The 144,179-nt window shown below is 53.3% G+C and overlaps 1 protein-coding gene, 1 long non-coding RNA gene and 4 other non-coding genes across 8 annotated transcripts; 5 read left to right on the forward strand and 1 right to left on the reverse strand.

Annotated features, from left to right (window-relative positions):
• Positions 1-48,058: 48,058 nt before the first annotated feature.
• LOC140078037 (uncharacterized) lies at positions 48,059-50,678 on the forward strand. The gene is made up of 6 exons (XR_011849883.1): positions 48,059-48,140; positions 48,530-48,563; positions 48,874-48,907; positions 49,256-49,290; positions 49,616-49,649; positions 49,967-50,678. It is a non-coding gene; the product is annotated as an uncharacterized lncRNA (long non-coding RNA).
• On the forward strand, positions 48,592-48,724 carry LOC140101509 (small nucleolar RNA SNORA17). Its single transcript, XR_011850105.1, has one exon. It is a non-coding gene; the product is annotated as a small nucleolar RNA SNORA17 (small nucleolar RNA).
• On the forward strand, positions 48,936-49,068 carry LOC140101510 (small nucleolar RNA SNORA17). The gene has a single exon (XR_011850106.1). It is a non-coding gene; the product is annotated as a small nucleolar RNA SNORA17 (small nucleolar RNA).
• Positions 49,318-49,451, forward strand: LOC140101512 (small nucleolar RNA SNORA17). Its single transcript, XR_011850108.1, has one exon. It is a non-coding gene; the product is annotated as a small nucleolar RNA SNORA17 (small nucleolar RNA).
• LOC140101511 (small nucleolar RNA SNORA17) lies at positions 49,678-49,810 on the forward strand. Its single transcript, XR_011850107.1, has one exon. It is a non-coding gene; the product is annotated as a small nucleolar RNA SNORA17 (small nucleolar RNA).
• An 11,827-nt stretch (positions 50,679-62,505) lies between the features above and the next one.
• DIPK1B (divergent protein kinase domain 1B) lies at positions 62,506-118,199 on the reverse strand. 3 transcript variants are annotated; one of them, XR_011849885.1, is made up of 7 exons: positions 117,471-118,199; positions 90,462-90,596; positions 84,739-84,846; positions 64,943-65,119; positions 63,145-64,781; positions 62,846-63,083; positions 62,507-62,606 (listed from the first exon to the last, which is right to left on the reverse strand). XR_011849885.1 is itself a non-coding variant. In XM_072125823.1 (5 exons), exons 1-5 carry the CDS (start codon positions 117,531-117,533, stop codon positions 63,969-63,971), a joined length of 1,296 nt encoding a protein of 431 aa, XP_071981924.1. In that variant the 5' UTR covers positions 117,534-118,199; the 3' UTR covers positions 62,758-63,968. The 3 variants fall into 3 exon arrangements, 1 of the variants encoding a protein (XP_071981924.1); XR_011849884.1 differs by having other exon boundaries at positions 62,506-62,606; positions 62,846-64,781; XM_072125823.1 differs by lacking the exon at positions 62,507-62,606 and having other exon boundaries at positions 62,758-64,781.
• Positions 118,200-144,179: the final 25,980 nt, after the last annotated feature.

Here is a 144,179-nt window from a genome sequence, read left to right on the forward strand (position 1 = left end):
ACTAGATGGCAGCACAGCGCCCGGCTGTCATGTGTCTGCAGGAGGATGTAATAACACACAGCACCACTAGATGGCAGCACAGCGCCGGCTCTCATGTGTCTGCAGGAGGTAATAACACACAGCACCACTAGATGGCAGCACAGCGCCCGGCTCTCATGTGTCTGCAGGAGGTAATAACACACAGCACCACTAGATGGCAGCACAGCGCCCGGCTTTCATGTGTCTGCAGGAGGGTGTAATAACACACAGCACCACTAGATGGCAGCACAGCGCCCGGCTCTCATGTGTCTGCAGGAGGATGTAATAACACACAGCACCACTAGATGGCAGCACAGCGCTCGGCTGTCATGTGTCTGCAGGAGGATGTAATAACACACAGCACCACTAGATGGCAGCACAGCGCCCGGCTCTCATGTGTCTGCAGGATGTAATAACACACAGCACCACTAGATGGCAGCACAGCGCCCGGCTGTCATGTGTCTGCAGGATGTAATAACACACAGCACCACTAGATGGCAGCACAGTGCCGGCTCTCATGTGTCTGCAGGAGGTAATAACACACAGCACCACTAGATGGCAGCACAGCGCCCGGCTCTCATGTGTCTGCAGGAGGATATAATAACACACAGCACCACTATATGGCAGCACAGCGCCCGGCTGTCATGTGTCTGCAGGATGTAATAACACACAGCACCACTAGATGGCAGCACAGCGCCCGGCTGTCATGTGTCTGCAGGAGGTAATAACACACAGCACCACTAGATGGCAGCACAGCGCCCGGCTCTCATGTGTCTGCAGGATGTAATAACACACAGCACCACTACATGGCAGCACAGCGCCCGGGTCTCTCATGTGTCTGCAGGATGTAATAACACACAGCACCACTAGATGGCAGCACAGCGCCCGGGTCTCTCATGTGTCTGCAGGATGTAATAACACACAGCACCACTAGATGGCAGCACAGCGCCCGGCTCTCATGTGTCTGCAGGATGTAATAACACACAGCACCACTAGATGGCAGCACAGCGCCCGGCTCTCATGTGTCTGCAGGAGGTAATATCACACAGCACCACTAGATGGCAGCACAGCGCCCGGCTCTCATGTGTCTGCAGGAGGGTGTAATATCATACAGCACCACTAGATGGCAGCACAGCGCCCGGCTCTCATGTGTCTGCAGGATGTAATAACACACAGCACCACTAGATGGCAGCACAGCGCCGGCTCTCATGTGTCTGCAGGATGTAATAACACACAGCACCACTAGATGGCAGCACAGCGCCCGGCTCTCATGTGTCTGCAGGAGGTAATAACACACAGCACCACTAGATGGCAGCACAGCGCCCGGCTCTCATGTGTCTGCAGGATGTAATAACACACAGCACCACTAGATGGCAGCACAGAGCCCGGCTCTCATGTGTCTGCAGGAGGATGTAATAACACACAGCACCACTAGATGGCAGCACAGCGCCCGGCTCTCATGTGTCTGCTGGATGTAATAACACACAGCACCACTAGATGGCAGCACAGCGCCCGGCTCTCATGTGTCTGCAGGATGTAATAACACACAGCACCACTAGATGGCAGCACAGCGCCCGGGTCTCTCATGTGTCTGCAGGAGGATGTAATAACACACAGCACCACTAGATGGCAGCACAGCGCCGGCTCTCATGTGTCTGCAGGAGGGTGTAATAACACACAGCACCACTAGATGGCAGCACAGCGCCCGGCTCTCATGTGTCTGCAGGAGGTAATAACACACAGCACCACTAGATGGCAGCACAGCGCCCGGCTCTCATGTGTCTGCAGGATGTAATAACACACAGCACCACTAGATGGCAGCACAGCGCCCGGCTCTCATGTGTCTGCAGGATGTAATAACACACAGCACCACTAGATGGCAGCACAGCGCCCGGCTGTCATGTGTCTGCAGGAGGTAATAACACACAGCACCATTAGATGGCGGCACAGCGCCCGGCTCTCATGTGTCTGCAGGAGGATGTAATAACACACAGCACCACTAGATGGCAGCACAGCGCCCGGCTGTCATGTGTCTGCAGGATGTAATAACACACAGCACCACTAGATGGCAGCACAGCGCCCGGCTCTCATGTGTCTGCAGGATGTAATAACACACAGCACCACTAGATGGTAGCACAGCGCCCGGCTCTCATGTGTCTGCAGGATGTAATAACACACAGCACCACTAGATGGCAGCACAGCGCCCGGCTCTCATGTGTCTGCAGGAGGTAATAACACACAGCACCACTAGATGGCAGCACAGCGCCGGCTCTCATGTGTCTGCAGGATGTAATAACACACAGCACCACTAGATGGCAGCACAGCGCCCGGCTCTCATGTGTCTGCAGGATGTAATAACACACAGCACCACTAGATGGCAGCGCAGCGCCCGGCTCACATGTGTCTGCAGGAGGTAATAACACACAGCACCACTAGATGGCAGCACAGCGCCGGCTCTCATGTGTCTGCAGGATGTAATAACACACAGCACCACTAGATGGCAGCACAGCGCCCGGCTCTCATGTGTCTGCAGGATGTAATAACACACAGCACCACTAGATGGCAGCACAGCGCCCGGCTCTCATGTGTCTGCAGGATGTAATAACACACAGCACCACTAGATGGCAGCACAGCGCCCGGCTCTCATGTGTTTGCAGGAGGTAATAACACACAGCACCACTAGATGGCAGCACAGCGCCGGCTCTCATGTGTCTGCAGGAGGGTGTAATAACACACAGCACCACTAGATGGCAGCACAGCGCCGGCTCTCATGTGTCTGCAGGATGTAATAACACACAGCACCACTAGATGGCAGCACAGCGCCCGGCTCTCATGTGTCTGCAGGAGGATGTAATAACACACAGCACCACTAGATGGCAGCACAGCGCCCGGCTCTCATGTGTCTGCAGGAGGATATGTAATAACACACAGCACCACTAGATGGCAGCACAGCGCCCGGCTGTCATGTGTCTGCAGGAGGTAATAACAGACAGCACCACTAGATGGCATCACAGCGCCCGGCTGTCATGTGTCTGCAGGAGGATGTAATAACACACAGCACCACTAGATGGCAGCACAGCGCCGGCTCTCATGTGTCTGCAGGAGGATGTAATAACACACAGCACCACTAGATGGCAGCACAGCACCCGGCTCTCATGTGTCTGCAGGAGGTAATAACACACAGCACCACTAGATGGCAGCACAGCGCCCGGCTCTCATGTGTCTGCAGGAGGTAATAACACACAGCACCACTAGATGGCAGCACAGCGCCCGGCTCTCATGTGTCTGCAGGATGTAATAACACACAGCACCACTAGATGGCAGCACAGCGCCCGGGTCTCTCATGTGTCTGCAGGATGTAATAACACACAGCACCACTAGATGGCAGCACAGCGCCCGGCTGTCATGTGTCTGCAGGATGTAATACCACACAGCACCACTAGATGGCAGCACAGCGCCCGGCTCTCATGTGTCTGCAGGAGGTAATAACACACAGCACCACTAGATGGCAGCACAGCGCCCGGCTCTCATGTGTCTGCAGGATGTAATAACACACAGCACCACTAGATGGCAGCACAGCGCCTGGCTCTCATGTGTCTGCAGGAGGAGGTAATAACACACAGCACCACTAGATGGCAGCACAGCGCCCGGCTCTCATGTGTCTGCAGGAGAGTGTAATATCACACAGCACCACTAGATGGCAGCACAGCGCCCGGCTCTCATGTGTCTGCAGGATGTAATAACACACAGCACCACTAGATGGCAGCACAGCGCCCGGCTCTCATGTGTCTGCAGGATGTAATATCACACAGCACCACTAGATGGCAGCACAGCGCCGGCTCTCATGTGTCTGCAGGATGTAATAACACACAGCACCACTAGATGGCAGCACAGCGCCCGGCTCTCATGTGTCTGCAGGAGGATGTAATAACACACAGCACCACTAGATGGCAGCACAGCGCCGGCTCTCATGTGTCTGCAGGAGGATGTAATAACACACAGCACCACTAGATGGCAGCACAGCGCCCGGCTCTCATGTGTCTGCAGGATGTAATAACACACAGCACCACTAGATGGCAGCACAGCGCCCGGCTCTCATGTGTCTGCAGGATGTAATAACACACAGCACCACTAGATGGCGGCACAGCGCCCGGCTCTCATGTGTCTGCTGGATGTAATAACACACAGCACCACTAGATGGCAGCACAGCGCCCGGGTCTCTCATGTGTCTGCAGGAGGTAATAACACACAGCACCACTAGATGGCAGCACAGCGCCCGGCTCTCATGTGTCTGCAGGATGTAATAACACACAGCACCACTAGATGGCAGCACAGCGCCCGGCTCTCATGTGTCTGCAGGAGGTAATAACACACAGCACCACTAGATGGCATCACAGCGCCCGGCTCTCATGTGTCTGCAGGATGTAATAACACACAGCACCACTAGATGGCAGCACAGCGCCCGGCATTCATGTGTCTGCAGGAGGATATAATAACACACAGCACCACTAGATGGCAGCACAGCGCCCGGCTGTCATGTGTCTGCAGGAGGGTGTAATAACACACAGCACCACTAGATGGCAGCACAGCGCCCGGCTGTCATGTGTCTGCAGGAGGTAATAACACACAGCACCACTAGATGGCAGCACAGCGCCCGGCTCTCATGTGTCTGCAGGAGGTAATAACACACAGCACCACTAGATGGCAGCACAGCGCCGGCTCTCATGTGTCTGCAGGATGTAATAACACACAGCACCACTAGATGGCAGCACAGCGCCCGGCTCTCATGTGTCTGCAGGAGGATGTAATAACACACAGCACCACTAGATGGCAGCACAGCGCCGGCTCTCATGTGTCTGCAGGATGTAATAACACACAGCACCACTAGATGGCAGCACAGCGCATGGCTCTCATGTGTCTGCAGGAGGATGTAATAACACACAGCACCACTAGATGGCAGCACAGCGCCGGCTCTCATGTGTTTGTAGGAGGTAATAACACACAGCACCACTAGATGGCAGCACAGCGCCCGGCTCTCATGTGTCTGCAGGAGGTAATAACACACAGCACCACTAGATGGCATCACAGCGCCCGGCTCTCATGTGTCTGCAGGATGTAATAACACACAGCACCACTAGATGGCAGCACAGCGCCCGGCTCTCATGTGTCTGCAGGATGTAATAACACACAGCACCACTAGATGGCAGCACAGCGCCCGGCTCTCATGTGTCTGCAGGAGGATATAATAACACACAGCACCACTAGATGGCAGCACAGCGCCCGGCTGTCATGTGTCTGCAGGATGTAATAACACACAGCACCACTAGATGGCAGCACAGCGCCCGGCTGTCATGTGTCTGCAGGAGGTAATAACACACAGCACCACTAGATGGCAGCACAGCGCCCGGCTCTCATGTGTCTGCAGGAGGTAATAACACACAGCACCACTAGATGGCAGCACAGCGCCGGCTCTCATGTGTCTGCAGGATGTAATAACACACAGCACCACTAGATGGCAGCACAGCGCCCGGTTCTCATGTGTCTGCAGAATGTAATAACACACAGCACCACTAGATGGCAGCACAGCGCCCGGCTCTCATGTGTCTGCAGGATGTAATAACACACAGCACCACTAGATGGCAGCACAGCGCCCGGCTCTCATGTGTCTGCAGGAGGATGTAATAACACACAGCACCACTAGATGGCAGCACAGCGCTCGGCTGTCATGTGTCTGCAGGAGGATGTAATAACACACAGCACCACTAGATGGCAGCACAGCGCCCGGCTCTCATGTGTCTGCAGGATGTAATAACACACAGCACCACTAGATGGCAGCACAGCGCCCGGCTGTCATGTGTCTGCAGGATGTAATAACACACAGCACCACTAGATGGCAGCACAGCGCCGGCTCTCATGTGTCTGCAGGAGGATGTAATAACACACAGCACCACTAGATGGCAGCACAGCGCCCGGCTCTCATGTGTCTGCAGGATGTAATAACACACAGCACCACTAGATGGCAGCACAGCGCCGGCTCTCATGTGTCTGCAGGGGGTAATAACACACAGCACCACTAGATGGCAGCACAGCGCCCGGCTCTCATGTGTCTGCAGGAGGATATAATAACACACAGCACCACTAGATGGCAGCACAGCGCCCGGCTGTCATGTGTCTGCAGGAGGTAATAACACACAGCACCACTAGATGGCAGCACAGCGCCCGGCTCTCATGTGTCTGCAGGATGTAATAACACACAGCACCACTAGATGGCAGCACAGCGCCCGGCTCTCATGTGTCTGCAGGATGTAATAACACACAGCACCACTACATGGCAGCACAGCGCCCGGGTCTCTCATGTGTCTGCAGGATGTAATAACACACAGCACCACTAGATGGCAGCACAGCGCCCGGGTCTCTCATGTGTCTGCAGGATGTAATAACACACAGCACCACTAGATGGCAGCACAGCGCCCGGCTCTCATGTGTCTGCAGGATGTAATAACACACAGCACCACTAGATGGCAGCACAGAGCCCGGCTCTCATGTGTCTGCAGGATGTAATAACACACAGCACCACTAGATGGCAGCACAGCGCCCGGCTGTCATGTGTCTGCAGGAGGTAATAACACACAGCACCACTAGATGGCGGCACAGCGCCCGGCTCTCATGTGTCTGCAGGAGGATGTAATAACACACAGCACCACTAGATGGCAGCACAGCGCCCGGCTCTCATGTGTCTGCAGGATGTAATAACACACAGCACCACTAGATGGTAGCACAGCGCCCGGCTCTCATGTGTCTGCAGGATGTAATAACACACAGCACCACTAGATGGCAGCACAGCGCCCGGCTCTCATGTGTCTGCAGGATGTAATAACACACAGCACCACTAGATGGCAGCACAGCGCCGGCTCTCATGTGTCTGCAGGATGTAATAACACACAGCACCACTAGATGGCAGCACAGCGCCCGGCTCTCATGTGTCTGCAGGATGTAATAACACACAGCACCACTAGATGGCAGCGCAGCGCCCGGCTCACATGTGTCTGCAGGAGGTAATAACACACAGCACCACTAGATGGCAGCACAGCGCCGGCTCTCATGTGTCTGCAGGATGTAATAACACACAGCACCACTAGATGGCAGCACAGCGCCCGGCTCTCATGTGTCTGCAGGATGTAATAACACACAGCACCACTAGATGGCAGCACAGCGCCCAGCTCTCATGTGTCTGCAGGATGTAATAACACACAGCACCACTAGATGGCAGCACAGCGCCCGGCTCTCATGTGTTTGCAGGAGGTAATAACACACAGCACCACTAGATGGCAGCACAGCGCCGGCTCTCATGTGTCTGCAGGAGGGTGTAATAACACACAGCACCACTAGATGGCAGCACAGCGCCGGCTCTCATGTGTCTGCAGGATGTAATAACACACAGCACCACTAGATGGCAGCACAGCGCCCGGCTCTCATGTGTCTGCAGGAGGATGTAATAACACACAGCACCACTAGATGGCAGCACAGCGCCCGGCTCTCATGTGTCTGCAGGAGGATATGTAATAACACACAGCACCACTAGATGGCAGCACAGCGCCCGGCTCTCATGTGTCTGCAGGAGGAGGTAATAACACACAGCACCACTAGATGGCAGCACAGCGCCCGGCTCTCATGTGTCTGCAGGATGTAATAACACACAGCACCACTAGATGGCAGCACAGCGCCGGCTCTCATGTGTCTGCAGGAGGTAATAACACACAGCACCACTAGATGGCAGCACAGCACCCGGCTCTCATGTGTCTGCAGGAGGTAATAACACACAGCACCACTAGATGGCAGCACAGCGCCCGGCTCTCATGTGTCTGCAGGATGTAATAACACACAGCACCACTAGATGGCAGCACAGCGCCCGGCTGTCATGTGTCTGCAGGAGGATGTAATAACACACAGCACCACTAGATGGCAGCACAGCGCCCGGCTCTCATGTGTCTGCAGGAGGATGTAATAACACACAGCACCACTAGATGGCAGCACAGCGCCCGGCTGTCATGTGTCTGCAGGAGGGTGTAATAACACACAGCACCACTAGATGGCAGCACAGCGCCGGCTCTCATGTGTCTGCAGGAGGTAATAACACACAGCACCACTAGATGGCAGCACAGCGCCCGGCTCTCATGTGTCTGCAGGATGTAATAACACACAGCACCACTACATGGCAGCACAGCGCCCGGCTCTCATGTGTCTGCAGGATGTAATAACACACAGCACCACTAGATGGCAGCACAGCGCCCGGCTCTCATGTGTCTGCAGGATGTAATAACACACAGCACCACTAGATGGCAGCACAGCGCCCGGCTCTCATGTGTCTGCAGGAGGAGGTAATAACACACAGCACCACTAGATGGCAGCACAGCGCCCGGCTCTCATGTGTCTGCAGGAGGGTGTAATATCACACAGCACCACTAGATGGCAGCACAGCGCCCGGGTCTCTCATGTGTCTGCAGGATGTAATAACACACAGCACCACTAGATGGCAGCACAGCGCCCGGCTGTCATGTGTCCGCAGGATGTAATACCACACAGCACCACTAGATGGCAGCACAGCGCCCGGCTCTCATGTGTCTGCAGGAGGTAATAACACACAGCACCACTAGATGGCAGCACAGCGCCCGGCTCTCATGTGTCTGCAGGATGTAATAACACACAGCACCACTAGATGGCAGCACAGCGCCCGGCTCTCATGTGTCTGCAGGAGGAGGTAATAACACACAGCACCACTAGATGGCAGCACAGCGCCCGGCTCTCATGTGTCTGCAGGAGGGTGTAATATCACACAGCACCACTAGATGGCAGCACAGCGCCCGGCTCTCATGTGTCTGCAGGATGTAATAACACACAGCACCACTAGATGGCAGCACAGCGCCCGGCTCTCATGTGTCTGCAGGATGTAATAACACACAGCACCACTAGATGGCAGCACAGCGCCGGCTCTCATGTGTCTGCAGGATGTAATAACACACAGCACCACTAGATGGCAGCACAGCGCCCGGCTGTCATGTGTCTGCAGGAGGATGTAATAACACACAGCACCACTAGATGGCAGCACAGCGCCGGCTCTCATGTGTCTGCAGGAGGTAATAACACACAGCACCACTAGATGGCAGCACAGCGCCCGGCTCTCATGTGTCTGCAGGAGGTAATAACACACAGCACCACTAGATGGCAGCACAGCGCCCGGCTGTCATGTGTCTGCAGGATGTAATAACACACAGCACCACTAGATGGCAGCACAGCGCCCGGCTCTCATGTGTCTGCAGGATGTAATAACACACAGCACCACTAGATGGCAGCACAGCGCCCGGCTCTCATGTGTCTGCAGGATGTAATAACACACAGCACCACTAGATGGCGGCACAGCGCCCGGCTCTCATGTGTCTGCTGGATGTAATAACACACAGCACCACTAGATGGCAGCACAGCGCCCGGGTCTCTCATGTGTCTGCAGGAGGTAATAACACACAGCACCACTAGATGGCAGCACAGCGCCCGGCTCTCATGTGTCTGCAGGATGTAATAACACACAGCACCACTAGATGGCAGCACAGCGCCCGGCTCTCATGTGTCTGCAGGAGGTAATAACACACAGCACCACTAGATGGCAGCACAGCGCCCGGCTCTCATGTGTCTGCTGGATGTAATAACACACAGCACCACTAGATGGCAGCACAGCGCCCGGGTCTCTCATGTGTCTGCAGGAGGTAATAACACACAGCACCACTAGATGGCAGCACAGCGCCCGGCTCTCATGTGTCTGCTGGATGTAATAACACACAGCACCACTAGATGGCAGCACAGCGCCCGGGTCTCTCATGTGTCTGCAGGAGGTAATAACACACAGCACCACTAGATGGCAGCACAGCGCCGGCTCTCATGTGTCTGCAGGATGTAATAACACACAGCACCACTAGATGGCAGCACAGCGCCCGGCTCTCATGTGTCTGCAGGAGGTAATAACACACAGCACCACTAGATGGCAGCACAGCGCCCGGCTCTCATGTGTCTGCAGGAGGGTGTAATATCACACAGCACCACTAGATGGCAGCACAGCGCCCGGCTCTCATGTGTCTGCAGGATGTAATAACACACAGCACCACTAGATGGCAGCACAGCGCCCGGCTCTCATGTGTCTGCAGGATGTAATAACACACAGCACCACTAGATGGCAGCACAGCGCCCGGCTCTCATGTGTCTGCAGGATGTAATAACACACAGCACCACTAGATGGCAGCACAGCGCCCGGCTCTCATGTGTCTGCAGGAGGGTGTAATATCACACAGCACCACTAGATGGCAGCACAGCGCCCGGCTCTCATGTGTCTGCAGGATGTAATAACACACAGCACCACTAGATGGCAGCACAGCGCCCGGCTCTCATGTGTCTGCAGGATGTAATAACACACAGCACCACTAGATGGCAGCACAGCGCCCGGCTCTCATGTGTCTGCAGGAGGTAATAACACACAGCACCACTAGATGGCAGCACAGCGCCCGGCTCTCATGTGTCTGCAGGAGGTAATAACACACAGCACCACTAGATGGCAGCACAGCGCCCGGCTCTCATGTGTCTGCAGGATGTAATAACACACAGCACCACTAGATGGCAGCACAGCGCCCGGCTCTCATGTGTCTGCAGGAGGTAATAACACACAGCACCACTAGATGGCAGCACAGCGCCCGGCTCTCATGTGTCTGCAGGATGTAATAACACACAGCACCACTAGATGGCAGCACAGCGCCCGGCTCTCATGTGTCTGCAGGATGTAATAACACACAGCACCACTAGATGGCAGCACAGCGCCGGCTCTCATGTGTCTGCAGGAGGTAATAACACACAGCACCACTAGATGGCAGCACAGCGCCCGGCTCTCATGTGTCTGCAGGATGGTGTAATAACACACAGCACCACTAGATGGCAGCACAGCGCCGGCTCTCATGTGTCTGCAGGAGGGGGTAATAACACACAGCACCACTAGATGGCAGCACAGCGCCGGCTCTCATGTGTCTGCAGGATGTAATAACACACAGCACCACTAGATGGCAGCACAGCGCCCGGCTGTCATGTGTCTGCAGGATGTAATAACACACAGCACCACTAGATGGCAGCACAGCGCCCGGCTGTCATGTGTCTGCAGGATGTAATAACACACAGCACCACTAGATGGCAGCACAGCGCCCGGCTCTCATGTGTCTGCAGGAGGGTGTAATAACACACAGCACCACTAGATGGCAGCACAGCGCCCGGCTCTCATGTGTCTGCAGGATGTAATAACACACAGCACCACTAGATGGCAGCACAGCGCCCGGCTCTCATGTGTCTGCTGGATGTAATAACACACAGCACCACTAGATGGCAGCACAGCGCCCGGCTCTCATGTGTCTGCAGGAGGTAATAACACACAGCACCGCTAGATGGCAGCACAGCGCCCGGCTCTCATGTGTCTGCAGGAGGATGTAATAACACACAGCACCACTAGATGGCAGCACAGCGCCCGGCTCTCATGTGTCTGCAGGATGTAATAACACACAGCACCACTAGATGGCAGCACAGCGCCCGGCTCTCATGTGTCTGCAGGATGTAATAACACACAGCACCACTAGATGGCAGCACAGCGCCCGGCTGTCATGTGTCTGCAGGATGTAATAACACACAGCACCACTAGATGGCAGCACAGCGCCCGGCTCTCATGTGTCTGCAGGATGTAATAACACACAGCACCACTAGATGGCAGCACAGCGCCGGCTCTCATGTGTCTGCAGGATGTAATAACACACAGCACCACTAGATGGCAGCACAGAGCCCGGCTCTCATGTGTCTGCAGGATGTAATAACACACAGCACCACTAGATGGCAGCACAGCGCCCGGCTGTCATGTGTCTGCAGGAGGTAATAACACACAGCACCACTAGATGGCGGCACAGCGCCCGGCTCTCATGTGTCTGCAGGAGGATGTAATAACACACAGCACCACTAGATGGCAGCACAGCGCCCGGCTGTCATGTGTCTGCAGGATGTAATAACACACAGCACCACTAGATGGCAGCACAGCGCCCGGCTCTCATGTGTCTGCAGGAGGATGTAATAACACACAGCACCACTAGATGGCAGCACAGCGCCCGGCTCTCATGTGTCTGCAGGATGTAATTACACACAGCACCACTAGATGGTAGCACAGCGCCCGGCTCTCATGTGTCTGCAGGATGTAATAACACACAGCACCACTAGATGGCAGCACAGCGCCCGGCTCTCATGTGTCTGCAGGATGTAATAACACACAGCACCACTAGATGGCAGCACAGCGCCGGCTCTCATGTGTCTGCAGGATGTAATAACACACAGCACCACTAGATGGCAGCACAGCGCCGGCTCTCATGTGTCTGCAGGATGTAATAACACACAGCACCACTAGATGGCAGCACAGCGCCCGGCTCTCATGTGTCTGCAGGATGTATAAAACACAGCACCACTAGATGGCAGCACAGCGCCGGCTCTCATGTGTCTGCAGGAGGATGTAATATCACACAGCACCACTAGATGGCAGCACAGCGCCGGCTCTCATGTGTTTGTAGGAGGTAATAACACACAGCACCACTAGATGGCAGCACAGCGCCCGGCTCTCATGTGTCTGCAGGATGTAATAACACACAGCACCACTAGATGGCAGCGCAGCGCCCGGCTCACATGTGTCTGCAGGAGGTAATAACACACAGCACCACTAGATGGCAGCACAGCGCCGGCTCTCATGTGTCTGCAGGATGTAATAACACACAGCACCACTAGATGGCAGCACAGCGCCCAGCTCTCATGTGTCTGCAGGATGTAATAACACACAGCACCACTAGATGGCAGCACAGCGCCCGGCTCTCATGTGTCTGCAGGATGTAATAACACACAGCACCACTAGATGGCAGCACAGCGCCGGCTCTCATGTGTCTGCAGGAGGATGTAATAACACACAGCACCACTAGATGGCAGCACAGCGCCGGCTCTCATGTGTCTGCAGGAGGATGTAATAACACACAGCACCACTAGATGGCAGCACAGCGCCGGCTCTCATGTGTCTGCAGGAGGGTGTAATAACACACAGCACCACTAGATGGCAGCACAGCGCCCGGCTCTCATGTGTCTGCAGGAGGATGTAATAACACACAGCACCACTAGATGGCAGCACAGCGCCCGGCTCTCATGTGTCTGCAGGAGGAGGTTATAACACACAGCACCACTAGATGGCTGCACAGCGCCCGGCTGTCATGTGTCTGCAGGATGTAATAACACACAGCACCACTAGATGGCAGCACAGCGCCCGGCTCTCATGTGTCTGCAGGATGTAATAACACACAGCACCACTAGATGGCAGCACAGCGCCGGCTCTCATGTGTCTGCAGGAGGTAATAACACACAGCACCACTAGATGGCAGCACAGCACCCGGCTCTCATGTGTCTGCAGGAGGTAATAACACACAGCACCACTAGATGGCAGCACAGCGCCCGGCTCTCATGTGTCTGCAGGAGGTAATAACACACAGCACCACTAGATGGCAGCACAGCGCCCGGCTCTCATGTGTCTGCAGGATGTAATAACACACAGCACCACTAGATGGCAGCACAGCGCCCGGGTCTCTCATGTGTCTGCAGGATGTAATAACACACAGCACCACTAGATGGCAGCACAGCGCCCGGCTGTCATGTGTCTGCAGGATGTAATAACACACAGCACCACTAGATGGCAGCACAGCACCCGGCTCTCATGTGTCTGCAGGAGGTAATAACACACAGCACCACTAGATGGCATCACAGCGCCCGGCTCTCATGTGTCTGCAGGATGTAATAACACACAGCACCACTAGATGGCAGCACAGCGCCCGGCTCTCATGTGTCTGCAGGAGGAGGTAATAACACACAGCACCACTAGATGGCAGCACAGCGCCCGGCTCTCATGTGTCTGCAGGAGGGTGTAATATCACACAGCACCACTAGATGGCAGCACAGCGCCCGGCTCTCATGTGTCTGCAGGATGTAATAACACACAGCACCACTAGATGGCAGCACAGCGCCCGGCTCTCATGTGTCTGCAGGATGTAATAACACACAGCACCACTAGATGGCAGCACAGCGCCGGCTCTCATGTGTCTGCAGGATGTAATAACACACAGCACCACTAGATGGCAGCACAGCGCCCGGCTGTCATGTGTCTGCAGGAGGATGTAATAACACACAGCACCACTAGATGGCAGCACAGCGCCCGGCTCTCATGTGTCTGCAGGATGTAATAACACACAGCACCACTAGATGGCAGCACAGCGCCCGGCTCTCATGTGTCTGCAGGATGTAATAACACACAGCACCACTAGATGGCGGCACAGCGCCCGGCTCTCATGTGTCTGCAGGATGTAATAACACACAGCACCACTAGATGGCAGCACAGCGCCCGGCTCTCATGTGTCTGCAGGATGTAATAACACACAGCACCACTAGATGGCAGCACAGCGCCGGCTCTCATGTGTCTGCAGGATGTAATAACACACAGCACCACTAGATGGCGGCACAGCGCCCGGCTGTCATGTGTCTGCAGGATGTAATAACACACAGCACCACTAGATGGCAGCACAGCGCCCGGCTCTCATGTGTCTGCAGGATGTAATAACACACAGCACCACTAGATGGCAGCACAGCGCCCGGCTCTCATGTGTCTGCAGGATGTAATAACACACAGCACCACTAGATGGCAGCACAGCGCCCGGCTCTCATGTGTCTGCAGGAGGTAATAACACACAGCACCACTAGATGGCAGCACAGCGCCGGCTCTCATGTGTCTGCAGGATGTAATAACACACAGCACCACTAGATGGCAGCACAGCGCCCGGCTCTCATGTGTCTGCAGGAGGTAATAACACACAGCACCACTAGATGGCAGCACAGCGCCCGGCTCTCATGTGTCTGCAGGAGGGTGTAATATCACACAGCACCACTAGATGGCAGCACAGCGCCCGGCTCTCATGTGTCTGCAGGATGTAATAACACACAGCACCACTAGATGGCAGCACAGCGCCCGGCTCTCATGTGTCTGCAGGAGGTAATAACACACAGCACCACTAGATGGCAGCACAGCGCCCGGCTCTCATGTGTCTGCAGGAGGTAATAACACACAGCACCACTAGATGGCAGCACAGCGCCCGGCTCTCATGTGTCTGCAGGATGTAATAACACACAGCACCACTAGATGGCAGCACAGCGCCCGGCTCTCATGTGTCTGCAGGAGGTAATAACACACAGCACCACTAGATGGCAGCACAGCGCCCGGCTGTCATGTGTCTGCAGGAGGATGTAATAACACACAGCACCACTAGATGGCAGCACAGCGCCCGGCTCTCATGTGTCTGCAGGAGGGTGTAATAACACACAGCACCACTAGATGGCAGCACAGCGCCCGGCTCTCATGTGTCTGCAGGAGGTAATAACACACAGCACCGCTAGATGGCAGCACAGCGCCCGGCTCTCATGTGTCTGCAGGAGGATGTAATAACACACAGCACCACTAGATGGCAGCACAGCGCCCGGCTCTCATGTGTCTGCAGGATGTAATAACACACAGCACCACTAGATGGCAGCACAGCGCCCGGCTCTCATGTGTCTGCAGGATGTAATAACACACAGCACCACTAGATGGCAGCACAGCGCCCGGCTGTCATGTGTCTGCAGGATGTAATAACACACAGCACCACTAGATGGCAGCACAGCGCCCGGCTCTCATGTGTCTGCAGGATGTAATAACACACAGCACCACTAGATGGCAGCACAGCGCCCGGCTCTCATGTGTCTGCTGGATGTAATAACACACAGCACCACTAGATGGCAGCACAGCGCCGGCTCTCATGTGTCTGCAGGAGGATGTAATAACACACAGCGCCACTAGATGGCAGCACAGCGCCCGGCTCTCATGTGTCTGCAGGATGTAATAACACACAGCACCACTAGATGGCAGCACAGCGCCGGCTCTCATGTGTCTGCAGGATGTAATAACACACAGCACCACTAGATGGCAGCACAGCGCCGGCTCTCATGTGTCTGCAGGATGTAATAACACACAGCACCACTAGATGGCAGCACAGCGCCCGGCTCTCATGTGTCTGCAGGATGTATAAAACACAGCACCACTAGATGGCAGCACAGCGCCCGGCTCTCATGTGTCTGCAGGATGTAATAACACACAGCACCACTAGATGGCAGCACAGCACCCGGCTCTCATGTGTCTGCAGGAGGTAATAACACACAGCACCACTAGATGGCAGCACAGCGCCCGGCTCTCATGTGTCTGCAGGAGGTAATAACACACAGCACCACTAGATGGCAGCACAGCGCCCGGCTCTCATGTGTCTGCAGGATGTAATAACACACAGCACCACTAGATGGCAGCACAGCGCCCGGCTCTCATGTGTCTGCAGGAGGATGTAATAACACACAGCACCACTAGATGGCAGCACAGCGCCCGGCTCTCATGTGTCTGCAGGAGGGTGTAATAACACACAGCACCACTAGATGGCAGCACAGCGCCCGGCTCTCATGTGTCTGCAGGAGGATGTAATATCACACAGCACCACTAGATGGCAGCACAGCGCCCGGCTCTCATGTGTCTGCAGGAGGATGTAATAACACACAGCACCACTAGATGGCAGCACAGCGCCCGGCTCTCATGTGTCTGCAGGAGGATATAATAACACACAGCACCACTAGATGGCAGCACAGCGCCCGGCTCTCATGTGTCTGCAGGAGGTAATAACACACAGCACCACTAGATGGCAGCACAGCGCCGGCTCTCATGTGTTTGCAGGAGGTAATAACACACAGCACCACTAGATGGCAGCACAGCGCCCGGCTCTCATGTGTCTGCAGGAGGGTGTAATAACACACAGCACCACTAGATGGCAGCACAGCGCCCGGCTGTCATGTGTCTGCAGGAGGATGTAATAACACACAGCACCACTAGATGGCAGCACAGCGCCGGCTCTCATGTGTCTGCAGGAGGTAATAACACACAGCACCACTAGATGGCAGCACAGCGCCCGGCTCTCATGTGTCTGCAGGAGGTAATAACACACAGCACCACTAGATGGCAGCACAGCGCCCGGCTTTCATGTGTCTGCAGGAGGGTGTAATAACACACAGCACCACTAGATGGCAGCACAGCGCCCGGCTCTCATGTGTCTGCAGGAGGATGTAATAACACACAGCACCACTAGATGGCAGCACAGCGCTCGGCTGTCATGTGTCTGCAGGAGGATGTAATAACACACAGCACCACTAGATGGCAGCACAGCGCCCGGCTCTCATGTGTCTGCAGGATGTAATAACACACAGCACCACTAGATGGCAGCACAGCGCCCGGCTGTCATGTGTCTGCAGGATGTAATAACACACAGCACCACTAGATGGCAGCACAGTGCCGGCTCTCATGTGTCTGCAGGAGGTAATAACACACAGCACCACTAGATGGCAGCACAGCGCCCGGCTCTCATGTGTCTGCAGGAGGATATAATAACACACAGCACCACTATATGGCAGCACAGCGCCCGGCTGTCATGTGTCTGCAGGATGTAATAACACACAGCACCACTAGATGGCAGCACAGCGCCCGGCTGTCATGTGTCTGCAGGAGGTAATAACACACAGCACCACTAGATGGCAGCACAGCGCCCGGCTCTCATGTGTCTGCAGGATGTAATAACACACAGCACCACTACATGGCAGCACAGCGCCCGGGTCTCTCATGTGTCTGCAGGATGTAATAACACACAGCACCACTAGATGGCAGCACAGCGCCCGGGTCTCTCATGTGTCTGCAGGATGTAATAACACACAGCACCACTAGATGGCAGCACAGCGCCCGGCTCTCATGTGTCTGCAGGATGTAATAACACACAGCACCACTAGATGGCAGCACAGCGCCCGGCTCTCATGTGTCTGCAGGAGGTAATATCACACAGCACCACTAGATGGCAGCACAGCGCCCGGCTCTCATGTGTCTGCAGGAGGGTGTAATATCATACAGCACCACTAGATGGCAGCACAGCGCCCGGCTCTCATGTGTCTGCAGGATGTAATAACACACAGCACCACTAGATGGCAGCACAGCGCCGGCTCTCATGTGTCTGCAGGATGTAATAACACACAGCACCACTAGATGGCAGCACAGCGCCCGGCTCTCATGTGTCTGCAGGAGGTAATAACACACAGCACCACTAGATGGCAGCACAGCGCCCGGCTCTCATGTGTCTGCAGGATGTAATAACACACAGCACCACTAGATGGCAGCACAGAGCCCGGCTCTCATGTGTCTGCAGGAGGATGTAATAACACACAGCACCACTAGATGGCAGCACAGCGCCCGGCTCTCATGTGTCTGCTGGATGTAATAACACACAGCACCACTAGATGGCAGCACAGCGCCCGGCTCTCATGTGTCTGCAGGATGTAATAACACACAGCACCACTAGATGGCAGCACAGCGCCCGGGTCTCTCATGTGTCTGCAGGAGGATGTAATAACACACAGCACCACTAGATGGCAGCACAGCGCCGGCTCTCATGTGTCTGCAGGAGGGTGTAATAACACACAGCACCACTAGATGGCAGCACAGCGCCCGGCTCTCATGTGTCTGCAGGAGGTAATAACACACAGCACCACTAGATGGCAGCACAGCGCCCGGCTCTCATGTGTCTGCAGGATGTAATAACACACAGCACCACTAGATGGCAGCACAGCGCCCGGCTCTCATGTGTCTGCAGGATGTAATAACACACAGCACCACTAGATGGCAGCACAGCGCCCGGCTGTCATGTGTCTGCAGGAGGTAATAACACACAGCACCATTAGATGGCGGCACAGCGCCCGGCTCTCATGTGTCTGCAGGAGGATGTAATAACACACAGCACCACTAGATGGCAGCACAGCGCCCGGCTGTCATGTGTCTGCAGGATGTAATAACACACAGCACCACTAGATGGCAGCACAGCGCCCGGCTCTCATGTGTCTGCAGGATGTAATAACACACAGCACCACTAGATGGTAGCACAGCGCCCGGCTCTCATGTGTCTGCAGGATGTAATAACACACAGCACCACTAGATGGCAGCACAGCGCCCGGCTCTCATGTGTCTGCAGGAGGTAATAACACACAGCACCACTAGATGGCAGCACAGCGCCGGCTCTCATGTGTCTGCAGGATGTAATAACACACAGCACCACTAGATGGCAGCACAGCGCCCGGCTCTCATGTGTCTGCAGGATGTAATAACACACAGCACCACTAGATGGCAGCGCAGCGCCCGGCTCACATGTGTCTGCAGGAGGTAATAACACACAGCACCACTAGATGGCAGCACAGCGCCGGCTCTCATGTGTCTGCAGGATGTAATAACACACAGCACCACTAGATGGCAGCACAGCGCCCGGCTCTCATGTGTCTGCAGGATGTAATAACACACAGCACCACTAGATGGCAGCACAGCGCCCGGCTCTCATGTGTCTGCAGGATGTAATAACACACAGCACCACTAGATGGCAGCACAGCGCCCGGCTCTCATGTGTTTGCAGGAGGTAATAACACACAGCACCACTAGATGGCAGCACAGCGCCGGCTCTCATGTGTCTGCAGGAGGGTGTAATAACACACAGCACCACTAGATGGCAGCACAGCGCCGGCTCTCATGTGTCTGCAGGATGTAATAACACACAGCACCACTAGATGGCAGCACAGCGCCCGGCTCTCATGTGTCTGCAGGAGGATGTAATAACACACAGCACCACTAGATGGCAGCACAGCGCCCGGCTCTCATGTGTCTGCAGGAGGATATGTAATAACACACAGCACCACTAGATGGCAGCACAGCGCCCGGCTGTCATGTGTCTGCAGGAGGTAATAACAGACAGCACCACTAGATGGCATCACAGCGCCCGGCTGTCATGTGTCTGCAGGAGGATGTAATAACACACAGCACCACTAGATGGCAGCACAGCGCCGGCTCTCATGTGTCTGCAGGAGGATGTAATAACACACAGCACCACTAGATGGCAGCACAGCACCCGGCTCTCATGTGTCTGCAGGAGGTAATAACACACAGCACCACTAGATGGCAGCACAGCGCCCGGCTCTCATGTGTCTGCAGGAGGTAATAACACACAGCACCACTAGATGGCAGCACAGCGCCCGGCTCTCATGTGTCTGCAGGATGTAATAACACACAGCACCACTAGATGGCAGCACAGCGCCCGGGTCTCTCATGTGTCTGCAGGATGTAATAACACACAGCACCACTAGATGGCAGCACAGCGCCCGGCTGTCATGTGTCTGCAGGATGTAATACCACACAGCACCACTAGATGGCAGCACAGCGCCCGGCTCTCATGTGTCTGCAGGAGGTAATAACACACAGCACCACTAGATGGCAGCACAGCGCCCGGCTCTCATGTGTCTGCAGGATGTAATAACACACAGCACCACTAGATGGCAGCACAGCGCCTGGCTCTCATGTGTCTGCAGGAGGAGGTAATAACACACAGCACCACTAGATGGCAGCACAGCGCCCGGCTCTCATGTGTCTGCAGGAGAGTGTAATATCACACAGCACCACTAGATGGCAGCACAGCGCCCGGCTCTCATGTGTCTGCAGGATGTAATAACACACAGCACCACTAGATGGCAGCACAGCGCCCGGCTCTCATGTGTCTGCAGGATGTAATATCACACAGCACCACTAGATGGCAGCACAGCGCCGGCTCTCATGTGTCTGCAGGATGTAATAACACACAGCACCACTAGATGGCAGCACAGCGCCCGGCTCTCATGTGTCTGCAGGAGGATGTAATAACACACAGCACCACTAGATGGCAGCACAGCGCCGGCTCTCATGTGTCTGCAGGAGGATGTAATAACACACAGCACCACTAGATGGCAGCACAGCGCCCGGCTCTCATGTGTCTGCAGGATGTAATAACACACAGCACCACTAGATGGCAGCACAGCGCCCGGCTCTCATGTGTCTGCAGGATGTAATAACACACAGCACCACTAGATGGCGGCACAGCGCCCGGCTCTCATGTGTCTGCTGGATGTAATAACACACAGCACCACTAGATGGCAGCACAGCGCCCGGGTCTCTCATGTGTCTGCAGGAGGTAATAACACACAGCACCACTAGATGGCAGCACAGCGCCCGGCTCTCATGTGTCTGCAGGATGTAATAACACACAGCACCACTAGATGGCAGCACAGCGCCCGGCTCTCATGTGTCTGCAGGAGGTAATAACACACAGCACCACTAGATGGCATCACAGCGCCCGGCTCTCATGTGTCTGCAGGATGTAATAACACACAGCACCACTAGATGGCAGCACAGCGCCCGGCATTCATGTGTCTGCAGGAGGATATAATAACACACAGCACCACTAGATGGCAGCACAGCGCCCGGCTGTCATGTGTCTGCAGGAGGGTGTAATAACACACAGCACCACTAGATGGCAGCACAGCGCCCGGCTGTCATGTGTCTGCAGGAGGTAATAACACACAGCACCACTAGATGGCAGCACAGCGCCCGGCTCTCATGTGTCTGCAGGAGGTAATAACACACAGCACCACTAGATGGCAGCACAGCGCCGGCTCTCATGTGTCTGCAGGATGTAATAACACACAGCACCACTAGATGGCAGCACAGCGCCCGGCTCTCATGTGTCTGCAGGAGGATGTAATAACACACAGCACCACTAGATGGCAGCACAGCGCCGGCTCTCATGTGTCTGCAGGATGTAATAACACACAGCACCACTAGATGGCAGCACAGCGCATGGCTCTCATGTGTCTGCAGGAGGATGTAATAACACACAGCACCACTAGATGGCAGCACAGCGCCGGCTCTCATGTGTTTGTAGGAGGTAATAACACACAGCACCACTAGATGGCAGCACAGCGCCCGGCTCTCATGTGTCTGCAGGAGGTAATAACACACAGCACCACTAGATGGCATCACAGCGCCCGGCTCTCATGTGTCTGCAGGATGTAATAACACACAGCACCACTAGATGGCAGCACAGCGCCCGGCTCTCATGTGTCTGCAGGATGTAATAACACACAGCACCACTAGATGGCAGCACAGCGCCCGGCTCTCATGTGTCTGCAGGAGGATATAATAACACACAGCACCACTAGATGGCAGCACAGCGCCCGGCTGTCATGTGTCTGCAGGATGTAATAACACACAGCACCACTAGATGGCAGCACAGCGCCCGGCTGTCATGTGTCTGCAGGAGGTAATAACACACAGCACCACTAGATGGCAGCACAGCGCCCGGCTCTCATGTGTCTGCAGGAGGTAATAACACACAGCACCACTAGATGGCAGCACAGCGCCGGCTCTCATGTGTCTGCAGGATGTAATAACACACAGCACCACTAGATGGCAGCACAGCGCCCGGTTCTCATGTGTCTGCAGAATGTAATAACACACAGCACCACTAGATGGCAGCACAGCGCCCGGCTCTCATGTGTCTGCAGGATGTAATAACACACAGCACCACTAGATGGCAGCACAGCGCCCGGCTCTCATGTGTCTGCAGGAGGATGTAATAACACACAGCACCACTAGATGGCAGCACAGCGCTCGGCTGTCATGTGTCTGCAGGAGGATGTAATAACACACAGCACCACTAGATGGCAGCACAGCGCCCGGCTCTCATGTGTCTGCAGGATGTAATAACACACAGCACCACTAGATGGCAGCACAGCGCCCGGCTGTCATGTGTCTGCAGGATGTAATAACACACAGCACCACTAGATGGCAGCACAGCGCCGGCTCTCATGTGTCTGCAGGAGGATGTAATAACACACAGCACCACTAGATGGCAGCACAGCGCCCGGCTCTCATGTGTCTGCAGGATGTAATAACACACAGCACCACTAGATGGCAGCACAGCGCCGGCTCTCATGTGTCTGCAGGGGGTAATAACACACAGCACCACTAGATGGCAGCACAGCGCCCGGCTCTCATGTGTCTGCAGGAGGATATAATAACACACAGCACCACTAGATGGCAGCACAGCGCCCGGCTGTCATGTGTCTGCAGGAGGTAATAACACACAGCACCACTAGATGGCAGCACAGCGCCCGGCTCTCATGTGTCTGCAGGATGTAATAACACACAGCACCACTAGATGGCAGCACAGCGCCCGGCTCTCATGTGTCTGCAGGATGTAATAACACACAGCACCACTACATGGCAGCACAGCGCCCGGGTCTCTCATGTGTCTGCAGGATGTAATAACACACAGCACCACTAGATGGCAGCACAGCGCCCGGGTCTCTCATGTGTCTGCAGGATGTAATAACACACAGCACCACTAGATGGCAGCACAGCGCCCGGCTCTCATGTGTCTGCAGGATGTAATAACACACAGCACCACTAGATGGCAGCACAGAGCCCGGCTCTCATGTGTCTGCAGGATGTAATAACACACAGCACCACTAGATGGCAGCACAGCGCCCGGCTGTCATGTGTCTGCAGGAGGTAATAACACACAGCACCACTAGATGGCGGCACAGCGCCCGGCTCTCATGTGTCTGCAGGAGGATGTAATAACACACAGCACCACTAGATGGCAGCACAGCGCCCGGCTCTCATGTGTCTGCAGGATGTAATAACACACAGCACCACTAGATGGTAGCACAGCGCCCGGCTCTCATGTGTCTGCAGGATGTAATAACACACAGCACCACTAGATGGCAGCACAGCGCCCGGCTCTCATGTGTCTGCAGGATGTAATAACACACAGCACCACTAGATGGCAGCACAGCGCCGGCTCTCATGTGTCTGCAGGATGTAATAACACACAGCACCACTAGATGGCAGCACAGCGCCCGGCTCTCATGTGTCTGCAGGATGTAATAACACACAGCACCACTAGATGGCAGCGCAGCGCCCGGCTCACATGTGTCTGCAGGAGGTAATAACACACAGCACCACTAGATGGCAGCACAGCGCCGGCTCTCATGTGTCTGCAGGATGTAATAACACACAGCACCACTAGATGGCAGCACAGCGCCCGGCTCTCATGTGTCTGCAGGATGTAATAACACACAGCACCACTAGATGGCAGCACAGCGCCCAGCTCTCATGTGTCTGCAGGATGTAATAACACACAGCACCACTAGATGGCAGCACAGCGCCCGGCTCTCATGTGTTTGCAGGAGGTAATAACACACAGCACCACTAGATGGCAGCACAGCGCCGGCTCTCATGTGTCTGCAGGAGGGTGTAATAACACACAGCACCACTAGATGGCAGCACAGCGCCGGCTCTCATGTGTCTGCAGGATGTAATAACACACAGCACCACTAGATGGCAGCACAGCGCCCGGCTCTCATGTGTCTGCAGGAGGATGTAATAACACACAGCACCACTAGATGGCAGCACAGCGCCCGGCTCTCATGTGTCTGCAGGAGGATATGTAATAACACACAGCACCACTAGATGGCAGCACAGCGCCCGGCTCTCATGTGTCTGCAGGAGGAGGTAATAACACACAGCACCACTAGATGGCAGCACAGCGCCCGGCTCTCATGTGTCTGCAGGATGTAATAACACACAGCACCACTAGATGGCAGCACAGCGCCGGCTCTCATGTGTCTGCAGGAGGTAATAACACACAGCACCACTAGATGGCAGCACAGCACCCGGCTCTCATGTGTCTGCAGGAGGTAATAACACACAGCACCACTAGATGGCAGCACAGCGCCCGGCTCTCATGTGTCTGCAGGATGTAATAACACACAGCACCACTAGATGGCAGCACAGCGCCCGGCTGTCATGTGTCTGCAGGAGGATGTAATAACACACAGCACCACTAGATGGCAGCACAGCGCCCGGCTCTCATGTGTCTGCAGGAGGATGTAATAACACACAGCACCACTAGATGGCAGCACAGCGCCCGGCTGTCATGTGTCTGCAGGAGGGTGTAATAACACACAGCACCACTAGATGGCAGCACAGCGCCGGCTCTCATGTGTCTGCAGGAGGTAATAACACACAGCACCACTAGATGGCAGCACAGCGCCCGGCTCTCATGTGTCTGCAGGATGTAATAACACACAGCACCACTACATGGCAGCACAGCGCCCGGCTCTCATGTGTCTGCAGGATGTAATAACACACAGCACCACTAGATGGCAGCACAGCGCCCGGCTCTCATGTGTCTGCAGGATGTAATAACACACAGCACCACTAGATGGCAGCACAGCGCCCGGCTCTCATGTGTCTGCAGGAGGAGGTAATAACACACAGCACCACTAGATGGCAGCACAGCGCCCGGCTCTCATGTGTCTGCAGGAGGGTGTAATATCACACAGCACCACTAGATGGCAGCACAGCGCCCGGGTCTCTCATGTGTCTGCAGGATGTAATAACACACAGCACCACTAGATGGCAGCACAGCGCCCGGCTGTCATGTGTCCGCAGGATGTAATACCACACAGCACCACTAGATGGCAGCACAGCGCCCGGCTCTCATGTGTCTGCAGGAGGTAATAACACACAGCACCACTAGATGGCAGCACAGCGCCCGGCTCTCATGTGTCTGCAGGATGTAATAACACACAGCACCACTAGATGGCAGCACAGCGCCCGGCTCTCATGTGTCTGCAGGAGGAGGTAATAACACACAGCACCACTAGATGGCAGCACAGCGCCCGGCTCTCATGTGTCTGCAGGAGGGTGTAATATCACACAGCACCACTAGATGGCAGCACAGCGCCCGGCTCTCATGTGTCTGCAGGATGTAATAACACACAGCACCACTAGATGGCAGCACAGCGCCCGGCTCTCATGTGTCTGCAGGATGTAATAACACACAGCACCACTAGATGGCAGCACAGCGCCGGCTCTCATGTGTCTGCAGGATGTAATAACACACAGCACCACTAGATGGCAGCACAGCGCCCGGCTGTCATGTGTCTGCAGGAGGATGTAATAACACACAGCACCACTAGATGGCAGCACAGCGCCGGCTCTCATGTGTCTGCAGGAGGTAATAACACACAGCACCACTAGATGGCAGCACAGCGCCCGGCTCTCATGTGTCTGCAGGAGGTAATAACACACAGCACCACTAGATGGCAGCACAGCGCCCGGCTGTCATGTGTCTGCAGGATGTAATAACACACAGCACCACTAGATGGCAGCACAGCGCCCGGCTCTCATGTGTCTGCAGGATGTAATAACACACAGCACCACTAGATGGCAGCACAGCGCCCGGCTCTCATGTGTCTGCAGGATGTAATAACACACAGCACCACTAGATGGCGGCACAGCGCCCGGCTCTCATGTGTCTGCTGGATGTAATAACACACAGCACCACTAGATGGCAGCACAGCGCCCGGGTCTCTCATGTGTCTGCAGGAGGTAATAACACACAGCACCACTAGATGGCAGCACAGCGCCCGGCTCTCATGTGTCTGCAGGATGTAATAACACACAGCACCACTAGATGGCAGCACAGCGCCCGGCTCTCATGTGTCTGCAGGAGGTAATAACACACAGCACCACTAGATGGCAGCACAGCGCCCGGCTCTCATGTGTCTGCTGGATGTAATAACACACAGCACCACTAGATGGCAGCACAGCGCCCGGGTCTCTCATGTGTCTGCAGGAGGTAATAACACACAGCACCACTAGATGGCAGCACAGCGCCCGGCTCTCATGTGTCTGCTGGATGTAATAACACACAGCACCACTAGATGGCAGCACAGCGCCCGGGTCTCTCATGTGTCTGCAGGAGGTAATAACACACAGCACCACTAGATGGCAGCACAGCGCCGGCTCTCATGTGTCTGCAGGATGTAATAACACACAGCACCACTAGATGGCAGCACAGCGCCCGGCTCTCATGTGTCTGCAGGAGGTAATAACACACAGCACCACTAGATGGCAGCACAGCGCCCGGCTCTCATGTGTCTGCAGGAGGGTGTAATATCACACAGCACCACTAGATGGCAGCACAGCGCCCGGCTCTCATGTGTCTGCAGGATGTAATAACACACAGCACCACTAGATGGCAGCACAGCGCCCGGCTCTCATGTGTCTGCAGGATGTAATAACACACAGCACCACTAGATGGCAGCACAGCGCCCGGCTCTCATGTGTCTGCAGGATGTAATAACACACAGCACCACTAGATGGCAGCACAGCGCCCGGCTCTCATGTGTCTGCAGGAGGGTGTAATATCACACAGCACCACTAGATGGCAGCACAGCGCCCGGCTCTCATGTGTCTGCAGGATGTAATAACACACAGCACCACTAGATGGCAGCACAGCGCCCGGCTCTCATGTGTCTGCAGGATGTAATAACACACAGCACCACTAGATGGCAGCACAGCGCCCGGCTCTCATGTGTCTGCAGGAGGTAATAACACACAGCACCACTAGATGGCAGCACAGCGCCCGGCTCTCATGTGTCTGCAGGAGGTAATAACACACAGCACCACTAGATGGCAGCACAGCGCCCGGCTCTCATGTGTCTGCAGGATGTAATAACACACAGCACCACTAGATGGCAGCACAGCGCCCGGCTCTCATGTGTCTGCAGGAGGTAATAACACACAGCACCACTAGATGGCAGCACAGCGCCCGGCTCTCATGTGTCTGCAGGATGTAATAACACACAGCACCACTAGATGGCAGCACAGCGCCCGGCTCTCATGTGTCTGCAGGATGTAATAACACACAGCACCACTAGATGGCAGCACAGCGCCGGCTCTCATGTGTCTGCAGGAGGTAATAACACACAGCACCACTAGATGGCAGCACAGCGCCCGGCTCTCATGTGTCTGCAGGATGGTGTAATAACACACAGCACCACTAGATGGCAGCACAGCGCCGGCTCTCATGTGTCTGCAGGAGGGGGTAATAACACACAGCACCACTAGATGGCAGCACAGCGCCGGCTCTCATGTGTCTGCAGGATGTAATAACACACAGCACCACTAGATGGCAGCACAGCGCCCGGCTGTCATGTGTCTGCAGGATGTAATAACACACAGCACCACTAGATGGCAGCACAGCGCCCGGCTGTCATGTGTCTGCAGGATGTAATAACACACAGCACCACTAGATGGCAGCACAGCGCCCGGCTCTCATGTGTCTGCAGGAGGGTGTAATAACACACAGCACCACTAGATGGCAGCACAGCGCCCGGCTCTCATGTGTCTGCAGGATGTAATAACACACAGCACCACTAGATGGCAGCACAGCGCCCGGCTCTCATGTGTCTGCTGGATGTAATAACACACAGCACCACTAGATGGCAGCACAGCGCCCGGCTCTCATGTGTCTGCAGGAGGTAATAACACACAGCACCGCTAGATGGCAGCACAGCGCCCGGCTCTCATGTGTCTGCAGGAGGATGTAATAACACACAGCACCACTAGATGGCAGCACAGCGCCCGGCTCTCATGTGTCTGCAGGATGTAATAACACACAGCACCACTAGATGGCAGCACAGCGCCCGGCTCTCATGTGTCTGCAGGATGTAATAACACACAGCACCACTAGATGGCAGCACAGCGCCCGGCTGTCATGTGTCTGCAGGATGTAATAACACACAGCACCACTAGATGGCAGCACAGCGCCCGGCTCTCATGTGTCTGCAGGATGTAATAACACACAGCACCACTAGATGGCAGCACAGCGCCGGCTCTCATGTGTCTGCAGGATGTAATAACACACAGCACCACTAGATGGCAGCACAGCGCCCGGCTCTCATGTGTCTGCAGGATGTATAAAACACAGCACCACTAGATGGCAGCACAGCGCCCGGCTCTCATGTGTCTGCAGGATGTAATAACACACAGCACCACTAGATGGCAGCACAGCACCCGGCTCTCATGTGCCTGCAGGAGGTAATAACACACAGCACCACTAGATGGCAGCACAGCGCCCGGCTCTCATGTGTCTGCAGGAGGTAATAACACACAGCACCACTAGATGGCAGCACAGCGCCCGGCTCTCATGTGTCTGCAGGATGTAATAACACACAGCACCACTAGATGGCAGCACAGCGCCCGGCTCTCATGTGTCTGCAGGAGGATGTAATAACACACAGCGCCACTAGATGGCAGCACAGCGCCCGGCTCTCATGTGTCTGCAGGAGGATGTAATATCACACAGCACCACTAGATGGCAGCACAGCGCCCGGCTCTCATGTGTCTGCAGGAGGATGTAATAACACACAGCACCACTAGATGGCAGCACAGCGCCCGGCTCTCATGTGTCTGCAGGAGGATGTAATAACACACAGCACCACTAGATGGCAGCACAGCGCCGGCTCTCATGTGTTTGCAGGAGGTAATAACACACAGCACCACTAGATGGCAGCACAGCGCCCGGCTCTCATGTGTCTGCAGGAGGGTGTAATAACACACAGCACCACTAGATGGCAGCACAGCGCCCGGCTGTCATGTGTCTGCAGGAGGTAATAACACACAGCACCACTAGATGGCGGCACAGCGCCCGGCTCTCATGTGTCTGCAGGAGGAGGTAATAACACACAGCACCACTAGATGGCAGCACAGCGCCGGCTCTCATGTGTCTGCAGGAGGTAATAACACACAGCACCACTAGATGGCAGCACAGCGCCCGGCTCTCATGTGTCTGCAGGAGGTAATAACACACAGCACCACTAGATGGCAGCACAGCGCCCGGCTTTCATGTGTCTGCAGGAGGGTGTAATAACACACAGCACCACTAGATGGCAGCACAGCGCCCGGCTCTCATGTGTCTGCAGGAGGATGTAATAACACACAGCACCACTAGATGGCAGCACAGCGCTCGGCTGTCATGTGTCTGCAGGAGGATGTAATAACACACAGCACCACTAGATGGCAGCACAGCGCCCGGCTCTCATGTGTCTGCAGGATGTAATAACACACAGCACCACTAGATGGCAGCACAGCGCCCGGCTGTCATGTGTCTGCAGGATGTAATAACACACAGCACCACTAGATGGCAGCACAGCGCCGGCTCTCATGTGTCTGCAGGAGGTAATAACACACAGCACCACTAGATGGCAGCACAGCGCCCGGCTCTCATGTGTCTGCAGGAGGATATAATAACACACAGCACCACTAGATGGCAGCACAGCGCCCGGCTGTCATGTGTCTGCAGGAGGTAATAACACACAGCACCACTAGATGGCGGCACAGCGCCCGGCTCTCATGTGTCTGCAGGATGTAATAACACATAGCACCACTAGATGGCAGCACAGCGCCGGCTCTCATGTGTCTGCAGGATGTAATAACACACAGCACCACTAGATGGCAGCACAGCGCCCGGCTCTCATGTGTCTGCAGGATGTAATAACACACAGCACCACTAGATGGCAGCACAGCGCCCGGCTCTCATGTGTCTGCAGGAGGATGTAATAACACACAGCGCCACTACATGGCAGCACAGCGCCCGGGTCTCTCATGTGTCTGCAGGAGGTAATAACACACAGCACCACTAGATGGCAGCACAGCGCCCGGCTCTCATGTGTCTGCAGGATGTAATAACACACAGCACCACTACATGGCAGCACAGCGCCCGGGTCTCTCATGTGTCTGCAGGAGGTAATAACACACAGCACCACTAGATGGCAGCACAGCGCCCGGCTCTCATGTGTCTGCAGGATGTAATAACACACAGCACCACTACATGGCAGCACAGCGCCCGGGTCTCTCATGTGTCTGCAGGATGTAATAACACACAGCACCACTAGATGGCAGCACAGCGCCCGGGTCTCTCATGTGTCTGCAGGATGTAATAACACACAGCACCACTAGATGGCAGCACAGCGCCCGGCTCTCATGTGTCTGCAGGAGGTAATAACACACAGCACCACTAGATGGCAGCACAGCGCCCGGCTCTCATGTGTCTGCAGGAGGTAATAACACACAGCACCACTAGATGGCAGCACAGCGCCCGGCTCTCATGTGTCTGCAGGATGTAATAACACACAGCACCACTAGATGGCAGCACAGCGCCCGGCTCTCATGTGTCTGCAGGATGTAATAACACACAGCACCACTAGATGGCAGCACAGCGCCCGGCTCTCATGTGTCTGCAGGATGTAATAACACACAGCACCACTAGATGGCAGCACAGCGCCCGGCTGTCATGTGTCTGCAGGATGTAATAACACACAGCACCACTAGATGGCAGCACAGAGCTCGGCTCTCATGTGTCTGCAGGATGTAATAACACACAGCACCACTAGATGGCAGCACAGCGCCCGGCTGTCATGTGTCTGCAGGAGGATGTAATAACACACAGCACCACTAGATGGCAGCACAGCGCCCGGCTCTCATGTGTCTGCAGGAGGGTGTAATAACACACAGCACCACTAGATGGCAGCACAGCGCCGGCTCTCATGTGTCTGCAGGAGGATGTAATAACACACAGCACCACTAGATGGCAGCACAGCGCCGGCTCTCATGTGTCTGCAGGAGGGTGTAATAACACACAGCACCACTAGATGGCAGCACAGCGCCGGCTCTCATGTGTCTGCAGGAGGTAATAACACACAGCACCACTAGATGGCAGCACAGCGCCCGGCTCTCATGTGTCTGCAGGAGGATGTAATAACACACAGCACCACTAGATGGCAGCACAGCGCCCGGCTGTCATGTGTCTGCAGGAGGTAATAACACACAGCACCACTAGATGGCGGCACAGCGCCCGGCTCTCATGTGTCTGCAGGAGGATGTAATAACACACAGCACCACTAGATGGCAGCACAGCGCCCGGCTGTCATGTGTCTGCAGGATGTAATAACACACAGCACCACTAGATGGCAGCACAGCGCCCGGCTCTCATGTGTCTGCAGGATGTAATAACACACAGCACCACTAGATGGTAGCACAGCGCCCGGCTCTCATGTGTCTGCAGGATGTAATAACACACAGCACCACTAGATGGCAGCACAGCGCCCGGCTCTCATGTGTCTGCAGGATGTAATAACACACAGCACCACTAGATGGCAGCACAGCGCCGGCTCTCATGTGTCTGCAGGATGTAATAACACACAGCACCACTAGATGGCAGCACAGCGCCCGGCTCTCATGTGTCTGCAGGATGTAATAACACACAGCACCACTAGATGGCAGCGCAGCGCCCGGCTCACATGTGTCTGCAGGAGGTAATAACACACAGCACCACTAGATGGCAGCACAGCGCCGGCTCTCATGTGTCTGCAGGATGTAATAACACACAGCACCACTAGATGGCAGCACAGCGCCCGGCTCTCATGTGTCTGCAGGATGTAATAACACACAGCACCACTAGATGGCGGCACAGCGCCCGGCTCTCATGTGTCTGCTGGATGTAATAACACACAGCACCACTAGATGGCAGCACAGCGCCCGGGTCTCTCATGTGTCTGCAGGAGGTAATAACACACAGCACCACTAGATGGCAGCACAGCGCCCGGCTCTCATGTGTCTGCAGGAGGTAATAACACACAGCACCACTAGATGGCAGCACAGCGCCCGGCTCTCATGTGTCTGCAGGATGTAATAACACACAGCACCACTAGATGGCAGCACAGCGCCCGGCTCTCATGTGTCTGCAGGAGGAGGTAATAACACACAGCACCACTAGATGGCAGCACAGCGCCCGGCTCTCATGTGTCTGCAGGAGGGTGTAATATCACACAGCACCACTAGATGGCAGCACAGCGCCCGGCTCTCATGTGTCTGCAGGATGTAATAACACACAGCACCACTAGATGGCAGCACAGCGCCCGGCTCTCATGTGTCTGCAGGATGTAATATCACACAGCACCACTAGATGGCAGCACAGCGCCGGCTCTCATGTGTCTGCAGGATGTAATAACACACAGCACCACTAGATGGCAGCACAGCGCCCGGCTCTCATGTGTCTGCAGGAGGATGTAATAACACACAGCACCACTAGATGGCAGCACAGCGCCCGGCTCTCATGTGTCTGCAGGATGTAATAACACACAGCACCACTAGATGGCAGCACAGCGCCCGGCTCTCATGTGTCTGCAGGATGTAATAACACACAGCACCACTAGATGGCGGCACAGCGCCCGGCTCTCATGTGTCTGCTGGATGTAATAACACACAGCACCACTAGATGGCAGCACAGCGCCCGGGTCTCTCATGTGTCTGCAGGAGGTAATAACACACAGCACCACTAGATGGCAGCACAGCGCCCGGCTCTCATGTGTCTGCTGGATGTAATAACACACAGCACCACTAGATGGCAGCACAGCGCCCGGGTCTCTCATGTGTCTGCAGGAGGTAATAACACACAGCACCACTAGATGGCAGCACAGCGCCCGGCTCTCATGTGTCTGCAGGATGTAATAACACACAGCACCACTAGATGGCAGCACAGCGCCCGGCTCTCATGTGTCTGCAGGAGGATGTAATAACACACAGCACCACTAGATGGCAGCACAGCGCCCGGCTCTCATGTGTCTGCTGGATGTAATAACACACAGCACCACTAGATGGCAGCACAGCGCCCGGCTGTCATGTGTCTGCAGGAGGTAATAACACACAGCACCACTAGATGGCGGCACAGCGCCCGGCTCTCATGTGTCTGCAGGAGGATGTAATAACACACAGCACCACTAGATGGCAGCACAGCGCCCGGCTCTCATGTGTCTGCAGGAGGGTGTAATAACACACAGCACCACTAGATGGCAGCACAGCGCCCGGCTCTCATGTGTCTGCAGGATGTAATAACACACAGCACCACTAAATGGCAGCACAGCGCCCGGCTGTCATGTGTCTGCAGGAGGGTGTAATAACACATAGCACCACTAGATGGCAGCACAGCGCCCGGCTCTCATGTGTCTGCAGGAGGTAATAACACACAGCACCGCTAGATGGCAGCACAGCGCCCGGCTCTCATGTGTCTGCAGGAGGATGTAATAACACACAGCACCACTAGATGGCAGCACAGCGCCCGGCTCTCATGTGTCTGCAGGATGTAATAACACACAGCACCACTAGATGGCAGCACAGCGCCCGGCTCTCATGTGTCTGCAGGATGTAATATCACACAGCACCACTAGATGGCAGCACAGCGCCCGGCTCTCATGTGTCTGCAGGATGTAATATCACACAGCACCACTAGATGGCAGCACAGCGCCCGGCTCTCATGTGTCTGCAGGAGGTAATAACACACAGCACCACTAGATGGCAGCACAGCGCCCGGCTCTCATGTGTCTGCAGGATGTAATAACACACAGCACCACTAGATGGCAGCACAGCGCCCGGCTGTCATGTGTCTGCAGGATGTAATAACACACAGCACCACTAGATGGCAGCACAGCGCCCGGCTCTCATGTGTCTGCAGGATGTAATAACACACAGCACCACTAGATGGCAGCACAGCGCCGGCTCTCATGTGTCTGCAGGATGTAATAACACACAGCACCACTAGATGGCAGCACAGCGCCCGGCTCTCATGTGTCTGCAGGATGTATAAAACACAGCACCACTAGATGGCAGCACAGCGCCCGGCTCTCATGTGTCTGCAGGATGTAATAACACACAGCACCACTAGATGGCAGCACAGCACCCGGCTCTCATGTGTCTGCAGGAGGTAATAACACACAGCACCACTAGATGGCAGCACAGCGCCCGGCTCTCATGTGTCTGCAGGAGGTAATAACACACAGCACCACTAGATGGCAGCACAGCGCCGGCTCTCATGTGTCTGCAGGAGGTAATAACACACAGCACCACTAGATGGCAGCACAGCGCCCGGCTCTCATGTGTCTGCAGGATGTAATAACACACAGCACCACTAGATGGCAGCACAGCGCCCGGCTCTCATGTGTCTGCAGGATGTAATAACACACAGCACCACTAGATGGCAGCACAGCGCCCGGCTCTCATGTGTCTGCAGGAGGATGTAATAACACACAGCGCCACTAGATGGCAGCACAGCGCCCGGCTCTCATGTGTCTGCAGGAGGATGTAATATCACACAGCACCACTAGATGGCAGCACAGCGCCCGGCTCTCATGTGTCTGCAGGAGGATGTAATAACACACAGCACCACTAGATGGCAGCACAGCGCCCGGCTCTCATGTGTCTGCAGGAGGATGTAATAACACACAGCACCACTAGATGGCAGCACAGCGCCGGCTCTCATGTGTTTGCAGGAGGTAATAACACACAGCACCACTAGATGGCAGCACAGCGCCCGGCTCTCATGTGTCTGCAGGAGGGTGTAATAACACACAGCACCACTAGATGGCAGCACAGCGCCCGGCTGTCATGTGTCTGCAGGAGGATGTAATAACACACAGCACCACTAGATGGCAGCACAGCGCCGGCTCTCATGTGTCTGCAGGAGGTAATAACACACAGCACCACTAGATGGCAGCACAGCGCCCGGCTCTCATGTGTCTGCAGGAGGTAATAACACACAGCACCACTAGATGGCAGCACAGCGCCCGGCTTTCATGTGTCTGCAGGAGGGTGTAATAACACACAGCACCACTAGATGGCAGCACAGCGCCCGGCTCTCATGTGTCTGCAGGAGGATGTAATAACACACAGCACCACTAGATGGCAGCACAGCGCTCGGCTGTCATGTGTCTGCAGGAGGATGTAATAACACACAGCACCACTAGATGGCAGCACAGCGCCCGGCTCTCATGTGTCTGCAGGATGTAATAACACACAGCACCACTAGATGGCAGCACAGCGCCCGGCTGTCATGTGTCTGCAGGATGTAATAACACACAGCACCACTAGATGGCAGCACAGCGCCGGCTCTCATGTGTCTGCAGGAGGTAATAACACACAGCACCACTAGATGGCAGCACAGCGCCCGGCTCTCATGTGTCTGCAGGAGGATATAATAACACACAGCACCACTAGATGGCAGCACAGCGCCTGGCTGTCATGTGTCTGCAGGAGGTAATAACACACAGCACCACTAGATGGCAGCACAGCGCCCGGCTCTCATGTGTCTGCAGGATGTAATAACACACAGCACCACTAGATGGCAGCACAGCGCCCGGCTCTCATGTGTCTGCAGGAGGTAATAACACACAGCACCACTAGATGGCAGCACAGCGCCCGGGTCTCTCATGTGTCTGCAGGATGTAATAACACACAGCACCACTAGATGGCAGCACAGCGCCCGGGTCTCTCATGTGTCTGCAGGATGTAATAACACACAGCACCACTAGATGGCAGCACAGCGCCCGGCTCTCATGTGTCTGCTGGATGTAATAACACACAGCACCACTAGATGGTAGCACAGCGCCCGGCTCTCATGTGTCTGCAGGATGTAATAACACACAGCACCACTAGATGGCAGCACAGAGCCCGGCTCTCATGTGTCTGCAGGATGTAATAACACACAGCACCACTAGATGGCAGCACAGCGCCCGGCTGTCATGTGTCTGCAGGAGGTAATAACACACAGCACCACTAGATGGCAGCACAGCGCCCGGCTCTCATGTGTCTGCAGGATGTAATACCACACAGCACCACTAGATGGCAGCACAGCGCCCGGCTCTCATGTGTCTGCAGGAGGATGTAATAACACACAGCACCACTAGATGGCAGCACAGCGCTCGGCTGTCATGTGTCTGCAGGAGGATGTAATAACACACAGCACCACTAGATGGCGGCACAGCGCCCGGCTCTCATGTGTCTGCAGGAGGATGTAATAACACACAGCACCACTAGATGGCAGCACAGCGCCCGGCTGTCATGTGTCTGCAGGATGTAATAACACACAGCACCACTAGATGGCAGCACAGCGCCCGGCTCTCATGTGTCTGCAGGATGTAATAACACACAGCACCACTAGATGGTAGCACAGCGCCCGGCTCTCATGTGTCTGCAGGATGTAATAACACACAGCACCACTAGATGGCAGCACAGCGCCCGGCTCTCATGTGTCTGCAGGATGTAATAACACACAGCACCACTAGATGGCAGCACAGCGCCGGCTCTCATGTGTCTGCAGGATGTAATAACACACAGCACCACTAGATGGCAGCACAGCGCCCGGCTCTCATGTGTCTGCAGGATGTAATATCACACAGCACCACTAGATGGCAGCACAGCGCCGGCTCTCATGTGTCTGCAGGATGTAATAACACACAGCACCACTAGATGGCAGCACAGCGCCGGCTCTCATGTGTCTGCAGGATGTAATAACACACAGCACCACTAGATGGCAGCACAGCGCCCGGCTCTCATGTGTCTGCAGGAGGATGTAATAACACACAGCACCACTAGATGGCAGCACAGCGCCCGGCTCTCATGTGTCTGCAGGATGTAATAACACACAGCACCACTAGATGGCAGCACAGCGCCCGGCTCTCATGTGTCTGCAGGATGTAATAACACACAGCACCACTAGATGGCGGCACAGCGCCCGGCTCTCATGTGTCTGCTGGATGTAATAACACACAGCACCACTAGATGGCAGCACAGCGCCCGGGTCTCTCATGTGTCTGCAGGAGGTAATAACACACAGCACCACTAGATGGCAGCACAGCGCCCGGCTCTCATGTGTCTGCAGGAGGTAATAACACACAGCACCACTAGATGGCAGCACAGCGCCCGGCTCTCATGTGTCTGCAGGATGTAATAACACACAGCACCACTAGATGGCAGCACAGCGCCCGGCTCTCATGTGTCTGCAGGAGGAGGTAATAACACACAGCACCACTAGATGGCAGCACAGCGCCCGGCTCTCATGTGTCTGCAGGAGGGTGTAATATCACACAGCACCACTAGATGGCAGCACAGCGCCCGGCTCTCATGTGTCTGCAGGATGTAATAACACACAGCACCACTAGATGGCAGCACAGCGCCCGGCTCTCATGTGTCTGCAGGATGTAATATCACACAGCACCACTAGATGGCAGCACAGCGCCGGCTCTCATGTGTCTGCAGGATGTAATAACACACAGCACCACTAGATGGCAGCACAGCGCCCGGCTCTTATGTGTCTGCAGGAGGATGTAATAACACACAGCACCACTAGATGGCAGCACAGCGCCCGGCTCTCATGTGTCTGCAGGATGTAATAACACACAGCACCACTAGATGGCAGCACAGCGCCCGGCTCTCATGTGTCTGCAGGATGTAATAACACACAGCACCACTAGATGGCGGCACAGCGCCCGGCTCTCATGTGTCTGCTGGATGTAATAACACACAGCACCACTAGATGGCAGCACAGCGCCCGGGTCTCTCATGTGTCTGCAGGAGGTAATAACACACAGCACCACTAGATGGCAGCACAGCGCCCGGCTCTCATGTGTCTGCTGGATGTAATAACACACAGCACCACTAGATGGCAGCACAGCGCCCGGCTCTCTCATGTGTCTGCAGGAGGTAATAACACACAGCACCACTAGATGGCAGCACAGCGCCCGGCTCTCATGTGTCTGCAGGATGTAATAACACACAGCACCACTAGATGGCAGCACAGCGCCCGGCTCTCATGTGTCTGCAGGAGGTAATAACACACAGCACCACTAGATGGCAGCACAGCGCCCGGCTCTCATGTGTCTGCTGGATGTAATAACACACAGCACCACTAGATGGCAGCACAGCGCCCGGCTGTCATGTGTCTGCAGGAGGTAATAACACACAGCACCACTAGATGGCGGCACAGCGCCCGGCTCTCATGTGTCTGCAGGAGGATGTAATAACACACAGCACCACTAGATGGCAGCACAGCGCCCGGCTCTCATGTGTCTGCAGGAGGGTGTAATAACACACAGCACCACTAGATGGCAGCACAGCGCCGGCTCTCATGTGTCTGCAGGAGGGTGTAATAACACACAGCACCACTAGATGGCAGCACAGCGCCCGGCTCTCATGTGTCTGCAGGAGGAGGTAATAACACACAGCACCACTAGATGGCAGCACAGCGCTCGGCTGTCATGTGTCTGCAGGAGGATGTAATAACACACAGCACCACTAGATGGCAGCACAGCGCCCGGCTCTCATGTGTCTGCAGGATGTAATAACACACAGCACCACTAGATGGCAGCACAGCGCCCGGCTGTCATGTGTCTGCAGGAGGATGTAATAACACACAGCACCACTAGATGGCAGCACAGCGCCCGGCTCTCATGTGTCTGCAGGATGTAATAACACACAGCACCACTAGATGGCAGCACAGCGCCCGGCTCTCATGTGTCTGCAGGATGTAATAACACACAGCACCACTAGATGGCAGCACAGCGCCCGGCTGTCATGTGTCTGCAGGAGGATGTAATAACACACAGCACCACTAGATGGCAGCACAGCGCCCGGCTCTCATGTGTCTGCAGGATGTAATAACACACAGCACCACTAGATGGCAGCACAGCGCCCGGCTCTCATGTGTCTGCAGGATGTAATAACACATAGCACCACTAGATGGCAGCACAGCGCCCGGCTCTCATGTGTCTGCAGGAGGATGTAATAACACACAGCACCACTAGATGGCAGCACAGCACCCGGCTCTCATGTGTCTGCAGGAGGTAATAACACACAGCACCACTAGATGGCAGCACAGCGCCCGGCTCTCATGTGTCTGCAGGAGGTAATAACACACAGCACCACTAGATGGCAGCACAGCGCCGGCTCTCATGTGTCTGCAGGAGGTAATAACACACAGCACCACTAGATGGCAGCACAGCGCCCGGCTCTCATGTGTCTGCAGGATGTAATAACACACAGCACCACTAGATGGCAGCACAGCGCCCGGCTCTCATGTGTCTGCAGGATGTAATAACACACAGCACCACTAGATGGCAGCACAGCGCCCGGCTCTCATGTGTCTGCAGGAGGATGTAATAACACACAGCGCCACTAGATGGCAGCACAGCGCCCGGCTCTCATGTGTCTGCAGGAGGATGTAATATCACACAGCACCACTAGATGGCAGCACAGCGCCCGGCTCTCATGTGTCTGCAGGAGGATGTAATAACACACAGCACCACTAGATGGCAGCACAGCGCCCGGCTCTCATGTGTCTGCAGGAGGATGTAATAACACACAGCACCACTAGATGGCAGCACAGCGCCGGCTCTCATGTGTTTGCAGGAGGTAATAACACACAGCACCACTAGATGGCAGCACAGCGCCCGGCTCTCATGTGTCTGCAGGAGGGTGTAATAACACACAGCACCACTAGATGGCAGCACAGCGCCCGGCTGTCATGTGTCTGCAGGAGGATGTAATAACACACAGCACCACTAGATGGCAGCACAGCGCCGGCTCTCATGTGTCTGCAGGAGGTAATAACACACAGCACCACTAGATGGCAGCACAGCGCCCGGCTCTCATGTGTCTGCAGGAGGTAATAACACACAGCACCACTAGATGGCAGCACAGCGCCCGGCTTTCATGTGTCTGCAGGAGGGTGTAATAACACACAGCACCACTAGATGGCAGCACAGCGCCCGGCTCTCATGTGTCTGCAGGAGGATGTAATAACACACAGCACCACTAGATGGCAGCACAGCGCTCGGCTGTCATGTGTCTGCAGGAGGATGTAATAACACACAGCACCACTAGATGGCAGCACAGCGCCCGGCTCTCATGTGTCTGCAGGATGTAATAACACACAGCACCACTAGATGGCAGCACAGCGCCCGGCTGTCATGTGTCTGCAGGATGTAATAACACACAGCACCACTAGATGGCAGCACAGCGCCGGCTCTCATGTGTCTGCAGGAGGTAATAACACACAGCACCACTAGATGGCAGCACAGCGCCCGGCTCTCATGTGTCTGCAGGAGGATATAATAACACACAGCACCACTAGATGGCAGCACAGCGCCTGGCTGTCATGTGTCTGCAGGAGGTAATAACACACAGCACCACTAGATGGCAGCACAGCGCCCGGCTCTCATGTGTCTGCAGGATGTAATAACACACAGCACCACTAGATGGCAGCACAGCGCCCGGCTCTCATGTGTCTGCAGGAGGTAATAACACACAGCACCACTAGATGGCAGCACAGCGCCCGGCTCTCATGTGTCTGCAGGATGTAATAACACACAGCACCACTAGATGGCAGCACAGCGCCCGGCTCTCATGTGTCTGCAGGATGTAATAACACACAGCACCACTAGATGGCAGCACAGCGCCCGGGTCTCTCATGTGTCTGCAGGATGTAATAACACACAGCACCACTAGATGGCAGCACAGCGCCCGGGTCTCTCATGTGTCTGCAGGATGTAATAACACACAGCACCACTAGATGGCAGCACAGCGCCCGGCTCTCATGTGTCTGCAGGATGTAATAACACACAGCACCACTAGATGGCAGCACAGAGCCCGGCTCTCATGTGTCTGCAGGATGTAATAACACACAGCACCACTAGATGGCAGCACAGCGCCCGGCTGTCATGTGTCTGCAGGAGGTAATAACACACAGCACCACTAGATGGCAGCACAGCGCCCGGCTCTCATGTGTCTGCAGGATGTAATACCACACAGCACCACTAGATGGCAGCACAGCGCCCGGCTCTCATGTGTCTGCAGGAGGATGTAATAACACACAGCACCACTAGATGGCAGCACAGCGCTCGGCTGTCATGTGTCTGCAGGAGGATGTAATAACACACAGCACCACTAGATGGCGGCACAGCGCCCGGCTCTCATGTGTCTGCAGGAGGATGTAATAACACACAGCACCACTAGATGGCAGCACAGCGCCCGGCTGTCATGTGTCTGCAGGATGTAATAACACACAGCACCACTAGATGGCAGCACAGCGCCGGCTCTCATGTGTCTGCAGGAGGTAATAACACACAGCACCACTAGATGGCAGCACAGCGCCCGGCTCTCATGTGTCTGCAGGATGTAATAACACACAGCACCACTAGATGGCAGCACAGCGCCCGGCTCTCATGTGTCTGCAGGATGTAATAACACACAGCACCACTAGATGGTAGCACAGCGCCCGGCTCTCATGTGTCTGCAGGATGTAATAACACACAGCACCACTAGATGGCAGCACAGCGCCCGGCTCTCATGTGTCTGCAGGATGTAATAACACACAGCACCACTAGATGGCAGCACAGCGCCGGCTCTCATGTGTCTGCAGGATGTAATAACACACAGCACCACTAGATGGCAGCACAGCGCCCGGCTCTCATGTGTCTGCAGGATGTAATATCACACAGCACCACTAGATGGCAGCACAGCGCCGGCTCTCATGTGTCTGCAGGATGTAATAACACACAGCACCACTAGATGGCAGCACAGCGCCGGCTCTCATGTGTCTGCAGGATGTAATAACACACAGCACCACTAGATGGCAGCACAGCGCCCGGCTCTCATGTGTCTGCAGGAGGATGTAATAACACACAGCACCACTAGATGGCAGCACAGCGCCCGGCTCTCATGTGTCTGCAGGATGTAATAACACACAGCACCACTAGATGGCAGCACAGCGCCCGGCTCTCATGTGTCTGCAGGATGTAATAACACACAGCACCACTAGATGGCGGCACAGCGCCCGGCTCTCATGTGTCTGCTGGATGTAATAACACACAGCACCACTAGATGGCAGCACAGCGCCCGGGTCTCTCATGTGTCTGCAGGAGGTAATAACACACAGCACCACTAGATGGCAGCACAGCGCCCGGCTCTCATGTGTCTGCAGGAGGTAATAACACACAGCACCACTAGATGGCAGCACAGCGCCCGGCTCTCATGTGTCTGCAGGATGTAATAACACACAGCACCACTAGATGGCAGCACAGCGCCCGGCTCTCATGTGTCTGCAGGAGGAGGTAATAACACACAGCACCACTAGATGGCAGCACAGCGCCCGGCTCTCATGTGTCTGCAGGAGGGTGTAATATCACACAGCACCACTAGATGGCAGCACAGCGCCCGGCTCTCATGTGTCTGCAGGATGTAATAACACACAGCACCACTAGATGGCAGCACAGCGCCCGGCTCTCATGTGTCTGCAGGATGTAATATCACACAGCACCACTAGATGGCAGCACAGCGCCGGCTCTCATGTGTCTGCAGGATGTAATAACACACAGCACCACTAGATGGCAGCACAGCGCCCGGCTCTCATGTGTCTGCAGGAGGATGTAATAACACACAGCACCACTAGATGGCAGCACAGCGCCCGGCTCTCATGTGTCTGCAGGATGTAATAACACACAGCACCACTAGATGGCAGCACAGCGCCCGGCTCTCATGTGTCTGCAGGATGTAATAACACACAGCACCACTAGATGGCGGCACAGCGCCCGGCTCTCATGTGTCTGCTGGATGTAATAACACACAGCACCACTAGATGGCAGCACAGCGCCCGGGTCTCTCATGTGTCTGCAGGAGGTAATAACACACAGCACCACTAGATGGCAGCACAGCGCCCGGCTCTCATGTGTCTGCTGGATGTAATAACACACAGCACCACTAGATGGCAGCACAGCGCCCGGGTCTCTCATGTGTCTGCAGGAGGTAATAACACACAGCACCACTAGATGGCAGCACAGCGCCCGGCTCTCATGTGTCTGCAGGATGTAATAACACACAGCACCACTAGATGGCAGCACAGCGCCCGGCTCTCATGTGTCTGCAGGATGTAATAACACACAGCACCACTAGATGGCAGCACAGCGCCCGGCTCTCATGTGTCTGCAGGATGTAATAACACACAGCACCACTAGATGGCAGCACAGCGCCCGGCTCTCATGTGTCTGCAGGATGTAATAACACACAGCACCACTAGATGGCAGCACAGCGCCCGGCTCTCATGTGTCTGCAGGAGGATGTAATAACACACAGCACCACTAGATGGCAGCACAGCGCCCGGCTCTCATGTGTCTGCAGGATGTAATAACACACAGCACCACTAGATGGCAGCACAGCGCCCGGCTCTCATGTGTCTGCAGGAGGTAATAACACACAGCACCACTAGATGGCAGCACAGCGCCCGGCTCTCATGTGTCTGCTGGATGTAATAACACACAGCACCACTAGATGGCAGCACAGCGCCCGGCTGTCATGTGTCTGCAGGAGGTAATAACACACAGCACCACTAGATGGCGGCACAGCGCCCGGCTCTCATGTGTCTGCAGGAGGATGTAATAACACACAGCACCACTAGATGGCAGCACAGCGCCCGGCTCTCATGTGTCTGCAGGAGGGTGTAATAACACACAGCACCACTAGATGGCAGCACAGCGCCCGGCTCTCATGTGTCTGCAGGATGTAATAACACACAGCACCACTAAATGGCAGCACAGCGCCCGGCTGTCATGTGTCTGCAGGAGGGTGTAATAACACACAGCACCACTAGATGGCAGCACAGCGCCCGGCTCTCATGTGTCTGCAGGAGGTAATAACACACAGCACCGCTAGATGGCAGCACAGCGCCCGGCTCTCATGTGTCTGCAGGAGGATGTAATAACACACAGCACCACTAGATGGCAGCACAGCGCCCGGCTCTCATGTGTCTGCTGGATGTAATAACACACAGCACCACTAGATGGCAGCACAGCGCCCGGCTGTCATGTGTCTGCAGGAGGGTGTAATAACACACAGCGCCACTAGATGGCAGCACAGCGCCCGGCTCTCATGTGTCTGCAGGAGGGTGTAATATCATACAGCACCACTAGATGGCAGCACAGCGCCCGGCTCTCATGTGTCTGCAGGATGTAATAACACACAGCACCACTAGATGGCAGCACAGCGCCCGGCTCTCATGTGTCTGCAGGATGTAATAACACACAGCACCACTAGATGGCAGCACAGCGCCCGGGTCTCTCATGTGTCTGCAGGATGTAATAACACACAGCACCACTAGATGGCAGCACAGCGCCCGGGTCTCTCATGTGTCTGCAGGATGTAATAACACACAGCACCACTAGATGGCAGCACAGCGCCCGGCTCTCATGTGTCTGCAGGATGTAATAACACACAGCACCACTAGATGGCAGCACAGCGCCGGCTCCCATGTGTCTGCAGGAGGGTGTAATAACACACAGCACCACTAGATGGCAGCACAGCGCCCGGCTCTCATGTGTCTGCAGGAGGGTGTAATAACACACAGCACCACTAGATGGCAGCACAGCGCCCGGCTCTCATGTGTCTGCAGGAGGATATAATAACACACAGCACCACTAGATGGCAGCACAGCGCCCGGCTCTCATGTGTCTGCAGGAGGTAATAACACACAGCACCGCTAGATGGCAGCACAGCGCCCGGCTCTCATGTGTCTGCAGGATGTAATAACACACAGCACCACTAGATGGCAGCACAGCGCCCGGGTCTCATGTGTCTGCAGGATGTAATAACACACAGCACCACTAGATGGCAGCACAGCGCCCGGCTCTCATGTGTCTGCAGGATGTAATAACACACAGCACCACTAGATGGCAGCACAGCGCCCGGCTCTCATGTGTCTGCAGGATGTAATAACACACAGCACCACTAGATGGCAGCACAGCGCCCGGCTCTCATGTGTCTGCAGGATGTAATAACACACAGCACCACTAGATGGCAGCACAGCGCCGGCTCTCATGTGTCTGCAGGATGTAATAACACACAGCACCACTAGATGGCAGCACAGCGCCCGGGTCTCTCATGTGTCTGCAGGAGGTAATAACACACAGCACCACTAGATGGCAGCACAGCGCCCGGTTCTCATGTGTCTGCAGGATGTAATAACACACAGCACCACTAGATGGCAGCACAGCGCCCGGCTCTCATGTGTCTGCAGGATGTAATAACACACAGCACCACTAGATGGCAGCACAGCGCCGGCTCTCATGTGTCTGCAGGAGGGTGTAATAACACACAGCACCACTAGATGGCAGCACAGCACCCGGCTCTCATGTGTCTGCAGGATGTAATAACACACAGCACCACTAGATGGCAGCACAGCGCCGGCTCTCATGTGTCTGCAGGAGGTAATAACACACAGCACCACTAGATGGCAGCACAGCGCCCGGCTCTCATGTGTCTGCAGGAGGGTGTAATAACACACAGCACCACTAGATGGCAGCACAGCGCCCGGCTCTCATGTGTCTGCAGGATGTAATAACACACAGCACCACTAGATGGCAGCACAGCGCCCGGCTCTCATGTGTCTGCAGGATGTAATAACACACAGCACCACTAGATGGCAGCACAGCACCCGGCTCTCATGTGTCTGCAGGAGGGTGTAATAACACACAGCACCACTAGATGGCAGCACAGCGCCCGGCTCTCATGTGTCTGCAGGAGGGTGTAATAACACACAGCACCACTAGATGGCAGCACAGCGCCCGGCTCTCATGTGTCTGCAGGAGGATGTAATAACACACAGCACCACTAGATGGCAGCACAGCGCCCGGCTCTCATGTGTCTGCAGGAGGTAATAACACACAGCACCACTAGATGGCAGCACAGCGCCCGGCTCTCATGTGTCTGCAGGAGGATGTAATAACACACAGCACCACTAGATGGCAGCACAGCGCCCGGCTCTCATGTGTCTGCAGGAGGAGGTAATAACACACAGCACCACTAGATGGCAGCACAGCACCCGGCTCTCATGTGTCTGCAGGATGTAATAACACACAGCACCACTAGATGGCAGCACAGCGCCCGGCTCTCATGTGTCTGCAGGATGTAATAACACACAGCACCACTAGATGGCAGCACAGCGCCCGGCTCTCATGTGTCTGCAGGATGTAATAACACACAGCACCACTAGATGGCAGCACAGCGCCGGCTCTCATGTGTCTGCAGGATGTAATAACACACAGCACCACTAGATGGCAGCACAGCGCCCGGGTCTCATGTGTCTGCAGGAGGTAATAACACACAGCACCACTAGATGGCAGCACAGCGCCCGGCTCTCATGTGTCTGCAGGAGGAGGTAATAACACACAGCACCACTAGATGGCAGCACAGCGCCGGCTCTCATGTGTCTGCAGGATGTAATAACACACAGCACCACTAGATGGCAGCACAGCGCCCGGCTCTCATGTGTCTGCAGGAGGTAATAACACACAGCACCACTAGATGGCAGCACAGCGCCCGGCTCTCATGTGTCTGCAGGAGGAGGTAATAACACACAGCACCACTAGATGGCAGCACAGCGCCCGGCTCTCATGTGTCTGCAGGATGTAATAACACACAGCACCACTAGATGGCAGCACAGCGCCCGGTTCTCATGTGTCTGCAGGATGTAATAACACACAGCACCACTAGATGGCAGCACAGCGCCCGGCTCTCATGTGTCTGCAGGATGTAATAACACACAGCACCACTAGATGGCAGCACAGCGCCGGCTCTCATGTGTCTGCAGGAGGGTGTAATAACACACAGCACCACTAGATGGCAGCACAGCGCCCGGCTCTCATGTGTCTGCAGGAGGAGGTAATAACACACAGCACCACTAGATGGCAGCACAGCACCCGGCTCTCATGTGTCTGCAGGATGTAATAACACACAGCACCACTAGATGGCAGCACAGCGCCCGGGTCTCTCATGTGTCTGCAGGATGTAATAACACACAGCACCACTAGATGGCAGCACAGCACCCGGCTCTCATGTGTCTGCAGGATGTAATAACACACAGCACCACTAGATGGCAGCATAGCGCCCGGCTCTCATGTGTCTGCAGGATGTAATAACACACAGCACCACTAGATGGCAGCACAGCGCCGGCTCTCATGTGTCTGCAGGAGGTAATAACACACAGCACCACTAGATGGCAGCACAGGATGAGGAGAAGGAGGGGATCTTGTGACCCCACAACCATAGGTCCCGGAGCTCCTCCCCTCCTGGGCTCCTCCCCCTCCTTTGTCTTTGCACATTTCCCCGGATCCTGCCTCCGCCCCGCCCATACTAATCAGTCACATGACGCCTAGTGACACGTGACCGCCGACAGCTTCTGGTGATTCCGTCATCTGTATAAGTCTGACCCCTCCTGTGCTCCGTAGTCGGCTATATAAGACTTGGTTTGCGCATGTCCCTCCTCTCTGTGCGGAGTCTGCGGTCGGTGAAGGAGGTGAGAGACCTGATAGGGGTTATAGTCCTTGCTGTGAGTGATCAGTGTCCGTACGTGTGTCTTGAGCGGCCCCTCAGCTTTGACCCTCTCCCAGGGGCGCAGGCTCTTCTATGGGTGGGGGTTGTGGAGCGCCTTGTGAGTATTTGCCCCCCTCTCCCTAGTTGCCCCTGGAGGGGTGGCGGGTGTGCCGGGTGGTCTCACCTCTGGTATGGGGGGCATAGAGCAGGTGCTGGCGGTGTCTACACTTGGTGTCTCTTTGGGCACTTAGAATGGCTTCTGCCGCACATTTGGGGGGGTTGTGTTTTGTGCTGATTTTCTTCTGCACCATGTATTGGTGTAGATGATGGGGGTAGTAGTTGGCTGTGCTCATGTGTTCCCTTGTCCTGCAGGTGGGTGCCGCTCCCCCAGTCTCCGGCTGTGCAGGTATGTCCCCTCTTTGGTTAGACCTCTCCTTGCCCCTAGAGGCGTTGCAGACATGTCCCTGGTCTCGTGTCTGTGTCATTAGGTGGCATAGAGGATGGCGGCTGCGTCTACGCTCGGTGCCCTCATCCATGGGTGCTAAGAATGATTACCAGCCGGACATGTAATTCTGGGGTGTTGCTTGTCCTCACGGGAGGGGGGGGTTACAGACCACACCCGTATCTGTGGTTACTGCATGCGGCTGGAAAGCCTTTAGCCTGAAGTGTTGGGTGTCTGTGGCGTCTTGGGTGATGTCTGACCTTGTTTCCTGCAGGTGGGTGCCGCTCCCCCAGTCTCCGGCTGTGCAGGTATGTCCCCCCTTTATTTAGACCTCTCCTTGCCCCTAGAGGCGTTGCAGACATGTCCCTGGTCTCGTGTCTGTGTCATTAGGTGGCATAGAGGATGGCGGCTGTGTCTACGCTCGGTGCCCCCCCCTATGGGTGCTAAGAATGATTACCAGCCGGACATCGTGACCCTACTGGGGCGCATAGACTTGTTTATCATGTGGGGGCTGTGTGTTAATGGGGAAGAGAAAGTTCTTTTGCTGGTTGCTAGACCCTCGGGTGGGGGGGGGGAGGGTGTAAGTGCCCCCTTGTGTACTTGGTTATAGAAGGCTCAGATAATTCAGACTGATCTGTTCTCCTTGTGTCCTGCAGGTGGGTGCAGCGTCCTGTAGCATTGGGCTGGGCAGGTGAGTTGTGTCTGGATTTGGCTTCTCCTTGCCCCTAGAGGCGTTGCAGACATGTCCCTGGTCTCATGTCTGTGTCATTAGGTGGCATAGAGGATGGCGGCTGCGTCTACGCTCGGTGCCCCCCCTCCATGGGTGCTAAGAATGATTACCAGCCGGACACGTGTAATGCTGGGGTGGTGCTTGTCATGGGGGGGGGGGGGGGGCGGCGGCACGGTGTTACCACTCGCCTGTATCTGGAGTACCTGCATGCGGCTGGAAAGCCTTTAGCCTGAAGTGCTGGGTTTGTGGCGTCTTGGGTGATGCAATGTCTCCTTGTTTCCTGCAGGTGGGTGCTGCTCCCCCAGTCTCCGGCTGTGCAGGTATGTCCCCTCTTTGGTTAGACCTCTCCTTGCCCCTAGAGGCGTTGCAGACATGTCCCTGGTCTCGTGTCTGTGTCATTAGGTGGCATAGAGGATGGCGGCTGCGTCTACGCTCGGTGCCCCCACCCATGGGTGCTAAGAATGATTACCAGCCGGACATGTGTAATTCTGGGGTGCTTGTCCTCACGGGGAGGGTTACAGAGCACTCGCCTGTATCTGGGGTATCTCGCATTGATGTATACGGGTAGAATCTTATAACCTGGTGTAAGTTGGATATATTCAAGGGATGAACCATAAAATTGTGTTCTTGTTCCTAGGTGACGGCTGCGGAGTGAGAAGGTCGTGTGCTGCGGTTGGATTATCCTTGAACGTGGGGGGGGTTGCGTCATGTTTCACTAGTTGTTGTTTCAGTTATCTGGCAGAAGCTTTGATAATGTCCCATAATAACTGGTGTAGAAGCCCAGAAATGAGTGAAGTTGCTAGTGCGCGGTGTGAGATGATCTCATGGTGGGGCAGGGGGCGGGGCCGGTGGTGTACACTTTATCGGGGCGGCGCGGTCACATGATCGCCAGATTTCTAATTGTGCATTTCTCTGACGGGTAGGATCTCATGTAGAAATATACTGAGCTGCCTGTTACATCAAGGGCCCGTCATGCGCTGGTGCAGGATGATGGCCCCAGCGGTACTGACCCCTGTAGTTGCTGGACGGTTTCACCTCTTCCTGGTTTTGGCTCATGATAACTGAAGATGTGAGCTGAGCCTCACACGTTACTAGTCTTGTGGGAAGGGGTAGTGATGATCAGCGGCTGCACTTACCTGCCTGAGGATGTGCCCAGGCTGCTGCAGGATGTTCCAGGTTCTGTAATTTCTCTCTGTAGAGGTTTTATAATGTACTCTCTATATTAATTCCTCATTCACACTCGGCTCTTGCGGTGTCCCCTGCACGTGACCTTGGGCCGCAGTCACTCGCTGCGTTTGTTCAGAATATTTTGTTCATGTTTGCACAATATGAATAAAGTTTGTACAGTATTTTGTGTCTGGTGTTCCGCATGACTCCCTGTTATTACGGTTGCAGTTCCTTCCAAGCTGTAAATAATATCTGAGCCCCAGTGACTGAGAGTCCTGTAAGAATCGGTGAGGTTCCCTGGAGGCGGCTGCAGCGTGAGATGATGGAATATGGTCCTACAGGCTGGTGCCCTGGGAGAGGCGCTATACTGAGGGCAGGACATGGGTGGGGGGGTCATACATGGGGGCACCCACTGCCTGCAGCTCCAGGGGGTAGCTACAGGGGGTGCTACATCACCACACATCGTACTAGGGCCGGATTTATCAGTGAGCAACTAGAACTTTTGTTACAAAACAACCAATCGGAGCTCAGCTCACAGCCAGTGACATCCCTTACATCCACAAAAATCGCCTTTTATCTATTGGAAGACATCAGAAGGGTGTGTGGCCTGCTTGGCCAGCCCTTCCCATTCTTATGCCTCCTTACTGGCCACAGTTTAGCCTGTTAACAATAGCAAACTGTTCCCCATGCATGTATCTGATCACATGAAGTCACAGCAGCCTCATGGACTTCTACTCTTCATTCTCCGTGGAGGCTGCTGTGATATAATTGCAGACATGGTGGACGGTTTGCAGTTGTTAAAAGAAATGCTCTTCATTCTTCGACATAGCTGAGCAGTTGTATCAGCACAGCAGAAGGTGGTGCCGCATGTCCACTACCTCCCTCGTCATTTATAGGCTGACACCATGAGCAGCTTGTATAGTGTCCTAGCTGCAGGCAGCATGTTATAGAGCAGGAGGAGCTGAGAACATTGTACATAGTATCCTATCTGCAGGCAGCATGTTATAGAGCAGGAGGAGCTGAGCACATTGTACATAGTATCCTATCTGCAGGCAGCATGTTATAGAGCAGGAGGAGCTGAGAACATTGTACATAGTATCCTATCTGCAGGCAGCATGTTATAGAGCAGGAGGAGCTGAGCACATTGTACATAGTATCCTATCTGCAGGCAGCATGTTATAGAGCAGGAGGAGCTGAGCACATTGTACATAGTGTCCTATCTGCAGACAGCATGTTATAGAGCAGGAGGAGCTGAGCACATTGTACATGGTGTCCTATCTGCAGGCAGCATGTTATAGAGCAGGAGGAGCTGAGCACATTGTACATAGTGTCCTATCTGCAGGCAGCATGTTATAGAGCAGGAGGAGCTGAGAAGATTGTACATAGTGTCCTATCTGCAGGCAGCATGTTATAGAGCAGGAGGAGCTGAGCACATTGTACATAGTGTCCTATCTGCAGGCAGCATGTTATAGAGCAGGAGGAGCTGAGCACATTGTACACAGTGTCCTATCTGCAGGCAGCATGTTATAGAGCAGGAGGAGCTGAGCACATTGTACACAGTGTCCTATCTGCAGGCAGCATGTTATAGAGCAGTAGGAGCTGAGCAGATTGTACATAGTGTCCTATCTGCAGGCAGCATGTTATACAGCAAGAGGAGCTGAGCACATTGTACATAGTGTCCTATCTGCAGGCAGCTTGTTATAGAGCAGTAGGAGCTGAGCACATTGTACATAGTGTCCTATCTGCAGGCAGCATGTTATACAGCAAGAGGAGCTGAGCATATTGTACATAGTGTCCTATCTGCAGGCAGCATGTTATAGAGCAGGAGGAGCTGAGCACATTGTACATGGTGTCCTATCTGCAGGCAGCATGTTATAGAGCAGGAGGAGCTGAGCACATTGTACATAGTGTCCTATCTGCAGGCAGCATGTTATAGAGCAGGAGGAGCTGAGAAGATTGTACATAGTGTCCTATCTGCAGGCAGCATGTTATAGAGCAGGAGGAGCTGAGCACATTGTACATAGTGTCCTATCTGCAGGCAGCATGTTATAGAGCAGGAGGAGCTGAGCACATTGTACACAGTGTCCTATCTGCAGGCAGCATGTTATAGAGCAGGAGGAGCTGAGCACATTGTACACAGTGTCCTATCTGCAGGCAGCATGTTATAGAGCAGTAGGAGCTGAGCAGATTGTACATAGTGTCCTATCTGCAGGCAGCATGTTATACAGCAAGAGGAGCTGAGCACATTGTACATAGTGTCCTATCTGCAGGCAGCTTGTTATAGAGCAGTAGGAGCTGAGCACATTGTACATAGTGTCCTATCTGCAGGCAGCATGTTATACAGCAAGAGGAGCTGAGCACATTGTACATAGTGTCCTATCTGCAGGCAGCATGTTATAGAGCAGGAGGAGCTGAGCACATTGTACATGGTGTCCTATTTGCAGGCAGCATGTTATAGAGCAGGAGGAGCTGAGCAGATTGTACATAGTGTCCTATCTGCAGGCAGCATGTTATAGAGCAGAAGGAGCTGAGCACATTGTACATAGTGTCCTATTTGCAGGCAGCATGTTATAGAGCAGGAGGAGCTGAGCACATTGTACATAGTGTCCTATCTGCAGGCTGCATGTTATAGAGCAGAAGGAGCTGAGCACATTGTACATAGTGTCCTATTTGCAGGCAGCATGTTATAGAGCAGGAGGAGCTGAGCACATTGTGCATAGTGTCCTATCTGCAGGCAGCATGTTATAGAGCAGGAGGAGCTGAGCACATTGTACATAGTGTCCTATCTGCAGGCAGCATGTTATACAGCAAGAGGAGCTGAGCACATTGTACATAGTGTCCTATCTGCAGGCAGCATGTTATAGAGCAGGAGGAGCTGAGCACATTGTACATAGTGTCCTATTTGCAGGCAGCATGTTATAGAGCAGGAGGAGCTGAGCACATTGTACATAGTGTCCTATCTGCAGGCTGCATGTTATAGAGCAGAAGGAGCTGAGCACATTGTACATAGTGTCCTATTTGCAGGCAGCATGTTATAGAGCAGGAGGAGCTGAGCACATTGTGCATAGTGTCCTATCTGCAGGCAGCATGTTATAGAGCAGGAGGATCTGAGCACATTGTACATAGTGTCCTATCTGCAGGCAGCATGTTATAGAGCAGGAGGAGCTGAGCACATTGTACATAGTGTCCTATGTGCAGGCAGCATGTTATAGAGCAGGAGGAGCTGAGCACATTGTACATAGTGTCCTATCTGCAGGCAGCATGTTATAGAGCAGGAGGAGCTGAGCACATTGTACATAGTGTCCTATCTGCAGGCAGCATGTTATACAGCAAGAGGAGCTGAGCACATTGTACATAGTGTCCTATCTGCAGGCAGCATGTTATAGAGCAGGAGGAGCTGAGCACATTGTACACAGTGTCCTATCTGCAGGCAGCATGTTATAGAGCAGGAGGAGCTGAGCACATTGTACATAGTGTCCTATCTGCAGGCAGCATGTTATAGAGCAGGAGGAGCTGAGCACATTGTACATGGTGTCCTATCTGCAGGCAGCATGTTATAGAGCAGGAGGAGCTGAGCACATTGTACACAGTGTCCTATCTGCAGGCAGCTTGTTATAGAGCAGTAGGAGCTGAGCAGATTGTACATAGTGTCCTATCTGCAGGCAGCATGTTATAGAGCAGGAGGAGCTGAGCACATTGTACATAGTGTCCTATCTGCAGGTAGCATGTTATAGAGCAGGAGGAGCTGAGCACATTGTACATAGTGTCCTATCTGCAGGCTGCATGTTATAGAGCAGGAGGAGCTGAGCAGATTGTACATAGTGTCCTATCTGCAGGCAGCATGTTATAGAGCAGGAGGAGCTGAGCACATTGTACATAGTGTCCTATCTGCAGGCAGCATGGTATAGAGCAGGAGGAGCTGAGCACATGGTACATAGTGTCCTATCTGCAGGTAGCATGTTATAGAGCAGGAGGAGCTGAGCAGATTGTACATAGTGTCCTATCTGCAGGCAGCATGTTATAGAGCAGGAGGAGCTGAACACATGGTACATAGTGTCCTATCTGCAGGAAGCATGTTATAGAGCAGGAGGAGCTGAGCACATTGTACATAGTGTCCTATCTGCAGGCAGCATGTTATAGAGCAGGAGGAGCTGAGCAGATTGTACATAGTGTCCTATCTGCAGGCAGCATGTTATAGAGCAGGAGGAGCTGAACACATGGTACATAGTGTCCTATCTGCAGGAAGCATGTTATAGAGCAGGAGGAGCTGAGCACATTGTACATAGTGTCCTATCTGCAGACAGCATGTTATAGAGCAGGAGGAGCTGAGCACATTGTACATGGTGTCCTATCTGCAGGCAGCATGTTATAGAGCAGGAGGAGCTGAGCACATTGTACATAGTGTCCTATCTGCAGGCAGCATGTTATAGAGCAGGAGGAGCTGAGAAGATTGTACATAGTGTCCTATCTGCAGGCAGCATGTTATAGAGCAGGAGGAGCTGAGCACATTGTACATAGTGTCCTATCTGCAGGCAGCATGTTATAGAGCAGGAGGAGCTGAGCACATTGTACACAGTGTCCTATCTGCAGGCAGCATGTTATAGAGCAGGAGGAGCTGAGCACATTGTACACAGTGTCCTATCTGCAGGCAGCATGTTATAGAGCAGTAGGAGCTGAGCAGATTGTACATAGTGTCCTATCTGCAGGCAGCATGTTATACAGCAAGAGGAGCTGAGCACATTGTACATAGTGTCCTATCTGCAGGCAGCTTGTTATAGAGCAGTAGGAGCTGAGCACATTGTACATAGTGTCCTATCTGCAGGCAGCATGTTATACAGCAAGAGGAGCTGAGCACATTGTACATAGTGTCCTATCTGCAGGCAGCATGTTATAGAGCAGGAGGAGCTGAGCACATTGTACATGGTGTCCTATCTGCAGGCAGCATGTTATAGAGCAGGAGGAGCTGAGCACATTGTACATAGTGTCCTATCTGCAGGCAGCATGTTATAGAGCAGGAGGAGCTGAGAAGATTGTACATAGTGTCCTATCTGCAGGCAGCATGTTATAGAGCAGGAGGAGCTGAGCACATTGTACATAGTGTCCTATCTGCAGGCAGCATGTTATAGAGCAGGAGGAGCTGAGCACATTGTACACAGTGTCCTATCTGCAGGCAGCATGTTATAGAGCAGGAGGAGCTGAGCACATTGTACACAGTGTCCTATCTGCAGGCAGCATGTTATAGAGCAGTAGGAGCTGAGCAGATTGTACATAGTGTCCTATCTGCAGGCAGCATGTTATACAGCAAGAGGAGCTGAGCACATTGTACATAGTGTCCTATCTGCAGGCAGCTTGTTATAGAGCAGTAGGAGCTGAGCACATTGTACATAGTGTCCTATCTGCAGGCAGCATGTTATACAGCAAGAGGAGCTGAGCACATTGTACATAGTGTCCTATCTGCAGGCAGCATGTTATAGAGCAGGAGGAGCTGAGCACATTGTACATGGTGTCCTATTTGCAGGCAGCATGTTATAGAGCAGGAGGAGCTGAGCAGATTGTACATAGTGTCCTATCTGCAGGCAGCATGTTATAGAGCAGAAGGAGCTGAGCACATTGTACATAGTGTCCTATTTGCAGGCAGCATGTTATAGAGCAGGAGGAGCTGAGCACATTGTACATAGTGTCCTATCTGCAGGCTGCATGTTATAGAGCAGAAGGAGCTGAGCACATTGTACATAGTGTCCTATTTGCAGGCAGCATGTTATAGAGCAGGAGGAGCTGAGCACATTGTGCATAGTGTCCTATCTGCAGGCAGCATGTTATAGAGCAGGAGGAGCTGAGCACATTGTACATAGTGTCCTATCTGCAGGCAGCATGTTATACAGCAAGAGGAGCTGAGCACATTGTACATAGTGTCCTATCTGCAGGCAGCATGTTATAGAGCAGGAGGAGCTGAGCACATTGTACATAGTGTCCTATTTGCAGGCAGCATGTTATAGAGCAGGAGGAGCTGAGCACATTGTACATAGTGTCCTATCTGCAGGCTGCATGTTATAGAGCAGAAGGAGCTGAGCACATTGTACATAGTGTCCTATTTGCAGGCAGCATGTTATAGAGCAGGAGGAGCTGAGCACATTGTGCATAGTGTCCTATCTGCAGGCAGCATGTTATAGAGCAGGAGGATCTGAGCACATTGTACATAGTGTCCTATCTGCAGGCAGCATGTTATAGAGCAGGAGGAGCTGAGCACATTGTACATAGTGTCCTATGTGCAGGCAGCATGTTATAGAGCAGGAGGAGCTGAGCACATTGTACATAGTGTCCTATCTGCAGGCAGCATGTTATAGAGCAGGAGGAGCTGAGCACATTGTACATAGTGTCCTATCTGCAGGCAGCATGTTATACAGCAAGAGGAGCTGAGCACATTGTACATAGTGTCCTATCTGCAGGCAGCATGTTATAGAGCAGGAGGAGCTGAGCACATTGTACACAGTGTCCTATCTGCAGGCAGCATGTTATAGAGCAGGAGGAGCTGAGCACATTGTACATAGTGTCCTATCTGCAGGCAGCATGTTATAGAGCAGGAGGAGCTGAGCACATTGTACATGGTGTCCTATCTGCAGGCAGCATGTTATAGAGCAGGAGGAGCTGAGCACATTGTACACAGTGTCCTATCTGCAGGCAGCTTGTTATAGAGCAGTAGGAGCTGAGCAGATTGTACATAGTGTCCTATCTGCAGGCAGCATGTTATAGAGCAGGAGGAGCTGAGCACATTGTACATAGTGTCCTATCTGCAGGTAGCATGTTATAGAGCAGGAGGAGCTGAGCACATTGTACATAGTGTCCTATCTGCAGGCTGCATGTTATAGAGCAGGAGGAGCTGAGCAGATTGTACATAGTGTCCTATCTGCAGGCAGCATGTTATAGAGCAGGAGGAGCTGAGCACATTGTACATAGTGTCCTATCTGCAGGCAGCATGGTATAGAGCAGGAGGAGCTGAGCACATGGTACATAGTGTCCTATCTGCAGGTAGCATGTTATAGAGCAGGAGGAGCTGAGCAGATTGTACATAGTGTCCTATCTGCAGGCAGCATGTTATAGAGCAGGAGGAGCTGAACACATGGTACATAGTGTCCTATCTGCAGGAAGCATGTTATAGAGCAGGAGGAGCTGAGCACATTGTACATAGTGTCCTATCTGCAGGCAGCATGTTATAGAGCAGGAGGAGCTGAGCAGATTGTACATAGTGTCCTATCTGCAGGCAGCATGTTATAGAGCAGGAGGAGCTGAACACATGGTACATAGTGTCCTATCTGCAGGAAGCATGTTATAGAGCAGGAGGAGCTGAGCACATTGTACATAGTGTCCTATCTGCAGGCAGCATGTTATAGAGCAGGAGGAGCTGAGCAGATTGTACATAGTGTCCTATCTGCAGGCAGCATGTTATAGAGCAGGAGGAGCTGAGCACATTGTACATAGTGTCCTATCTGCAGGAAGCATGTTATAGAGCAGGAGGAGCTGAGCACATTGTACATAGTGTCCTATCTGCAGGCGGCATGTTATAGAGCAGGAGGAGCTGAGCACATTGTACATAGTGTCCTATCTGCAGGCAGCATGTTATAGAGCAGGAGGAGCTGAGCAGATTGTACATAGTGTCCTATCTGCAGGCAGCATGTTATAGAGCAGGAGGAGCTGAGCACATTGTACATAGTGTCCTATCTGCAGGAAGCATGTTATAGAGCAGGAGGAGCTGAGCACATTGTACATAGTGTCCTATCTGCAGGCGGCATGTTATAGAGCAGGAGGAGCTGAGCACATTGTACATAGTGTCCTATCTGCAGGCAGCATGTTATAGAGCAGGAGGAGCTGAGCAGATTGTACATAGTGTCCTATCTGCAGGCAGCATGTTATAGAGCAGGAGGAGCTGAGCACATTGTACATAGTGTCCTATCTGCAGGAAGCATGTTATAGAGCAGGAGGAGCTGAGCACATTGTACATAGTGTCCTATCTGCAGGCGGCATGTTATAGAGCAGGAGGAGCTGAGCACATTGTACATAGTGTCCTATCTGCAGGCAGCATGTTATAGAGCAGGAGGAGCTGAGCAGATTGTACATAGTGTCCTATCTGCAGGCAGCATGTTATAGAGCAGGAGGAGCTGAGCACATTGTACATAGTGTCCTATCTGCAGGAAGCATGTTATAGAGCAGGAGGAGCTGAGCACATTGTACATAGTGTCCTATCTGCAGGCGGCATGTTATAGAGCAGGAGGAGCTGAGCACATTGTACATAGTGTCCTATCTGCAGGCAGAATGTTATAGAGCAGGAGGACAGATGGGACACTATGTACAATCTATAGGCAGTGTAGCACATGGGCCCACGTGTCGGTAGTAGTGCAGTGTCCTGTGTGTGGGTGCTATTATTGCACCTGTAACATGCAGCGTGGGACACAATTCTGAGTCTTGGTGATAAATGTGGGGCACACAGAGCAGCAGGGGCAGTAATATATGTCATCTCCCTCTCTGTACAGCAGCTCCTCTTGCTGCTGCCAGGTCCCGGTGAGGTCTATGAGCTGCCGGTCATTGAGGGTTTCCATAGAAATGTTTGTGTTGTATGAATGTCGCTGCGGCTCTTCCCGGATGGGGACAAGTTTCTGCCTTCTTATCATCACAATAAAGAGATTCACCGAACGCGAGGAACGTCACATAAAAGTCTTTTATTTACATGTGACTAGTCAGGAAATCTTGGGTGGCCCCGTCTGGTGCAGGCGCCACGGAGGGAGCGGAGCCCAGGAGAGGGGATCACCAGGGGCCACCACCTGCTGCAGGCACCACCGGGGGAGCGGGGCCCAGGAGAGGGGATCACCAGGGGCCACCACCTGCTGCAGGCACCACAGGGGGGCGGGGCCCAGGAGAGGGGATCACCAGGGGCCACCACCTGCTGCAGGCACCACCGGGGGAGCGGGGCCCAGGAGAGGGGATCACCAGGGGCCACCACCTGCTGCAGGCACCACCGGGGGAGCGGGGCCCAGGAGAGGGGATCACCAGGGGCCACCACCTGCTGCAGGCACCACCGGGGGAGCGGGGCCCAGGAGAGGGGATCACCAGGGGCCACCACCTGCTGCAGGCACCACCGGGGGAGCGGGGCCCCAGGAGAGGGGATCACCAGGGGCCACCACCTGCTGCAGGCACCACCGGGGGAGCGGGGCCCAGGAGAGGGGATCACCAGGGGCCACCACCTGCTGCAGGCACCACCGGGGGAGCGGGGCCCAGGAGAGGGGATCACCAGGGGCCACCACCTGCTGCAGGCACCACCGGGGGAGCGGGGCCCAGGAGAGGGGATCACCAGGGGCCACCACCTGCTGCAGGCACCACCGGGGGAGCGGGGCCCCAGGAGAGGGGATCACCAGGGGCCACCACCTGCTGCAGGCACCACCGGGGGAGCGGGGCCCAGGAGAGGGGATCACCAGGGGCCACCACCTGCTGCAGGCACCACCGGGGGAGCGGGGCCCAGGAGAGGGGATCACCAGGGGCCACCACCTGCTGCAGGCACCACCGGGGGAGCGGGGCCCAGGAGAGGGGATCACCAGGGGCCACCACCTGCTGCAGGCACCACCGGGGGAGCGGGGCCCCAGGAGAGGGGATCACCAGGGGCCACCACCTGCTGCAGGCACCACCGGGGGAGCGGGGCCCAGGAGAGGGGATCACCAGGGGCCACCACCTGCTGCAGGCACCACAGGGGGAGCGGGGCCCAGGAGAGGGGATCACCAGGGGCCACCACCTGCTGCAGGCACCACCGGGGGAGCGGGGCCCAGGAGAGGGGATCACCAGGGGCCACCACCTGCTGCAGGCACCACCGGGGGAGCGGGGCCCAGGAGAGGGGATCACCAGGGGCCACCACCTGCTGCAGGCACCACCGGGGGAGCGGGGCCCAGGAGAGGGGATCACCAGGGGCCACCACCTGCTGCAGGCACCACCGGGGGAGCGGGGCCCAGGAGAGGGGATCACCAGGGGCCACCACCTGCTGCAGGCACCACAGGGGGGCGGGGCCCAGGAGAGGGGATCACCAGGGGCCACCACCTGCTGCAGGCACCACAGGGGGAGCGGGGCCCAGGAGAGGGGATCACCAGGGGCCACCACCTGCTGAAGGCACCACCGGGGGAGCGGGGCCCAGGAGAGGGGATCACCAGGGGCCACCACCTGCTGCAGGCACTACCGGGGGAGCGGAGCTCAGGAGAGGGGATCACTAGGGGCCACCACCTGCTGCAGGCACCACCGGGGGAGCGGGGCCCAGGAGAGGGGATCACCAGGGGCCACCACCTGCTGAAGGCACCACCGGGGGAGCGGGGCCCAGGAGAGGGGATCACCAGGGGCCACCACCTGCTGCAGGCACCACCGGGGGAGCGGGGCCCAGGAGAGGGGATCACCAGGGGCCACCACCTGCTGCAGGCACCACCGGGGGAGCGGGGCCCAGGAGAGGGGATCACCAGGGGCCACCACCTGCTGCAGGCACCACCGGGGGAGCGGGGCCCAGGAGAGGGGATCACCAGGGGCCACCACCTGCTGCAGGCACCACCGGGGGAGCGGGGCCCAGGAGAGGGGATCACCAGGGGCCACCACCTGCTGCAGGCACCACCGGGGGAGCGGAGCTCAGGAGAGGGGATCACCAGGGGCCACCACCTGCTGCAGGCACCACCGGGGGAGCGGAGCTCAGGAGAGGGGATCACCAGGGGCCACCACCTGCTGCAGGCACCACAGGGGGGCGGGGCCCAGGAGAGGGGATCACCAGGGGCCACCACCTGCTGCAGGCACCACCGGGGGAGCGGGGCCCAGGAGAGGGGATCACCAGGGGCCACCACCTGCTGCAGGCACCACCGGGGGAGCGGGGCCCCAGGAGAGGGGATCACCAGGGGCCACCACCTGCTGCAGGCACCACAGGGGGGCGGGGCCCAGGAGAGGGGATCACCAGGGGCCACCACCTGCTGCAGGCACCACCGGGGGAGCGGGGCCCAGGAGAGGGGATCACCAGGGGCCACCACCTGCTGCAGGCACCACCGGGGGAGCGGGGCCCAGGAGAGGGGATCACCAGGGGCCACCACCTGCTGCAGGCAACACCGGGGGAGCGGGGCCCAGGAGAGGGGATCACCAGGGGCCACCACCTGCTGCAGGCACCACCGGGGGAGCGGAGCCCAGGAGAGGGGATCACCAGGGGCCACCACCTGCTGCAGGCACCACAGGGGGGCGGGGCCCAGGAGAGGGGATCACCAGGGGCCACCACCTGCTGCAGGCACCACCGGGGGAGCGGGGCTCAGGAGAGGGGATCACCAGGGGCCACCACCTGCTGCAGGCACCACCGGGGGAGCGGGGCCCCAGGAGAGGGGATCACCAGGGGCCACCACCTGCTGCAGGCACCACCGGGGGAGCGGGGCCCAGGAGAGGGGATCACCAGGGGCCACCACCTGCTGCAGGCACCACAGGGGGAGCGGGGCCCCGGGAGAGGGGATCACCAGGGGCCACCACCTGCTGCAGGCACCACCGGGGGAGCGGGGCCCAGGAGAGGGGATCACCAGGGGCCACCACCTGCTGCAGGCACCACCGGGGGAGCGGGGCCCAGGAGAGGGGATCACCAGGGGCCACCACCTGCTGCAGGCACCACCGGGGGAGCGGGGCCCAGGAGAGGGGATCACCAGGGGCCACCACCTGCTGCAGGCACCACAGGGGGGCGGGGCCCAGGAGAGGGGATCACCAGGGGCCACCACCTGCTGCAGGCACCACAGGGGGGCGGGGCCCAGGAGAGGGGATCACCAGGGGCCACCACCTGCTGCAGGCACCACAGGGGGGCGGGGCCCAGGAGAGGGGATCACCAGGGGCCACCACCTGCTGCAGGCACCACCGGGGGAGCGGGGCCCAGGAGAGGGGATCACCAGGGGCCACCACCTGCTGCAGGCACCACCGGGGGAGCGGGGCCCAGGAGAGGGGATCACCAGGGGCCACCACCTGCTGCAGGCACCACCGGGGGAGCGGGGCCCAGGAGAGGGGATCACCAGGGGCCACCACCTGCTGCAGGCACCACAGGGGGGCGGGGCCCAGGAGAGGGGATCACCAGGGGCCACCACCTGCTGCAGGCACCACCGGGGGAGCGGGGCCCAGGAGAGGGGATCACCAGGGGCCACCACCTGCTGCAGGCACCACCGGGGGAGCGGGGCCCAGGAGAGGGGATCACCAGGGGCCACCACCTGCTGCAGGCACCACCGGGGGGTGGGGCCCAGGAGAGGGGATCACGAGGGGCCACCACCTGCTGCAGGCACCACCGGGGGAGCGGGGCCCAGGAGAGGGGATCACCAGGGGCCACCACCTGCTGCAGGCACCACAGGGGGGCGGGGCCCAGGAGAGGGGATCACCAGGGGCCACCACCTGCTGCAGGCACCACCGGGGGAGCGGGGCCCAGGAGAGGGGATCACCAGGGGCCACCACCTGCTGCAGGCACCACCGGGGGAGCGGGGCCCAGGAGAGGGGATCACCAGGGGCCACCACCTGCTGCAGGCACCACAGGGGGGCGGGGCCCAGGAGAGGGGATCACCAGGGGCCACCACCTGCTGCAGGCACCACCGGGGGAGCGGGGCCCCAGGAGAGGGGATCACCAGGGGCCACCACCTGCTGCAGGCACCACAGGGGGGCGGGGCCCAGGAGAGGGGATCACCAGGGGCCACCACCTGCTGCAGGCACCACCAGGGAGGGGATTATTGGGGGCCACACACAGGAAGCGAGTTGTCAGCAGACCTGGCAATAGATGAGGGGACTCTGGATGGCAGCAATGTTCTCCACAAACAAAATCCAAGGATTGTCATTATCCGCCATGATGGAACATGGACCAGGACAAATTTGGAAATATTAAAATCAGACGCCCTGGTGGTATACAGTGACACCCAGGTGGGTGGGGCACAGGAAAGGGGACCACCGCATTCATCAGGTAGCGCAGGGGCTTCCACATCTCTCACCGCTCCTCTTTTGGGGGTCTTAGAAGCCAATGGGGAAGAGTTAAAGGGTATTCTGTAAAAGCAGGAGCTTGGGGGATTGTCTACCTGCCCCTCCGGGAGGTCACAGTGGATCGGCAGTGATGATGTCATGTCTGGACCAACGTATGAGAGCAGGGAATGGACCAGACATCACATGTGCAGCCCCGGGGGATGCCCTCTGGAGGGGTAACTATAGCAGGTTCTACCCCCACATGTTGGAAAGATGAAAACACTTCCTCTGAGACATCGCGTGTTAGAGGACACCTCTAGGGTGGTGGTCGGCCTCTCAGGAAGAACCCGCTGGTTCTGGTGGTGCTGCTGTTGGAGCATATAACAGATGGACGGCATCTTATGTGTTTCTATTATAGACCACGTTTTTTCCCCTCAAACACAAGTACCTGCCTTCACCTCGCAGAAGCGTTTATGCGACTTGTGCCCCCTATGGGTCATGTGATGCTCCATCTAGGAATATTTGGTATTGGAGATCTTCTTCCAGAGCAGAGTCTTCAGGTTGTTTAGCACCAGGGAGTGGTGGACCTCCATCTGACTGGCCAGGCCGCTGAGGGTCATACAAGTCCGCAGCTGTTTCTGCAGCTCGTCCTTCAGGTCTGCGGGCGAGCCGTACAGCAGGTATTCCTGCAGCAGCTGGCAGGCCTTGGCCAGGTTGGGTTGGATAACGTCATTTTTACACTGTTTCATGAGTTTGTCGCAAGCGGCAGTGCAGTCCCTGCCAAAGGTGCAGTCCGAGTTCTGCTCACAGTGACGGCCCTTGAGGAAGCCTTTGAGGGTCATCTCTGTGGCCACCTTCCGCAGGTCCACCACTTTGAAGTCGTACTTCTCATTGTATCCGATGTTCTTAAAGTTGGTTTCACAGATGAAGAAACTCCCGTAGGTCCCATGGAAGATCTCCTCCACAAATTCCAGCAGTCCAATGGCGATCTTGGCTCTTCTGGGCCAGGCAGGAGCAAACCACTGGTGGATAAGTCGGTGCACGGGAGAAGGAAGGAGGTTCTGGAGGAAACTGGGCATCTGCGTGCCATAGAGGGAGTCGTGAGGGATCTTCTCCGTGACGTACAGGTCTCCGCAGTGGCCAAGTAGCTGGGACGTGTGCTCCTTCTCATGTAGCGAGAGCATGAGAAGAAACTCATTCAGCTGCAGCAAGGCCCATATAGACTTGGCTTCCGCCAAAGATACTTTACCGTCCTCATTGACGTCTGCCATGGACAAGATCCGGCTGACCAGTGCCGTGAGTGATGTCTGGTCCCCCAAATTAGCCTGTAAAGACAGAGCAGAGTGAAAGTGTGGCCATACACATTGGACATTACCAGAAGGAACAGCTATGACTGCTCTGCTGTGTGCTCTCAATAGTAAGACGAGACTGGGAGTCATAGAATCCAACATGGCCGATCTCATCATCATCCTCCATTGCGCCTCACCTTTAAGAAGTTGAGCAGCATCTCCTTGAATTCATCCAAGGACGTTCCTCTGGTGGGTTTATCAAAGAGGACGAGCTCTCTGCGGGGGGCGGCATCTGGGTTACTGTCCACATTCAGATTCTCCTCCACCCCACACTTGATGATGACCTCTCTGTCCCTCCAGAGCCCCCTGTAGACCTGCAGAGAGAGAAATCTGTGCGTCACCTCTTAGGCGCGGACCTGTGACGGCTGCAAGACTGTGGATCTACTCTCTCATCAGACATTCACTGTAAACATCAACTAAAGCGGGGGTCCGACTGCAAGCACCATAACCACAGCTGAGAATGTCACTGCCATGTAGGAGGAGATATGGGGCAGGGGAGTCCTGCGCTGGGGGGATACAGTATAACCACAGCTGAGAATGTCACTGCCATGTAGGAGGAGATATGGGGCAGGGGAGTCCTGCGCTGGGGGGATACAGTATAACCACAGCTGAGAATGTCACTGCCATGTAGGAGGAGATATGGGGCAGGGGAGTCCTGCGCTGGGGGGGTACGGTATAACTATAGGTGAGAATGTCACTGCCATGTAGGAGGAGATATGGGGCAGGGGAGTCCTGCGCTGGGGGGATACGGTATAACCACAGCTGAGAATGTCACTGCCATGTAGGAGGAGATATGGGGCAGGGGAGTCCTGCGCTGGGGGGGTACGGTATAACTATAGGTGAGAATGTCACTGCCATGTAGGAGGAGATATGGGGCAGGGGAGTCCTGCGCTGGGGGGATACGGTATAACCACAGCTGAGAATGTCACTGCCATGTAGGAGGAGATATGGGGCAGGGGAGTCCTGCGCTGGGGGGGTACGGTATAACTATAGGTGAGAATGTCACTGCCATGTAGGAGGAGATATGGAGCAGGGGAGTCCTGCGCTGGGGGGATACGGTATAACCACAGGTGAGAATGTCACTGCCATGTAGGAGGAGATATGGAGCAGGGGAGTCCTGCGCTGGGGGGATACGGTATAACCAAAGGTGAGAATGTCACTGCCATGTAGGAGGAGATATGGAGCAGGGGAGTCCTGCGCTGGGGGGATACGGTATAACTATAGCTGAGAATGTCACTGCCATGTAGGAGGAGATATGGAGCAGGGGAGTCCTGCGCTGGGGGGATACAGTATAACCACAGCTGAGAATGTCACTGCCATGTAGGAGGAGATATGGAGCAGGGGAGTCCTGCGCTGGTGGGATACCGTATAACTATAGGTGAGAATGTCACTGCCATGTAGGAGGAGATATGGAGCAGGGGAGTCCTGCGCTGGTGGGATACAGTATAACCACAGCTGGGAATGTCACTGCCATGTAGGAGGAGATATGGAGCAGGGGAGTCCTGCGCTGGTGGGATACCATATAACTATAGGTGAGAATGTCACTGCCATGTAGGAGGAGATATGGGGCAGGGGAGTCCTGCGCTGGTGGGATACAGTATAACCACAGCAGGGAATGTCACTGCCATGTAGGAGGAGATATGGGGCAGGGGAGTCCTGCGCTGGTGGGATACGGTATAACCACAGCTGGGAATGTCACTGCCATGTAGGAGGAGATATGGAGCAGAGGAGTCCTGCGCTGGGGGGATACAGTATAACCACAGCTGAGAATGTCACTGTCATGTAGGAGGAGATATGGGGCAGGGGAGTCCTGCGCTGGGGGGATACAGTATAACCACAGCTGAGAATGTCACTGCCATGTAGGAGGAGATATGGAGCAGGGGAGTCCTGCGCTGGGGGGATACAGTATAACCACAGCTGAGAATGTCACTGCCATGTAGGAGGAGATATGGAGCAGGGGAGTCCTGCGCTGGGGGGATACGGTATAACCACAGCTGAGAATGTCACTGCCATGTAGGAGGAGATATGGGGCAGGGGAGTCCTGCGCTGGGGGGATACAGTATAACCACAGCGGAGAATGTCACTGCCATGTAGGAGGAGATATGGGGCAGGGGAGTCCTGCGCTGGTGGGATACAGTATAACCACAGCTGAGAATATCACTGCCATGTAGGAGGAGATATGGGGCAGGGGAGTCCTGCGCTGGTGGGATACAGTATAACCACAGCAGGGAATGTCACTGCCATGTAGGAGGAGATATGGGGCAGGGGAGTCCTGCGCTGGGGGGATACGGTATAACCACAGCTGAGGATGTCACTGCCATGTAGGAGGAGATATGGGGCAGGGGAGTCCTGCGCTGGGGGGATACAGTATAACCACAGCTGAGAATGTCACTGCCATGTAGGAGGAGATATGGAGCAGGGGAGTCCTGCGCTGGGGGGATACAGTATAACCACAGCTGAGAATGTCACTGCCATGTAGGAGGAGATATGGGGCAGGGGAGTCCTGCGCTGGGGGGATACGGTATAACCACAGCTGAGAATGTCACTGCCATGTAGGAGGAGATATGGGGCAGGGGAGTCCTGCGCTGGGGGGATACAGTATAACCACAGCTGAGAATGTCACTGCCATGTAGGAGGAGATATGGGGCAGAGGAGTCCTGCGCTGGTGGGATACAGTATAACCACAGCTGGGAATGTCACTGCCATGTAGGAGGAGATATGGGGCAGAGGAGTCCTGCGCTGGTGGGATACAGTATAACCACAGCGGAGAATGTCACTGCCATGTAGGAGGAGATATGGGGCAGAGGAGTCCTGCGCTGGTGGGATACAGTATAAACACAGCTGGGAATGTCACTGCCATGTAGGAGGAGATATGGGGCAGAGGAGTCCTGCGCTGGTGGGATACAGTATAACCACAGCGGAGAATGTCACTGCCATGTAGGAGGAGATATGGGGCAGAGGAGTCCTGCGCTGGTGGGATACGGTATAACCACAGCTGAGAATGTCACTGCCATGTAGGAGGAGATATGGGGCAGGGGAGTCCTGCGCTGGGGGGATACAGTATAACTACAGCTGAGAATGTCACTGCCATGTAGGAGGAGATATGGAGCCGGGGAGTCCTGCGCTGGGGGGATACGGTATAACTATAGCTGGGAATTTCACTGCCATGTAGGAGGAGATATGGGGCAGGGGAGTCCTGCGCTGGGGGGATACAGTATAACCACAGCTGAGAATGTCACTGCCATGTAGGAGGAGATATGGGGCAGGGGAGTCCTGCGCTGGGGGGATACAGTATAACCACAGCTGAGAATGTCACTGCCATGTAGGAGGAGATATGGAGCAGGGGAGTCCTGCGCTGGGGGGATACAGTATAACTATAGGTGAGAATGTCACTGCCATGTAGAAGGAGATATGGGGCAGGGGAGTCCTGCGCTGGTGGGATACAGTATAACCACAGCTGAGAATATCACTGCCATGTAGGAGGAGATGAGTCCTGCGCTGGTGGGATACAGTATAACTACAGCTGAGAATGTCACTGCCATGTAGGAGGAGATATGGAGCAGGGGAGTCCTGCGCTGGTGGGATACAGTATAACCACAGCTGAGAATATCACTGCCATGTAGGAGGAGATATGGAGCAGGGGAGTCCTGCGCTGGGGGGATACAGTATAACCACAGCTGAGGATATAACTGCCATGTAGGAGGAGATATGGAGCAGGGGAGTCCTGCGCTGGGGGGATACAGTATAACCACAGCTGAGAATGTCACTGCCATGTAGGAGGAGATATGGAGCAGGGGAGTCCTGTGCTGGTGGGATACGGTATAACTATAGGTGAGAATGTCACTGCCATGTAGGAGGAGATATGGAGCAGGGGAGTCCTGCGCTGGTGGGATACAGTATAACCCCAGCTGAGAATGTCACTGCCATGTAGTAGGAGATATGGAGCAGGGGAGTCCTGCGCTGGGGGGATACAGTATAACCACAGCTGAGAATGTCACTGCCATGTAGGAGGAGATATGGGGCAGGGGAGTTCTGCGCTGGGGGGATACAGTATAACCACAGCTGAGAATGTCACTGCCATGTAGGAGGAGATATGGGGCAGGGGAGTCCTGCGCTGGTGGGATACAGTATAACCACAGCTGAGAATGTCACTGCCATGTAGGAGGAGATATGGAGCTGGGGAGTCCTGCGCTGGGGGGATACAGTATAACCACAGCTGAGAATGTCACTGCCATGTAGGAGGAGATATAGGGCAGGGGAGTCCTGCGCTGGTGGGATACGGTATAACTATAGGTGAGAATGTCACTGTCATGTAGGAGGAGATATGGAGCAGGGGAGTCCTGCGCTGGTGGGACACGGTATAACTATAGCTGAGAATGTCACTGCCATGTAGGAGGAGATATGGAGCAGGGGAGTCCTGCGCTGGTGGGATACAGTATAACCACAGCTGAGAATGTCACTGCCATGTAGGAGGAGATATGGAGCAGGGGAGTCCTGCGATGGTGGGATACCGTATAACTATAGGTGAGAATGTCACTGCCATGTGCCATGTAGGAGGAGATATGGGGCAGGGGAGTCCTGCGCTGGGGGGATACGGTATAACCACAGCTGAGAATGTCACTGCCATGTAGGAGGAGATATGGAGCAGGGGAGTCCTGCGCTGGTGGGATACAGTATAACCACAGCTGAGAATGTCACTGCCATGTAGGAGGAGATATGGGGCAGGGGAGTCCTGCGCTTGTGGGATACAGTATAACGACAGCTGAGAATATCACTGCCATGTAGGAGGAGATATGGGGCAGGGGAGTCCTGCGCTGGTGGGATACGGTATAACCACAGCTGAGAATGTCACTGCCATGTAGGAGGAGATATGGGGCAGGGGAGTCCTGCGCTGGGGGGATACGGTATAACTATAGGTGAGAATGTCACTGCCATGTAGGAGGAGATATGGGGCAGGGGAGTCCTGCGCTGGGGGGATACGGTATAACCACAGGTGAGAATGTAACTGCCATGTAGGAGGAGATATGGGGCAGGGGAGTCCTGCGCTGGGGGGATACGGTATAACCACAGGTGAGAATGTCACTGCCATGTAGGAGGAGATATGGGGCAGGGGAGTCCTGCGCTGGGGGGATATAGTATAACCACAGCTGAGAATGTCACTGCCATGTAGGAGGAGATATGGGGCAGGGGAGTCCTGCGCCGGGGGGATACAGTATAACCACAGCTGGGAATGTCACTGCCATGTAGGAGGAGATATGGGGCGGGGGAGTCCTGCGAAGGGGGGATACGGTATAACCACAGCTGAGAATGTCACCGCCATGTAGGAGGAGATATGGGGCAGGGGAGTCCTGCGCTGGGGGGATACGGTATAACCACAGCTGAGAATGTCACTGCAATGTAGGAGGAGATATGGGGCAGAGGAGTCCTGCGCTGGTGGTATACGGTATAACCACAGCTGAGAATGTCACTGCCATGTAGGAGGAGATATGGAGCAGGGGAGTCCTGCGCTGGGGGGATACGGTATAACCACAGGTGAGAATGTCACTGCCATGTAGGAGGAGATATGGGGCAGGGGAGTCCTGCGCTGGGGGGATACGGTATAACCACAGGTGAGAATGTCACTGCCATGTAGGAGGAGATATGGGGCAGGGGAATCCTGCGCTGGGGGGATACGGTATAACCACAGGTGAGAATGTCACTGCCATGTAGGAGGAGATATGGGGCAGGGGAGTCCTGCGCTGGTGGGATACGGTATAACTATAGCTGAGAATGTCACTGCCATGTAGGAGGAGATATGGGGCGGGGGGAGTCCTGCGAAGGGGAAATACGGTATAACCACAGCTGAGAATGTCACTGCCATGTAGGAGGAGATATGGGGCAGGGGAGTCCTGCGCTGGGGGGATACGGTATAACCACAGCTGAGGATGTCACTGCCATGTAGGAGGAGATATGGGGCAGAGGAGTCCTGCGCTGGTGGGATACGGTATAACCACAGCTGAGAATGTCACTGTCATGTAGGAGGAGATATGGGGCAGAGGAGTCCTGCGCTGGTGGGATACGGTATAACCACAGCTGGGAATGTCACTGCCATGTAGGAGGAGATATGGGGCAGGGGAGTCCTGCACTGGGGGGATACGGTATAACCACAGCTGAGAATGTCACTGCAATGTAGGAGGAGATATGGGGCAGAGGAGTCCTGCGCTGGTGGGATACGGTATAACCACAGCTGAGAATGTCACTGTCATGTAGGAGGAGATATGGGGCAGAGGTGTCCTGCGCTGGGGGGATACGGTATAACCACAGCTGAGAATGTCACTGTCATGTAGGAGGAGATATGGGGCAGGGGAGTCCTGCGCTGGTGGGATACGGTATAACTATAGGTGAGAATGTCACTGCCATGTAGGAGGAGATATGGGGCAGGGGAGTCCTGCGCTGGGGGGATACGGTATAACCACAGCTGAGGATGTCACTGCCATGTAGGAGGAGATATGGGGCAGGGGAGTCCTGCGCTGGTGGGATACAGTATAACCACAGCTGAGAATGTCACTGCCATGTAGGAGGAGATATGGGGCAGGGGAGTCCTGCGCTGGGGGGATACGGTATAACTATATGTGAGAATGTCACTGCCATGTAGGAGTAGATATGGAGCAGTGGAGTCCTGCGCTGGGGGGATACGGTATAACTATAGCTGGGAATGTCACTGCCATGTAGGAGGAGATATGGAGCAGGGGAGTCCTGCGCTGGGGAAATACGGTATAACCACAGCTGAGAATGTCACTGCCATGTAGGAGGAGATATGGGGCAGGGGAGTCCTGCGCTGGGGGGATACGGTATAACCACAGCTGAGAATGTCACTGCCATGTAGGAGGAGATATGGGGCAGAGGAGTCCTGCGCTGGTGGGATACAGTATAACCACAGCTGAGAATGTCACTGCCATGTAGGAGGAGATATGGGGCAGAGGAGTCCTGCGCTGGGGGGATACAGTATAACCACAGCTGAGAATGTCACTGCCATGTAGGAGGAGATATGGAGCAGGGGAGTCCTGCGCTTGTGGGATACAGTATAACCACAGCTGAGAATGTCACTGTCATGTAGGAGGAGATATGGGGCAGGGGAGTCCTGCGCTGGTGGGATACGGTATAACTATAGCTGGGAATGTCACTGCCATGTAGGAGGAGATATGGGGCAGGGGAGTCCTGCGCTGGGGGGATACAGTATAACCACAGCTGAGAATGTAACTGCCATGTAGGAGGAGATATGGAGCAGGAGAGTCCTGCGCTTGTGGGATACAGTATAACCACAGCTGAGAATGTCACTGTCATGTAGGAGGAGATATGGGGCAGGGGAGTCCTGCGCTGGTGGGATACGGTATAACTATAGCTGGGAATGTCACTGCCATGTAGGAGGAGATATGGGGCAGGGGAGTCCTGCGCTGGGGGGATACGGTATAACCACAGGTGAGAATGTCACTGCCATGTAGGAGGAGATATGGGGCAGGGGAGTCCTGTGCTGGTGGGATACGGTATAACCACAGCTGAGAATGTCACTGCCATGTAGGAGGAGATATGGGGCAGGGGAGTCCTGCGCTGGGGGGATACAGTATAAGCACAGCTGAGAATGTCACTGCCATGTAGGAGGAGATATGGAGCAGGGGAGTCCTGCGCTGGTGGGATACGGTATAACTATAGGTGAGAATGTCACTGCCATGTAGGAGGAGATATGGGGTAGGGGAGTCCTGCGCTGGGGGGATACAGTATAACCACAGCTGAGAATGTCACTGCCATGTAGGAGGAGATATGGAGCAGGGGAGTCCTGCGCTGGAGGGATACAGTATAACCACAGCTGAGGATGTCACTGCCATGTAGGAGGAGATATGGAGCAGGGGTGTCCTGCGCTGGGGGGGATACAGTATAACCACAGCTGAGAATGTCACTGCCATGTAGGAGGAGATATGGGGCAGGGGAGTCCTGCGCTGGGGGGATACAGTATAACCACAGCTGAGAATGTCACCGCCATGTAGGAGGAGATATGGGGCAGGGGAGTCCTGCGCTGGGGGGATACGGTATAACTATAGGTGAGAATGTCACTGCCATGTAGGAGGAGATATGGGGCAGGGGAGTCCTGCGCTGGGGGGATACGGTATAACCACAGGTGAGAATGTCACTGCCATGTAGGAGGAGATATGGGGCAGGGGAGTCCTGCGCTGGTGGGATACAGTATAACCACAGCTGAGAATGTCACTGCCATGTAGGAGGAGATATGGGGCAGGGGAGTCCTGCGCTGGGGGGATACAGTATAACCACAGCTGAGGAAGTCACTGCCATGTAGGAGGAGATATGGAGCAGGGGAGTCCTGCGCTGGTGGGATACAGTATAACCACAGCTGAGAATGTCACTGCCATGTAGGAGGAGATATGGGGCAGGGGAGTCCTGCGCTGGGGGGATACGGTATAACCACAGCTGAGAATGTCACTGCCATGTAGGAGGAGATATGGGGCAGGGGAGTCCTGCGCTGGGGGGATACGGTATAACTATATGTGAGAATGTCACTGCCATGTAGGAGGAGATTTGGGGCAGGGGAGTCCTGCACTGGGGGGATATAGTATAACCACAGCTGAGAATGTCACTGCCATGTAGGAGGAGATATGGGGTAGGGGAGTCCTGCGCTGGGGGGATACAGTATAACCACAGCTGAGAATGTCACTGCCATGTAGGAGGAGATATGGAGCAGGGGAGTCCTGCGCTGGAGGGATACAGTATAACCACAGCTGAGGATGTCACTGCCATGTAGGAGGAGATATGGAGCAGGGGTGTCCTGCGCTGGGGGGGATACAGTATAACCACAGCTGAGAATGTCACTGCCATGTAGGAGGAGATATGGGGCAGGGGAGTCCTGCGCTGGGGGGATACAGTATAACCACAGCTGAGAATGTCACCGCCATGTAGGAGGAGATATGGGGCAGGGGAGTCCTGCGCTGGGGGGATACGGTATAACCACAGCTGAGGATGTCACTGCCATGTAGGAGGAGATATGGGGCAGAGGAGTCCTGCGCTGGTGGGATACGGTATAACCACAGCTGAGAATGTCACTGTCATGTAGGAGGAGATATGGGGCAGAGGAGTCCTGCGCTGGTGGGATACGGTATAACCACAGCTGGGAATGTCACTGCCATGTAGGAGGAGATATGGGGCAGGGGAGTCCTGCACTGGGGGGATACGGTATAACCACAGCTGAGAATGTCACTGCAATGTAGGAGGAGATATGGGGCAGAGGAGTCCTGCGCTGGTGGGATACGGTATAACCACAGCTGAGAATGTCACTGTCATGTAGGAGGAGATATGGGGCAGAGGTGTCCTGCGCTGGGGGGATACGGTATAACCACAGCTGAGAATGTCACTGTCATGTAGGAGGAGATATGGGGCAGGGGAGTCCTGCGCTGGTGGGATACGGTATAACTATAGGTGAGAATGTCACTGCCATGTAGGAGGAGATATGGGGCAGGGGAGTCCTGCGCTGGGGGGATACGGTATAACCACAGCTGAGGATGTCACTGCCATGTAGGAGGAGATATGGGGCAGGGGAGTCCTGCGCTGGTGGGATACAGTATAACCACAGCTGAGAATGTCACTGCCATGTAGGAGGAGATATGGGGCAGGGGAGTCCTGCGCTGGGGGGATACGGTATAACTATATGTGAGAATGTCACTGCCATGTAGGAGTAGATATGGAGCAGTGGAGTCCTGCGCTGGGGGGATACGGTATAACTATAGCTGGGAATGTCACTGCCATGTAGGAGGAGATATGGAGCAGGGGAGTCCTGCGCTGGGGAAATACGGTATAACCACAGCTGAGAATGTCACTGCCATGTAGGAGGAGATATGGGGCAGGGGAGTCCTGCGCTGGGGGGATACGGTATAACCACAGCTGAGAATGTCACTGCCATGTAGGAGGAGATATGGGGCAGAGGAGTCCTGCGCTGGTGGGATACAGTATAACCACAGCTGAGAATGTCACTGCCATGTAGGAGGAGATATGGGGCAGAGGAGTCCTGCGCTGGGGGGATACAGTATAACCACAGCTGAGAATGTCACTGCCATGTAGGAGGAGATATGGAGCAGGGGAGTCCTGCGCTTGTGGGATACAGTATAACCACAGCTGAGAATGTCACTGTCATGTAGGAGGAGATATGGGGCAGGGGAGTCCTGCGCTGGTGGGATACGGTATAACTATAGCTGGGAATGTCACTGCCATGTAGGAGGAGATATGGGGCAGGGGAGTCCTGCGCTGGGGGGATACAGTATAACCACAGCTGAGAATGTAACTGCCATGTAGGAGGAGATATGGAGCAGGAGAGTCCTGCGCTTGTGGGATACAGTATAACCACAGCTGAGAATGTCACTGTCATGTAGGAGGAGATATGGGGCAGGGGAGTCCTGCGCTGGTGGGATACGGTATAACTATAGCTGGGAATGTCACTGCCATGTAGGAGGAGATATGGGGCAGGGGAGTCCTGCGCTGGGGGGATACGGTATAACCACAGGTGAGAATGTCACTGCCATGTAGGAGGAGATATGGGGCAGGGGAGTCCTGTGCTGGTGGGATACGGTATAACCACAGCTGAGAATGTCACTGCCATGTAGGAGGAGATATGGGGCAGGGGAGTCCTGCGCTGGGGGGATACAGTATAAGCACAGCTGAGAATGTCACTGCCATGTAGGAGGAGATATGGAGCAGGGGAGTCCTGCGCTGGTGGGATACGGTATAACTATAGGTGAGAATGTCACTGCCATGTAGGAGGAGATATGGGGTAGGGGAGTCCTGCGCTGGGGGGATACAGTATAACCACAGCTGAGAATGTCACTGCCATGTAGGAGGAGATATGGAGCAGGGGAGTCCTGCGCTGGAGGGATACAGTATAACCACAGCTGAGGATGTCACTGCCATGTAGGAGGAGATATGGAGCAGGGGTGTCCTGCGCTGGGGGGGATACAGTATAACCACAGCTGAGAATGTCACTGCCATGTAGGAGGAGATATGGGGCAGGGGAGTCCTGCGCTGGGGGGATACAGTATAACCACAGCTGAGAATGTCACCGCCATGTAGGAGGAGATATGGGGCAGGGGAGTCCTGCGCTGGGGGGATACGGTATAACTATAGGTGAGAATGTCACTGCCATGTAGGAGGAGATATGGGGCAGGGGAGTCCTGCGCTGGGGGGATACGGTATAACCACAGGTGAGAATGTCACTGCCATGTAGGAGGAGATATGGGGCAGGGGAGTCCTGCGCTGGTGGGATACAGTATAACCACAGCTGAGAATGTCACTGCCATGTAGGAGGAGATATGGGGCAGGGGAGTCCTGCGCTGGGGGGATACAGTATAACCACAGCTGAGGAAGTCACTGCCATGTAGGAGGAGATATGGAGCAGGGGAGTCCTGCGCTGGTGGGATACAGTATAACCACAGCTGAGAATGTCACTGCCATGTAGGAGGAGATATGGGGCAGGGGAGTCCTGCGCTGGGGGGATACGGTATAACCACAGCTGAGAATGTCACTGCCATGTAGGAGGAGATATGGGGCAGGGGAGTCCTGCGCTGGGGGGATACGGTATAACTATATGTGAGAATGTCACTGCCATGTAGGAGGAGATTTGGGGCAGGGGAGTCCTGCACTGGGGGGATATAGTATAACCACAGCTGAGAATGTCACTGCCATGTAGGAGGAGATATGGGGTAGGGGAGTCCTGCGCTGGGGGGATACAGTATAACCACAGCTGAGAATGTCACTGCCATGTAGGAGGAGATATGGAGCAGGGGAGTCCTGCGCTGGAGGGATACAGTATAACCACAGCTGAGGATGTCACTGCCATGTAGGAGGAGATATGGAGCAGGGGTGTCCTGCGCTGGGGGGGATACAGTATAACCACAGCTGAGAATGTCACTGCCATGTAGGAGGAGATATGGGGCAGGGGAGTCCTGCGCTGGGGGGATACAGTATAACCACAGCTGAGAATGTCACCGCCATGTAGGAGGAGATATGGGGCAGGGGAGTCCTGCGCTGGGGGGATACGGTATAACTATAGGTGAGAATGTCACTGCCATGTAGGAGGAGATATGGGGCAGGGGAGTCCTGCGCTGGGGGGATACGGTATAACCACAGGTGAGAATGTCACTGCCATGTAGGAGGAGATATGGGGCAGGGGAGTCCTGCGCTGGTGGGATACAGTATAACCACAGCTGAGAATGTCACTGCCATGTAGGAGGAGATATGGGGCAGGGGAGTCCTGCGCTGGGGGGATACAGTATAACCACAGCTGAGGAAGTCACTGCCATGTAGGAGGAGATATGGAGCAGGGAAGTCCTGCGCTGGTGGGATACAGTATAACCACAGCTGAGAATGTCACTGCCATGTAGGAGGAGATATGGGGCAGGGGAGTCCTGCGCTGGGGGGATACGGTATAACTATATGTGAGAATGTCACTGCCATGTAGAAGGAGATATGGGGCAGGGGAGTCCTGCGCTGGGGGGATACGGTATAACTATATGTGAGAATGTCACTGCCATGTAGGAGGAGATTTGGGGCAGGGGAGTCCTGCACTGGGGGGATATAGTATAACCACAGCTGAGAATGTCACTGCCATGTAGGAGGAGATATGGGGCAGGGGAGTCCTGCGCCGGGGGGATACAGTATAACCACAGCTGAGAATGTCACTGCCATGTAGGAGGAGATATGGGGCAGGGGAGTCCTGCGCTGGGGGGATACAGTATAACCACAGCTGGGAATGTCACTGCCATGTAGGAGGAGATATGGGGCGGGGGAGTCCTGCGAAGGGGGGATACGGTATAACCACAGCTGAGAATGTCACCGCCATGTAGGAGGAGATATGGGGCAGGGGAGTCCTGCGCTGGGGGGATACGGTATAACCACAGCTGAGAATGTCACAGCAATGTAGGAGGAGATATGGGGCAGAGGAGTCCTGCGCTGGTGGTATACGGTATAACCACAGCTGAGAATGTCACTGCCATGTAGGAGGAGATATGGGGCAGGGGAGTCCTGCGCTGGGGGGATACGGTATAACCACAGGTGAGAATGTCACTGCCATGTAGGAGGAGATATGGGGCAGGGGAGTCCTGCGCTGGGGGGATACGGTATAACCACAGGTGAGAATGTCACTGCCATGTAGGAGGAGATATGGGGCAGGGGAGTCCTGCGCTGGGGGGATACAGTATAACCACAGCTGAGAATGTCACTGCCATGTAGGAGGAGATATGGGGCAGGGGAGTCCTGCGCTGGTGGGATACGGTATAACCACAGCTGAGAATATCACTGCCATGTAGGAGGAGATATGGGGCTGGGGAGTCCTGCGCTGGGGGGATACGGTATAACTATAGCTGAGAATGTCACTGCCATGTAGGAGGAGATATGGGGCAGGGGAGTCCTGCGCTGGTGGGATACGGTATAACTATAGCTGAGAATGTCACTGCCATGTAGGAGGAGATATGGGGCGGGGGGAGTCCTGCAAAGGGGAAATACGGTATAACCACAGCTGAGAATGTCACCGCCATGTAGGAGGAGATATGGGGCAGGGGAGTCCTGCGCTGGGGGGATACAGTATAACCACAGCTGAGGATGTCACTGCCATGTAGGAGGAGATATGGGGCAGAGGAGTCCTGCGCTGGTGGGATACGGTATAACCACAGCTGGGAATGTCACTGCCATGTAGGAGGAGATATGGGGCAGGGGAGTCCTGCGCTGGGGGGATACGGTATAACCACAGCTGAGAATGTCACTGCCATGTAGGAGGAGATATGGGGCAGGGGAGTCCTGCGCTGGTGGGATACGGTATAACCACAGGTGAGAATGTCACTGTCATGTAGGAGGAGATATGGGGCAGAGGAGTCCTGCGCTGGGGGGATACGGTATAACCACAGCTGAGAATGTCACTGTCATGTAGGAGGAGATATGGGGCAGAGGTGTCCTGCGCTGGGGGGATACGGTATAACCACAGCTGAGAATGTCACTGCCATGTAGGAGGAGATATGGGGCAGGGGAGTCCTGCGCTGGTGGGATATGGTATAACTATAGGTGAGAATGTCACTGCCATGTAGGAGGAGATATGGAGCAGGGGAGTCCTGCGCTGGGGGGATACAGTATAACCACAGCTGAGAATGTCACTGCCATGTAGGAGGAGATATGGGGCAGGGGAGTCCTGCGCTGGGGGATACGGTATAACCACAGCTGAGGATGTCACTGCCATGTAGGAGGAGATATGGGGCAGGGGAGTCCTGCGCTGGTGGGATACAGTATAACCACAGCTGAGAATGTCACTGCCATGTAGGAGGAGATACGGGGCAGAGGAGTCCTGCGCTGGGGGGATACAGTATAACTATAGCTGAGAATGTCACTGCCATGTAGGAGGAGATATGGAGCAGGGGAGTCCTGCGCTGGTGGGATACGGTATAACTATATGTGAGAATGTCACTGCCATGTAGGAGTAGATATGGAGCAGGGGAGTCCTGCGCTGGGGGGATACGGTATAACTATAGCTGGGAATGTCACTGCCATGTAGGAGGAGATATGGAGCAGGGGAGTCCTGCGCTGGGGGGATACGGTATAACCACAGCTGAGAATGTCACTGCCATGTAGGAGGAGATATGGGGCAGGGGAGTCCTGCGCTGGGGGGATACGGTATAACCACAGCTGAGAATGTCACTGCCATGTAGGAGGAGATACGGGGCAGAGGAGTCCTGCGCTGGGGGGATACAGTATAACTATAGCTGAGAATGTCACTGCCATGTAGGAGGAGATATGGAGCAGGGGAGTCCTGCGCTGGTGGGATACAGTATAACCACAGCTGAGAATGTCACTGTCATGTAGGAGGAGATATGGGGCAGGGGAGTCCTGCGCTTGTGGGATACAGTATAACCACAGCTGAGAATGTCACTGTCATGTAGGAGGAGATATGGGGCAGGGGAGTCCTGCGCTTGTGGGATACAGTATAACCACAGCTGAGAATGTCACTGCCATGTAGGAGGAGATATGGAGCAGGGTAGTCCTGCGCTGGTGGGATACGGTATAACTATAGGTGAGAATGTCACTGCCATGTAGGAGGAGATATGGGGTAGGGGAGTCCTGCGCTGGGGGGATACAGTATAACCACAGCTGAGAATGTCACTGCCATGTAGGAGGAGATATGGGGCAGGGGAGTCCTGCGCTGGGGGGATACAGTATAACCACAGCTGAGGATGTCACTGCCATGTAGGAGGAGATATGGAGCAGGGGAGTCCTGCGCTGGGGGGGATACAGTATAACCACAGCTGAGAATGTCACTGCCATGTAGGAGGAGATATGGGGCAGGGGAGTCCTGCACTGGGGGGATACAGTATAACCACAGCTGAGAATGTCACCGCCATGTAGGAGGAGATATGGGGCAGGGGAGTCCTGCGCTGGTGGGATACGGTATAACCACAGCTGAGGATGTCACTGCCATGTAGGAGGAGATATGGAGCAGGGGAGTCCTGCGCTGGGGGAATACGGTATAACCACAGCTGAGAATGTCACTGCCATGTAGGGGGAGATATGGGGCAGGGGAGTCCTGCGCTGGTGGGATACGGTATAACTATAGGTGAGAATGTCACTGCCATGTAGGAGGAGATATGGGGCAGGGGAGTCCTGCGCTGGGGGGATACAGTATAACCACAGCTGAGAATGTCACTGCCATGTAGGAGGAGATATGGAGCAGGGGAGTCCTGCGCTGGTGGGATACAGTATAACCACAGCTGAGAATGTCACTGCCATGTAGGAGGAGATATGGAGCAGGGGAGTCCTGCGCTGCGGGGATACGGTATAACTATAGGTGAGAATGTCACTGCCATGTAGGAGGAGATATGGAGCAGGGGAGTCCTGCGCTGGTGGGATACAGTATAACCACAGCTGAGAATGTCACTGCCATGTAGGAGGAGATATGGGGCAGGGGAGTCCTGCGCTGGGGGGATACAGTATAACCACAGCTGAGGATGTCACTGCCATGTAGGAGGAGATATGGGGCAGGGGAGTCCTGCGCTGGTGGGATACAGTATAACCACAGCTGAGAATGTCACTGCCATGTAGGAGGAGATATGGAGCAGGGGAGTCCTGCGCTGGGGGGATACAGTATAACCACAGGTGAGAATGTCACTGCCATGTAGGAGGAGATATGGGGCAGGGGAGTCCTGCGCTGGGGGGATACGGTATAACTATATGTGAGAATGTCACTGCCATGTAGGAGGAGATATGGGGCAGGGGAGTCCTGCGCTGGTGGGATACAGTATAACCACAGCTGAGAATGTCACTGCCATGTAGGAGGAGATATGGGGCAGGGGAGTCCTGCGCTGGGGGGATACAGTATAACCACAGCTGAGAATATCACTGCCATGTAGGAGGAGATATGGGGCAGGGGAGTCCTGCGCTGGGGGGATACAGTATAACCACAGCTGAGAATGTCACTGCCATGTAGGAGGAGATATGGGGCAGGGGAGTCCTGCGCTGGGGGGATACAGTATAACCACAGCTGAGGATGTCACTGCCATGTAGGAGGAGATATGGGGCAGGGGAGTCCTGCGCTGGGGGGATACAGTATAACCACAGCTGAGGATGTCACTGCCATGTAGGAGGAGATATGGGGCAGGGGAGTCCTGCGCTGGGGGGATACAGTATAACTATAGGTGAGAATGTCACTGCCATGTAGGAGGAGATATGGGGCAGAGGAGTCCTGCGCTGGGGGGATACGGTATAACCACAGCTGAGAATGTCACTGCCATGTAGGAGGAGATATGGGGCAGGGGAGTCCTGCGCTGGGGGGATACGGTATAACTATAGGTGAGAATGTCACTGCCATGTAGGAGGAGATTTGGGGCAGGGGAGTCCTGCGCTGGTGGGATACAGTATAACTATAGGTGAGAATGTCACTGCCATGTAGGAGGAGATATGGGGCAGGGGAGTCCTGCGCTGGGGGGATACAGTATAACCACAGCTGAGAATGTCACTGCCATGTAGGAGGAGATATGGGGCAGGGGAGTCCTGCGCTGGGGGGATACAGTATAACTATAGGTGAGAATGTCACTGCCATGTAGGAGGAGATATGGGGCAGAGGAGTCCTGCGCTGGGGGGATACGGTATAACCACAGCTGAGAATGTCACTGCCATGTAGGAGGAGATATGGGGCAGGGGAGTCCTGCGCTGGGGGGATACGGTATAACCACAGCTGAGAATGTCACTGCCATGTAGGAGGAGATATGGGGCAGGGGAGTCCTGCGCTGGGGGGATACAGTATAACTATAGGTGAGAATGTCACTGCCATGTAGGAGGAGATATGGGGCAGGGGAGTCCTGCGCTGGTGGGATACGGTATAACTATAGGTGAGAATGTCACTGCCATGTAGGAGGAGATATGGGGTAGGGGAGTCCTGCGCTGGGGGGATACAGTATAACCACAGCTGAGAATGTCACTGCCATGTAGGAGGAGATATGGGGCAGGGGAGTCCTGCGCTGGGGGGATACAGTATAACCACAGCTGAGGATGTCACTGCCATGTAGGAGGAGATATGGAGCAGGGGAGTCCTGCGCTGGGGGGGATACAGTATAACCACAGCTGAGAATGTCACTGCCATGTAGGAGGAGATATGGGGCAGGGGAGTCCTGCGCTGGGGGGATACAGTATAACCACAGCTGAGAATGTCACCGCCATGTAGGAGGAGATATGGGGCAGGGGAGTCCTGCGCTGGTGGGATACGGTATAACCACAGCTGAGGATGTCACTGCCATGTAGGAGGAGATATGGAGCAGGGGAGTCCTGCGCTGGGGGGGATACGGTATAACCACAGCTGAGAATGTCACTGCCATGTAGGGGGAGATATGGGGCAGGGGAGTCCTGCGCTGGTGGGATACGGTATAACTATAGGTGAGAATGTCACTGCCATGTAGGAGGAGATATGGGGCAGGGGAGTCCTGCGCTGGGGGGATACAGTATAACCACAGCTGAGAATGTCACTGCCATGTAGGAGGAGATATGGAGCAGGGGAGTCCTGCGCTGGTGGGATACAGTATAACCACAGCTGAGAATGTCACTGCCATGTAGGAGGAGATATGGAGCAGGGGAGTCCTGCGCTGCGGGGATACGGTATAACTATAGGTGAGAATGTCACTGCCATGTAGGAGGAGATATGGAGCAGGGGAGTCCTGCGCTGGTGGGATACAGTATAACCACAGCTGAGAATGTCACTGCCATGTAGGAGGAGATATGGGGCAGGGGAGTCCTGCGCTGGGGGGATACAGTATAACCACAGCTGAGGATGTCACTGCCATGTAGGAGGAGATATGGGGCAGGGGAGTCCTGCGCTGGTGGGATACAGTATAACCACAGCTGAGAATGTCACTGCCATGTAGGAGGAGATATGGAGCAGGGGAGTCCTGCGCTGGGGGGATACAGTATAACCACAGGTGAGAATGTCACTGCCATGTAGGAGGAGATATGGGGCAGGGGAGTCCTGCGCTGGGGGGATACGGTATAACTATATGTGAGAATGTCACTGCCATGTAGGAGGAGATATGGGGCAGGGGAGTCCTGCGCTGGGGGGATACAGTATAACCACAGCTGAGAATGTCACTGCCATGTAGGAGGAGATATGGGGCAGGGGAGTCCTGCGCTGGGGGGATACAGTATAACTATAGGTGAGAATGTCACTGCCATGTAGGAGGAGATATGGGGCAGAGGAGTCCTGCGCTGGGGGGATACGGTATAACTATAGGTGAGAATGTCACTGCCATGTAGGAGGAGATTTGGGGCAGGGGAGTCCTGCGCTGGTGGGATACAGTATAACTATAGGTGAGAATGTCACTGCCATGTAGGAGGAGATTTGGGGCAGGGGAGTCCTGCGCTGGTGGGATACAGTATAACTATAGGTGAGAATGTCACTGCCATGTAGGAGGAGATATGGGGCAGGGGAGTCCTGCGCTGGGGGGATACGGTATAACTATAGGTGAGAATGTCACTGCCATGTAGGAGGAGATTTGGGGCAGGGGAGTCCTGCGCTGGTGGGATACAGTATAACTATAGGTGAGAATGTCACTGCCATGTAGGAGGAGATATGGGGCAGGGGAGTCCTGCGCTGGGGGGATACGGTATAACTATAGGTGAGAATGTCACTGCCATGTGCCATGTAGGAGGAGATATGGGGCAGGGGAGTCCTGCGCTGGGGGGATACAGTATAACCACAGCTGAGAATGTCACTGCCATGTAGGAGGAGATATGGGGCAGGGGAGTCCTGCGCTGGGGGGATACAGTATAACTATAGGTGAGAATGTCACTGCCATGTAGGAGGAGATATGGGGCAGAGGAGTCCTGCGCTGGTGGGATACGGTATAACCACAGCTGAGAATGTCACTGCCATGTAGGAGGAGATATGGGGCAGGGGAGTCCTGCGCTGGGGGGATACGGTATAACCACAGCTGAGAATGTCACTGCCATGTAGGAGGAGATATGGGGCAGGGGAGTCCTGCGCTGGGGGGATACGGTATAACTATAGGTGAGAATGTCACTGCCATGTAGGAGGACATATGGGGCAGGGGAGTCCTGCGCTGGGGGGATACGGTATAACCACAGGTGAGAATGTCACTGCCATGTAGGAGGAGATATGGAGCAGGGGAGTTCTGCGCTGGGGGGATACGGTATAACCACAGCTGAGAATGTCACTGCCATGTAGGAGGAGATATGGAGCAGGGGAGTCCTGCGCTGGGGGGATACGGTATAACTATAGGTGAGAATGTCACTGCCATGTAGGAGGAGATATGGGGCAGGGGAGTCCTGCGCTGGGGGGATACGGTATAACTATAGGTGAGAATGTCACTGCCATGTAGGAGGACATATGGGGCAGGGGAGTCCTGCGCTGGGGGGATACCTGGTGGGTGGGCGAGGAGGACAGGCACTGATGGAAGACCAGGGTGCGCCCCTCACACAGGTCTCTGCAGGCCGAGCCGGAGATGATCCCCTTCTTGTACTGGTCACACTGCAAGAAAGCAAAGTACAAATTCTAAATAGTATCATTTCTGTGGTCTCTGCTTGCTGTCGGTGAATTGATACATAGTACATATATATATATAATGAGTAGTGGGGCTGCGGTGTGTAAGATAGTGGTCTCTGCTTGCTGTCAGTGAATGGATACATAGTACATATATATATATATATAATGAGTAGTGGGGCTGCGGTGTGTAAGATAGTGGTCTCTGCTTGCTGTCAGTGAATTGATACATAGTACATATATATATATATATATAATGAGTAGTGGGGCTGCGGTGTGTAAGATATAGCAGACAGGACACCGGGGGAGCAAAGCAGACAGGACACCGGGAGGGGGGGGGGCATAGCAGACAGGACACGGGGGGGCATAGCAGACAGGACACCGGGGGAGCATAGCAGACAGGACACGGGGGGGCATAGCAGACAGGACACCGGGGGAGCATAGCAGACAGGACACCGGGGGAGCATAGCAGACAGGACACCGGGGGAGCATAGCAGACAGGACACCGGGGGGGCATAGCAGACAGGACACCGGGGGGGCATAGCAGACAGGACACCGGGGGGGCAAAGCAGACAGGACACCGGGGGGGCATAGCAGACAGGACACCGGGGGGCATAGCAGACAGGACACCGGGGGGGCATAGCAGACAGGACACCGGGGGGGCATAGCAGACAGGACACCGGGGGGGCATAGCAGACAGGACACCGGGGGGCATAGCAGACAGGACACCGGGGGGGCATTGCAGACAGGACACCGGTAGGGGGGGGGGGGTAATAGCAGACAGAACACCGGGGGGGGGGGGGGGGGGCATAGCAGACAGGACACCGGGGGAAAATAGCAGACAGGACACCGGGGGGGGGGGGGGGGGCATAGCAGACAGGACACCGGGGGGGCATAGCAGACAGGACCCTGGGGGGGCATAGCAGACAGGACACCGGGGGGGGCATTGCAGACAGGAAACCGGTAGGGGGGGGGTAATAGCAGACAGAACACCGGGGGGGGGGGGGGGGGGGCATAGCAGACAGGACACCGGGGGGGCATAGCAGACAGGACCCTGGGGGGGCATAGCAGACAGGACACCGGGGGGGGCATTGCAGACAGGAAACCGGTAGGGGGGGGGTAATAGCAGACAGAACACCGGGGGGGGGGGGGGGCATAGCAGACAGGACACCGGGGGAAAATAGCAGACAGGACACCGGGGGGGGGGGCATAGCAGACAGGACACCGGGGGGGCATAGCAGACAGGACACCGGGGGAAAATAGCAGACAGGACACCGGGGGAAAATAGCAGACAGGACACCGGGGGGGGGGGCATAGCAGACAGGACACCGGGGGGGCATAGCAGACAGGACACCGGGGGGGCATAGCAGACAGGACCCTGGGGGGGCATAGCAGACAGGACACCGGGGGGGGGGGGCATGGACCCAGTAGCAAGCCCCCAGCTACTACACAACCACAACTCCCAGCATGCACAGCAGTCTTATCCCTGGACTACTTCTAGCCCAAACCTTACATAGCACAAGCCCATAGAAAGGCAAGTCACAAGTATCTGACACAGAGACACTGTGCAATCCTGGAATAGAAATCCACAGTCCTGCTGCTACTAACAAGGGTATCAATACACACACAGGGCCGGATTAAGAGTGGTGGGGGCCCCTGGGCGCAAACTGGTGGGGGCCCTTCCAACAATGTTTCTGGAAGTATATAGGCATCCAGCCTCTGTAGTATAAAGCCTGCCAGCCTCTGTATATAGCCTGTCAGCTCCTGTAAAATATAGCCTGCCTGCCCCTTGTAGTATATAGCCAGCCGCCCCCTGTAGAATATAGTTGCCAGACCTATATTATATAGCCAGCTGAGTCGCTGACTGTTGAAACCTGATGGGGGCCCCTTTAAAAGTGAAAGTGGTGGGGGCCCTGGGGCTCGAGCCCCGGAAGCCCCTCCTTAAATCCAGCCCTGATTACACATCTCTCCAGGGGCAATAAATAACACTGGCTGCAGAGAGCACAGAGCACATCAGTGTGAGGTCTGATTACACATCTCTCCAGGGACAATACATAACACTGTCTGCAGAGAGCACAGAGCACAGCAGTGTGAGGTATGATTACACATCTCTCCAGGGACAGTACATAACACTGGCTGCAGAGAGCACAGAGCACAGCAGTGTGAGGTCTGATTACACATCTCTCCAGGGACAGTACATAACACTGGCTGCAGAGAGCACAGAGCACAGCAGTGTGAGGTCTGATTACACATCTCTCCAGGGACAGTACATAACACTGGCTGCAGAGAGCACAGAGCACAGCAGTGTGAGGTCTGATTACACATCTCTCCAGGGACAGTACATAACACTGGCTGCAGAGAGCACAGAGCACAGCAGTGTGAGGTCTGATTACACATCTCTCCAGGGACAATACATAACACTGGCTGCAGAGAGCACAGAGCACAGCAGTGTGAGGTCTGATTACACACCTCTCCAGGGACAATACATAACACTGGCTGCGGAGAGCACAGAGCACAGCAGTGTGAGGTCTGATTACACATCTCTCCAGGGACGGTACATAACACTGGCTGCAGAGAGCACAGAGCACAGCAGTGTGAGGTCTGATTACACATCTCTCCAGGGACAATACATAACACTGGCTGCAGAGAGCACAGAGCACAGCAGTGTGAGGTCTGATTACACATCTCTCCAGGGACAATACATAACACTGGCTGCAAAGATCACAGAGCACAGCAGTGTGAGGGCTGATTACACATCTCTCCAGGGACAGTACATAACACTGGCTGCAGAGAGCACAGAGCACAGCAGTGTGAGGTCTGATTACACATCTCTCCAGGGACGGTACATAACACTGGCTGCAGAGAGCACAGAGCACAGCAGTGTGAGGTCTGATTACACAGAGAGCAGCGGTGCCATCACTGAGAATACAGCCTATCCATCACTAGAGAGCAGCGGTGTCATCACTGAGAATACAGCCTATCCCTCACTAGAGAGCAGCGGCCCCATCACTGAGAATACAGCCTATCCCTCACTAGAGAGCAGCGGTGCCATCACTGAGAATACAACCTATCCATCACTAGAGAGCAGCGGTGCCATCACTGAGAATACAGCCTATCCCTCACTAGAGAGCAGCGGTGCCATCACTGAGAATACAACCTATCCATCACTAGAGAGCAGCGGCCCCATCACTGAGAATACAGCCTATCCATCACTAGAGAGCAGCGGCCCCATCACTGAGAATACAGCCTATCCATCACTAGAGAGCAGCGGCCCCATCACTGAGAATACAGCCTATCTCTCACTAGAGAGCAGCGGTGCCATCACTGAGAATACAGCCTATCCCTCACTAGAGAGCAGCGGTGCCATCACTGAGAATACAACCTATCCATCACTAGAGAGCAGCGATGCCATCACTGAGAATACAGCCTATCCATCACTAGAGAGCAGCGGTGCCATCACTGAGAATACAGCCTATCCCTCACTAGAGAGCGGCGGTGCCATCACTGAGAATACAGCCTATCCATCACTAGAGAGTAGCGGTGCCATCACTGAGAATACAGCCTATCCATCACTAGAGAGTAGCGGTGCCATCACTGAGAATACAGCCTATCCATCACTAGAGAGCAGCGGTGCCATCACTGAGAATACAGCCTATCCATCACTAGAGAGCAGCGGTGCCATCACTGAGAATACAGCCTATCCATCACTAGAGAGCAGCAGTGCCATCACTGAGAATACAGCCTATCCATCACTAGAGAGCAGCGGTGACATCACTGAGAATACAGTCTATCCATCACTAGAGAGCAGCGGTGCCATCACTGAGAATACAGCCTATCCGTCACTAGAGAGCAGCGGTGCCATCTCTGAGAATACATCCTATCCATCACTAGAGAGCAGCGATGCAATCACTGAGAATACAGCCTATCCATCACTAGAGAGCAGCGATGCCATCACTGAGAATACAGCCTATCCCTCACTAGAGAGCAGCGGTGCCATCACTGAGAATACAGCCTATCCATCACTAGAGAGCCGCGGTGCCATCACTGAGAATACAGCCTATCCATCACTAGAGAGCAGCGGTGCCATCACTGAGAATACAGCCTATCCATCACTAGAGAGCAGCGCTGCCATCACTGAGAATACAGCCTATCCATCACTAGAGAACAGCGGTGCCATCACTGAGAATACAGCCTATCCATCACTAGAGAGCAGCGGTGCCATCACTGAGAATACAGCCTATCCATCACTAGAGAGCAGCAGTGTCATCACTGAGAATACAGCCTATCCATCACTAGAGAGCCGCGGTGCCATCACTGAGAATACAGCCTATCCATCACTAGAGAGCAGCGCTGCCATCACTGAGAATACAGCCTATCCATCACTAGAGAACAGCGGTGCCATCACTGAGAATACAGCCTATCCATCACTAGAGAGCAGCGGTGCCATCACTGAGAATACAGCCTATCCATCACTAGAGAGCAGCGGTGCCATCACTGAGAATACAGCCTATCCATCACTAGAGAGCAGCGGTGTCATCACTGAGAATACAGCCTATCCATCACTAGAGAGCAGCGGTGCCATCACTGAGAATACAGCCTATCCATCACTAGAGAGCAGCGGTGCCATCACTGAGAATACAGCCTATCCATCACTAGAGAGCAGCGGTGTCATCACTGAGAATACAGCCTATCCATCACTAGAGAGCAGCGGTGCCATCACTGAGAATACAGCCTATCCATCACTAGAGAGCAGCGTTGCCATCACTGAGAATACAGCCTATCCATCACTAGAGAGCAGCGGTGCCATCACTGAGAATACAGCCTATCCCTCACTAGAGAGCAGCGGTGCCATCACTGAGAATACAGCCTATCCATCACTAGAGAGCAGCGGTACCATCACTGAGAATACAGCCTATCCATCACTAGAGAGCAGCGGTGCCATCACTGAGAATACAGCCTATCCTTGTTACAGTGTTGGGCCGGCTCCCTGTCGCCCTCTCCTGGCTGGATACTAGACATGGGTGACATGAGTCATGTATGACTCTCCTTGTGGCTGCAGTTGCTGTTTGGAGAGATCCCGGGGAGAAGATTTGGCTGAGATGAGGGTTTAGTATCTGGCGGAGCCTCTTGATAAGGACAAGTGTTGTAGATTGCGGAGGAATAATCCGGACACATAATAGACGCGTCCTGCGATGTTCATAGCGGCTTCTCAAGAACCTTAAAGCGACAAAGCAGCGTCTCCGGTCTGTGGCCGCCGGGAGGAAAATGACAATCTATTTCATTCAGATTTGTGAATACAAGGAGCGGGGGAGCGGCTGCGCCAATCCTGAGACCCCCCGCAGCTGGCACAGGCAGGGGGGCTCATACAATGTGCACAGGGCTGTGGAGTACAGTTATCTCTCACATCTCACATGTGCTCCATGTCTGGCTGAACATTACTAGTACAGTGAAGACTGACACAAAGCTGAAGGCACAGAGAAAGGAGACGTAACCGCACGTCTCCCCGGACACACTATACACATTACCCTGTACGTCTTAAAGGGTTTGTCCACTTTCAGCAAATAATTAATAAGGTCTGTGTAATGAAAAGTTCTGGTACTTACTATAATCATGCGGCAGACGTGTCCTCTGCACAGCTCCGAATAGGAGGAGTAGTGGATGTACACCACCCAGCTGCCCACAAAGATGCCAAGCCATGCCAGGAAGAGATACTTCACCTTAATACCAGGAAGGCGGCTCTAGGGAAAGACAAGAGATCAGGTGGTGAGTCTACATCATGAATAAGGCGCAGACAGGTAGCGGGACAGATATTAAGGCGCTGGATGTGCACAGGATCTCTAGAAATCAGAGTCTCAAGGTCAGGGGGGGGGGGGCAGAGGCGTCTTTTCTGAGACGCACAAATCGGAAACCAGTGCAGGTCACAAGATTTGTTCACTTTTCTATAAATCCCAAATTTACCATTTACTTTATGCTCCAGAGACTTATTACCAGTGAGACGCATCCAGCAGGTAAGTGCATGTACAGAGAATGTACTGACTGCTGGGGGACAGGGACACGCTGACACCTAGAGGGGGACAGGACAGGGACACGCTGACACCTAGAGGGGGGACAGGACAGGGACACGCCGACACCTAGAGGGGGACAGGACAGGGACACGCCGACACCTAGAGGGGGACAGGACAGGGACACGCCGACACCTAGAGGGGGACAGGACAGGGACACGCTGACACCTAGAGGGGGGACAGAAACATGCCGACACCTAGAGGGGGGACAGGACAGGGACACGCCGACACCTAGAGGGGGGACAGGACAGGGACACGCCGACACCTAGAGGGGGGACAGGACAGGGACACGCCGACACCTAGAGGGGGGACAGAAACATGCCGACACCTAGAGGGGGGACAGGGACACGCCGACACCTAGAGGGGGACAGGACAGGGACACGCCGAAACCTAGAGGGGGACAGGACAGGGACACGCCGGCACCTAGAGGGGGACAGGACAGGGACACGCTGACACCTAGAGGAGGACAGGACAGGGACACGCTGACACCTAGAGGGGGACAGGACAGGGACACGCTGACACCTAGAGGGGGACAGGACAGGGACACGCTGACACCTAGAGGAGGACAGGACAGGGACACGCTGACACCTAGAGGGGGACAGGACAGGGACACGCTGACACCTAGAGGAGGACAGGACAGGGACACGCTGACACCTAGAGGGGGACAGGACAGGGACACGCTGACACCTAGAGGGGGACAGGACAGGGACAAGCTGACACCTAGAGGGGGGACAGAAACATGCCGACACCTAGAGGGGGACAGGACAGGGACACGCTGACACCTAGAGGGGGGACAGGACAGGGACACGCCGACACCTAGAGGGGGACAGGACAGGGACACGCTGACACCTAGAGTGGGGACAGAAACATGCCGACACCTAGAGGGGGACAGGACAGGGACACGCTGACACCTAGAGGGGGGACAGGACAGGGACACGCCGACACCTAGAGGGGGACAGGACAGGGACACGCCGACACCTAGAGGAGGACAGGACAGGGACACGCTGACACCTAGAGGGGGACAGGACAGGGACACGCCGACACCTAGAGGAGGACAGGACAGGGACACGCTGACACCTAGAGGGGGACAGGACAGGGACACGCTGACACCTAGAGGGGGGACAGAAACATGCCGACACCTAGAGGGGGACAGGACAGGGACACGCTGACACCTAGAGGGGGGACAGGACAGGGACACGCGACACCTAGAGGGGGGACAGGACAGGGACACGCGACACCTGGAGGGGGGACAGGACAGGGACACGCCGATACCTAGAGGGGGGACAGGACAGGGACACGCGACACCTAGAGGGGGGACAGGACAGGGACATGCTGACACCTAGAGGGGGACAGGACAGGGACACGCCGACACCTAGAGGGGGACAGGACAGGGACACGCCGACACCTAGAGGGGGACAGAACAGGGACACGCCGACACCTAGAGGGGGGACAGGACAGGGACACGCCGATACCTAGAGGGGGGACAGGACAGGGACACGCTGACACCTAGAGGGGGACAGGACAGGGACATGCTGACACCTAGAGGGGGACAGGACAGGGACACGCCGTCACCTAGAGGGGGACAGGACAGGGACACGCTGACACCTAGAGGGGGGACAGGGACATGCTGACACCTAGAGGGGGACAGGACAGGGACACGCTGACACCTAGAGGGGGGACAGGGACATGCTGACACCTAGAGGGGGACAGGACAGGGACACGCCGACACCTAGAGGGGGACAGGACAGGGACACGCCGACACCTAGAGGGGGACAGGACAGGGACACGCCGACACCTAGAGGGGGACAGGACAGGGACACGCCGACACCTAGAGGGGGACAGGACAGGGACACGCCGACACCTAGCGGGGGGACAGGACAGGGACACGCTGACACCTAGAGAGGGACAGGACAGGGACACGCCGACACCTAGAGGGGGGACAGGGACACGCCGACACCCAGAGGGGGGACAGGGACACGCCGACACCTAGAGGGGGGACAGGACAGGGACACGCCGACACCTAGAGGGGGGACAGGGACACGTCGACACCTAGAGGGGGGACAGGGACACGTCGACACCTAGAGGGGGGACAGGGACACGTCGACACCTAGAGGGGGGACAGGGACACGCCCACACATAGAGGGGGGACAGGGACACGCCCACACATAGAGGGGGGACAGGGACACGCCCACACATAGAGGGGGGACAGGACAGGGACACGCCGACACTTGGGACACGCTGACACTTGGGGGACAGGACAGGGACACGCTGACACTTGGGGGACAGGACAGGGACACGCTGACACTTGGGGGACAGGACAGGGACACGCTGACACTTGGGGGACAGGACAGGGACACGCTGACACTTGGGGGACAGGACAGGGACACGCTGACACTTGGGGGGACAGGACAGGGGCACGCTGACACTTGGGGGGACAGGACAGGGACACGCTGACACTTGGGGGGACAGGACAGGGGCACGCTGACACTTGGGGGGACAGGACAGGGACACGCTGACACTTGGGGGGACAGGACAGGGACACGCTGACACTTGGGGGGACAGGACAGAGACACGCTGACACTTGAGGGGACAGGACAGGGACACGCTGACACTTGGGACACGCTGACACTTGGGGGACAGGACATTGACACGCTGACACTTGGGGGACAGGACAGGGACACGCTGACACTTGGGACACGCTGACACTTGGGGGACAGGACAGGGACACGCTGACACTTGGGGGACAGGACAGGGACACGCTGACACTTGGGGGGGGGACAGGACGGGACACGCTGACACTTGGGGGGGACAGGGACACGCTGACACTTGGGGGACAGGACAGGGACACGCTGACACTTGGGGGGACAGGACAGGGACACGCTGACACTTGGGGGGACAGGACAGGGACACGCTGACACTTGGGGGGGACAGGACAGGGACACGCTGACACTTGGGGGACAGGGACACGCTGACACTTGGGGGACAGGGACACGCTGACACTTGGGGGACAGGGACACGCTGACACTTGGGGGGGACAGGGACACGCTGACACTTGGGGGGGACAGGGACACGCTGACACTTGGGGGGGACAGGGACACGCTGACACTTGGGGGGGACAGGGACACGCTGACACTTGGGGGGGACAGGGACACGCTGACACTTGGGGGGACGGGACAGGGACACGCTGACACTTGGGGGACAGGGACACGCTGACACTTGGGGGACAGGGACACGCTGACACTTGGGGGGACAGGACAGGGACACGCTGACACTTGGGGGACAGGGACACGCTGACACTTGGGGGGACAGGACAGGGACACGCTGACACTTGGGAGGACAGGACAGGGGCACGCTGACACTTGGGAGGACAGGACAGGGACACGCTGACACTTGGGGGGACAGGACAGGGGCACGCTGACACTTGGGGGGACAGGACAGGGGCACGCTGACACTTGGGGGGACAGGACAGGGGCACACTGACACTTGGGGGGACAGGACAGGGGCACGCTGACACTTGGGGGGACAGGACAGGGGCACACTGACACTTGGGGGGACAGGACAGGGGCACGCTGACACTTGGGGGGACAGGACAGGGGCACACTGACACTCAGGGGGACAGGACAGGGACACGCTGACACTTGGGGGACAGGGACACGCTGACACTTGGGGGGACAGGACAGGGACACGCTGACACTTGGGGGGACAGGACAGGGGCACGCTGACACTTGGGGGGACAGGACAGGGGCACACTGACACTTAGGGGAACAGGACAGGGACACGCTGACAGGGACAGGACAGCTTCTTCTCTCCCTGCACCACACTGCAGCTTCTCCTCTCCTCCCTGCACCACACACTACCAGTGATGGCAGAACCTCCTCTCCTCTAGGTGTAGAGGATGCCGCCTTTCTATGGTGATGGTAGAACCTCCTCTCCTCTAGGTGTAGAGGATGCCCCTGTCTATGGTGATGGTAGAACCTCCTCTCCTCTAGGTGTAGAGGATGCCCCCTGTCTATGGTGATGGTAGAACCTCCTCTCCTCTAGGTGTAGAGGATGCCTCCTGTCTATGATGATGGTAGAACCTCCTCTCCTCTAGGTGTAGAGGATGCCCCCTGTCTATGGTGATGGTAGAACCTCCTCTCCTCTAGGTGTAGAGGATGCCCCCTGTCTATGGTGATGGTAGAACCTCCTCTCCTCTAGGTATAGAGGATGCCTCCTGTCTATGGTGATGGTGAACCTCCTCTCCTCTAGGTGTAGAGGATGCCCCCTGTCTATGGTGATGGTAGAACCTCCTCTCCTCTAGGTGTAGAGGATGCCCCCCTGTCTATGGTGATGGTAGAACCTCCTCTCCTCTAGGTGTAGAGGATTACCCTGTCTATGGTGATGGTAGAACCTCCTCTCCTCTAGGTGTAGAGGATGTCCCCTGTCTATGGTGATGGTAGAACCTCCTCTCCTCTAGGTGTAGAGGATGCCCCCTTGTCTATGGTGATGGTAGAACCTCCTCTCCTCTAGGTGTAGAGGATGCCCCCTGTCTATGGTGATGGTAGAACCTCCTCTCCTCTAGGTGTAGAGGATGCTCTCTGTCTATGGTGATGGTAGAAACTTCTCTCCTCTAGGTGTAGAGGATGTCCCCTGTCTATGGTGATGGTAGAACCTCCTCTCCTCTAGGTGTAGAGGGTGCCCCCTGTCTATGGTGATGGTAGAACCTCCTGTCCTCTAGGTGTAGAGGATGCCCCCTTGTCTATGGTGATGGTAGAACCTCCTCTCCTCTAGGTGTAGAGGATGCCCCCTGTCTATGGTGATGGTAGAACCTCCTCTCCTCTAGGTGTAGAGGATGCCTCCTGTCTATGGTGATGGTAGAACCTCCTCTCCTCTAGGTGTAGAGGATGCCCCCTGACTATGGTGATGGTAGACCCCCCCCTTCCTCTAGGTGTAGAGGATGCCCCCTGTCTATGGTGCTGGTAGAAACTCCTCTCCTCTAGGTGTAGAGGATGCCCCTGTCTATGGTGATGGTAGAACCTCCTGTCCTCTAGGTGTAGAGGATGCCACCAGCCTATGGTGATGGTAGAACCTCCTCTCCTCTAGGTGTAGAGGATGCCCCCTGTCTATGGTGATGGTAGAACCTCCTCTCCTCTAGGTGTAGAGGATGCCCCCTGTCCATGGTGATGGTAGAACCTCCTCTCCTCTAGATGTAGAGGATGCCCCCCGTCTATGGTGATGGTAGAACCTCCTCTCCTCTAGGTGTAGAGGATGCCCCCTGTCTATGGTGATGGTAGAACCTCATCTCCTCTAGGTGTACAGGATGCCCCCTGTCTATGGTGGTGGTAGAACCTCCTCTCCTCTAGGTGTAGAAGATGCCCCCTGTCTATGGTGATGGTAGAACCTCCTCTCCTCTAGGTGTAGAGGATGCCCCAGTCTATGGTGGTGGTAGAACCTCCTCTCCTCTAGGTGTAGAGGATGCCTCCTGTCTATGGTGGTGGTAGAACCTCCTCTCCTCTAGGTATAGAGGATGCCTCCTGTCTATGGTGATGGTAGAACCTCCTCTCCTCTAGGTGTAGAGGATGCCCCTGTCTATGGTGATGGTAGAACCTCCTCTCCTCTAGGTGTAGAGGATGTCCCCTGTCTATGGTGATGGTAGAACCTCCTCTCCTCTAGGTGTAGAGGATGCCCCCTGTCTATGGTGATGGTAGAACCTCCTCTCCTCTAGGTGTAGAGGATGCCCCCTGTCTATGGTGATGGTAGAACCTCCTCTCCTCTAGGTGTAGAGGATGCCCCCTGTCTATGGTGATGGTAGAACCTCCTCTCCTCTAGGTGTAGAGGATGCCCCCTGTCTATGGTGATGGTAGAACCTCCTCTCCTCTAGGTGTAGAGGATGCCCCCTGTCTATGGTGATGGTAGAACCTCCTCTCCTCTAGGTGTAGAGGATGCCCCCTGTCTATGGTGATGGTAGAACCTCCTCTCCTCTAGGTGTAGAGGATGCCCCCTGTCTATGGTGGTGGTAGAACCTCCTCTCCTCTAGGTGTAGGGGATGCCTCCTGTCTATGGTGATGGTAGAACCTCCTCTCCTCTAGGTGTAGAGGATGCCCCCTGTCTATGGTGATGGTAGTACCTCCTCTCCTCTAGGTGTAGAGGATGCCTCCTGTCTATGGTGATGGTAGAACCTCCTCTCCTCTAGGTGTAGAGGATGTCCCCTGTCTATGGTGATGGTAGAACCTCCTCTCCTCTAGGTGTAGAGGATGCCCCTGTCTATGGTGATGGTAGAACCTCCTCTCCTCTAGGTGTAGAGGATGCCCCCTGTCTATGGTGATGGTAGAACCTCCTCTAGGTGTAGAGGATGTCCCCTGTCTATGGTGATGGTAGAACCTCCTCTCCTCTAGGTGTAGAGGATGTCCCCTGTCTATGGTGATGGTAGAACCTCCTCTCCTCTAGGTGTAGAGGATGTCCCCTGTCTATGGTGATGGTAGAACCTCCTCTCCTCTAGGTGTAGAGGATGCTCTCTGTCTATGGTGATGGTAGAACCTCCTCTCATCTAGGTGTAGAGGATGCCTCCTGTCTATGGTGATGGTAGAACCTCCTCTCCTCTAGGTGTAGAGGATGCCCCCTGACTATGGTGATGGTAGACCCCCCCCCCTTCCTCTAGGTGTAGAGGATGCCCCCTGTCTATGGTGCTGGTAGAACCTCCTCTCCTCTAGGTGTAGAGAATGTCCCCTGTCTATGGTGATGGTAGAACCTGCACTCCTCTAGGTGTAGATGATGCCCCCTGTGTATGGTGATGGTAGAACCTCCTCTCCTCTAGGTGTAGAGGATGCCCCCTGTCTATGGTGATGGTAGAACCTCCTCTCCTCTAGGTATAGAGGATGCCTCCTGTCTATGGTGATGCTAGAACCTCCTCTCCTCTAGGTGTACAGGATGCCCCCTGTCTATGGTGATGGTAGAACCTCCTCTCCTCTAGGTGTAGAGGATGCCCCCTGTCTATGGTGATGGTAGAACCTCCTCTCCTCTAGTTGTAGGGGATGCCCCCTGTCTATGGTGATGGTAGAACCTCCTCTCCTCTAGGTGTAGATGATGCCTCCTGTCTATGGTGATGGTAGAACCTCCTCTCCTCTAGGTGTACAGGATGCCCCCTGTCTATGGTGATGGTAGAACCTCCTCTCCTCTAGGTGTAGAGGATGCCTCCTGTCTATGGTGATGGTAGAACCTTCTCTCCTCTAGGTGTAGAGGATGCCCCCTGTCTATGGTGATGGTAGAACCTCCTCTCCTCTAGGTGTAGAGGATGCCTCCTGTCTATGGTGATGGTAGAACCTTCTCTCCTCTAGGTGTAGAGGATGCCCCCTGTCTATGGTGATGGTAGAACCTCCTCTCCTCTAGTTGTAGGGGATGCCCCCTGTCTATGGTGATGGTAGAACCTCCTCTCCTCTAGGTGTAGATGATGCCTCCTGTCTATGGTGATGGTAGAACCTCCTCTCCTCTAGGTGTACAGGATGCCCCCTGTCTATGGTGATGGTAGAACCTCCTCTCCTCTAGGTGTAGAGGATGCCTCCTGTCTATGGTGATGGTAGAACCTTCTCTCCTCTAGGTGTAGAGGATGCCCCCTGTCTATGGTGATGGTAGAACCTTCTCTCCTCTAGGTGTAGAGGATGCTCCCTGTCTATGGTGATGGTAGAACCTCCTCTGCTCTAGGTGTAGAGGATGCCCCCTGTCTATGGTGATGGTAGAACCTCCTCTGCTCTAGGTGTAGATGATGTCCCCTATCTATGGTGATGGTGAACCTCCTCTCCTCTAGGTGTAGAGGATGCCTCCTGTACATGGTGATGGTAGAACCTACTCTCCTCTCGGTGTAGAGGATGCCCATGTCTATGGTGATGGTAGATCCTCCTCTCCTCTAGGTGTAGAGGATGCCCCCTGTCTATGGTTATGGTAGAGCCTCTTCTCCTCTAGGTGTAGAGGATGCCCCCTGTCAATGGTGATGGTAGAACCTCCTCTCCTCTAGGTGTAGAGGATGCCCCCTGTCTATGGTGATGGTAGAACCTCCTCTCCTCTAGGTGTAGAGTATGCCCCCTGTCTATGGCGATGGTAGAACCTCCTCCCCTCTAGATGTAGAGGATGACCCCTGTCTATGGGGATGGTAGAACCTCCTCTCCTCTAGGTGTAGAGGATGACCCCTGTCTATGGTGATGGTAGAACCTCCTCTCCTCTAGGTGTAGAGGATGACCCCTGTCTATGGTGATGGTAGAACCTCCTCCCCGCTAGGTGTAGAGGATGCCCCCTGTCTATGGTGATGGTAGAAACTTCTCTCCTCTAGGTGTAGAGGATGCCCCCTGTCTATGGTGATGGTAGAACCTCCTCTCCTCTAGGTGTAGAGGATGCCCCCTGTCTATGGGGATGGTAGAACCTCCTCTCCTCTAGGTGTAGAGGATGCCCCCTGTCTATGGTGATGGTAGAACCTCCTCTCCTCTCGGTGTAGAGGATGCCCCCTGTCTATGGTGATGGTAGAACCTCCTCTCCTTTAGGTGTAGAGGATACCCCTGTCTATGGTGATGGTAGAACCTCCTCTCCTCTAGGTATAGATGATGCCCCCTGTCTATGGTGATGGTAGAACCTCCTCTCCTCTAGGTGTAGATGATACCCCCTGTCTATGGTGATGGTAGAACCTCCTCTCCTCTAGGTGTAGAGGATGCCCCCTGTCTATGGTGATGGTAGAACCTCCTCTCCTCTAGGTGTAGAGGATGCCACCTGTCTATGGTGATGGTAGAACCTCCTCTCCTCTAGGTGTAGAGGATGCCCCCTGTCTATGGTGATGGTAGAACCTCCTCTCCTCTAGGTGTAGAGGATGCCCCCTGTCTATGGTGATGGTAGAACCTCCTCTCCTCTAGGTGTAGAGGATGCCCCCTGTCTATGGTGATGGTAGAACCTCCTCTCCTGTATTTGTAGAGGATGCCTCCTGTCTATGGTGATGGTAGTACCTCCTCTCCTCTAGGTGTAGAGGATGCCTCCTGTCTATGGTGATGGTAGAACCTCCTCTCCTCTAGGTGTAGAGGATGCCCCCTGTCTATGGTGATGGTAAAACCGCCTCCCCGCTAGGTGTAGAGGATGCCCCCTGTCTATGGTGATGGTAGAACCTCCTCTCCTGTATTTGTAGAGGATGCCTCCTGTCTATGGTGATGGTAGTACCTCCTCTCCTCTAGGTGTAGAGGATGCCCCCTTTCTATGGTGATGGTAGAACCTCCTCTGCTCTAGGTGTAGAGGATGCCCCCTGTCTATGGTGATGGTAGAACCTCCTCTCCTCTAGGTGTAGAGGATGCCTCCTGTCTATGGTGATGGTAGAACCTCCTCTCCTCTAGGTGTAGAGGATGCCCCCTGTCTATGGTGATGGTAGAACCTCCTCTCCTCTAGGTGTAGAGGATGCCCCCTGTCTATGGTGATGGTAGAACCTCCTCTCCTTTAGGTGTAGAGGATGCCCCTGTCTATGGTGATGGTAGAACCTCCTCTCCTCTAGGTGTAGAGGATGCCCCCTGTCTATGGTGATGGTAGAACCTCCTCTCCTTTAGGTGTAGAGGATGCCCCTCTCTATGGTGATGGTAGAACCTCCTCTCCTCTAGGTGTGGACGATGTCCCCCGTCTCATTTTATGTACCAACCTTTTATGCGGCGCTGTGTCAAATGCCTTATACAACATGCCAGATATACAACATCTCCTCCCCAAGTCCACTCTGCATTTTACCTTCTCAGAAAAGCCAATCAGATTAGTCTGTCAGGACCGGTACCTCAAAAACCCAATGCTGACGCTAGGTTATAAGGTTATGTACAGTGAGATACTCCAGGATAGCATCTCTAACAAACCCCTCAAATATTTTCCCCACAACAGAAGGTAGACTCACAGGTCTGTAGTTTCCAGGATCGATTTTTGATCCTTTTTAGCACCACATTTGCTATGCACCAGGCATGTGGAACAGGATCTGTCCTTAAAGGACATCTACTATGAGGATCCAGCACACTGACATACTGGTGTGCGTCCCCTCTGGCAGGATCCTCTCTTATTTTAGCTTCCTTTAAAAGCAAGAGCATCTACCACCAGGATGGAGTGTAAGCAAATGAGCCTGAGGGGCTCCAGACTCCATAGGTGTTAATAGAGTCTGGAGCCCCTCAGTTGCATACAGTTTTTCATCCTGATGGTAGATGTCATTTAAGGAAAAAAGGCTTTAAATATTATGCAAATGAGCTTGAGGAGCTGCCCCTCAGGCTCATTTGCATAATTTTAAAAGCTTTTTTTGAGAAAACCAGGGCATAAGATGTAAGGTCCTGCACTGCTGTCATTATCCTCTTTTATCAACATCTCGAAAATATTTCCCTAGAAGAGTAAAATCTAAATGATTTTGTGGCTTAGACCGTGGCGCGGCTACAATTCGTAGAGTCACGCTCTGTGATTACGTGTCATTTTACCAGCAATTTTTCCCTTCTGCGACCCAATGTGAAATGACAGCGTCCTGCGGTTTGCTCTTCAATCTGCGCGGCCTCATTGCCTCTCAGTGCTGCAGCAGGAGGGAGGGGAAGGGGCATCTGTGAGCCCTGCCGACCTACCCCCAGAGCCTCTCCTCCCTATCCGTGTACCTACATCATTACCCTGTTATTTTGTTCTTAGAATTCCCTTCATCATCTCGGTCACAGCTCCCATCATGCAGCGGATCTGCAGCTTCAGGTGGGCCCCGCGCCCCCACCAGCCCCCGCTGCTTCCCTGCATACATGGATTTGTGGCCAGAAATACATGAAAGATGGCGCTGCGGGGGGCCGCGTCTTCCCTCTCATGATGGGGTCTGTTCTATGTGCTGTGTGCAGCAGCTTCTACCACAGAGGAGAACCAGCAAATCTGACAGAATTCACTACAAGTCCCAGGACATTTCCCTCCCTCTCAATATGGAAGGAAATTCTTCTGCTTTTCATCCTCTTTATCCATTTTTGGCCTCTTCACTTGGAAAACCGTCTTATATTCCAGGGCTGTAGCTGGACTTGAAGTACTGGGCTGCACTGTATATAGACTTCTACGTCACAAGACTCCAGGAATTGCAGATAATGGGGCTCATTTACTAAGGGCCAGAACACCGCATTTTCGTCTGGAATCCCGACTTTTTACCGTTTTGCCGGGGGCGTGGATGTCGGACAACCCGACTGACAAACCGCGGAATTTAAAAACCAAATTGTGCCGCAAGATCAGCACTTACATGCACCAGGAAGAAGAAGGTGAACTCCAGGGACCTGAGCGGGGAAGCGACACATGCAGGATATCGGGTGCAGGATCTTAGTGACTCCCCGCACAGCGCATTATACACGGACAATGCACTTACATGCACCAGGAAGAAGAAGGTGAACTCCGGGGACCTGAACGGGGAAGCGACACGTGCAGGATATCGGGTGCAGGATCTTAGTGACTCTCCGCACAGCGCATTATACACTGACAATGCACTTACATGCACCAGGAAGAAGAAGGTGAACTCCAGGGACCTGAGCGGGGAAGAGACACATGCAGGATATCGGGTGCACGATCTTAGTGACTCCCCGCACAGCGCATTATACACGGACAATGCACTTACATGCACCAGGAAGAAGAAGGTGAACTCCGGGGACCTGAGCAGGGAAGCGACATATGCAGGATATCAGGTGCAGGATCTTAGTGACTCCCCGCACAGCGCATTATACATGGACAATGCACTTACATGCACCAGGAAGAAGAAGGTGAACTCCTGGGACCTGAGCGGGGAAGCGACACATGCAGGATATCAGGCGCAGGATCTTAGTGACTCCCCGCACAGCTCATTATACACGGACAATGCACTTACATGCACCAGGAAGAAAAGGTGAACTCTGGGGACCTGAGCGGAGAAGCGACACATGCAGGATATCCGGTGCAGGATCTTAGTGACTCCCCGCACAGCGCATTATACACGGACAATGTACTTACATGCACCAGGAAGAAGAAGGTGAACTCCAGGGACCTGAGCGGGGAAGCGACACATGCAGGATATCGGGTGCAGGATCTTAGTGACTCCCCGCACAGCACATTATACACGGACAATGCACTTACATGCACCAGGAAGAAGAAGGTGAACTCCGGGGACCTGAGCGGGGAAGTGACACATGCAGGATATCGGGTGCAGGATCTTAGTGACTCCCCGCACAGCGCATTATACACAGACAATGCACTTACATGCACCAGGAAGAAGAAGGTGAACTCCGGGGACCTGAGCGAAGAAGCGACACATGCAGGATATCCGGTGCAGGATCTTAGTGACTCCCCGCACAGCACATTATACACGGACAATGCACTTACATGCACCAGGAAGAAGAAGGAGAACTCCGGGGACCTGAGCGGGGAAGTGACACATGCAGGATATTGGGCGCAGGATCTTAGTGACTCCCCGCACAGCACATTATACACGTACAATGCACTTACATGCACCAGGAAGAAAAGGTGAACTCTGGGGACCTGAGCGGAGAAGTGACACATGCAGGATATCGGGTGCAGGATCTTAGTGACTCCCTGCACAGCGCATTATACACGGACAATGCACTTACATGCACCAGGAAGAAGAAGGTGAACTCCAGGGACCTGAGCGGAGAAGTGACACATGCAGGATATCCGGTGCAGGATCTTAGTGACTCCCCGCACAGCACATTATACACGGACAATGCACTTACATGCACCAGGAAGAAAAGGTGAACTCTGGGGACCTGAGCGGAGAAGTGACACATGCAGGATATCCGGTGCAGGATCTTAGTGACTCCCCGCACAGCACATTATACACGTACAATGCACTTACATGCACCAGGAAGAAGAAGGTGATCTCCGGGGACCTGAGCGGGGAAGCGACACATGCAGGATATCGGGGGCACGATCTTAGTGACTCCCCGCACAGCGCATTATACACGTACAATGCACTTACATGCACCAGGAAGAAGGAGGTGAACTCCGGGGACCTGAGCGGGGAAGTGACACATGCAGGATATCAAGAGCACGATCTTAGTGATTCCTTAGTGACTAATTACACATCTCTCCAGGAACAATACATAACACTGGCTGCAAAAAAAAGGGGGGGGGGCGATGATAGGGTTTTAAATTCAGAAAACAAAAAATTGGATACAGGTATAGGGGTTATGTTTGGGGAGACCGAGGTCATAGCCTAATGTAAACAAGGCCAAATATGCGGCCCAATGGTAATCCCCCTTATATATAAACGCACCTAGTTTTAAAGGTCCCTAAAATATAGACAGAAACGCCATTTGCCCTCCACTGGAGAGAGAAAAAAGGGGGGACAAACTAGAAGGATGCATATAAAACTGATTCTTTATTGATAACACATGTACAAAAATAACACAGGCGATGCCACCACTGGATGGCACCGTCATGAAAATAACAATTGAATACACTAAAATTGTGTTAAAAACATGAGAGGTATGGCACAGAGAAGATGGAACGGCTAGCCCCTGGACAAGTGGCAAAGTAAGGTAAATGAAAAACCCATATGGTTTAAACAAATAGACTGGGGTTGTATACTGCTGTAAGATCAATCGTATATCTTTAAGCAGGACCCAAAATCAGCAATAGCGTGAAAGAGGATATGTCTTTAATAAGCAATAGTAATGCTATCTTGTAAGCTGTGTGGCAAAAAATGGCTAACATACATAAAGACAAGATCTTACCCAGTCAAATGTGGAACCACTGTCCAGGAGAGGCCGTGTCCCCGACGTACGTTTCGGCTCAGAGCGAGCCTTCGTCTGGGGGTGGCGTCTTCCAAACACATGTCTGTATATAACAGGGATATGGCCCAATGAGCATACGGGTAGACGTACATGTGATCGCGGTCACGTGATATGGGACCGTGAAATCACGGCCAGCAAATCACGTGACTGAATATCGCGAGAGTACGATCTTTTGCATCGGATGTTGAAGGAAACTGACTGTGGCATTGCTATGGTGTCTGTGCGTAAGGAACGCCCCAATATGGGGGCGTAAGTTATTGGAACGGCAATACATATCTCGAATTGTGTCCAGGTGTTACTAAAACATCGCAACCACACGTATAAAGATTTTTCAGAACTATAACCTCATACAAACATTATACAAATAATAATTACATAAATATTTATTTGATGTGGGTAATGAAATTTGAAATAGCATATATTGCAATAAGGCATACGCCAGAATAGTGAAATATAACATAAGGTAGATTTTGTGAATAAAAATGCATATGCAAATATGCTAGAGTGTTGAAGAGTGTATATGCATAACAAAAAGTGAGTTGAGTGTGTAAGGGATTAAGTGTACAGGATCGATCCTATTGACAATCCTTGATACATGACAAATAGCATAGTGCATGGAAAATACTCTAAGTACATATCAGATACAATATGACCCACATTAATACATATACTCAGTGCATAACAAACACAGATTGTACAGACAAGCACATTGCAAATAAATATACAAATGTATACATGTAGCACATTATGTGGGATCGATCCTTGAATACCAAACATATATAATGCATAACAAAATACCTTGTGAATGCATGAATCAGATCTCACATTACTAGCCTTATAGAAAGCAGATAAAACATTTTATGCTTGAAGAGGGGAGGGGGGATGTGAAAAGGGAGAAGGGAAGTGAATTTTTATTCGTGTGGTTGCGATGTTTTAGTAACACCTGGACACAATTCGAGATATGTATTGCCGTTCCAATAACTTACGCCCCCATATTGGGGCGTTCCTTACGCACAGACACCATAGCAATGCCACAGTCAGTTTCCTTCAACATCCGATGCAAAAGATCGTACTCTCGCGATATTCAGTCACGTGATTTGCTGGCCGTGATTTCACGGTCCCATATCACGTGACCGCGATCACATGTACGTCTACCCGTATGCTCATTGGGCCATATCCCTGTTATATACAGACATGTGTTTGGAAGACGCCACCCCCAGACGAAGGCTCGCTCTGAGCCGAAACGTACGTCGGGGACACGGCCTCTCCTGGACAGTGGTTCCACATTTGACTGGGTAAGATCTTGTCTTTATGTATGTTAGCCATTTTTTGCCACACAGCTTACAAGATAGCATTACTATTGCTTATTAAAGACATATCCTCTTTCACGCTATTGCTGATTTTGGGTCCTGCTTAAAGATATACGATTGATCTTACAGCAGTATACAACCCCAGTCTATTTGTTTAAACCATATGGGTTTTTCATTTACCTTACTTTGCCACTTGTCCAGGGGCTAGCCGTTCCATCTTCTCTGTGCCATACCTCTCATGTTTTTAACACAATTTTAGTGTATTCAATTGTTATTTTCATGACGGTGCCATCCAGTGGTGGCATCGCCTGTGTTATTTTTGTACATGTGTTATCAATAAAGAATCAGTTTTATATGCATCCTTCTAGTTTGTCCCCCCTTTTTTCTCTCTCCAGTGGAGGGCAAATGGCGTTTCTGGTTTTAAATTCAGGTAGAGAGGTTCAGCGATGAAAAATGAATATTGCAGATAGTTAGTGAGACTGTGGAGTTGTGTATGTATCCTTATGAGATCCGATAGCGACTCCCTACGAGATCCGATAGCGACTCCCTACGAGATCCGATAGCGACTCCCTACGAGATCCGATAGCGACTCCCTACGAGATCCGATAGCGACTCCCTACGAGATCCGATAGCGACTCCCTACGAGATCCGATAGCGACTCCCTACGAGATCCGATAGCGACTCCCTACGAGATCCGATAGCGACTCCCTACGAGATCCGATAGCGACTCCCTACGAGATCCGATAGCGATTCCATGCGTTAATTCCAAGTGATCTCCCCGACAATTAAAGTATTAAACAGGATATCAGATGACAGAAAATAAATTGGTGATACAAAGGGAGGAATAAGAGCGCTAAGGGCCATCGAATCCCATTCACTGTGGACAATTGGGGAGCTCTGATCACACCCCTGTGCCTCCTGCATGAAAGACCATCGATAGATAAATAGTCTCATCCTCTCCTCATCACTTGTGGTAACTTTAGAATATACCTAATAAAAGTGATATTTTAGTGATGCTAATAGGTTACAATTGTGTCTCCTGCTCGTCAGCACGAGGGCTGCGCAGCCATATACGCCCCGTCACCCACATGGAGGGAGAATCTCTCTCATCTGATAGGGTTAATCTAAAGTTAACAAGAAAAGTAATCACAGCAGCAGCGTGGAAGAGGCCATGGCGAGTACATGAAGAGCCGGCGCAGACATGATAGATAACGCAGAGCCGTTAATGTCAAGGAGAAGGCGCTGAGCTCCGCCACATCTCAGCCGCGCAGCAATGGCCAAGACGTCCCTGACCACAAGGTGCACGGAGCCGGAGGGAGCTCTCCTCAAAGACTGCACAGGGAGCGCTGCCATGAATCAGATAAGACACACCGCACTGCCCCATTGTGATGGTCGTTGTGGGGACGTAGATTTGGCCACTAGCGAACCAGCAGCAGCATGAAGTGGCACCAGACACAGGGGGGAAGATGGGACATTTCCGGGTCTACCAGTGTCTTATCTCCTCCTCTCCAGTGCTCCAACGCAGCTACGGCTACGCCCGGGCCAGCACACGTTAATGTGAATGACCCTAGTGACTAGGGATGTATAAGAGGTTTGGTTTTTAGGACTTCTCTCATACAGGGCATTTAGGACACAAACCACAAGTCAATAGGGAGCCACAGTTTGAGTGTCCTACATCGACAGGACAAGTGCTGTAATTTTTCAGGAGCTTGGGCTGATGGCTTGGGCTGGTGGCTTGGGCTGATGGCTTGGGCTGGTGGCTTGGGCTGATGGCTTGGGCTGGTGGCTTGGGCTGATGGCTTGGGCTGATGGCTTGGGCTGATGGCTTGGGCTGATGGCTTGGGCTGGTGGCTTGGGCTGGTGGCTTGGGCTGATGGCTTCGGCTGGTGGTTTGGGCTGATGGCTTGGGCTGATGGCTTGGGCTGATGGTTTGGGCTGATGGCTTGGGCTGATGGTTTAGGCTGATGGTTTGGGCTGGTGGCTTGGGCTGATGGCTTGGGCTGATGGCTTGGGCTGATGGCTTGGGCTGATGGCTTGGGCTGATGGTTTAGGCTGATGGTTTGGGCTGATGGCTTCGGCTGGTGGTTTGGGCTGATGGCTTGGGCTGATGGCTTGGGCTGATGGCTTGGGCTGATGGCTTGGGCTGATGGTTTAGGCTGATGGTTTGGGCTGATGGCTTCGGCTGGTGGTTTGGGCTGATGGCTTGGGCTGATGGCTTGGGCTGATGGCTTGGGCTGATGGCTTGGGCTGATGGCTTGGGCTGATGGCTTCGGCTGGTGGTTTGGGCTGATGGCTTGGGCTGATGGCTTGGGCTGATGGCTTGGGCTGATGGCTTGGGCTGATGGCTTGGGCTGATGGCTTGGGCTGATGGCTTGGGCTGGTGGTTTGGGCTGATGGCTTGGGCTGATGGCTTGGGCTGGTGGCTTGGGCTGATGGCTTGGGCTGATGGTTTGGGCTGATGGTTTGGGCTGGTGGCTTGGGCTGATGGCTTGGGCTGATGGCTTGGGCTGATGGTTTAGGCTGATGGTTTGGGCTGATGGCTTGGGCTGATGGTTTGGGCTGATGGCTTGGGCTGATGGTTTAGGCTGGTGCTGCCTCTTCAGACATGAGATGAATGTGACTACGACTACACGGCGACTAATGATCATTGGGTGTTCCCATTCATAATAGGGATTGTCCCTACACACGACCATGATGTCAGATTGCAGAGAAACACCTCCCATCAAAATAGTGACACCCCCCCTTACGATGTATTTACTGGATGAAACCAACACTGAGGAAGCTGCAGATTATTTTATGAGGAGGGCAGGTAGGTCCTTACAGAGTGCAGAAGCAGGCGGGTTCATCCTTAATTTGGGGGCGCCCTGTGATTGATGAGAGGGCCTAGTGTCGAGCCCCCACGAGGACCTAATCAGTTACTTTGCACAGGCAAGGACACATACAATTTGAGCACAGAAAATGCCCCTTCCATGTTCCCCGGCGGCAGCAGCTGCTCTCTGCACGGCATTTCATGGTCTTACACCTTATTCTGCATTAATAACCCCTCGCTCCCCAGCCGCCCTCTATGGCCATCACATGGGATCCTGTGGCCTAGCCATTGCCTCGAGGCGGTGTGGGAGTCGGGAGGGAATTCGCGGCCTGGGCGGAGGTTACATTCAGTGTTGGGCACAGCGAGGCTCAGGGATAGGAGGACCTCACCAGGTAGACAGGCGAGCGGCTGGCGGGGGAGGGGGTGCTCCACCTTCTTCAGAACCTTTGTGATATGGCAATAGGAGAAAAATCGAGGCCATTATAGGATAATTATTGTGCAAATATGGCAGGGACCCTTGAATGAGAGGATGGCGCGAAATGTCGGCTCCGAGGTAATGAATTCCCTCCATTTAGGAGGGTATTTAGGAAACCGATTGCAATATCTCGCAGAAAGACGCATCTATGAAATGTAATAACGCAGCTTTACGTCTCTGCCGTCTTCTGGCTTCACTACGAGGCATTTCCTTTATTCAAGCTTAACATCTGCAGAGAAATCTAGCGAACGAGGGCGGCATAAAGGGTTAAAGATGGTGTCCCAAGGTTTCCCTTAAGTCATCTGAAGGATTCGCTAGGGTTACAGTGATAGCGGCGGGCGACTGGTATTTTGGAGTTTGGTCCTCTGTCGTGGTTGGTATTTTGGAGTTTGGTCCTCTGTCGTGGTTGGTATTTTGGAGTTTGGTCCTCTGTCGTGGTTGGTATTTTGGAGTTTGGTCCTCTGTCGTGGTTGGTATTTTGGAGTTTGGTCCTCTGTCGTGGTTGGTATTTTGGAGTTTGGTCCTCTGTCGTGGTTGGTATTTTGGAGTTTGGTCCTCTGTCGTGGTTGGTATTTTGGAGTTTGGTCCTCTGTCGTGGTTGGTATTTTGGAGTTTGGTCCTCTGTCGTGGTTGGTATTTTGGAGTTTGGTCCCCTGTCGTGGTTGGTATTTTGGAGTTTGGTCCCCTGTCGTGGTTGGTATTTTGGAGTTTGGTCCCCTGTCGTGGTTGGTATTTTGGAGTTTGGTCCCCTGTCGTGGTTGGTATTTTGGAGTTTGGTCCCCTGTCGTGGTTGGTATTTTGGAGTTTGGTCCCCTGTCGTGGTTGGTATTTTGGAGTTTGGTCCCCTGTCGTGGTTGGTATTTTGGAGTTTGGTCCCCTGTCGTGGTTGGTATTTTGGAGTTTGGTCCCCTGTCGTGGTTGGTATTTTGGAGTTTGGTCCCCTGTCGTGGTTGGTATTTTGGAGTTTGGTCCCCTGTCGTGGTTGGTATTTTGGAGTTTGGTCCCCTGTCGTGGTTGGTATTTTGGAGTTTGGTCCCCTGTCGTGGTTGGTATTTTGGAGTTTGGTCCCCTGTCGTGGTTGGTATTTTGGAGTTTGGTCCCCTGTCGTGGTTGGTATTTTGGAGTTTGGTCCTCTGTCGTGGTTGGTATTTTGGAGTTTGGTCCTCTGTCGTGGTTGGTATTTTGGAGTTTGGTCCCCTGTCGTGGTTGGTATTTTGGAGTTTGGTCCCCTGTCGTGGTTGGTATTTTGGAGTTTGGTCCCCTGTCGTGGTTGGTATTTTGGAGTTTGGTCCCCTGTCGTGGTTGGTATTTTGGAGTTTGGTCCCCTGTCGTGGTTGGTATTTTGGAGTTTGGTCCCCTGTCGTGGTTGGTATTTTGGAGTTTGGTCCCCTGTCGTGGTTGGTATTTTGGAGTTTGGTCCCCTGTCGTGGTTGGTATTTTGGAGTTTGGTCCCCTGTCGTGGTTGGTATTTTGGAGTTTGGTCCCCTGTCGTGGTTGGTATTTTGGAGTTTGGTCCCCTGTCGTGGTTGGTATTTTGGAGTTTGGTCCTCTGTCGTGGTTGGTATTTTGGAGTTTGGTCCCCTGTCGTGGTTGGTATTTTGGAGTTTGGTCCCCTGTCGTGGTTGGTATTTTGGAGTTTGGTCCCCTGTCGTGGTTGGTATTTTGGAGTTTGGTCCCCTGTCGTGGTTGGTATTTTGGAGTTTGGTCCTCTGTCGTGGTTGGTATTTTGGAGTTTGGTCCTCTGTCGTGGTTGGTATTTTGGAGTTTGGTCCTCTGTCGTGGTTGGTATTTTGGAGTTTGGTCCTCTGTCGTGGTTGGTATTTTGGAGTTTGGTCCTCTGTCGTGGTTGGTATTTTGGAGTTTGGTCCTCTGTCGTGGTTGGTATTTTGGAGTTTGGTCCTCTGTCGTGGTTGGTATTTTGGAGTTTGGTCCTCTGTCGTGGTTGGTATTTTGGAGTTTGGTCCTCTGTCGTGGTTGGTATTTTGGAGTTTGGTCCTCTGTCGTGGTTGGTATTTTGGAGTTTGGTCCTCTGTCGTGGCTGGTATTTTGGAGTTTGGTCCTCTGTCGTGGCTGGTATTTTGGAGTTTGGTCCTCTGTCGTGGCTGGTATTTTGGAGTTTGGTCCTCTGATGTGGCTGGTATTTTGGAGTTTGGTCCTCTGTCGTGGCTGGTATTTTGGAGTGGCACTCCTCCTTGGTGTGGGGGGCAGGCAGATGACTACAGGCCATGTTCATCCCTCTTCTTGTATGAAATAGCGCAGCTGCCACATCTCTTTTTCTTCTTATAAGGGAAGCATAACCATCCATAATTGAAGTCAATGGGAAGCAGAAGACCTTCCAGTTTCCCTGAGTAACAGAAACCCTGACAAACATGTCAACGGAGACTGAGCTGCTGCAGCGCTGCTTCTATTTGAATGAATAGGAGCTTTCATGCACAAACCTGGAGTGACCACTATAAGGGAAATGTCAGTCTCTGCTTCCTGACCCTGTTTATCTGTGGGGTCCTGGGTGTTGGACCCCCACAGCTCTGATAGAGAGGACCTATTCCATGAATATGTTATCAGTACTTTTAGCCTTAGGAATGAGCTGTTTGGACCTGTTCCTGCTGGCCGGTTGTTCTGTAGAGCTGAGCCAGTGCCAGGAGGTACGAGGCAGGACAGGAAGGTGCAATCACATTATCTTCTTACAAGGAGCATGCAGAGGCTTCTGGGTAATTCCATTATCGTGTCGGTGAGTCACAGTGGAACCAAATTGCTTTGATTTGCAGCGATTGTTCGTGTCCCTCTTACTCACTCTCTACTGGACAACAATTTCATGTTATAAATCATCCACCATTGTTCTTCTTGACCCGACTCCATCTTGCTCTGCGTCAGCTATGTGGGCGGCTGTGAGGACGAAGGTGTCGCATAGACGCCAGGTCTACAGTGGCGATAACGCACATGACACATCTCACTCTGCAGTGGAACGTATAGTAATGGTTCCTATAGCCACAGATACCAGGGCCGAGATAGAAAACTAATCAGTGGATTAGTAACCGAATGTACATGTTAGGTTTTCCACTTGTCTGGATCAAACATGACTTCCCTTACAACCAATAGGATTCCATGGCGGCCCAAGACCTGGTCCAGCGTCTGGGTTCATCTTCTGCCTGGATGGAGTCGTATTTGGAGCTTGATGTAGTCACTGGACCGTAGCTAAGGAGATGATATGTAAGAATCCCGGCACCATTATCAGTCACCCATGAGCAGACCGGACCTCATAACTGTCCATAAAGCCTGAAATATTCCGTACACCAGGATGCCGGGTGCCACATGAAGGCCTCCGGACCCCTCGTCCGTGTCCTATCCCCCGCACAGTAATTACCACCTCTCGGTACATATCACACGGTTCCGGCAGGTCGGGTCTGGGCAGGCTTATAGCCAATTTAAGTTCACGGTGCTGAGCGCTCGGGTAATGTGGAAGACGGCGTTTTCACGCTCTCTGCTCCTGCAATCCTATCCATGAGAACAGGAGGTCCGCAAACATGTAAGGAGCCAGGGACCAGAAAGAACCGAACAGGATTACAACATCATTGCTTTATGCCATCAGAATTATTAGGAGAATACAAAAATGTGCTGCTGCTGGGCGACTGGGACACCGGGCCGCCGCTGGGCGACTGGGACACCGGGCCGCCGCTGGGCGACTGGGACACCGGGAGGCCGCTGGGTGACGGGCTTTATGTGTGGTGAGATGTGAGATGAAAAGCTGATAGGAAACTTGACACTTCTGGCACAAGCACAAAACAAGCCCCTCTTTAATGAGTAGGTGGCTGCAGATGGGTATCTAATAATAGCCCCGCTTTGCACACCATGTATGTAGACACGTGTCCATCAGGTGCTTGGATGAGATGAAGGAGACACTAGAGCCGAGGCTTCCTGATGGCGTCTGAATGCAGCCCTGAGCACCGGGCAGACCAATGGCTGCTACATACCGTATATCACCCACTACATGCTACGGACATGGGGCAGTGATAGGAGGGAGAGGTTCCACTACATGATGTGACCCGTGTGATCCTGCAGGGGTATAGGGTCAGTTTCACAGGATTTTGTATCTGGGAGGATGGAGATGATATACGTCCATAATTCAACTGACACAGATCGTCATGTGTCGCGCTAAGCGACAATGCGACCTCTGTGCAGCTGTTAACACGAGAGAAAGTCCGAAAACTGGCGCAAGGACCCAGTGTGTACAGGCACCACTGACTGAGGCGGAGTTTTGGCGACTTGTCACAAGTTAAAGTATCTCCATATAACAATAGAGTATTCCGGCTCTAGGCCAAGCCATTACCAAAGAGATGGAGGGCGCTAATAACCCGTTACATGGTAATATGGCAAAAACAGATTGTAACCACAAGCAAGAACAAAGGCATCTCCATTAAAGGGAACCTGACAGCAGAAATTAACCTAATAAGCCACAACCCGTATCTTGTGGCGCAGCTGAACACCTGAGAAGTGGCGTCTATTTCATGGCCCGGTGTAGTGTCAGCCAGAAGTGAGAGTTACAGACTCTCCTCTCCCTGGGTTGAGGGACATCTCTAACAGTCTCTCCTGAAGTCTGCTGCCAGATGACAGTCACATCAGAAAGACTTCAGTCCTAAACTCTCTGCCTCTGTGATTTTAGATCTCACTTCCAAGTTGATATTCTGGATGATACAACCACAATGAAAAGGAACATGAACTGGAAGGTGTCAAGCTGCTCGACAACATGCTGTGGTTTATTACACCAATTTCTGCTGACAGGTTCCCCTTTAAATGGCAATGGAAGCAGATTTATGCATAGCCCAATATTTTGGGTGATAACTCCATGACAATATATAGTGGGGAGCCATAGGGCCCCATTGTAGGAATATTTCCTCTACGTAGGCTGAATAATTGGTAGAGAAGGTGTCATTCTCCTTTCAGGACAGAGGTGCTCGTCACTTGTTACTCCTATCCTTGTGTATGAACAGCGGTGCTCACAGCCTCCATAGTGTTGTAGTGAATATAGAGCTGGTCCTGGTCCGTGGCCATCCGTGGCCCATTCAGCAGACACTTGATGCATGAGGCCTCGGGCCGCTTCCCTTCTCCATGTTTTTGAACAGTGGGTTGTTATGGAGCAGCAGAGATATACAGCAGTCTACAGAGCCATCAGGACACAATGACCTAGCAAAGGCTCTGGTTCAAGCCCTCCATAACACCCCCAGGGTTATCCTCCATGGTCGTCTATCATGTGACCTGTCTTTAGGGTATAGGTACTACCTATAGATGCTTTTGTCACATACACTGTGACCAAACGGCTTCAAACACACAAATACTTCACAAAGGCTTCAGATAAAGGACCTGGGATGAGGATACAGCACAAGACACCACATAAACAGTCAATGATCTTAACTAACACTAAGGACTTCAACTCCTCTCCGGGGACCATCCCCTGAAAGTGCATTAATATCTGCTGTCATTTCTTCAACTTTATTCTTTCATTATTAATGAGGAGGATATTGAATGTAACTACAGTTCACACTCCTGCTCTTAACCCCTTAAGAACAAGAGACGAATGCTCCATAGACTCAGGTCATAGAGAAGCCACACAAGCGACACAGAGCCCTGAATCACATGTATAAGGGCCATCAGCGACTGCGTGGAGGAATATACAGATACGGGATAAGAGACACAGATACGGGATAAGAGACACAGATACGGGATAAGACACACAGATACGGGATAAGACACACAGATACGGGATAAGACACACAGATACGGGATAAGACACACAGATACGGGATATGATATAGATACGGGATATGATATAGATACGGGATATGATATAGATACGGGATAAGATATAGATACGGGATAAGATATAGATACGGGATATGATATAGATACGGGATATGATATAGATACGGGATATGATATAGATACGGGATAAGATATAGATACGGGATAAGATATAGATACGGGATATGATATAGATACGGGATATGATATAGATACGGGATAAGATATAGATACGGGATAAGATATAGATACGGGATATGATATAGATACGGGATATGATATAGATACGGGATAAGATATAGATACGGGATATGATATAGATACGGGATATGATATAGATACGGGATATGATATAGATACGGGATAAGATATAGATACGGGATAAGATATAGATACGGGATATGATATAGATACGGGATATGATATAGATACGGGATAAGATATAGATACGGGATAAGATATAGATACGGGATATGATATAGATACGGGATATGATATAGATACGGGATATGATATAGATACGGGATAAGATATAGATACGGGATATGATATAGATACGGGATATGATATAGATACGGGATAAGATATAGATACGGGATAAGATATAGATACGGGATATGATATAGATACGGGATAAGATATAGATACGGGATATGATATAGATACGGGATAAGATATAGATACGGGATATGATATAGATACGGGATATGATATAGATACGGGATAAGATATAGATACGGGATATGATATAGATACGGGATAAGATATAGATACGGGATAAGATATAGATACGGGATAAGATATAGATACGGGATATGATATAGATACGGGATAAGATATAGATACGGGATAAGATATAGATACGGGATATGATATAGATACGGGATAAGATATAGATACGGGATAAGATATAGATACGGGATATGATATAGATACGGGATAAGATATAGATACGGGATAAGATATAGATACGGGATATGATATAGATACGGGATATGATATAGATACGGGATAAGATATAGATACGGGATATGATATAGATACGGGATAAGATAGATACGGGATATGATATAGATACGGGATATGATATAGATACGGGATAAGATATAGATACGGGATAAGATATAGATACGGGATAAGATATAGATACGGGATATGATATAGATACGGGATAAGATATAGATACGGGATAAGATATAGATACGGGATATGATATAGATACGGGATAAGATATAGATACGGGATATGATATAGATACGGGATAAGATATAGATACGGGATATGATATAGATACGGGATAAGATATAGATACGGGATAAGATATAGATACGGGATATGATATAGATACGGGATATGATATAGATACGGGATAAGATATAGATACGGGATATGATATAGATACGGGATAAGATAGATACGGGATATGATATAGATACGGGATATGATATAGATACGGGATAAGATATAGATACGGGATAAGATATAGATACGGGATATGATATAGATACGGGATATGATATAGATACGGGATAAGATATAGATACGGGATATGATATAGATACGGGATAAGATATAGATACGGGATATGATATAGATACGGGATAAGATATAGATACGGGATAAGATATAGATACGGGATATGATATAGATACGGGATAAGATATAGATACGGGATAAGATATAGATACGGGATATGATATAGATACGGGATATGATATAGATACGGGATAAGATATAGATACGGGATAAGATATAGATACGGGATATGATATAGATACGGGATATGATATAGATACGGGATAAGATATAGATACGGGATATGATATAGATACGGGATATGATATAGATACGGGATATGATATAGATACGGGATAAGATATAGATACGGGATAAGATATAGATACGGGATATGATATAGATACGGGATATGATATAGATACGGGATATGATATAGATACGGGATATGATATAGATACGGGATAAGATATAGATACGGGATAAGATATAGATACGGGATATGATATAGATACGGGATAAGATATAGATACGGGATAAGATATAGATACGGGATATGATATAGATACGGGATAAGATATAGATACGGGATAAGATATAGATACGGGATATGATATAGATACGGGATATGATATAGATACGGGATATGATATAGATACGGGATATGATATGATATAGATACGGGATAAGATATAGATACGGGATAAGATATAGATACAGGATATGATATAGATACAGGATATGACTGCAGTTACTTTGTATTGCCACAGTGAACCTCAAGGACCAAGAAGTCCCCGCTGCTATGTCATCACACTGCGTGCGCCTTCCATGTAGGCGGCCACTGCATCTTCTAATGCGGGGAAGAGGATAAGGAGCTGATCACATGTACTGGCCACTTACCTGCAGTCCCTTGGAGAGTGGACAGAAGAGGACCATGTGGACAAACCGTCTTAGCTTTCTCATCCTCCTAAATCATTAGAGCCAGTGCAGTGCCAGGAAGTAGAAGGTGCCCCAAAAATGTGATCACTGAGAAAATGTCAGACTGTCCATCAGCTTCAAACACAGTTTTAGAGAATTTCAGGTCCTTTCACTAGTTCATACATGACATCAGGAAGGGAGTCCCACGAGACAAGGCTCCAGTGCCCACCCAGGCAGCCCCTGCAGGTGACATGCCAGGAGGGATAGTGGGGTCCAGCCAGGAGGGATAGTGGGGTCCAGCCAGGAGGGATAGTGGGGTCCAGTGCTGCTCACCAATGGATGATGCTTTATCAATGAGTCTTTTAATGGGACTGACTGCAGGTTCTCTCCTTACTGCTCGGCCCCAATGCTCTGCCCTCTGGCCCTTAGCTATGTGGCCCCTGGACAGACTTGTGCTGGGAAGTTACAGATATCCTAAAAGACAATCCCCCATCACATCCTGCGGCCCAGGGGATGGACACTGGGGCCAGATCTTTCTGATGGCCTCCTGCAATTACTCTTCCCTCTCTGCTCAGACCCCCCATATTATTCTGCCCCTAGAGTGATGTGCAGATGAGGACCCCCGCCCCCTCAAGTCACCCATTAATCCCACATGTCCTATCGTGTATCTCATCAGTCCCCTGTCCTCTCCCTGCACCCCCGGCAGCAGGTCCCCGGCCCCCTCCCCGGTGTCTCCTCCTCCTCAGCCCCCTGTCCTCTCCCTGCACCCCCGGCAGCAGGTCCCCGGTGTCTCCTCCTCCTTGTCAGTCCCCTCTCCTCTCCCTGCAACCCCGGTAGCAGGTCCCCGGCCCCCTCCCCAGTGTCTCCTCCTCCTCGTCAGTCCCCTCTCTTCTCCCTGCACCCCCGGCAGCAGGTCCCCGGCCCCCTCCCCAGTGTCTACTCCTCCTCGTCAGTCCCCTCTCTTCTCCCTGCACCCCCGGCAGCAGGTCCCCGGCCCCCTCCCTGGTGTCTCTTCCTCGGGCTGGTGCTGCACTGCGGGGGCTCTCAGCATCTGCTCTCCCGGTGTCTTCCCCGGGCCCCGGTGCAGACAGCGCGGCTCTGGCGATTATCTGTCCTCCGACACATAATGCAGCAGCAATAGCGGAGGGAGGGAGGGGGAGCCTGGAGCAGGTGCAGCGGAGGGAGGGAGGGGGGAGAGGGTGGGCGGCAGCCTCCGCTTTTATTCATCAGCCACGCTCAGCCGTAGCTGCTTCACCTCCTCTTCGCTGTTGTTCTGTATCCCCTTGTACAAATGTTTATAGCTGTGTTTCTATGGATGCCTCAGAGACTGGAATCCAGAACCTCGGCTGCTGCACAACCTCTTGCCTGGCACGTGATACCAACCAGTGCTCAGCACCAGGCATTTCACATCATATATCATAATGTATATAATACTGGAGCAGACTCTCTTGCCCCTTCCTCCATATGGAATGGTTGCCTAGGTAACCATGTTTAGGAGATCCACTATGATACATTGTGACAGTGCCCTCTGAAGGCGGCATCTACATTATATATATATATATATATACACATTATATGTATCATGCTATATGTCTACATCACTATAGGGAGCAGTGCCCTCCTCTGCTGACCAGTGATTTCCCCTTGCCCTGTACTATGGGCACAATACCCGGCGCTAAGCCATCCCATGCTGACAAAGTAACACCAGCCCAAACGCTTTAGATGATATTCACGCCACGCATCACATACCTCAGTAATCGTACAGGATTTGATGGATAACTGGTTTATATCTGACACCTAAGTCTGTGTTCTAGAGGGGATCCAGTGATGTGACCCCCTAACACAAGAGCTTCCCTTGTATCCCCTGTGCTATCTGTCACACAGGCAGATAGAGGGTAAAAGCCCTGGATTGCTCTGCAGTAACCTAGGGGTTAATGGAAACATGTGGTGCGCAGTAGTCTGTGAGTCTATGGTGGCCTCTAGCACAGACACCTCTGTAATGTCCATTATGGAGTGGGGGGGAAGGCTGGCTAGTGGGACGTGGCTGGGCTGTGGTTAGGGATAGTATAAGAGTTAGCCCTGGTGTCCCGGGCCTTCTGCTGGTGGATGGGCTGTGGTTAGGGATAGTATAAGAGTTACCCCTGGTTTCCCGGGCTTTCAGCTGGTGGCTGGGCTGTGGTTAGGGATAGTATAAGAGTTACCCCTGGTTTCCCGGGCTTTCTGCTGGTGGCTGGGCTGTGGTTAGGGATAGTATAAGAGTTACCCCTGGTTTCCCGGGCTTTCTGCTGGTGGCTGGGCTGTGGTTAGGGATAGTATAAGAGTTACCCCTGGTTTCCCGGGCTTTCTGCTGGTGGCTGAGCTGTGGTTAGGGATAGTATAAGAGTTACCCCTGGTTTCCCGGACTTCTGTTGGTGGCTGGGCTGTGGTTAGGGATAGTATAAGAGTTACCCCTGGTTTCCCGGGCTTTCTGCTAGTGGCTAAGCTGTGGTTAGGGATAGTATAAGAGTTACCCCTGGTTTCCCAGGCTTTCTGCTGGTGGCTGGGCTGTGGTTAGGGATAGTATAAGAGTTACCCCTGGTTTCACGGGCTTTCTGCTGGTGGCTGGGCTGTGGTTAGGGATAGTATAAGAGTTACCCCTGGTGTCCCGTGCTTTCTGCTGGTGGATGGACAGTGGTTAGGGATAGTATAAGAGTTACCCCTGGTTTCCTGGGCTTCTGCTGGTGGCTGGGCTGTGGTTAGGGATAGTATAAGAGTTACCCCTGGTGTCCAAGGCTTTCTGATGGTGGCTGGGCTGTGGTTAGGGATAGTATAAGAGTTACCCCTGGTTTCCCGGGCTTTCTGCTGGTGGCTGGGCTGTGGTTAGGGATAGTATAAGAGTTACCCCTGGTTTCCCGGGCTTTCTGCTGGTGGCTGGGCTGTGGTTAGGGATAGTATAACAGTTACCCCTGGTTTCCCGGACTTCTGTTGGTGGCTGGGCTGTGGTTAGAGATAGTATAAGAGTTACCCCTGGTTTCCTGGGCTTTCTGCTGGTGGCTGGGCTGTGATTAGGGATAGTATAAGAGTTACCCCTGGTGTCCCGGGCTTTCTACTGGTGGCTGGGCTGTGGTTAGGGATAGTATAAGAGTTACCTCCAAGTCTGTTCTAATTTCTCACAAATCCAAGGGTGGACTATCGGTGCCGGATATTACCAGATACTACTGGGCAACACATTTGCGACGAATCCCAGCGTGGTCTACCTTGCTGGCATTCTCCAAATGGATGGAGATTGAGAAACTATGGTTGGCTCCTTTCCACCCCAACTCTTACCTCTGGCCTGAGGAGGCGCCTACATTGCCTGACCCCCAATTGGGTCCCATCTCATTCACGATTAAATTGTGGAGGGCCTGTGTGACCAGGTTTCCGCTGGTATCCCAATGCTCTCCTATGCAATCTTTCTTACACACCCCTCTTATGTAACAAGCTGGAGTTGGGCAGGAAATTAAACCATGGCATGAGAAGGGATTGTTTAGATTCGCAGACATAGTAGACTACCGAGATAGGAAGATTTTGCCGTTCCCTGCCTTGCAAGATAAATTCCATCTCCCACATACAGCCAACTTCCACTATATTCGTATTAGGCACTTCCTGCAGTCCCTAAGCAATACTGAGATGGTTTCGGTGCCCACTGCGTTTGAGCACATCTGCAAAACCGCTACCCACACCTCTGGTCTTATATCAGATATCTATATGATACTATTACACCCAAGATCAGATGACCCTATAGGACATCCATACATGGCCAAATGGGAAAGCATAGTGGGGGGTCCAATATCACAAGACACGTGGCAGATGATCTGGAATAGAGCAGCTAAAACCTCTTTATGTGCTACACATAAGGAGAATCAGTACAAGCTGATGTTGCAGTGGTACCATACCCCATCCTTATTACACAGATTATTTCCAGACACGCCGGACACCTGCTGGCGATGTGGCTCGCCTGGGGGAACTCTTCAGCACATCTTCTGGACGTGCCCATTGGTGCAGCCTTTCTGGCAGGAGGTAAAGTCTCTCCTCCGGGAGGTTGTAGCGGTGGACATTCCACTCTCCCCATTGTATTACTTGCTAAACGTCTCTCCTCAGCCCATGGCCAAGACGGCCACAAAATTGAGCTTGCACGTACTCACAGCTGCAAGATGCCTGATGGCGCAATTTTGGAAAAGGCAGGCCCCCCCCTCCCGAATGGACCTACTCGCTAGGGTAAGGGAGACTCGCAGTATGGAACACTTGACCGCATCCTTGAACAATCGTATCCCATTATTCGACAAAACCTGGGAACGTTGGGATCGCTACTGGATAGAAGAGCGGGCAGGAGGAGGAGAGTGAGGTGGTCACCCCTATCGTTTCTACCCGAGTGTTAATTGTTGTCATGGTGAGTTCGTCTGAATGTCTTCTGTTGGTTTCCCCCCCCCCCTCCCCAACCCTTCTAGACCAACTGAGCATGAAGTTCAAGCGTTCCTTGGTATTTGGTTTACTATCAGGAAAACATTGCACTGTTAAACTTTGTACCCCAGTATGTAAATGGGAAATTTGAGCTGTCAATATCTTTGGGGACAACATTTGTTTTCTCGTTTGTACTATTATTGGAAAACCTCAATGTGAAATACGTGCAAATTATTTGTTATATTGTTTTGAAAATGATAATAAAAATACAATTTTATAAAAAAAAAAAAAAAAGAGTTACCTCTGGTGTCCTGGGCTTTCTGCTGTTGGCTAGGCGGTGGTTAGGAATAGTGTAAGAGTTACCCCTGGTTTCCCGGGCTTTCTGCTGGTGGCTGGGCTGTGGTTAGGGATAGTATAAGAGTTACCCCTGGTTTCCCGGGCTTTCTGCTGGTGGCTGGGCTGTGATTAGGAATAGAATAAGAGTTACCCCTGGATAGCCGGGCTTTCTGCTGTTGGCTAGGCTGTGGTTAGGAATAGTATAAGAGTTTTCCCTGGTTTCCCGGGCTTTCTGCTGGTGGCTGGGCTGTGGTTAGGGATAGTATAAGAGTTACCCCTGGTTTCCCGGGCTTTCTGCTGGTGGATGGGCTGTGGTTAGGGATAGTATAAGAGTTACCCCTGGTTTCCCGGGCTTTCTGCTGGTGGCTGGGCTGTGGTTAGGGATAGTATAAGAGTTACCCCTGGTTTCCCGGGCTTCTGCTGGTGGCTGGGCTGTGGTTGGGGATAGTAGAAGAGTTACCCCTGGTTTCCCGGGCTTTCTGCTGGTGGCTGGGCTGTGGTTAGGGATAGTATAAGAGTAACCCATGGTTTCCCGGGCTTTCTGCTGGTGGCTGGGCTGTGGTTAGGGATAGTATAAGAGTTACCCCTGGTTTCCCGGGCTTTCTGCTGGTGGCTGAGCTGTGGTTAGGGATAGTATAAGAGTTACCCCTGGTGTCCTGGGCTTTCTGCTGGTGGCTGGGCTGTGATTAGGAATAGTATAAGAGTTACCCCTGGATAGCCGGGCTTTCTGCTGGTGGCTGGGCTGTGGTTAGGGATAGTATAAGAGTTACCCCTGGTTTCCCGGGCTTCTGCTGGTGGCTGGGCTGTGGTTAGGGATAGTGTCACGAACCCGACTCACCGGAGTTCACACACTGGGATAACTACTCTATGGAGTCCCAGAATTTAGCCCTTAAGCTCCGCCCACTCCCACAAAATGGCGTCCTTACGCTAAATTTACTCCACAGAATCTCAGCCCCAGCCAATCCGCACTGCCACCACCCACGAGTTACTTATGCAAAGAAGGCCGTAGGCACCTCAACCACACAGACAATGCACCCTGATGATAACTCAGCACATGCACTCACTACTTACACTATATTACAATTATAAACTCACACAGAACATGCAATCGCTTACTACATGGACTATGCTAATAATGACCTCTGGTAACGTGATTCCCTTTAGAGACTCAGATTCTTTAAGGCTACAAGCAGAGGCTTATTAAAAAGTTTTAATTTACATAAAAATGCAGTACACTCAAAGAATTAAATTGTCAGATAAAATGAAAAAAGGATTAAAAACAATACACATACAATACTTACAAACAGTTAGGGAAAACGGAAACAAAAAAATTCTTGCTAGTGAAATAGGAAGAAATTCTTTGGCCCGAGGACAGGGCATAAGCATCGATCCAGCCTTCTATTGTCATAGAGTCACCCAGACTGAACACTACTATGTGGCTGCTTCATTAATTTAAGCCCAGGTGATTTTTGACCCCCACCCCTGGCTGTGATGTCACTGTGAGGGGGATTTTTCTATCCCCCTCCCATCAGTGAGCTACTTTTTGGGTCTGGGTTTTTATCAGAATCCCATAACTTTTGATTGGGAGATGGCACAATTGTGCCATGGCTTCCAACCAAACGGGCATGTTATTCCCATTAACCCCATACCAAATTCGGGGTGTCTTAGCCTAATATCAGGGGTGTTCTGCTATTGGCTGCCTTCCATTGCAGCTAATGTTCTGATTTTCAGACCAGGAGTGTGTCTAGACCCCATAACTGTCCTGTGTAACTTGGGACCTATAATTATGAATTATGTCCCAGTTATGGGCAGCTATGATATTCCCCTTTGTCTGAATTTGGAGGGAAAAACATGCAGTCTCTGGCTTCTTTTCATCCCCCACTAACTAGACTACTCTGGCAGAGAGGTGTTAATTTTACCACTTAGGAGACCATGCTTCTCTGATCAAACCTAGACTCCCTGGGGTTTTATAACCACTCTGCCAGGCTCATCTCCTGGCTGGTCTTAAACAAATGGAGCCTAATGATTTATAACAGGCAGAATGAAACACAAAGAAAGAAAAAAAAAATATATATATAACAAACTGTGGAGGAGTAATATTATTATCACACCTCCCTCCAGAGATATGGCATGGGATTTGGATATTCTAATCAATATCCCAAGCCATTGTCCGCCGGCTCTCCCTGCCGTGACAACCCGTCCGCATTCCCATGTTCACTGCCCTTCTTGTGTTGAATGGTAAAGTCATATTGCTGTAGGCCTAGACTCCATCTCAGCAGCTTTCCGTTATCCCCAGATACCCGGTGAAGCCAACTGAGAGGGTTGTGGTCCGTTACCACGGTGAACTTTCGGCCATATAAGTAGGGCTGTAGTTTCTGTAGGGCCCACACAATGGCAAGGCATTCTTTTTCTATGGTGGCATAGGCCACCTCCCTGGGTAAGAGTTTCCTGCTTAGGTATAGGATGGGGTGCTCATCTCCCTCTGGGTTGACCTGGCTGAGTACCGCACCCAAGCCATAGGCGCTGGCGTCAGTCTGGACTACGAACTTGCGGCTGAAATCTGGACTCTGTAAGACTGGAGAGCTAGTCAGAGCCAATTTCAGAGCCGCCATGGACCGCTCACAATCGGCAGTCCAGCTGACTACCTGTGGTAGTTTCTTCTTTGTGAGGTCTGTGAGGGGCTTGGCCAGGGTACTGTAGTTAGGGACGAACTTACGGTAGTACCCAGCTGTTCCTAGAAATGACATCACCTGTTTCTTCGTTTTGGGGGTAGGCCAATTTGCAATGGCCTCTACTTTCCCTGGCTCAGGCTTAAGTGTCCCCCCACCTACCAGGTGTCCTAGGTATTGCACCTCAGACATGCCTATCTGACACTTCCCAGGCTTGATGGTGAGACCGGCTTCCCGGAGGCGCTTGAGCACCTGTGACAGGTGTGTCAAGTGCTCCTCCCAAGTCTGGCTAAACACTGCAATATCATCCAGGTATGCCACAGCAAACCCTTCAGACTTACTTAGCAGTTTGTTCACCAAGCGCTGGAATGTGGCAGGGGCATTCTTCATGCCAAAGGGCATGACTTTAAACTCATATAGTCCAAAGGGGGTGATGAAGGCGGACTTTTCCTGCGCCTCCACTGTCATGGGAATCTGCCAATACCCCCTACTTAAATCCATGATGGTGATATACTGAGCGCTGGCGAGTTGATCCAAAAGCTCATCTATGCGGGGCATTGGGTAAGCGTCAAAAACTGTGATGCTGTTCAGCTTCCTGTAGTCCACACAGAAGCGTGTGGTCTTGTCCTTTTTGGGGACAAGCACTACAGGTGATGCCCACGCACTTTGAGACTCTTGGATCACCCCCAGTCCCAGCATTTCCTCCACCTCCCTCTTAATGTCAGCCCTTACTTCTGTAGAAACCCGATATGCACCCTGTCTGACTGGTGGGTGTTCCCCCGTGTCTACGTGATGAGAGGCTAGTGGGGTTTTTCCTGGTTTACCGGTGAAAATGTCAAGGTATGGGTTGAGTGTCTCTCTCAGCTGGGATTTCTGAGATCCAGACAGCTGGGCGCTGACTATTGCATCCTCAATGGACCCTCCCTCCTGTGCGGATGCCACTAAGTCAGGCAAGGCCTCCCTTTCTCCCTCCTCTGGTATACTGCAAACTGGCAGGACGCTCGTATCCCTATCATGATGAGCCTTGATCATGTTCACATGAAAAACCTTGTGCTTCTTGCAAACATGGTCGATCGTGACTACATAGTTCACGTCATTTAGGCGTTGATGAATGGGATACGGGCCTTCCCACGCAGCTTGGAGTTTGTTTTGAGTAGTGGGGATCAGGACCCACACCTTCTGGCCCACCTCATACACTCTCTCCCTGGCGTTCCTGTCATACCACCGTTTCTGGTCGGCCTGGGCTTGAGTCAGGTTCTCCTGCACCATCCCTGTCAATGCCTGTAGTCTGTCCCTGAACTTCAGAACATAGTCAACTACAGAGACCTCTGGTGACCCTAATTCTCCCTCCCATGACTCCTTCATGAGATCTAGTGGGCCCCGTACCTTCCTGCCATAGAGAAGCTCAAAGGGAGAGAATCCAGTCGATGCCTGTGGTACCTCTCTGTAAGCGAATAGCAGGTGTGGTAGATAACGATCCCAGTCCTTCCCATGGGTATCCGCAAACGTCCGGAGCATCTGTTTGAGGGTCCCATTAAACCACTCGCAGAGTCCATTGGTCTGCGGGTGATAAGGACTGGCTACCAAGTGCTGCACCTGTATTTTCTTACAGAGGCAATGCATAAGGTGAGACATAAACTGGGTCCCCTGATCTGTGAGCATCTCTCTGGGGAACCCTACACGAGAGAATATAGTGAGGAGCGCATCTGCCACCTTGTCAGCCCGGATGGATGACAATGCCACGGCCTCTGGGTAACGTGTGGCATAATCCACAACCGTCAGGATGAAGCGTTTACCTGAGCTGCTGGTGACATTCACAGGGCCTACAATGTCAACAGCAATTCTCTGGAAAGGCTCCTCAATTATGGGTAAAGGGATGAGGGGTGCTCGCTGTACCTGGCCGGCCTTCCCCACCCTTTGACATACTATACAGGAACGGCAATATTCCGCCACATCATTCCCCATATTGGGCCAAAAGAAATTCAGCTTCAGTCGACTTTTGGTTTTACTTATCCCCAGATGGCCTGCTAGTGGTATCTCGTGGGCAACTCTCAAAAGCTGCTCCCGGAAAGGGCGAGATACCACCAGTTGCCTATCAAGGGATACATCCTGCTGGGGGTCAGTGTGAAGGCTCTGTCTATATAGCCTACCCTGGTCCCATGTAATACATTCCTTGTCCCCCTCCTCAGGGATCTGACCAGCCCTCTCACGTAGCTTGTGTAGACTCTCATCTGAGTGCAGGGCGTCCAGAAACTGGCGACGCTCTGACTCTGTACTGGTTAATAGTTTAACCCTTTGACTGGTCTCAGCCACTGGTGACAGGCTGTCAGTCTGCTCCTGTTCCTCTGTAACCCGGACAGCAGGAGGTTCAGGACTCAGGCAACGGTGAGCTTCCTGAAGACTCCGACTGCGAGTTACAGCGGACACGGACACACCACACTCCAGTTTTTGGCGCAGAGCTGTGGGTGTTAACATACTACCACTCTTAGCCACATTATTAACACAGTTAAACTCTACATCATTACTATGTTCACATTCATGGTCTATGGCATTAGAAGCTAGGTTAGAAACAGGTAAATGGTTACTACACATTTCAACAATATCACATGATGCATCATCGTCACAGTCTAGAGTAGGCATAGTCCCAACAACATCAGATGTTAACTCACGTGGGGCACCAGGGATGCCTGTGTCCTCATCGGCATCCTGGATTACATATCTAGAGACCAGACGCCCCAGGTCGGTCCCCAGCAACACATTGGTGGGAATTTTATCCGTTACACCCACGTCTGTCATCCCTCTCCCCGCCCCCCAATCCAGGTACACCCGGGCCATGGGCAATGCAGGGGTGAGGCCTCCAACTCCAGCAACTGTAAGAGTCCGTCCTGGGATGAGATCCTCCGGCTTGACAAGTGAGGGGTGCACAAGGGTCATCTCTGCACCAGTGTCCCTCAACCCCATTGTGACATTGTCACCCACAGTAACCTCCTGTAGGTTGTCACCAACCACCCGCTTACTCCCACCCACAAACAAAACAGATGGTGAAGACAATGTTGGTTTGGTCAAAGGGGTGGTCTTCCTCTTCTCTGGGCATGTAATGCTGATGTGCCCCGATCTGTTGCAAACAAAACACCTGCGTTGGTCTCCCGCTGGCTTAAATGACGAAGAAGGGGATGCCCCAGAAGCTTTGTGGGCAACTGTAGAAGAGTTAACAGGGGGCTTACCCCCCTTCCATCCTGCAGCTGCAGGTTTCCGTGCCTCGGGCACTCTGCTGGCAGCAAACACATCTGCCAGCTGGGCAGCCTTTTCCAACGATTTTGGCTCCCGTTCTCGTATGAACTGTCGCACCTCCGCTGTACAGGTGTGAATAAATTGGTCCATGGCGATCAGGTCATCCATCTCCTCTAGAGTGGTCACACCCCATCCTCTGGACCATTGTTTCACCAGGTTTAGCAGTTTCCTGGCAAACTCGGCATAGCTATCCGTATCTGTCCGCCTGACAGTACGGAAACGCTCCCTGTATACCTCTGGAGTGAGGTTAAAACGCTGTATCAGAGCCCTTTTGATAGCCTCATAATCGTGCTCCACGGAGGCAGGTAAGGCTACAAACGCCTCCAGTGCTTTGCCTTTAAGTCCAGGGGTAAGGTATCGGGCCCATTCAGCAGGCGGCAGTTGAAATTGCCTGCAGACCCTCTCAAATCCTTGCAAAAAGACATCCAGGTCCCCATCATTCTCCAGGACAGGAAAACGATCCAGGCGGGGCCTAAAAGCAACACTGTCCATGGACTCACTCTGTGCTGATGGTGAAGCTCTTTGCTGTTGTTGGAGCTGTATCTGGGCCATCTGCAGCTCATGCTCCCGCTCTGCTTTGCGCTGCTGGGCTGCTTCTCGGGCAGCTTCTCGGGCTGCCTGTCTCTCCAGTTGTTGCATATACAGCTGCATCCTAAGGCTAGGATCACAGTCACCGATTTGCTGGAGAATTAGAGAAAAAGAAGTGTCCATACCGCTGGCGCCGCCATGCCCAGCCGGTTGCTGCAAGACATCTCCTATCGGTTCCTCTGAGGCTGGAGGTCCCTGGTCCGGTTCCGCAGAAGGATGGGACTGCACATCAAACTCCACCAGCGTTTGAATTATCTCCGCCTTGTTCTGGCCCGTTGTTATTAGCCCTCTCTCCGCACAGAGAGTCAGCAGATCAGCCTTGGATCTGTTTCTGTATACCTCTGCCATCTAAGCAGTGGTCTCAAGTTAGCTAACAAAAGATAGAAAAGAAAAGAGGGGGAGGGGAACTGTTTTGCACGTATGTATATTGACTGACAAGTTTTGAGTGCACTGAGTCTCTTGCTTGTGGACTGTAGTATTAGGAATACTTCAGCCCTTAAGTGAAAGGGTTAATTGCTTAAACCAAACACTTAAAGCCTTAACAGTGTAATAAAAAATTATACACTATCCCACCGCTATGCCACCAATCTGTCACGACCCCGACTCACCGGAGTTCACACACTGGGATAACTACTCTATGGAGTCCCAGAATTTAGCCCTTAAGCTCCGCCCACTCCCACAAAATGGCGTCCTTACGCTAAATTTACTCCACAGAATCTCAGCCCCAGCCAATCCGCACTGCCACCACCCACGAGTTACTTATGCAAAGAAGGCCGTAGGCACCTCAACCACACAGACAATGCACCCTGATGATAACTCAGCACATGCACTCACTACTTACACTATATTACAATTATAAACTCACACAGAACATGCAATCGCTTACTACATGGACTATGCTAATAATGACCTCTGGTAACGTGATTCCCTTTAGAGACTCAGATTCTTTAAGGCTACAAGCAGAGGCTTATTAAAAAGTTTTAATTTACATAAAAATGCAGTACACTCAAAGAATTAAATTGTCAGATAAAATGAAAAAAGGATTAAAAACAATACACATACAATACTTACAAACAGTTAGGGAAAACGGAAACAAAAAAATTCTTGCTAGTGAAATAGGAAGAAATTCTTTGGCCCGAGGACAGGGCATAAGCATCGATCCAGCCTTCTATTGTCATAGAGTCACCCAGACTGAACACTACTATGTGGCTGCTTCATTAATTTAAGCCCAGGTGATTTTTGACCCCCACCCCTGGCTGTGATGTCACTGTGAGGGGGATTTTTCTATCCCCCTCCCATCAGTGAGCTACTTTTTGGGTCTGGGTTTTTATCAGAATCCCATAACTTTTGATTGGGAGATGGCACAATTGTGCCATGGCTTCCAACCAAACGGGCATGTTATTCCCATTAACCCCATACCAAATTCGGGGTGTCTTAGCCTAATATCAGGGGTGTTCTGCTATTGGCTGCCTTCCATTGCAGCTAATGTTCTGATTTTCAGACCAGGAGTGTGTCTAGACCCCATAACTGTCCTGTGTAACTTGGGACCTATAATTATGAATTATGTCCCAGTTATGGGCAGCTATGATATTCCCCTTTGTCTGAATTTGGAGGGAAAAACATGCAGTCTGTGGCTTCTTTTCATCCCCCACTAACTAGACTACTCTGGCAGAGAGGTGTTAATTTTACCACTTAGGAGACCATGCTTCTCTGATCAAACCTAGACTCCCTGGGGTTTTATAACCACTCTGCCAGGCTCATCTCCTGGCTGGTCTTAAACAAATGGAGCCTAATGATTTATAACAGGCAGAATGAAACACAAAGAAAGAAAAAAAATATATATATATAACAAACTGTGGAGGAGTAATATTATTATCACAGATAGTATAAGAGTTACCCCTGGTTTCCCGGGCTTTCTGCTGGTGGATGGGCTGTGGTTAGGGATACTATAAGAGTTACCCCTTGTTTCCCCGGGGTTTCTGCTGGTGGCTGAGCTGTGGTTAGGAATAGTATATGAGTTACCCCTGGTTTCCCGGGCTTTCTGCAGGTGGCTGGGCTGTGGTTAGGGATAGTATAAGAGTTACCCCTGGTGTCCCGGGCCTTCTGCTGGTGGCTGGGCTGTGGTTAGGGATAGTATAAGAGTTACCCCTGGTTTCCCGGGCTTCTGCGGGTGGCTGGGCTGTGGTTAGGGATAGTATAAGAGTTACCCCTGGTGTCCCGGGCTTTCTGCTGGTGGCTGGGCTGTGGTTAGGGATAGTATAAGAGTTACCCCTGGTTTCCCGGGCTTTCTGCTGGTGGATGGGCTGTGGTTAGGGATAGTATAAGAGTTACCCCTGGTTTCCCGGGCTTTCTGTAGGTGGCTGGGCTGTGGTTAGGAATAGTATAAGAGTTACCCCTGGTGTCCCGGGCCTTCTGCTGGTGGCTGGGCTGTGGTTAGGGATAGTATAAGAGTTACCCCTGGTTTCCCGGGCTTCTGCGGGTGGCTGGGCTGTGGTTAGGGTTAGTATAAGAGTTACCCCTGGTTTCCTGGGCTTGTGCTGGAGGCTGGGCTGTGGTTAGGGATAGTATAAGAGATACCCCTGGTGTCCCAGGCTTTCTGATGGTGGCTGGGCAGTGGTTAGGGATAGTATAAGAGTTACCCCTGGTGTCCCAGGCTTTCTGATGGTGGCTGGGCTGTGGTTAGGGATAGTATAAGAGTTACCCCTGGTTTCCGGGGCTTTCTGCTGGTGGCTAGGCTGTGGTTAGGAATAGTATAAGAGTTACCCCTGGTGTCCCAGGCTTTCTGCTGGTGGCTGGGCTGTGGTTAGGGATAGCATAATAGTTACCCCTGGTGTCCCGGGCTTTCTGTTGGTGGCTGGGCTGTGGCTAGGGATAGTATAAGAGTTACCCCTGGTTTCCCGGGCTTCTGCTGGTGGATGGGCTGTGGTTAGGGATAGTATAAAAGTTACCCCTGGTTTCCCGGGCTTTCGGCTGGTGGCTGAGCTGTGGTTAGGGATATTATAAGAGTTACCCCTGGTTTCCCGGACTTCTGTTGGTGGCTGGGCTGTGGTTAGGGATAGTATAAGAGTTACCCCTGGTTTCCGGGGCTTTCTGCTGTTGGCTAGGCTGTGGTTAGGGATAGTATAAGAGTTACCCCTGGTGTCCCGGGCCTTCTGCTGGTGGCTAGGATGTGATTAGGAATAGTATAAGAGTTACCCCTGGTTTCCCGGGCTTTCTGCTGGTGGATGGGCTGTGGTTAGGGATAGTATAAGAGTTACCCCTGGTGTGCCAGGCTTTCTGCTGGTGGCTGGGCTGTGGTTAGGGATAGTATAAGAGTTACCCCTGGTGTCCCGGGCTTTCTGTTGGTGGCTGGGCTGTGGTTAGGGATAGTATAAGAGTTACCCCTGGTTTCCCGGGCTTCTGCTGGTGGATGGGCTGTGGTTAGGCATAGTATAAGAGTTACCCCTGGTTTCCCGGGCTTTCTGCTGGTGGCTGAGCTGTGGTTAGGGATAGTATAAGAGTTACCCCTGGTTTCCCGGGCTTTCTGCTGGTGGATGGGCTGTGGTTAGGGATAGTATAAGAGTTACCCCTGGTTTCCCGGGCTTTCTGCTGGTGGCTGGGCTGTGGTTAGGGATAGTATAAGAGTTACCCCTGGTTTCCCGGGCTTTCTGCTGGTGGATGGGCTGTGGTTAGGGATAGTATAAGAGTTACCCCTGGTTTCCCGGGCTTTCTGCTGGTGGCTAGGCTGTGGTTAGGGATAGTATAAGAGTTACCCTTGGTGTCCCGGGCCTTCTGCTGTTGGCTAGGCTGTGGTTAGGAATAGTATAAGAGTTACCCCTGGTGTTCCAGGCTTTCTGCTGGTGGCTGGGCTGTGGTTAGGGATAGTATAAGAGTTACCTCTGGTGTCCCGGGCTTTCTGTTAATGGCTGGGCTGTGGCTAGGGATAGTATAAGAGTTACCCCTGGTTTCCCGGGCTTCAGCTTGTGGCTGGGCTGTGGTTAGGGATAGTATAAGAGTTACCCCTGGTTTCCCCGGCTTTCTGCTGGTGGCTGAGCTGTGGTTAGGGATAGTATAAGAGTTACCCCTGGTTTCCCGGACTTCTGTTGGTGGCTGGGCTGTGGTTAGGGATAGTATAAGAGTTACCCCTGGTTTCCCGGGCTTTCTGCTGGAGGCTGAGCTGTGGTTAGGGATAGTATAAGAGTTACCCCTGGTGTCCCGGACTTTCTGCTGGTGGCTGGGCTGTGATTAGGAATAGTATAAGAGTTACCCCTGGATAGCCGGGCTTTCTGCTGGAGGCTGAGCTGTGGTTAGGGATAGTATAAGAGTTACCCCTGGTGTCCCGGGCCTTCTGCTGGTGGCTGGGCTGTGGTTAGGGATAGTATAAGAGTTACCCCTTGTTTCTTCGGGGTTTCTGCTGGTGGCTGAGCTGTGGTTAGGAATAGTATAAGAGTTACCCCTGGTTTCCCGGGCTTTCTGCAGGTGGGTGGGCTGTGGTTAGGGATAGTATAAGAGTTACCCCTGGTGTCCCGGGCTTTCTGTTGGTGGCTGGGCTGTGGTTAGGAATAGTATAAGAGTTACCCCTGGTGTCCAAGGCTTTCTGCTGGTGGCTGGGCTGTGGTTAGGGATAGTATAAGAGTTACCCCTTGTTTCCCGGGCTTCTGCTGGTGGCTGAGCTGTGTTTAGGGATAGTATGAGTTACCCCTGGTTTCCCGGGCTTCTGCTGGTGGCAGGGCTATGGTTAGGGATAGTAGAAGAGTTACCCCTGCTGTCCCGGGCTTTCTGCTGGTGGCTGGGCTGTGGTTAGGGATAGTATAAGAGTTACCCCTGGTGTCCTGGGCTTCTGCTGGTGGCTGGGCTGTGGTTAGGGATAGTATAAGAGCTACCCCTGGTTTCCCGGGCTTTGTGCTGGTGGCTGGGCTGTGGTTAGCGATAGTATAAGAGTTACCTCTGGTTTCCCAGGCTTCTGCTGGTGGCTGAGCTGTGGTTAGGGATAGTATAAGAGTTACCCCTGGTTTCCCGGGCTTTCTGCTGGTGGCAGGGCTATGGTTAGGGATAGTAGAAGAGTTACCCCTGCTGTCCCGGGCTTTCTGCTGGTGGCTGGGCTGTGGTTAGGGATAGTATAAGAGTTACCCCTGGTGTCCCGGGCTTCTGCTGGTGGCTGGGCTGTGGTTAGGGATAGTATAAGAGCTACCCCTGGTTTCCCGGGCTTTGTGCTGGTGGCTGGGCTGTGGTTAGGGATAGTATAATAGTTACCCCTGGTGTCCCAGGCTTCTGCTGGTGACTGGGCTATGGTTAGGGATAGTATAATAGTTACCCCTGGTGTCCCAGGCTTCTGCTGCTGGCTGGGCTGTGGTTAGGGATAGTATAATAGTTACCCCTGGTGTCCCAGGCTTCTGCTGGTGACTGGGCTATGGTTAGGGATAGTATAATAGTTACCCCTGGTGTCCCAGGCTTTCTGCTGCTGGCTGGGCTGTGGTTAGGGATAGTATAATAGTTACCCCTGGTGTCCCGGGCTTTCTGCTGGTGGCTGGGCTGTGGTTAGGGATAGTAGAAGAGTTACCCCTGGATAGCTGGGCTTTCTGATGGTGGCTGGGCTATGGTTAGGGATAGTATAAGAGTTACCCCTGGTGTCCCGGGTTTTCTGCTGGTGGCTGGGCTGGGGTTAGGGATAGTATAACAGTTACCCCTGGTTTCCCGGGCTTTCTGCTGGTGGCTGGGTTATGGTTAGGGATAGTACAAGAGTTACCTCTGGTTTCCTGGGCTTCTGCTGCTGGCTGGGCTTCTCCTGTCCTCTCCTTTGGGTCCACAATTGTCGTAAAATCTGGTTGCAGAATGTTCCAGCAAATGTGTTCAGCTTCAGGCAGCACATCCCCCTCACTGCGCCCCTAAAAATACCACAGTTAGTTAGTGTCCCACACTGTACTTGTAAACAATTTATACAACAAAACCCCTCTGTGCCCCTTGTACCACCCCCCAATTAATTACAAAATATATGGTTCTCCGGGGAATTATTTTATACATGGCCCCCTCTAATGTATTCATTTACCTATTTAATGTCCCTTCTAATTATTTGTATACACTCCTCCTACTACAGAATGTGTTTGATAACAATCTACTTATTATCTTTATACACAGTTCTGCCTAATCAATTATTTTATACCAAATGTACTAATACGTTTTTATACCGTGTCCGTATATTCCGGCGTATAAGACGACCTGGTGTATAAGACGACCCCCCTACTTTCCTGTTTAAAATATAGAGTTTAAGATATATTCGCCGTATAAGACCACCCCTTTTCCAACGCATACAAAACACCGGTAACAATTTTAAAAAAAACAGATTTGAATGTAACATGGTCCTTTTTCTAATGTAAATTCTTCTGACATGCAGGTATATAGCAGGAAAACTGTCGCTCATAAACATAAGGCGGACAACAACAACATTACCATCGTCCATCTTACTGTAAATGTTACCATACTGTACCTTACATTTTTACTCTATTAAATATTCCATGCCATGTACTCAGAAGCGGGAAAAAAATTCCAAATACAATGAAAATGGTGAAAAAACGCATTTGCGCCATTTTCTTGTGGGCTTGGATTTTACGTCTTTCACTGAGCGCCCCAAATGACATGTCTACTTTATTCTTTGGGTCGGTACGATTAAGGGGATACCAAATTTGTAAAGGTTTTATAATGTTTTCATACATTTACAAAAATGAAAACTTCCTGTACAAAAATTATTTTTTTGATTTTGCCAACTTCTGGCGCTAATAACTTTTTTATACTTTGGTGTACGGAGCTGTGGGTGCTGTCATTTTTTGAGAAATTTGATAATATTTTCAATGATATCATTTTTAGCACTGTACGACCTTTTGATCACTTTTTATGTTTTTCAAAATGGCAAAAAAGTGCCATTTTCGACTTTGGGCGCTATTTTCCGTTACGGGGTTAAACGCATTGAAAAACCGTTATCATATTTTGATAGATCGGGCATTTTCGTACGCGTTGATACCAGATGTGTTTATGATTTTTACTGCTTATTTATAGTTATGTCAGTTCTAGGGAAAGGGGGGGTGATTGGAAATTTTAGGTTTTTTTATTATCATTTTTTTTTTAAACTTTTTTTTATTTTTATTTATACTATTTTTCAGACTCCCTAGGGTACTTTAACCCTAGGTTGTCTGATCGATCCTATCATATACTGCCATACTACAGTATGGCAGTATATGGGGATTTTCCTCCTCATTCATTACAATGTGCTATCAGCACATTGTAATGAAGGGGTTAAAACGAAATAGCCTCGGGTCTTCGGAAGACCTGAGTCTACCATGGAGACGGATCGCTGCCCCCGATGACGTCACGGGGAGCGGCGATCCCAGGTAAGATGGCGCCGCTATCCTTTTGATAGCGGCGGTGCCGGCAATATGCAGCAAAGACTTACCGGCTATGGAGGGGGCTCGGCCCGTGAGCCCTCTCCATGCAGCGCGACCCGACCGCAGTCGGGATTACCGGCGTATAAGACGACCCCAGAGAAGACAGAAGATTTTTCTGTCTTCAAAAGTCGTCTTATACGCCGGAATACACGGTACTTATTATTGTGCATATAACACCCCTTCAATAATACAGTTATACTATGTGCCTCCTATTCATTCATTTACACATAGTATCCACATATTTGATTCTATTATTATATTAAGACCCCAAATTATGGAAGGAATCTTGTCAGAAGCGATCCCCCCAGTAACCAGCAGCAGTGCCGCATGTAATCTGCTTTCCTTATAACCACTATAGCCATAGTTAAAGGGGTTGTCCGACAGCTAAAAAAAATATATGTTGTCGGGAGGGGGCTGCTTTATAAAAACCCTCTGTGGTCCCTCCTGGTGTCCCGCGCCACCACCATCTCCCCGGTCCGTAATACAGCCCTTTGAATAGGGACGGGTGCAGCTTTCGACCCTGTAAACAAAGAGGGGCACAGACCGGAGAGACGGTGGTAAGTAAATATTTTTTTTAAGAAGCCCCCTTCCGGCCACATATCTTTTTCTTAGCTCTCGGACAACCCCTTTAAGCTTGGCGTCCCCCTCCATTGTGATTGATGTTTAAAGCTGCCCAGATTTTCTGATGATTCAGTGATTGAACTGTGCCTGCGCAGGAATCCAGGCTACACGACACATGCGCAGGAATCCAGGATGCACAACGCCTGCGCAGGAATCCAGGGTACACGACACATGCGCAGGAATCCAGGGTGCACGACGCCTGCGCAGGAATCCAGGGTACACGACACATGCGCAGGAATCCAGGGTGCACGACGCCTGCGCAGGAATCCAGGGTACACGACACATGCGCAGGAATCCAGGGTACACGACACATGCGCAGGAATCCAGGGTACACGACACATGCGCAGGAATCCAGGGTACACGACACATGCGCAGGAATCCAGGGTACACGACACATGCGCAGGAATCCAGGGTACACGACACATGCGCAGGAATCCAGGGTACACGACACATGCGCAGGAATCCAGGGTGCACGACGCCTGCGCAGGAATCCAGGGTACACGACACATGCGCAGGAATCCAGGGTGCACGACGCCTGCGCAGGAATCCAGGGTACACGACACATGCGCAGGAATCCAGGGTACACGACACATGCGCAGGAATCCAGGGTACACGACACATGCGCAGGAATCCAGGGTACACGACACATGCGCAGGAATCCAGGGTACACGACACATGCGCAGGAATCCAGGGTACACGACACATGCGCAGGAATCCAGGGTGCACGACACATGCGCAGGAATCCAGGGTGCACGACACATGCGCAGGAATCCAGGGTGCACGACGCCTGCGCAGGAATCCAGGCTACACGACACATGCGCAGGAATCCAGGCTACACGACACATGCGCAGGAATCCAGGGTACACGACACATGCGCAGGAATCCAGGCTACACGACACATGCGCAGGAATCCAGGCTACACGACACATGCGCAGGAATCCAGGCTACACGACACATGCGCAGGAATCCAGGCTACACGACACATGCGCAGGAATCCAGGGTACACGACACATGCGCAGGAATCCAGGGTACACGACACATGCGCAGGAATCCAGGCTACACGACACATGCGCAGGAATCCAGGGTGCACGACGCCTGCGCAGGAATCCAGGGTACACGACACATGCGCAGGAATCCAGGGTACACGACACATGCGCAGGAATCCAGGGTACACGACACATGCGCAGGAATCCAGGGTACACGACACATGCGCAGGAATCCAGGGTGCACGACACATGCGCAGGAATCCAGGGTACACGACGCCTGCGCAGGAATCCAGGGTACACGACGCCTGCGCAGGAATCCAGGGTACACGACGCCTGCGCAGGAATCCAGGGTACACGACGCCTGCGCAGGAATCCAGGGTACACGACGCCTGCGCAGGAATCCAGGGTACACGACGCCTGCGCAGGAATCCAGGGTACACGACACATGTGCAGGAATCCAGGGTACACGACACATGCGCAGGAATCCAGGGTACACAACACCTGCGCAGGAATCCAGGGTACACAACACCTGCGCAGGAATCCAGGGTACACGACACATGCGCAGGAATCCAGGCTACACGACACATGCGCAGGAATCCAGGGTGCACGACGCCTGCGCAGGAATCCAGGGTGCACGACGCCTGCGCAGGAATCCAGGGTACACGAAACATGCGCAGGAATCCAGGGTACACGACACATGCGCAGGAATCCAGGCTACACGACACATGCGCAGGAATCCAGGCTACACGACACATGCGCAGGAATCCAGGCTACACGACACATGCGCAGGAATCCAGGCTACACGACACATGCGCAGGAATCCAGGCTACACGACACATGCGCAGGAATCCAGGCTACACGACACATGCGCAGGAATCCAGGCTACACGACACATGCGCAGGAATCCAGGCTACACGACACATGCGCAGGAATCCAGGGTGCACGACACATGCGCAGGAATCCAGGCTACACGACACATGCGCAGGAATCCAGGCTACACGACACATGCGCAGGAATCCAGGCTACACGACACATGCGCAGGAATCCAGGCTACACGACACATGCGCAGGAATCCAGGCTACACGACACATGCGCAGGAATCCAGGCTACACGACACATGCGCAGGAATCCAGGCTACACGACACATGCGCAGGAATCCAGGCTACACGACACATGCGCAGGAATCCAGGGTACACGACACATGCGCAGGAATCCAGGGTACACGACACATGCGCAGGAATCCAGGGTACACGACACATGCGCAGGAATCCAGGGTACACGAAACATGCGCAGGAATCCAGGCTACACGACACATGCGCAGGAATCCAGGGTGCACGACGCCTGCGCAGGAATCCAGGGTACACGACACATGCACAAAACACTTCAGAAATGCAGGACACTTTGAAAGTAGAGAAGTCAATCACAATGGGGGGGGGGGGCGGGGGGGGAGCGCTGAGCCTGACTTTGGCGTTCAGCTCCCGCCTCCAGTGTTAGGACAGTGTTAGGAAAACTTACGTCTGGAATACTGTACGCCAAACTACCTCACAGTCTGAGTGCCGGCTGACAGAACAGAGCAAGAGGGTGAACTAACCCTGCGCTGTTCTAGACCCTACCAAGGCAGAAACCCCCTTTAGTGTAGGGAGCCTCTGCCGCAGGAACCTCCTAACTACCCTGCAAGGCCCTGGGAGGTGAGAGGAACCCAAATAGGTCTGTCAGCCGCAGTGAGGTGGTACAGACAGAAAACTGCAATGTGGGAGTTAGGACAGTATTCAGACAGGGGGAAACAAGGATGAAACAAGCGGGGTTCAGGACAGCATAAGAAACCAAAGCAGACACAAGAAAAGAACTAAAGATGTAAAGACACTGAACATAGAAAGGTAAGCAAAACCTCCGGGTCACACCAGAACCACCGGGTCACAGCAGAACCACCGGGTCACAGCAGAACCGCCGGCTCACACCAGAGGGTACGTCAAGGTCAAACCACTAGACAAGGGAGCGTAACCTAACTGTTGAGCACAATACCAGGAGACCAGGAATCCAGTGGCTGTGAGCTCCAGAAGGACAAACACTGGCACAGGTGGAAGGTCCAGATCCAATTTATGCAGAACCGCCCCCAGAACCCCATAGGAGCAGGAACCCAGGCTGATTCAGAAGGCAGACAGCTAAGATTTCCCTAAAGCGCACGCGTCCTGGATGCCCCGCGCATGCAGCAGGGGTAACTCGCTGCGGAGTGGGGGCGGAGCCAGAGACGCGCAGAGACTCTGGGAGGACTGCTAGCATTGTCAGCATGGAGGGTAGAAGGACCAGCAGACGCGGTGTCCCCTCCAGCGGACCTGACAGACAGGTTTCATTTTAATTTTTTTCAACGCTGCCACAGGAAGTGGATGACTTTCTGCACGTGGCACCGGTTATTGGGAAACACATTCCCTCATTTCTGTATATTGCCCCCAGATATCTCAGATCTTGTCACCTCTATGCATTTTCCAAACTATTTCCCATCATGAATTTCAGTACCGGGCCCCCCTGGAATTATACACACTGGGCCCCTCATGGATATTATACACTGGACACCCTCATTTATTATATATACTGGACCCTTATACACATTCCCCCACCCTGAATTTTACATAATAGCCCCCCTCATTATACACACTGCCCCCATGAATTTTACACAGGGCTCCCTTATTAGATACACTGCGCCCCGGGAATTTTACATAGGCCCCCTCATTTTACACACTGCCCCCCTGAACAATTTTAAATAGGCCCCCTCACTATATACACTGCTCCCCCCCCCCAATTAATTTTGCATCGGGCCACGCATTAAAAACTGCACCTCCATGAACACCCCAGCCCCCCCCCCACATACCCACTGCCCCTCCTGGGGGATTCACCGGCCCCACGTGGGGCAAGACTGACCCTGTCCTAATGTACCACACTGCTCCCCCTCTCCTGACGACCCTCTTGTACATACACATGAGCCCTGCAGACCTCCGCACATCATGTTTTAGACAATTTTTAGACATTATTTCGGAGGCCTCTTTCTGTCCTAGACTCGGTGCTTGTAATCACCTCTGCAGAGACTCGATCACCTTCAGGATTATGATAAAGTCTGCAGACACGACTATTGCTGACTCCAGCGAGGATTTCATCTGATTAGGTGAAAAGCAAAGTAAAAATTCTGTCTGAAACCTGAATTGGTGAATTCCGGGTCCTACTTGAAGGATGAGTCATTTGGCATCACACTAGCTGATCCATAGTGGCACCTTGCCCAGAACCGAGACTATTCATTGCACATTGCAGATGTCCTGTAGCATGTCAAGTAGTCTCCAGGGAGCTGCTCCCCTCACCCATGTACTGGAGGGGAGATGGGATACTACAGGGGACACTCACTATATTACCTGTCAGGTCACATGCAAAACATGTGGGGCTCATTCTCAATCACATGCATTTCAGTAGAAACACATACGTGATTGGACCAAAACCCTCCCTACTTGGTTTCAAAATGAAATTTAAGGGGAACCTGTCACCAGGGACCTCATTTTCACTAAAGACAGGTTACAGAAGCTGCTTTCTCTAATCATTTGCATTACAATATAATTGTGTGTTATAATTTACTCTTGCACCCTGACAGAATCCTCTGTGTAGTCCCAGGGGTTGGGCTCTGGTTTGGATGCATTTCAAAAACAACACATGACTTGTTTGTGCTGCTCACTCCTCAGCTCTCAGCCCCCACCTTTATGCTCCTGTAGAGCTCCTGCTCCCTCACATAAACAGAGCCCAAAGCCTGATAGGAGAGGGAGGAGCTGTACAGGAGCGCAAAGGTGGGAGCTGAGAGCTGAGGAGTGAGTCACGTGTTTTTTTTTTAATGCATCCAAACCAAAGCCCATCCCCTGGGACTACACAGAGGATTCTGTCAGGGTGCAAGAGTAAGTTATAACACATAAGTATATTGTAATGCAAATGCTTAGAGAAAGCAGAAAGGCAGATGTGCACTGCAGGTGTAGTGGGCTTCTGCAATCTGTCTTTAGTGAAATTGAGGCCCCTGGTGACAGGTTCCCTTTAAACCTTTGTGAACATGGACAGAGCTGAAAGCTTGCTGCAGACTACATCCAGAGTGAGCACTTCTCATTACACTTTGGAGAAAGAAAGCACATTGGGGCACATTTACTGAGAGCAGTACATTGTATACAGTAACGTGTGTTTCTGGGGCACGTTCTCCATGAATCTGACAGAGGGCTCCACTTGTTTTGGTGCACCTTTACCATGGGGCATACGTCACATTTCTGTCAGACTCTGCATGATAAATGTGGCGCACGATCCGACTGCGCACCAGACGCCCATTTCAGTGCAGAATTTTATGTTGCATCGGGTGCAGTGCAGAACAAAGGGGGACATGTATTATCGTATAAAAAATGGTGTTCTCAATCTCATTAAGAATGAAATAATGTTTGTTGTTTCCATAGGTTAAAGGTGAATGACCCTCTTGCGATCAGGGTCTCGCATATTTCAATGTCATCACCCAACGAAAAATGAAGACCTCTGCACTGACAATCTGTACCATCCACCCAATAAAACGCACTTAATCTAAACCAAAATGTGGATTTGTCCCGGCAGGCGCCAGTGTTGCCTCAGGAGCCCGAGGTGCGCCGTTCCCACCCACATCGCAAGAGGTCACAGAGGGGGCGGCCAGGTCTACAACACATTTATAGGGCGTCCTATAGACAGCACAGAGATGTATGGAATCACCTCTAACCACCTCAGCCCCTTCCAGGACCAGTCCATATTAGTACGGCCCTGAGGAAAGGTACTTGCTGCTTCTCGGACCCGGTGCCAGAAGCAGTGAGTGTTGCCTGTAAATCACAGGTGACACTGCGCTCTAACACCCACAGACGAAGAAAGATGATCCAATCGCGAGTGTTAAAGGAACTCTACCATTTGAATTCATGCATTATGAAACAAACATACCTTGAAAATGCTGTAGCTACACTGATGCAGAAACATATCTTGTTTAATCCCTGAGCTGAGAGGTTTTGCTAAAAAAAAACAATGATAAAATTATGATAATGAGGCTCTGTCGCTCCTTTGCCTGGGCTCGAGCTTCTCCTCTTACCCTAAGTATGCCCTGCTCCAGACAATGATGTAATCGCTGTGTTGTGCTTGACAGGCAGAAGTAATCAATCACTGCACCATCCCCCAGCTCAGGTTGATTAGTCCTGTCTGAACAGTTCAGAAAGCTCCTTGGAATGTGTTTATCAATGGCAGGCTGAAGCAATCCAGCTTTCCCAACGTCCTGAATGTTATAATTGGGTTTTTTTTAGCAAAACCACTCAGCTCCAGGATTAAACAAGTGCAGCTCCAGCATTCTCAAGGTATGCTGCATAATGCATGAAATCAAAGGGTAGATTTCCTTTAACCCCTTCCACGCCGCAGTCAAGCATGACCGCAGTGTGTAAGGGGCTGCTCCCTAGGGATCAGACTCCCCCATGCTGCTTACCGGGGGATCTGATCCTCTTCAGGTCAGCCCTGAGGTCTGCCGAGTACCCCGGGGCGTCCCGATGCCTGCAGCAGTCAGACAGTTTACACTGCACCGTATTAGTATTACAGTGCAGTGTAATGGAATTAATCCAGTGATCAGAGCATCGCTGGTTCATGTCCAAGTTTGTGTAAAGTTTGAAAAAAAAAAAAAAGGGAAAAAATGAGTTTAAAACATTACTAAAACATAAGCACCTAAAATGACACATTCCCATAGAAACACACATTCATAATAAAAACCACAAATACACAAACCTCGCCCACATATCTGTAACAATCTAATAAAACTGAGTCATTATTGGACCCACGTGGGGAAAACCGTAAGAAAAAAGAACTGTTCTCACAAAAAATAAGCCTTTAAACAGACGTGTCAGCCAAAAAATAAAAAAGTTATTCCCACGAAAAGATGGTGATGCTAAAAGATTCTCTCCAAATTAGGTTTTATTCAGTAAAATTGGGGGAAAAAAAATAAAAACCCATTAAATGAGATATTTCCGTAATCTTGGCGACACATAGAATAAAAACACACTGGGGCTCATTTACTAAGGGTCAGAACGCTGCAGTTTCGTTGGGTTTCCCGAATAGTTCCAATTTGCACCGAATTGCCCCAGGATTTTGGTGCACGCGATTGGATTGTGGTGCATCGGTGCCGGCTTTCAGAAATCGGGGGACGTGGCTGTCGGACAAACCGCGGGATTTAAAAAAAGAATTGTGTCTCAAGATCAGCACTCACATGCACCGGGAGGAAGAAGGTGAACTCCGGCCGACCTCAGCGCAGCAGCGACACCTGCTGGATATCGAACGCACGACCTTAGTGAATCCCGGCAGAACCCC

Source organism: Engystomops pustulosus, chromosome 9 (assembly GCF_040894005.1).
Source record: "Engystomops pustulosus chromosome 9, aEngPut4.maternal, whole genome shotgun sequence".
NCBI lineage: Eukaryota > Metazoa > Chordata > Amphibia > Anura > Leptodactylidae > Engystomops > Engystomops pustulosus.

What these genes read in the sequence shown, in the direction of transcription:
- DIPK1B (XM_072125823.1), bottom strand. Translation starts at nt 117,533, where the DNA reads ATGAGAAAGCTAAGACGGTTTGTCCACATGGTCCTCTTCTGTCCACTC. An exon ending in CACTCTCCAAGGGACTGCAG is followed by an intron (nt 90,597 to 117,470) that starts GTAAGTGGCCAG and finishes GTCTTTCCCTAG; the next exon opens with AGCCGCCTTCCTGGTATTAA. An exon ending in CCTCCTCGCCCACCCACCAG is followed by an intron (nt 65,120 to 84,738) that starts GTATCCCCCCAG and finishes CTCTCTCTGCAG; the next exon opens with GTCTACAGGGGGCTCTGGAG.